This window comes from Jaculus jaculus, chromosome 1, assembly GCF_020740685.1.
Source record: "Jaculus jaculus isolate mJacJac1 chromosome 1, mJacJac1.mat.Y.cur, whole genome shotgun sequence".
Taxonomy (NCBI): Eukaryota; Metazoa; Chordata; class Mammalia; order Rodentia; family Dipodidae; genus Jaculus; species Jaculus jaculus.
The window spans coordinates 124,820,052-124,948,156 of NC_059102.1; the positions used below are offsets into that span (position 1 = coordinate 124,820,052).

The following is a 128,105-nucleotide window of genomic DNA, read 5'->3' on the forward strand; positions in this document are numbered from 1 at the left end:
CCTAGCTGCTTTTTTTTTTTTTTTTTTAAAGGCAGGATATTTCACTCTAGACTAGGCTGACCTGAAATTCACTATGTAATCTCAGGGTGACCTCAAACTCATGGCGATCCTCCTACCTGTGCTTGTGAAGTGATAGGATTAAAGGTATGTACCGCCATACTCAGCCCTAACGCTTTTGATAAAGCTGGAAATAGTTGTTTACTGCTGCAATTTGGGGGGGGGGTGCTATTCAATGCGGTATCTTGAGGATTTAGTATGTGGCCTGTGGCCTGGCAGGGGTGAATCTTTTTCCCATTCAAGTACTAACCAGGCCTGACTGGGGTTAATCTATCTGGTGAGGCTCTCAAAGTATGGCAGTCCAGCTGTTGGGTACATCTCTTAGTGGACAGTGCCCCCCAGAGGCTCAGATCTGTCACAGCATCTGAAAAGAGCTGTCTCCCACAGGAAAACGACCTGGCCATGCTTTCCTTCTCAGTACTTTGTTGTTGTTTTGTTTTTTTGAGGTAGGGTCTTACTCTGCCCAGGCTGACCTGGGATTCACTATGTACTCTCAGGTGGCCTCAAACTCATAGAGATCCTCCTATCTCTGCCTCCTGAGTGCTGAGATTAGAGGTGTGTGGCACCATGCCTGGCTCCCCAGTACTGTTTTTATGTAATTCAGATTGATACGGGGCTAGGAAGATAATTCTTACACCTTTTGCTTAAAAGTGCTTGCTTGCAAAGCCTGCCAGCTCGGGTTCAATTCCCAAGGCACCATGTAAAATGAATGCAAAAAGTGGCATAGCATCTGGTTTGCAGAAACAATAGCTCCTGTTGTGAGCATACACACATGTGAATAAATAAAAATATTTTTTAAAAAAGGGCTGGAGAGATAGTTTAGTGGTTAAGGTGTTTGCCTGCAAAGCCAAAGGACCACAGTTCGATTCTCCAGGACCCACATAAGCCAGAGGCACAAGGTGGCACATGTGTCCGGAGTTTGCAGTGGCTGGAGGCCCCAGTGTGCACCTTCTTTCTCTCTCTGCTTCTTTCTCTCTTTCAAATAAATAAATAAAAATAAACTTTGAACTGGGCATGGTAGTGCACTTGGGAGGAAGAGGCAGGCAGATCACTGTGAGTTCAAGGCCGCCCTAAAACTACATAATGAATTCCAGGTCAGCCTGAAATTCAATAAATAAATAAAAATTTAAAAATAGTAATAATAATCTTTAAGCTGGGTGTGGTGGCACACATCTTTTACCCCAACATTTGGGAGGCAGAGGTAGGAGGACTGCTGTGAGTTCCAGGTCAACAAAAACAAAACAAAACAAAAGATCGACCTAAATACAGAGCTAAGTAAGGATGTGCTTAGTTAAGGCTCTCTTCTCACATCAAGGGTCCAAGTGGACATGGCCTGCCTGTCACCAGTCCTAATCACTTTTTATTGTTGTTGTTGTTTTTTCGAGGTAAGGTCTCACTCTAGCCCAGGCTGACCTGGAATTCACTGTGTAGTCTCAGGGTGGCCCCAAACTCATGGCGATCCTCCTACCTCTGCCTCTTGGTAGATGGGCACTGTGTAGCAGACATCCAGAAAGCATGGCTTACCAGCACCCAGTACCTGGTGACTTGGATGTGAGCAGGGGCTATCTGGAGAAAGGATAGGGGGCTGGAGAGATGGCTTAATGGTAAAGGCGCATACCTGCAAAGCCAAAGGACCCAGATTCGATTCCCCAGGACCCATGTAAACCAGCTGCACAAGGTGTCCCAAGCATCTAGAGGTCGTTTGCAGTGGCTGGAGGCTGTGATGCACCCATTCTCTGTCGCAAATAAATAAATAAATATTAGGGAAAGGAAAGGGGCCGGGCATGGTGGTGCACGCCATTAATCCCAGCACTTGGGAGGCGGAGGTAGGAGGATCGCAGTGAGTTTGAGGCCACCCTGAGACTACATAGTTAATTCTAGGTCAGCCTGGGCCAGAGTGAGACCCTACCTCAAGAAAAAACTAAAAAAAGAAAAAGAAAAAGAAAGGGACATGCCTCTCCTGGGGTGCCTGCTGGAGGTGTGTCACTGGGAGGTGGGCAGGCCTTCGGATTTTATAGTTTAGCTCCACTTGCCAGTTCTAGCACTGAAGAAATACCATATATCTAATGTTTCTAGCTTGTATTAGTTTAGAGGAAGTACAATCAATGTATCTATAAGAAATGTAAATGTGCCTGGGACTTTCAGTGAAACAATAGATGTTGCACTTCCCTCCTCAGTGGGGGACATTCCTTTGATGGTAGCTAACAAAAACTCTTTGACTCTGAGCTTGACCCCTGTGGACAATATGTAACTATTGTATCTCAGGAGACAGCTGCCTGTACTTAATCTTATTTGACAGAGTGCTACACTCATGGATGTAAATCTCTTCCCTCTCCAAGCACAGGAGAATTCAGAGGATTGTAAAAAGTCTCTAACTCCAGTACAATCTGAGTTCAAGGCCTCTGTCTTTCTGGCCTTAGCTAGCAGAAGTCTGCACATGAATAAAGGCTCTCTCTGAAATGGATTTTTGCCTGATTTCATTCACTGACTCTATTTCCTACAACACTAGCTTGCTTTTTCTTTCCTCCTCCTTCTTTTTCTTCTTCTTCTTCTTCTTTTTTTTTTTTTGTTTTCTGAGGTACGTTTTTTTGCTCTAGCCCAGACTCACTATGGAACCCATTATGTAGTCTCAGGGTGGCCTTGAACTCATGGCGAACTCCTACCTCTGTCTCCCTCCCAAGTGCTGGGATTAAAGCCTTGCTTGCTTTTTCTACTTCTCTGATGTGATGATGTGATTCAGCTTCCTGGTCCTGACATGATGAGCCTTCCCCTCAAAACTAAGCTGAAAATAAACCCTTTTCTTCCACAAGCTACTTCTAGAAGGTCAGGTATTTTGCCCCAACAATGAGTAAGTAATTCCTCCAGATCTAAGGAGCCTGAGTCTCTGAAGCCATACCTATCCTGATTCCCTCTCCAGTTAGGTCACTGGCTCTCCACCCAGACCAAACAAAAGCCGCACAATTAGGTGAATGCTGAGCACATGTGGGATACAGGCAGTGTTGTAGATGAACTGCTGGGATGAACATCAAAACCAGACGGGTTATGGGGGGAGAGGGTTTATTCTAAGCTTACAGACCCAGGGGGAAGTTCTATCAGTGGTGGAAAAACCGCAGCAAGCAAGACAGCAGCAGCAGCAGCACACACACTAAAAAGCAGCACGCAAGAATCTACAGCTCTCTGCATAACCTTGGGCTGGAAAGCAGATCCCCTCCCAACATACCTTATGGCTGGATCCCAGAATCCATCCACCCCCAGTGACTCCTCCCTCAGCCAGGTGGCTGGAGATCCAAGTTATAAGCTTTAAAACACCTGAGTCTATGGGGGACACACATTCAAACCACCACAGGCAAGAAGGTGTCATATGGGCAGGAGAGATGGCATACTGGTTAAGCACTTGCCTGTGAAGCCTAAGGACCCCAGTTTGAGGCTTGATTCCCCAGGACCCACGTTAGCCAGATGCACAAGGGGGCATATGCGTCTGGAGTTTGCAGTGGCTAGAGGCCCTGGTGTGTGCCCATTCTCTCTCTCACTTTCTCTGTGCCTCTTTCTCTGTCTGTTACTTTCAAATAAATAAACATAAAACAGAAAAATTTAAAAAAAAGGTGTCATATGACACAAATTGGTCAAAGTCTTGGTCTCTAGTGCCCAATGTGGTAGGGTCTGGTGAAAGGCCTCTGTGTGGTATCCAGGTCAGGAATCTGGGAACAGGAGCCAGATGGACAGGGCTCTGGTTATGGCTCAGACAATAATTCGCTGTGACACTGACAGGCTGCTTCTCCCGAGTCTGCTTCTTCGTCCACAGAACGGGACTGTAACGGACCCTATCTCATAAGGAGTTTGTGACAATGCTATGAAGAAATAGTGAGAAAGCTGGGCATGATGGCACATGCCTTTAATCCCAGCACTAGGGAGGCAGAGGTAGGAGGATCACCATGAGTTCAAAGCCACCCTGAAACTATGTGGTGAATTCCAGGTAAGCCTGGGCTAGAGCAAGACCCTACCTCAAAAAAAAAAAAAAAAAAACCCTAAACAAACAAACAAAAAATGACAATAAATGCTGGGGAGGATATGGAAAAAGAGGACCCCTTATACTGTTGGTGGGAATGTAAATTGGTACAGCCATTGTGGAAATCAATGTGGAGGTTCCTGAGACAGCTAAAAATAGATTTACCATATGACTCAGCTATATATAACACTCCCAGGGATATATTCTAAGGACTTTGTTCACTACCTTAGAGATACTTGCACATCCATGTTTGTTGCCGCTCTATTCACAATAGCTAGGAAATGGAACCAGCCTAGATGTCCCTCTACTGAGGAATAGATAATGAAGATGTGGTACATTTATATAATTGAGTTCTATTCAGCAGTAAAGAAAAATGAAATTTAGAAATTTACAGGGAAATGGATGGATCTGGAAAATATAGTAAGTAAGGTAACCCAGGTCCAGAGAGCCAAACACTGCATGTTTTCTCTCATATGTGGATCCTAACTGCACATGTTTAGACTTGTATGTAAGCTGGCGTAAAAATTGGTAGCAGAGGCCAGTAAGCTAGAAAGGGGCTATAATACAGAAAGGAGAGGGGAGGACTTAAGGGAATGCTATTGTATATATGTAAGTGGACAAGTAGGTTACTGGGGTGGAATGGCCTAAGTGAGGTCAGGGGAAGAGTCTGAGAAAGCGTGTGGGGGAGGGTTAATCAAAATTTAAGAGGGTTTGGACTGAAGGAGAGTGGAATTGTGAAGGCAAAAGTGGGGGAGGAGCAAAGGAGTTATCATGGCTTATTGTCTCTAATTATGAATATTGTCAATAAAAAAAGCAGCATGCCAAGAGGTTCTCTTTCTGAGGCAAAAATCATAAGCCACTCACTTATTCTAATGTCATGATTCCCACACTGTTTATCTGCATGATAATTAAGAAAATCAGAAGTGGGGCTGGAGAAATGGCTTAGCAGTTAAAGCGCTTGTGTAAAAAGCCAAAGGACCCAGGTTTGATTTCCCAGGACCCACAAATAAAAGGTGGTGCATGTGTCTGGAGTTTGTTTGCAGCCACTGGAGGCCCTGGGACACCCCATTCATTCATTCTTTCTCTTTCTCGCAAATAATTAAATAAAATTAAAAAAAGAAAGAAAATCAGAAGTGAGCCATACTTGGTGGCACATACCGTTAGTCCCATATATTCATCCTGAAATTTTTTTCCAAGGTAGGGTCTCACTCTATCCCACTGACTTGGGACTTACTATAGTCCCAAAGCTGGCCTCAAACTCACAGCCATCCTCCTACCTCTGCTTCCCAAGTGCTGCAATGAAATGTGTGCTACATGGGTACTGGGGAATCAAACTTGGGATGTCGGGCTTTGCAAGCAAGTACTTTAACCACTGAGCAATCTCTCCAGCCCTCCCTCCCTTCTTCCTTCTTTCTTTTTTTCCGAGGTAGGGTCTCACTCTAGACTAGGCTGACCTGGAATTCACTATGTAGTCTCAGGCTAACCTCAAATTCACAGCGATCCTCCCACCTCTCCCTCCCAAGTGCTGGGATTAAAGGTGTGCATTTTTATTTATTTGAGAGTGACAGACAGAAAGAAGCAGATAGAGAATAGGTGTGCCAGGGCCTCCAGCTACTGAAAACGAACTCCAGATGCGTGCACCCCCTTGTGCATCTGGCTAATGTGAGTCCTGGGGAATTGAGCCTCGAATTGGGGTCCTTAGGCTTCACAGGAAAGCACTTAACTGCTAAGCCATCTCTCCAGCCCCGTTTTTTTTTTTTTTTTTTTTTTTTTTTGAGGTAGGGTCTTGCTCTATCCCAGGCTGACCTGGAATTCACTATGTAGTCTCAGGGTAGCCTTGAACTCATGGTGATCCTCCTACCTCTGCTGGGATTAAAGGCGTGTGCCACCATGCCCAGCTTCACCTTTTTTAAAAAATTATATTTTATTTAGTTATTTATTTGAGATAGAGAGAGAGTGGGTGTGCCAGGGCCTCCAGGCAGTGGAAATGAACTCCAGGCACATGCACCCTTGCGTGTCTGGCTTATGTGGGAACTGGGGAATCAAACCTGTGTCCTTAGGCCTCATAGGCAAATGCCAAAACTGCTAAGCCATCTCTTCAGCCCCAACTTTTAAAAAAAATTTTATTTCTATTTGAGAGAGAGAGAGAGAGAAAGAAGGAGAGAGGGAGAGAGAGAGAGAGAGAGGAAGAGATTGAGCACACAGGGCCTCCAGCCATTGCAAATCAACTCCAGATGCATGAGCCCCCTTGTGCATTTGGCTTACGTGGGTCCTGGGGAATTGAACTGAGGTCTTTTGACTTTGCAAGCAAACACCTTACCCACTAAGCCATCTCTCCAGCCTTAAATTTCCTTTTTATATGAAAATGTTTGGGAAAATGAAAATTTTCTCCTAAATGTAGACTAACTGGATTATCCAGAATGTGAAGGCAGCAATACAGGACAAAACTGAAGGTTCAACCATCATATAAGCTTTGAGCAAGTTGTAAAGAGTTTAATGAACTGCCAAAAGGTTTATAAAAGATTAACCTTAGGTTGAAAAGAGAGCTCAGGAGTTGAAGGGGCTTGCTTTGTAATGCCTGATAGCCTGGGTTCAATTACCCAGTACCCACAAAAGCCAGATACACAAAGTGGCATGTGTCTGGAGTTCATTTGATATAGCAGGAGGACCTGGCGCACCCATCCTCTCTCTAGTAAATAAATACTTAAAAAATTAAGCTCAAACTGAGAGCAGTGGCTCAAGCCTATAATCTCAGAATGTGGGATACTAAAGTAGGTGGATTGCTCAGTTTGAGGCCAGCCTGGGCTATGCAGTGAGTTCCAGATCAGTTGGGACTAGAGCGAGACCTTATTTCAAACAAGCAAAGATTAACTTCATGAAAGGAATTCTGAATTTAACCATGGGGAAAATATTGAAGACAGCTACATGCAGAGGAATGAACAGAGATTCGTATGTGTCACCCTGCACAAAAATCAACTCAATGGACAAAGACTTGATTTTTTTTTTTAAATGCACATTTTGCAGCTAGTTTTATATGGGTGCTGGTAAATTGAACCCTGGCTGACAGGCTTTGCAAACAAGTACCTTCAATGACTGAACCATCTTCCCAGATTAACATGTGCACCACCATGCCTGGCTAGACAAAGACTTTAACATGAGACTTAAAACTCAAACTGATAGAGGAAAAAAATAGGAAAACTTCAAGATATAGGAATGGAGGGCTGGGGAGATGGCTCCGTGGAGAAAGTGGTTGCTGCTCAAATCTGAATTCCAGAGTTTGATCCTGCTCAGATCTCTCATAATAAACTGGAAGCTGTGGTGGGCGTCTGTAATCCCAGCACATTGGCAGGAAGGTGGGATGCAGTCAGGAAAATTTCCAGAAAGCTGACAGTGAGCACAGCAAAAGGAAACAGCAGAGTGAGATCCAGAGAGAAACCCTGACTCAAAATGAGGCAGAATGGGACCTCATAAAATTAAAAAACGGTGTGGTTGCACATGCCTGTAATCCAGCACTCAGAAGCAAAGGTAGGAGGACTGCTGTGAGTTCAAGGCCACCCTGAGACTACATAGTGAATTCCAGGTCAGCCTGGGCTACAGCAAGATCCTATCTTGAAAAACAAAACAAAACAACAACAAAAAACCCAGAAAGAAAACTGATGACAGCCAGGCATTGTGGCACAAATCTTTAAGCCCAGCACACAAGTGAATCACTGTTGAGTTCAGGGCCAGCCTGGGGCTATATAGCAAGTTCAAGGTCAGCCTGGGCTAGAGCATAAAACTACCTTGAACCCCCCCCCCCAAAAAAAAACAAACCAAAAACAAAAACACCACCACCACCAATAACAAAGCAAGCAAGCAAACTGACAACAAATGGTGGTGAGGGTGAGGAAACAGGAGGAACCCTTAATTCACTGTTGGTCAAGTGTGAACTAGTACAGCCACTATGGAAATTAGTGTGGAAGTTTCTTTAAAAGCTAAAAATAGAACCACTGTATGACCCAGCTAGACCAGTACTGGGCATCTGAACAACTCATAGCTTACACAGAAACATTAGTTCGTTTAGTTCGTTACTGTTTCTGGCTGCACTCTTCACAACAGCTAGGAAGTGCAGTCAGCGGATATGTCCATCAGGTGAGGAACGGAGAATGAAAATGTGGGGCTTGCACATAATGGAATTCCATTCAGCCATGAAAAACAATGAAATTGGCTGGAAAATGAATGGCACTGGAAAATATTATATCGAGGTAACCCAGGCTCAGAAAGACAAACACTGCATGTTAGGGAAGGAAGCAGATCTTAAGTGACATGAAAGCGGGGAGCCACTGGGGGTGCGAGAGTGAAAGCAGAGTAGGGACAGGTAAAGAGATGGGATAGAGGCGGGGAGGGGAGAGGCTTAGCCAAACTAAGTACATGATTTAATAAATTAAATTTTATTTTCTGCCTCTGGGATGCTGGGATTAAAGGTGTGGGATCACCATGCCTGGCCAAAACAAAAAAATTAAAAAACAGTTTTTTGTTTTTTTTTTGCTGCAAAAGCATGAGGTTTTATTCGGGAAACCAGAGCTCTGGGGTTGACACGTATCTCATGCAGGAGACAGAGGAGTCGACCCTGAGCCCTATTGGGTATTTCTTTTTTTTTTTTTTAATTTATTTTTATTTTATTTCTTTTAAAATTTTTATTAACATTTTCCATGATTATAAAATATATCCCATGGTAATTCCCTCCCTCCCCACCCCCACACTTTCCCATTTGAAATTCCATTCTCCATCATATTACCTCCCCATTACAATCATTGTAATTACATATATACAATATCAACCTATTAAGTATCCTCCTCTCTTCCTTTCTCTACCCTTTATGTCTCCTTTTTAACTTACTGGCCTCTGCTACTAAGTATTTTCATTCTCATGCAGAAGCCCAGTCATCTGTAGCTAGGATCCACATATGAGAGAGAACATGTGGCGCTTGGCTTTCTGGGCCTGGGTTACCTCACTTAGTATAATCCTTTCCAGGTCCATCCATTTTTCTGCAAATTTCATAACTTCATTTTTTTTTACCGCTGAGTAGAACTCCATTGTATAAATGTGCCACATCTTCATTATCCACTCATCTGTTGAGGGACATCTAGGCTGGTTCCATTTCCCAGCTATTATAAATTGAGCAGCAATAAACATGGTTGAGCACGTACTTCTAAGGAAATGAGATGAGTCCTTTGGATATATGCCTAGGAGTGCTATAGCTGGGTCATATGGTAGATCAATCTCTAGCTGTTTTAGGAACCTCCACACTGTTTTCCACAATGGCTGGACCAGATTGCATTCCCACCAGCAGTGCAGAAGGGTTCATTTGTAAAAAACAATTAAAAAAAAATTTTTTTTTTAATTTGAGAGTGACAGACACAGAGAGAAAGACAGATAGAGGGAGAGAGAGAGAATGGGCGTGCCAGGGCTTCCAGCCTCTGCAAACGAACTCCAGACGCGTGCGCCCCCTTGTGCATCTGGCTAACGTGGGACCTGGGGAACCGAGCCTCGAACCGGGGTCCTTAGGCTTCACAGGCAAGCGCTTAACCGCTAAGCCATCTCTCCAGCCCTAAAAAACAATTTTTTTTTTTGTTGTTTGGTTTTTCGAGGTAGGGTTTCATTCTATCCCAGGCTGACCTGGAATTTACTATGTAGTCTCAGGGTAGCCTGGAACTCAAGGTGATCATCCTATCTCTGCCTCCAGAGTGCTGGGATTAAAGGCGTATGCCACCACACCTGGCTTAAAAAATTTTTCTTTTAAATATTACTTATTCATTTGTTTGTTTGGATTTTCTCATTATCTGCAGTATTATTAGATGTATCAGTCAATCTTATGTTATATATCTTCAGTGTAGGAGCATAGGGTGCTAGGTGTGCCTCATAAAACTCTCAGAGTAATTACTAAAGTGATCCTAGATGTTGGGTTTGCCTGCTATGAGAGTATTCAAGTAGACTGAGTGGAACAAAATACAGGCAGATTCTAAAATTTAACTGAACAATGTACACATTCAATGAAAAACAGCACAGAGTATATATGCAAGAGTAGGCATTATGACAACCAGCTCCTCTAACAAAGTCACTGTCCCTTAGGATGTGTGGTGTCCCACACCCTTAATCCTGTCAACAAGGAGGCTAAGATTTCTGGTCTGTTAAGGGTTCTAAATCAGCTTATGACCATGTGAGATCCTTCCCAAATGAATGACAGAAGAGGAAACAAAGCCAGTATAAATCATGAAGCAACAAATGACAAGCCCAAAATATAGCTTATTTAAGAATGGCAAATCTGACCACCCATCAGATTTAACATATTCTTTATCTTGACATGGAAAATGCAATTAGCACTTCCGGTTCAGGCCTATATAACAGGCTTATTTGGTGGGTACTGACCCGGTGTAATCCCAGTTACCTTTTGGGATGGTTTTGGTCTCAATTATGCTGCACTCCTGCTTGGGTCCCTCTTTGCTGTGCTGTGGGCTCAGGTAGGCTGGCTGGGTTGCAGCTAGTCACCTGTGCTGGGTGTTATGTAGGTGAGCGCCCCCCTCTGGTGCTTGCGTGCTCTTGCACTGGAGGAGGGGAGGCTGTAGTAGGGTGTCTGAAGTTCTCCTGCTGGTCCTCACAATCCTCTTCCTCACAGGGGGCTCCTCTGTTGTTCCCTGTTGTCCTCCCTTCACGTTTCTTGAGTTTGCGTTCAGGCTGGTGTGAGTGCAGAATCCCCTCCCCTGGCATTTCCTGTGGCTCAGGCTGAGCCTTGTGGCTGTGGCTATACAGAACCTGGTCTTGCCACTGCTGGAGCCGCTTCTGCGGACTCTAGATGCTCTGGATCTCTCCTGCTTCTCTGCTGCAGTTGATAATTTCTTACACTCCTCACTTTTTTGTAGAATGTTTTTTGCTGGGTTTATTTTTGGCTTTTTCTCCCCTAGGCTGCTTTGGAGTGGTTCCTACATGGCCTTCTTAACTAGAAGTCTCCAGACCATTTCTTTGCTTTTTTTTTTCTTTCTTTCTTTTTTGGTTTTTCGAGGTAGGGTCTCACTCTGGCCCAGACTGACCTGGAATTCACTATGGAGTCTCAGGGTGGCCTTGAACTCACGGCAGTCCTGATACCTCTGCCTCCGGAGTGCTGGGATTAAAGGCGTGCACCACCATGCCCAACTAGACCATTTTCTATCCATTTATTTATGAGCACAGACAGACATAAGAGAAAGAGCATGCCACTTCTAACCACTGCAAGCGAACTCTAGACACCTGCACCACATTGTGCATTTGGTTTACGTAGGTACTGGGGAATCGAAGCTGGGTCCTTAGGCTTCACAGGCAATGGCCTTAACCATTAAGCCATCTCTCCCTTAAAATTTTTTTTGGCTGGAGATAGCTTAGCGGTTAAGGCCCATGCCTGTGAAGCCTAAGGACCCAGGTTCGATTCTCTAGGTCTCACGTAAGTTAGATGCACAAGGTGGTACATGTATTTGGAGTTGGTTTGCAGTGGCTAAAGGCCCTGGCATGCCCATTCTCACACTCTCTCTCCCTCTAATAAATAAATAAATAATCTTAAACTAGGCGTGGTGGCGCATGCCTTTAATCTCAGCACTCGGGAGGCAGAGGTAGGATTGCCATGAGTTTGAGCCACCCTGAGACTACATAGTGAATTCTAGGGCTGGAGAGATGGCTTAGTAGTTAAGCACTTGCTTGTGAAGCCTAAAGACCCTGGTTTGAGGCTCAATTCTCCAGGACCCATGTTAGCCAGATGCACAAGGGGGTGCATGCATCTGGAGTTCGTTTGCAGTGGCTAGAGGCCCTGGTGCACCCATTCTCTCTGTCTGCCTCTTTCTCTCTATTTGTGTGCTCTCAAATTAATAAATGAGCAAAAAATTAAAAAAAAAAAACAAAACAAAACCAAAAACATAGTGAATTCTAGGTCAGCCTGGGCCAGACTGAGACCCTACCTAGAAAAACCAAACCAAACCAAACCAAAACAAAACAAAACCCTTAACAAAGGGATTCCTGGAAGGGATTCGGTAGGTGGAAGAGGATGGAGGGAGGGGATTGTTTGTATTTATGGAAGTTGTTAAGAAAAAAGTTTTAGGTGGCACATGTGTTTGGAGTTTGTTTGCAGTGGCTGGAGGCCATGGTATACCCATTCTCTCTTTCTCTCTGCCTCTTTTTGTCACTCAGATAAATAAATAAGCCAGGCATGGTAGTGCATACCTTTAATCCCAACACCCTGGAGACAGAGTTAAGAGGATTGCTGTGGGTTCAAGACCAGCCTGAGACTACATAGTGAATTCCAGGTCAGCCTGGGCTAGAGTGAGATCCTACCTCAAAAACCAAAACACAAAGAAAACTTACACATTTTTCCAAAAAGCGAAGAACACAAAGCTGTGGGAGCCACACTGGCATGTCTCACTCCTGATTTCACCTGCTTCTCCTCCACGCAGAGCACAATCTTGGGCTCAAACCCATGCTCTGCCACTTACCATTGTGTGAGCCTAAGCAAGTCATTTGTCTGACTCAGTTTCCCCATCTGCAAGAAGTGGTAGTAACACTAGCTCCTCACAGACTGCATAGAAATGATGGCCATAAGGCCCAGCATGAGTAAGCCTGATCTAATCCAAGGCCAGCTGCCTCTCTCCCAGGCAGGACTGGGGGGAGGGGACATTAGAAGACAGGGATCAGAATCACACCCAGAGATTCTCATGTTTATTAAGCAAGGGGACACATACATCCATACAGAAGCACCTCTGAGACACCTAGGAACCTGGGAGCTGGAAATACCAGTTCCACTTGTCCTCTTCTCTAAGATCCATTCTGAACTTAATTTGGCTCTTCAGAAAAGGGTTTCTCAGAAAACCAAGCAGGTGCACTGACTGGGCTGTCTGCTTCTCAATGTCCCCATCAGTCTGTCCCTGTGGGCCTTAGACAAGTCTATAAGCTTCTGCTCAGTCATTCATGTCCAGTCCAAATTCTGGATACAACTCCTTGGTGGTGACACCTCGGATCACAGCTGAAAGGAAGGAAATAAAGAAGGATTACTATGTAGTGGAGAGGAGTGGCAGAACAGTGAAAACCTGGGACTAGGGACACTGCCTTGACTCTCCCAGGACACTACCTCTGGCTTGCAGCCAGTGTGCAGACTCACACCTTGCCCAATTGGCCAAGGCCCCGTTTTCCTCAAGTGTCATCCCTGTGAGCATGGCCTGGCCACCACATACCAACCAAATGTTCAAGGGTTGGTCTGCAGTACTTGACTCTCCTCGAAGTCACCTCATTTTTCAGAGTGAAACGAAGCTCTCCTAGACTCCTTTACCACACAGAGCAGCAAGTCATCTGCTTAGAATGTCAATCATCTCCCATGCCTGAACACCTGAGCTATTGAGGGCTTCCAGCCAACCCTTCAAGTTTGCAGCCCAGGGATCCAGTTCCTCCTGCTGCTCTCCCTAACAGACCTGTCATTTCTCTGCTGGGAAAAGTCTCTTTACAGGCCTCCGCCCAGAACCTTATCTTGCTTCCTCCTACCACATCATCTTATTTAGACTACTACTCCTTCTTTTTCTTGGTTTTCTTACTCTAGCACAGGCTGACCCAGAATTCACTTTGTAGACTTCAGCTGGCCTCACACTCATAGCCATCCTTCTACCTCTGCTTCCCCAGTGCTGAGACTAAAGGCATGTACCACTATGCTCAGCTCCCTCTTTTCTGATAGGGTCTTGGTGCATCTCAGGCCTCCAACTCATTATGTAGCTGAGGATGAGCTTGAACTTCTGATGCTCCAGTCAACACCTTTCTAGTACTAGGATTCCACCATTGTTTTCCCTTGCTGTTTCTTTCATAGTACTTAACATAGTATATCACTTTGTGTTATCTACGGACTGATCACTCTGCCCACTCTAAACACTAAAACCCAGACAATATGAGGATAAGCTTTCCAGTGTCCCTTTTATAGTGTCACATCTTATAGAGTATCTAGCATAGAGAAAGTGCCCAATAAATACTTACTGAGGGCTGGAGAGATGGTTCGGTGATTAAAGTGCTTGCCTGGAAAGCCTAACAACCTGGGTTTGATTCCCCAGTACCTACATAAAGCCAGATGCACAAAATAGTGCATTAGTCTGGAGTTCATTTGCAGTAGCTTTGGAGGCCCTGGTGTGCCTGTTCTGTCTGTCTCCCCCTGCACCCCCACCTCTCTCTCTCTGCTTGCAAATAAATATATAAAACATATTAAAAAAAATACTAGCCAGGCTGGGCATGGTGGCACATGCCATTAATCCTATCACTCAGGAAGCAGAGGTAGGAGGGTTGCTGAGAGTTCGAGGCTACCCTGAGACGACATAATGAATTCCGGGTCAGCCTGGACAAGAGTGAGACCCTACCTTGAAAAACCAACCAACCAACCAACCAAACAACAACAAACTAGCCAGGCATGATGGCACACCTTTAAGCCAAACATTTGGTAGGCAGTGGTAGAAGGATTGCTGTTGAGTTCGAGACCAGCCTGAGACTAATTCCTGGGCTAGAGCAAGACCTTACCTCAAAGAGCCAAAACAAAAACAAAAACAAAAACAAAAACAAAAATGAAAAAGGGGCTGGAGAGATGGCCTAGCAGTTAAGGTGCTTGCCTGCGAAGCCTAAGAACCCAGGTTTGATTCTCCAGTATCCACATATAACAGATGCACAAGGTGGCACATGCATCTGGAGTTCGTTTACAGTGGCTGGAGGCCCTGATGCACCCATTCTCTCTGTCTCTCTGTAATAAATAAGTTTCTAAAATCAAAGAAACAAACTCTGAGTACACAGAAAAGGGTTATGTCTCAGGCTCTAACATCTGGAAATGACAGAACTCCAGATGATTCTAACAAGAATGTTCTCAGTTTTGTTTAGGAGACAAGGTCTCTTTGTGTAGCCAAGGCTGCCCTCTAACTCTCCATCCTCTTGCTTCAGCCTCTAGAAAGCTAGGATTACAGGCATGCATGTGCCTCTATGCCTGATTTTTTAAAATATATTTCTTTTTAGGGATGGAGGGATGGCTTCAAGTTAAGGCACCAGCCTGTAAAGCAAAATAACCCATGTTTGATTCCCCAGGACCCGCATAAGCCAGATGCACAAGGTAGCACATACTTTTGGAGTTCATTTGCAACAGCCAAAGGCCCTGGTGTGCCCATTCTCCATCTGCCTCTTTCTCTCTTAAATATAAGTAAAAAATAAAATATAAACACTTTTAAAAATTTATTTGTGGGGCTGGAGAGATGGCTTAGCGGTTAAGCGCTTGCCTGTGAAGCCTAAGGACCCCGGTTCGAGGCTCGGTTCCCCAGGTCCCACGTTAGCCAGATGCACAAGGGGGCGCACGCGTCTGGAGTTCGTTTGCAGAGGCTGGAAGCCCTGGCGGGCCCATTTTCTCGCTCTCCCTCTGTCATTCTCTCTGTGTCTGTCGCTCTCAAATAAATAAATAAATAAAATTAAAAAAAAATTTATTTGTGGTGGGAGCGAAACCAACGCCTGGCTTGGAGCAGCAGCCGCTGAGTGGCAACAGGGTTTGGCAGCCTTTCTACAACCAACAGACAAAGAAGAGTGACACTTCCCGAAATCTCTGACAATGAAGAGAGTTTAAATGATAGAGAGACCAAAAATGGCCAGAAAGGCAGGTGGTTGTGGTGGTGAGACAGGGTCTCAGTGCATTACAGGTTGGCCTCAAACATGAGGTCCTCTTGCCTTAACAGCCTGCCAGGATTACAGGTCTCTGGCTGGTGTTGCTTCCACCTGTCCACAATCATGGGGAATAATCTTTGCGAACCTCTTCAAGGGCCTTTTTGGCAAAAAAGAAATGTGCACCCTCAGGGTAGGCCTGGATGCTTCAGGGAAGTCAAGAATTCTGTACAAATTGAAGCTGGGTGAATGGTGACCACCATTCCCACTATAGGTTTCAGCGTGGAGACTGTTGAGTACAAGAACATCAGCTTTACTGTGTGGAACTTGGGTGGCCAGGACAAAACCAGGCCACTGTGGTGCCACTACTTCCAGAACACTCAAGGCTTGATCTTCATAGTGGGCAGCAATGACACAGAGCCCCCATGCTTGATTTAAAAAAGAGATTATTTATTTGGGAGAGAGAGAAACAAAGAGGCAGGTAGAGCTAGAGCATGGGCATGCCAGGGCCTCTAGCCACCAGTTTGCATAGAGTCACGTGTGGTCTTGTGCATTCAGCTTTGTGTGAGTACTGGGAAATCTAGGTCCTTTGGCTTTGCCTGCAAGCACCTTAACTGCTAAGCCATTTCTCTAGCCCCTCACCCCCCCTTTTTTTCTTCAAGGTAGGGTCTCACTTTAGGCCAGGCTGATCTGGAATTCACTTTGTAATCTCAAACAGCAATCCTCTTACCTCTGCCTCCCCAGTGCTGGGATTAAAGGTATGTGCCACCATGCCTAGCCTCTTCCTTCCTTTCTTTTTTTGAGGCAAGCCAAGAAACTAGCCTTTTTTTAATGAGAGAGAGGGTGGGGGGGGGGAGAGTAAGAATTGGTGTACCAGGGCCTCTAGCCACTGTAGTTGAATTCCAGACACGTGCACCCCCCACTTATGAGCATATGCAACCTTGTGCATGAATCACCTTGTGCGTCTGGCTTATGGGGGATCCTGGGGAGTTGTACATGGATCCTTAAGCTTTACAGGCAAGTGCCTTAACCGCAAAGCCATATCTCTAGCACCCCCCCATTTTTTTTGTTGTTGTTTGTTTTTTTCTGAGGTAGGGTCCCACTCTAGCTCAGGCTGACCTGGAATTCACTATGTAGTCTCAGGGTGGCTTTGAACTCACAGCGATCCTACCTCCTGAGTGCTGGGATTAAAGGCATGTGCTACCACATTTGGCTTCCCCCCACCTTTTTTTGAGACAAGGTCTACCTACACAGCCCATGCTTGGCTGGAACCCGGGGTGGCCTTGAACTTGTAATCCTTCTGCCTCAGCCTCGAGAGTGCTGGGATTCACAGGTATGTACCATATTTGGCTATACATCCTTTTTTTGTTGTTGTTCACGTTTATTTATTTATTTGAGAGTGACAGAGAAAGAGGCAGAGAGAGAGAGAAAATGGGCATGCCAGGACTTCCAGCCACTGCAAACGAACTCCAGACGTGTGTGCCCCCTTGTGCATCTTGCTAACATGGGTCCTGGAGAATTGAGCCTCAAACCAGAGTCCTTAGGCTTCACAGGCAAGTGCTTAAATGTTAAGCCATCTCTCCAGCCCTGCACATCCTTTCTTCTCGGGCCCTGGTCACTCTTCAGTCATCCACATTTCCCTCCTGCTTTCTTCTTCCCTTCCTCTGGCATACATACTCCAGTGAAACACAGAGAAACACTTTGTGCTATGGAATGGGATGCTTGCTGATGGAGGTTTCTGCAACAAGCGCTGAAACTCATGTAGCAACTGGGTAGACACCCCTCTCTCTGAAGACCACCATCCCATTGGCGCTGAGCACAGAGCCTATCTGGGCCAGTTGAAGGGACTACTGAGTTTGTATGAGGTCACCTATATATTTCCTTACCTCCAAGCCAGCCCTACCTCCAAAGCAGGCTACCCTAGCCAGCCCAGATATACAGGTATTTGCTTTGGTTCAAAGTCTCTCGATAGCAAGATTTGGTAGGAGGTGGAACAAAATCCCACATTAAATCACAAGGGATCACCCTGGACCTTCTATCTGTTTATCAAACCAGCACTGGAGGCAGATGGTATCTCAATAGGACCCCTCGGTCCACAGGCTTGCGGCTCTGTTCAAGGCGGCTCCAAAGCAGGCCTGGTGTTTGAGAAATCCCCAGGATTTGAGTAAGGGCTGCAATGCTGCATTGCTGAGCAGTGCGGGGGGTGGGTGGCGGTGGATAGAGGCTGATGATAAGAGGGGCTGGGGCAGAGAAGTAGAACAGTTGAGAACATGAAACAGTTGGCAAGTCAGGGAGCCCAGGAACAAAATCCAATACCCTTAGGCAGGAGGAAGCCACCTTCTAATCCCTTGAGGCCCCTCAGGAGCCTGCTGCTCACCTAGCTTGCCCAGCAGCATCTGCCCTATATCCTTGATGTCATTGTACTCATGGAGCTGGGAGATGTGGTCCTCTAGTTCATCCACATTGTAGCCTCTGGGGAGGGATGGAGAAAAATACAGGAAGGATGCTGTTAGGTATGCTGATGAGGACCCCGACAGACAGTGACAGTGAAGCATCTGTTTAGCCAAAGTTCACTACAGATCTACTAGATGCTAGACCCAGGAGATAGTGATGGCAAGACAGACCCTGCCTTCCTGAAACTTACAGCAGGGCAGGAGATCTGCCTAGCCCTTCACTCCTAGTAAGCCTGTATTATGCCCTAAGGGAGGATCCCAAGCCATGTTGGTACTACATGACCTGGCCACAACTGAGGGATTCACAAATGGGTACATGATCCTGGTAACCTGTACCACTCAGTCTCTGTCACTCTGTTTGAAGTGATGGGCATGGGGAAAAACCCCATTGCAGGAGAGAGTCCAGGTACAGCCAGGGGTAGAACCCAGAATATAGCTCTAGAGAGAGACCAGGAGCCATGGTGGCCGTTCCTGACAGCTTTCTAGATCCCAGTCTTGGCTTTCCCCAGCCTAATTACCACCCTTTCAGAGAGGCTGCTGAGAACTGAATCCAGTGGTAGGGATTTTATGCCAAATTCATGCACCTGGGTTGCAGTTATTGGGCATTAATTAAAAGTTAAATTTTGTGGGCTGGAGGGATTGCTTAGTGGTTAAGGTGCTCACCTGCAGAGCAAAAGGACCCAGGGTCCGATTCCCCAGGACCCATGTAAGTCAGATGCACAAGGTGGCACATGCATGCCCATTCTCTCTCTATCTTTCTCTTTCTCTCAAAAGAAAAAAAAAAAAAAAACAAAAAACAGTTAAAATTTGCCAGGTGTGGTAGCACATGCCTTTAGTCCCAGCACTTGGGAGGTAGAGGCAGAAGGATTGTTGTGAGTTTGAGGCCACCCTAAGACCATATAGTAAATTCCAGGTCAGCCAGGGCTAAAGCAGGACCCTACCTTGAAAAATTAAAAAAAAAAAAAAAAAAAAGTTAAATTTTAAGCTAAGTGTGGTAGCACACATCTTTAACCTTAGACCAGCCTGAGCTATAGGGTGAGTTCCTGGGTAATACCCTATCTTGAAAAGCAAAAACTAACAAGAATAAAATCAAAATTGAAATAAAAGTTAAATTTTTGGTTGCTGTTAGCATACTGCTTGGGATCTATCTCAAGGCCTTAAGTATGCTAGGTACTCACTCTATCACAGAGAAACACTTAAGAGCTGAAAAGTTTTTTTTTTTCCTTTTTTTTTTAAGGTAGGATCTCACTCTAGTCCCGGCTGACCTGGAATTCACTATGTAATGTCAAGGTGGCCTCAAACTCATGGAAATCCTACCTCTGCCTCCCAAGTGCTGGGATTAAAGGCATGCACCACCACGCCAGGGTGGTTTTTTTTTTTTTTTTGCTTTTCGGTTTTTTGAGGTAGGGTCTCAATCTAGCCCAGGCTAACCTGGAATTCACTATGGAGTCTCAGGGTGGCCTCGAACTCATGGCAATTCTCCTACCTCTGCCTTCCGAGTGCTAGGATTAAAGGCGTGCGCCACCATGCCTGGCCCGCCTGGCTTATTTAAAAAAAAATTATTTTTATTTGCTTATTTGCAAGCAGAGAGAGATAGAAGAAACAGAGAGACAGAATAGGCACACCTGGGACTTCAGCAGCTACAGACAAACTTCAGATATATGTGCCATTTTGTGCATCTGGCTATATGTGGGTATTGGAGAACTAAGCCTTGGTTGTTAGGTTTTGCAGGTAGGCGCTTTAACTGCTGAGCCATTCCTCCAGCCCCCAAATATTTTATTTTATTATTACCACTTTTTAAAATATTTTTATGTATTGGTTTGAGAGCCAAATACAGAGACAGAGAGAAAGTGTTTAGACAGCCTCTTGCCACTACAAACAAACTCCAGAAGCATACGTCACACTGTGGATATGACTAAATGAGTACTTGGGAATTGAAACCGGGCCAGCAGGCTTTGCAAGCAAGAGCCCTTAACTGCTGTACCATCTCTTCAGCTCCCCTAAAGTTATCTTGTTCGTTTTTTTCGAGGTAGGGCCTCACTCCAGTTCAGGCTGACCTGGAATTCACTATGTAGTCTCAGGGTGGCCTCGAACTGATGGCGGTCCTCCTACCTACCTCCTTAGTGCTGGGATTAAATGTGTATGCCACCATGCCCAGCCCTAAAGTTATCTTAATCACACTCTATCAAAAGATTTACTCAGGGAGCTGGAGGGGATGGTCTAGTAGTTAAGGCGGTTGACTGCAAAGCCAAAGGACCCAGTTTCAATTCCCAGGGACCCACGTTAGCCAGATGCACAAGGGGACACATGTGTCTGCAGTTCATTTGCAGTGGCTGGAGGCCCTGGCATGCCCATTCTCTCTCTCTCTTTCTCTGTCTGTCACTTTCAAATAAATAAATAAACATAAAACAATTTTTTTTTTAAAAAAGACTTTCTCAGAAAGCTAGGCATAGTTGTCCATACCTGTATTCCCAACTTTTGGGAGGTACAGGCAGGGAGGATCAGGAGTTCAAGGGGTCATCCTTGGCTATATAGTAAGTACGAGACTAGTTTGGATTACATGAGGTATCTTAAAACACTCAACACAAACCAAACAAAAAAGACTTACCCAAATATTAGCCAGGTGTGGTGGTGCACACCTTTAATCCCAGCACTCTGAAGGCAGAGGTAGGAGGATCACTGTGAGTTCGAGGCCACATATGAGACTACATCGTGAATTCCAGGTAAGCCTGAGCTAGAGTGAGACCCTGTCTTGAAAAACAAAAACAAAAAAGACTTACTCAGATATCAATTGGGAGATTTCCTTGTCCAGCATGTCCCTCTTCTCCTGCAGTTTCTGAATGTCAAGGAGCAAGGATTCTCCGTTGATCCCATCAGCCTGTCCAGATTTGGGAGATGGTCGCTGAGTGGCAGAAAAAGTTGGCTTTACTTGGACAGGATTACTAGGAGTGAGGGGCTAGGCAGATCGCCTGCCTTGCTATAAGTTTCAAGAAGGCAGGGTCTACCCTGCCGTTACTATTCTCTGGGTCTAGCACCTACTAGGCCTATAGTGAACTCTGCCCAAAACAGACTTACTAGTTATCCATAATTCAGAGCCTATATGATATTCTCCAAAAGCCACTCCCCACTTTCTACTTGGTCATAGGTCCACTGATTCTCAGAATTAGGAATTAGGTATGGCTTTTAAACTAAGTTATGACAAGAAAAACTTTACCAGAACCAGGTGTGGTGTTGCACACTTTTAATACCAGCATTTGCACTTAGGAGGCAGAGATAGGAGGATCACTGTGAGTTTGAGGACACCCTAAGACTACATAGTGAATTCCAGGTCAGCCTGGGCTAGAGTGAGACCCTACCCTGAAAATAAAAAAAAAAAAGAAAGAAAGAAAATAAAAAAGGAGGGAGCTATGTGTGTTGGTGCATGCCTTTAATCCCAGCACTTGGGAGGCAGAGGTAGGAGGATCTCCATGAGTTTAAGGCCACCCTGAGCTACAGTGACAAATAGAGAGACAGAGAGAAAGCATATAGACAGCCTTTTGCCACTACAAACAAACTCCAGAAGCATGCATCACACTGTGGATATGATTAAATGAGTACAAAACAAAACAAAACAAATAAAAGAAGAAGGCACTTGCCTATGAAGGCAAAGGACCCAAGTTAGATTCCCCAGTACCCACATAAGCTAGATGTATAAGGTGGCACATGTCTGCAGTTTGTTTGCAGTTGCTATAGACACTGGCATGCCCATTCTCTTTTTCTCTTAAATAAATAAATAACAAGGTATTAGAGGTAGTATAGCAATGTCTGGAAAATGTCCTTCCAGAGAGAGTGCATGCCTTCCTCTGCCTGGAATGTGGATGTAATGCTAGAGCTGACCAGCAATCTTGGATGATGAAGCAACAGCCTCAAAGGCTGGAGCAAAACACAGGCCTGAATCCCTAATGGCTGTTTAGGCCACTGTTAACTTGGAATTCTCTTCCCAGCTAAACCCAATCCTAACCAAGTGGCCCCTTAGGCCTCCAGTCTGAGCCCAAAGAAAATGCTCCAGATGTGCAGTGACACTGGGTTTATATTCTTACTGGCTAACAAAACCTTTCTTGAGGCTGTGCTTCATCTTCGACCTTTCTGCCTCTCAACTTGTGAAGGCCAGTTCCTAGTACTCAGCTCATCTTCAGGAAGAGTATGTTGGGTGACTTGTCTACACATGATGCAAGAAAACAGAGATGGCTCGGTGTGAAAGAAACTTGCTGGCAAAACCTGCCAGTTGGGGTTCAATTTCCCAATACCTATGTCAAGCCAGATGCAGAACATGGTGCAGGCATCTGGAGTTGGTTTGCACTGGCAAGAGGCCCTGGTATGCCCGTACTCTCTCTTTCTCTCATGAAAATAAATTAATTGAGAAAAAGGTGTGCGTGGGGGAACCTGGAGAGCTGGCTTAGCAGTTAAGGCGTTTGCCTGCAAAGCCAAAGGATCCAGGTCTGACTCTCCAGGACCCACATAAGCCAGATGCACAAGGGGTGCATGCATCTGGAGTTCATTTGCAGTGGCTTGAGGCCCTGGCGCACCTATGCTCTCTCTCTCTCTCAAATAAATAAATAAATAAATAAATTTTAAAAAGGGCAGGGCATGGTGTCACATGCCTGTAATCACAGCACTTGGGAGGCAGAGGTAGGAGGATCACCATGAATTTGGGGCCAGCCTAAGACCACATAATGAATTCCAGGTCAGCCAGGGCTAGAGTGAGACCCTACCTCAAAAAATCAAAATAAGGGTTGGAGAGATGGCTTAGCGGTTAAGGCACTTGCCTGCAAAGCCAAAGGACCCAGATTCGATTTCCCAGGACCCACATAAGCCAGATGCACAAGGGAGTGCATGCATCTGAAGTTCATTTGCAGTGGCTGGAGGCCCTGGGACGCCCATTCTCTCTGTCTGTCTGTCTGTCTGTCTCTCTCTCTCAAATAAATAAATAAACAAAACAAACAAACAAAAAAACAAGAACAAGACCAAGCAGAGGAGCAACAGAGCAGGACACCTGATGTTCCACTCTGGCCACCACTGACAAAAGGATGGAGGCACTGCAAGGACACATACAGATGCATATACAAACACCACACACCCATAAACAAAAATAAAATTAAAAAAAAGTGGAAGCTGGGTGTGGTGGCACACACCATTTATGCCAGCACTTGGGAGGCTGAGGTAGGAGGGGTACTATGAATCTCAGGCCAGTCTGGGCTAAAGAGAGTTCCAGATCAGCAGCCAGATGCACAAAGTGGGGCATGCTTCTGGAGTTCGTTTGCAGCAGGAAGTGGCCCTGATGTGCCCATTTTCTCTCTCTGTTTGCTAATAAATAAAAATATTAAAACAAGCCGGGCGTGGTGGCACACACCTTTAATCCCAGCATTTGGGAGGCAGAGGTAGGAGAATTCCAGGTCAGCCTGGGCTAGAGTGAGACCCTATCTCGAAAAAACAACAAAAAAAGTTAAAATATTAAAACAAACAAACAAACAAACAACAAACAAACAGGGTTGGAGGGATGGCTTAGAGCTTAAGGTGCTTGCCTGCAAAGTGCAAGTAATAGAGTTCAATTCCCCAGTACCCAGGTAAAGCCAAATGCACAAAGTGACGCATGCATCTGGAGTGCATTTGCAGCGGCTGGAAGCCCTGCCTTTCTTCTCTCTACTTGCAAATAAGTAAAAATATTTAAAGAAAAAACAATGGATACTAAGTCTTCCATGATCTGTGTAACTGTGGAAAACTCGTGTTTGGGGATAAGAAATGGAAGAGTCTACGTCTGTGGGGTGGCCAGGGAAAAGAGATAACTAGTAGCTAAAAATGTCTTGACTGGGGAACAGTGGGCAGGATTAAAGGCAGGCCTGGGTGCCAGAAGAAACCAGTGGGGAGGAGGTGGCTGAGGGACACGTGTGTGTGTGTGGGGGGGGCAGGAGCAGGACAACACTTTTGACGGTGAGGAGGGGTGGGGCGGGATTAAAAGATAGGAGGATCGCCGTGAGATCGAGGCCACCCTGAGACTACAGAGTGAATCCCAGGTCTGCCTGGCCTAGAGGGAGACCCTACCTCGAGATTCCCCCGCTCCCCTACCAAATAAAGAAATGGTCCGGAGTCACTCACCACAGCTCGGGGTGGACGCTGCGGAGGGCTGAGGTAGGGGGGCTGGCGCAGGGATGGAGGAGGAGGGCAGGGGAGGGGCGCCGAGCCGACGCACTCACCGGAGATCGGAAGGCCCCACGGCAGCTTCGGTTCAGTCCTGACTCCGGCCTGGGGAGGAACCCGAGGGAAAAGAAGGCTGATAGCACCGGGAGGGACGCGCTCCGGTGGGGACGCGGGACGAGCGGCGGCTGGGGAGGGCGGGCCCGGCGGCTAGGGGGGTCAGATGTGCCTTCGGCACGGGCAGGGAGCCTCGAGGAGGCAGGGGGCGCCCATTTGTGAAGGAAAGGGGGAGACGCCGGGGAGCTGGCCGTGGGGGCATCCTAACGGGGACTTCGGAGTCTGGGGTAGGGCTGATGACCAGCCAGGAAAGACCCGTGAAGGGACGCACTGTCCTCTCCGGCCGCCCGTTCCTCGCCCACCTCCTGAGCCCTGGGGTCCGAGGGCCCCGGGATGGAGGCGTCTGCAGCGCAGGAGGCTCCAGGGCTGGGGCTAGGATGGCCGCGTCCCTCAGGCGCCTCAGGCAAATCTCAACTCCACTGGAGGAGGCCGTCCGCCGGGGCGCACGCCGAGCTGCGCGCGCACCCAGCTACAGCCCCGCCCCGCCCCGCCCCGCCCTCGGAGCGGGCGGCCGCGGGGGTCAGGGCTGCGTGCGCAGCTTTCCCGCGGCCCCGCCCTCTTTCTCCCCTTGGTTGGAGCCGGCGTGGCCACGCCGCCTGGTCCTTTCATCATTCTCCTCAACCAATGGGCTGGCTGACTCTAGGTCACGCCCACATTCTGTAGCGCCCCGGAGCCGCCTTTTCTGGCCGACACGGTGGCGCTGTAGCTGCCGGAAGCAGTTCCGCAGTGGCTGCCGGGATCGTGGTGATGTGGCCCCCCCGCTTCCCCCCTCCCCGCCCCGGGATGTCGGAAGAAACCAGGCAGAGCAAATTGGCTGCGGCCAAGAAAAAGGTAAAGCGCTCGGGGTCGCGGCCCCTGACCCCAGCCCGAGCTCCTCCTACGGGAGGACCGTACCCCATAGAGACGGGGTCACTGGGAATGGGGAGGGGGCGAGCCCCTCGACTCCCCGCACCCCAGTCTTCTCGGCCAGCCCCGCCCCCTCGGCCACCCAGCCCCCGCCCTCCCCGGTCGCCCCTGGTGACTTTGGCCTGTGACTCTCGGGACTCCGAGCACCTGCCGCCCCCAGCCGGACCTCCCCTGGCTCCTGTCTCCAAGGACCTCTGTTGGCCCTGCGCTCTCCTCCCCCAACCGCGGAGCGGCCACTCGGGCGTCGGTCCCGAGCAGTGGAATGTAGTTAACGTCGTAAACCCCTCCGAACTGTCAGAAACTGTCATTACTACCTACAGCTCGGTCTTTGATCTTCCCACCTGGTCTCCTAAATGTTTTCTCCCCTTCTCCAATTTCTGTGGTGGGGCACACATTTCCACCTGGAAGGAGAACTCGAGTATGGAACCTTGTGTCAGGCTTCCCATACACCCTTAACTTAGCCATTGACATGAGCTCAAAACATTGGCAGTGTCCCTTGATGGCCATAGGAGGACAGATTTGGTTTGGTTTAGTTTCCCCCAGACCCCCAGGTAGCTACTTTCCAGAGAGACTCCAAGATCTTCTGAATTTCCCATGGTTCTGAGACCAGAGTGTCCCCTGAAGTTGTGCGCTTTGTGCCCCCTAGATCTTTAAGGCTGTACCTCCACTGTCTTGGCCTTTGGGATATGTTGTAAAAGTTTGGGAAGTAGCTCTAACAGATGTGCTAAGAAATGATCCCGATGGAGCTGGAGACGCAGCTCAGTTGACAGAACTCTTGCCTGGCATGCAAGAGAGCCCGAGTTAGGTCGTCAGCACCTCATAAAGTGAGCTTGCTGATACCAGAACTCAGGAGGTGGAGCTGCAGGATCAGGCATTCAAGATCATCCTCAACTACATAGTGAGTCTTGTCTAAAAAACAAACAACAACAAAAAAGCCTGATGTCTGGTTTCTTTCTTTCTTTCTTTTTGGTTTTCTGAGGTAGCTTAGGCTGACCTGAAATTCACTATGCAGTCTCAGGGTGTCCTTGAACTCATGGCAATCCTCCTACCTCTGCCTCCAGAGTTCTGCGATTAAAGGCATGTGCCACCACGCCCAGCTCTGATGTCTATGTGTGGTTTCTAAGCTAACTATTATACAGTTCCTACCTACTTTTTTTTTTTTTTTTTTTTTTCGAGGTAGGGTCTCACTCTGTTCCAGGCTGACCTGGAATTAACTCTATAGTCTCAGGGTAGCCTTGAACTCATGGCGATCCTCCTACCTCTGCCTCCCGAGTGCTGGGATTAAAGGCATGCGCCACCACGCCCGGCTCTACTTTTTGTTTTTGCTTCCATCTGCGATAGGGTATCACTGTGTAGCCCAGGTTGCCTTTGAGCACCAATTCCTCTGCCTCTTACTCTTGCAAGTGCTGGGATTATTGGTCTATGCTACCACAATGTATACATTTTCTTTCTTTTTTTTTTTTTCTTGGTTTTTCGAGGTAGGGTCTCACTCTGGCCCAGGCTGACCTGAAATTCACTATGGAGTCTCAGGGTGGCCTCGAACTCATGGCAATCATCCTACCTCTGCCTCCCGAGTGCTGGGATTAAAGGCGTGTGCCACCACACCCGGCTACATTTTCATTTTTACCTCTAGATATTTTATTTAATGAGAGAATTGGTGGACCACAGCCTCCAGCCACTGTAGTTGAACTCCAGCCTGTGCACCACTTCATGTGCATGTGTGACCTTGCATGCATCACCTTTTGTGTCTGGCTTAGAGAGTCAAACATGGGTCTTTAGGCTTTGCAGGCAAGTGCCTTAACTGCTAAGCCATCTCTTCAGCCCTACCTCTAGTTTTGCTTCCTGGGAGCTGCAGTTCTCAGAGCTGTGGGCTTCAGAAGATTGCATTTTACATTGCATTTTTGCCTCTGAGTATGAGTGTGTGTATGTCTGTGTGTTGCTGAGGATGGAACCCAGGGTCTTTCATAAGGCAGGTGTGCCACCACTGAGCTATGCTTCTCACACCCAACTATTGCCTTTTTAGCTATGATATTCCTTTAGTTCTTAAGGGATCATTATAACACTTTGTAGGGTTGGTTGTTGGTGGCATAACATGAGGTGATGTATGTATTAGTATTTTATAAAAACTAGTGGAGGGGCTGGAGAGATGGCTTAGTGGTTAAAGTGCTTTCCTGAAAAGCCTCAGGACCCAGGTTCAATTCTCCAGGTCTCACGTAAGCCAGATGTACAAAGTGGGCATGGGTCTGGAGCTTGTTTCAGTGGCAAGAAGCCCTGGTGCACCCATCCCCTTCCCCCCTCCTTCCCCCCCTGCCTCTTTCTCTCTCTCTTAAATAAAGAAAGAAGGAAAGAAAAAATAGGAGGGAGGATGTGTATACAGGGCTGTATCAATGTCCTTTTCTTTCTTTTCCACAGTTAAGAGAATATCAGCAAAAGAACAGTCCTGGCATTCCTGCAGGAGGGAAGAAGAAGAAAAAGATTAGAACTGGTGATAGCCCCGGGAGAACCACTGCAGATGATTGTCAGGCACCTGAGGATGTGAGTCGTGGCTAACTGGCTCCCTGGGGTAGGGACTCAAAGAGCCAGAGAGGGCAATGGTTAAGATGGAAGAAGTGAGATGTTGGTGAAGAATTCTGACTTTTGAGGGCATAGCTCAGTGATAGAGGACTTGCCTAGCATATAAAAGGGTCTGGGTTCCATCCTAGCACAGGGAAAAAAAAAAAAAAATTATGAGGCCCAGCATGGGAGTACATGCCTTTAATCCCAGCACTTGGGAGGGTGAAGAAGTAGCATCACCTTGAGTTCAAGGCCAACCTGGGGCTACAGAGTATATTCCAGGTGATAGTGAGAGAGACCCTGCTTCAAAAAACAAAGACAGCCAGGCATGGTGGCACAAGCCTTTAATCCTAGCACAAGGTTGAGGTAGAAGGATCGCTGTGAGTTCAAGGCCAGACTTAAGTACAGAGTGAATTCCAGGTCAGCCTAGGCTAGAGCAAGTCTCGACCTCAAATTTAAAAAAAAAAAAGGGTTTGAATCCTACCTCTTCCCTTTGCTAGGAATATGATTGATCCATATCGATAAAATAGGGGTAATGTTTCAGGTATATTTACAAAGTCTAAATGAGGTTTTTTTGTTGTTTTCATGTTGGCTCTATTAGAGGACCTGGTGTGGAGTTAACATGACTAAATAACAGTTGCTGTTGATTTTCCTCAGCTTGTGGGATAGGGAGGGCAGGCCAGTGGGAACAGTACTTACTTACCTTGGATTCCCTTTAGGAAGAGCCTCAAACACAAACTAATGTTTTGGTCTAAGATCTAAGTTTTGAATCCATCTTTGCCATCAGCTTGCTGGGTGACCTCAGAAAGATCACTTTCTTCACTAGGCCTCAGTCTCTTTGTCTTCCAAGATACTGGGTTAGATCAGTACAAGCTTGAAATTGTTGTAGCCCCTGTGTACAAGTGAACCTTACTTGGGAATTTTTTTATTTTAATTTTAATTAATTTATTTATTTGACAGAGGTAGAGAGAGAGAAAATGAATGGGTATGCCAGGGCCTCCAGCCACTGCAAATGAACTCTAGATGTGTGCACCCCTTGTGTATCTAGTTAACATGGGTCCTCGGAAATCGAACCTGTGTCCTTTGGCTTTTCAGGCAAATGCCTTAACTGCTAGGCCATCCCTCCAGCCCCCCCCCCTTTTTTTTTATGAGGTAGGGTCTTGCTCTAGCCCAGGCTGACCTGGAATTCACTATGGAGTCTCAGGATGGCCTGGAACTCTGTGGCCTTGAACTCACTCACAGCAGTCCTCCCAAGTGCTGGGATTAAAGGTGTGTGCCATCACTACCGGCCTGGGAATCTGTTTTCTTAAGATGGAGATGGGAAGCTGAGGCATTGTGGTGCACACTTGTAGGCCGAGGTGGGAGAATCCTCATGACTTGGGGCTACAGAGTGAGATCCGGTTAGCCTGGGCTAGGGTGAGACCTTGCTTTAAAACAAAAATGGTGGAGAAAGAGTCGGAGGCCTTTCCACATCGCTCCCCAGGTTCTGGGCCTGAAGAGTGGGACTCGTGCCTGTAAGAGCTGCTGCCTGGTTAAGTGATTGTGCCACTCAGAGAATATTTCTGTTTACCTTGGTTGCCGCTTTTGGCAGGCAGCAAGCAGCCTTGTGGAAGGACAACACAGGCCCTGGTATTGGTCTCTCTTCAGTGTTTCATTTCCCTGAACCTACCTCTTCTTCCTTGACTTTCTTGCCTCTCTTAAGCCACTTCTCTGTTTCCCCCTGCCCTTGTTTTTCCCTTTTCGCCTCCTGTAGATTCAGGACATCCTGAAGGTGCTGGTGTCCGACCTTAACCATTCCAATGGGGTAGCGCTCCCCCCATTGGACAAGAGGAAGGTGAGGCAGTGCTGAGACTCCTTCTAGCTTTCTCTCTCCCAGCTCTGCATGTCCTCAGGGGTTCTCTTCTGTGGGGAATCCTCTGCCTCTGGCTTATTTTATGTTGCTGCCACTAACCCTTAGTCCCCTTATGCCTGCTTTTTTATCTGCTTGGTTGATTGAGCTTTCTGTTCTTCCGCTACATCATTTATCATCTTGGTGAAGTTGAGACACACCTTGAAGGTTAAAGCTAATTTGGAAATAACTTTTAGAGAGATGTGTGGTACTTGGACTTTTGATCACCCAGTGTGGGCTGGTTGTCTGGGACTGGAAGAGATTAAAACAATAAAAACATCTTTGGTCATCTGTCTCCAAAAGACCAATAGACCACAGTTTGTGATTTTTTTTTTTCCATTAATTCACACTACTTCCCCCCCGCCCCTCCTATGGGACTAACTGTAGACGAGGTAAGGTTAACCAAAAGGATGAGTGACCAGGACACTCTTCTCTTAACCAATTTTAACAGTTAGGAGAGGACACTTCGTCATACTTATTGGCCCTTGATAGCAAAGGCACTTTGCTAAATAGTGGCAAAAACAGATGAACAAGCTGGTATGGTGGTACATGCTTGTAATCCTAGCACTCAGGAGACTGGGGCAGGAGGCTGGCAAGTTTGAGGCCAGCCTGGAGTACTTAGTGAGGCCTTGTCTCCAACAGACACCAAAGTAGATGAACAAGGTAAGATGTGAGCTAAGGGAGGCAGCATTCCAAATGCTCAGCTGGGGAAGTTTAGTTCACAGTAGACTGAGGCCGGAAAAGGTGGCATGTGTGCTTGCTTTGAAGATTAAAGGTAGAAAATATGAAGAGTTGGGGAGCAGAGAAACAATGAGGTCACCATCAGTATAGCATTACGAGCTCATGGGTACCTTCCAGGGATGTCAGGCGTCCAAACGTGACAGGACCTGCATTCACAGGGCTCAGAGATGGCCTCTCCTCTGTGGATATGATGTTGACACTTCTTTCATAGTCAACATGTCCTGAGGGACATCTGCCAACCAAAAGGAACTGGCTGAGCCAGGGCTACATCCTGTTTGAGTTCTGTATGGGGAAAAGAAAAGAACTTGGAGCCTCAGCTATAGATATTTTTGCAGCCATCACAGCTGAACCTGCCCAGGCATTATAGTCTGCTCAGGTGCTATGACTCACCTTGACAGCTCAGAGGTGGCGCATGCTGGGGGTAGGGTAGGCCTAGGGGAATCTTGCAGAAATATATCTATATATATGGATTTTACTAAGGGGCCAGCCATAGGAGGCCTGAGGCCTCAGTTTCCTCACTGGAAAAATACTAGCCTGTTCTATTGCTCTTAAGAGTGTATGCTTACCCCCGACTCCTCTGCTCTGGAAATGAAGATATGGATTTTTTAAACCAGCTCTACATCCCATAACTGCTATCCATGTAAACACTATGCTCCAGGAGTGAAGGCTTGTGATTGTCATCTCTTAAATAGAGCTGGTGGGATTTCCAGAAATGCGGAGTAATGGAGAGAGCAAAACAATTTTTAATGAGATTGGACAGGACGTTTTAAGGAGAATGAGCATTTTTTTAAACTTCATACTTAGCTAAGACTACAATAAAAATTATGTATATTTAGCCAGGTGTGGTGGTGCATGCCTTTCCTCCTGCACTTGGGAGGCAGAGGTAGGAGGATCATTGTGAGGCCAGCCTGAGACTACATAGTGAATTCCAGGCCAAACTGACCTGCAGTGAAACCCTAGCTCAAGAAAAAAAAAAAAAAAAAAAAAGTATACTTAAAAGTCAGCTGGCTGGGTGTCTTAGCCCATCACTGAAATCTTTGTGTTTGGGAGGCTGAGGCAGAAGGATCTTGAGTTTGAGGCTAACCTGGGCTACATAGAAAGTTTGAAGTCAGCCTGGGCTTCAGAAAGAGATCCTGTCTCAAAAAGCTAAAAACAGCCAGATGTGGTGGCGCATGCTTTTAATCCTAGCCCTCAGGAGGCAGAGGTAGGAGGATTGTTGTGAGTTCAAGGCCACCCTGAGACTACGTAGTGAATTCCAGGTCAACCTGGGCTAGAGTGAGACTCTACCTGGAAGAAGAAAAAGAAAAAAAACCAAACCTCAAAACATTCAAAAGCTAAAAACAGCTGGGTGAGGTGGCACATGCCTTGAGTTCCAGGCCAGCCAGGGACAACATAGTAAATTCCTGGTCTGCCTGGGCTAGAGCGAAACCCTACCTTAAAAAAAAAAAAAAAAAAAAGCTAAAAACATAAAGATAAAGGTGCCTAAAAAAATATGCCTGTTTGCCTCTGATTGTTTCTGCATCCAATCCTAGAGTTCAGGGGAAACTATGATGCCATAAATGATCCAGAGCCTGGGAGGGTCTGTGGCTGGGAGTGCCAAACTCTCCCTTATTGGATACTCTTACTTATTGGATTCAACTATAGATGTTGTCAAGGCAACACTGTGGGTGATTCAGGCCTAATAGTCACAGGGACTTCCAGGCCATGGTGCCAGTAACCTGCAGAGAGTGAGGCTCATCCCTCCTTGGCCAGACTCATTAGCACTTGCTCAGTGGAGGGAAGTGGAAGGAGTTTCAGGAGGCTGAGGCTGAAGGTCCAGAAAGTAGGCTACCTTGTCTTTGGTGAAAGGCCTGGCTGCTTCCTTCCCAGGAGTTGCCCCTGGGCAGGTCTGGGCTCCCTAGTATGCTTCCCTTATCTTTTTCATTTCCTGACCATCAGGCCATTTGGAGGTGAGATCTCAAAGCCAGAGAGTTACTCTTTTTATGAAAGAAAAAAAAACTTAATTACTTGGGAGAGAGAGATGGAGAGAATGGGCATGCCAGGGCCTCCAGCCACTGTAAACAAACTCCAGATGCTTGAGCCACCTTGTGCATCTGGCTTTGAGTACTGGGGAATCTAACCTGAATCCTTTGGCTTTGTAGGCAATGCCTTAACTGCTAAACCATCTCTCCAGCTCCGAGAATTAGTTTCAAGATTTAGGCCTAAGGCTGAGGAGTGACTTTCCTTGATGATGGGGCAAAATACCTGACAAGAAGTGACTAAGGAGAAAAGGTTTATCTCAGCTAACAGTTTGAGGGACTACAGTCTGTCTTGGCAGGGAAGACATGGTAATAGGAGCAAAGAGCAGCTGGCCACATTGCATCTGCACTTAGGAAGCAAAGAGCAATGAATGTTGCTTGGTGTGGCTCGCCCAGGCTGACCTGGAACTTACTCTGTAGCCCCAGGCTGGCCTTAAACTCTTTTTTTTTTTTTTTAAATATTTTTTTTGTCATTTTTATTTCTTTATTTGAGAGTGACAGAGAGGGAGAGAAAGAGACAGAGAGGGAATGGGCACGCCAGGGCTTCCAGCCACTGCAAATGAACTCCAGATGCGTGCACCCCCTTGTGCATCTGGCTAATGTGGGTCCTGGGGAATCGAGCCTTGAACTGGGGTCCTTTAGGCTTCACAGGCAAGCGCTTAACCACTAAGCCATCTCTCCAGCCCCCCCCCCCTTTTTTTTAAGATAGGGTTTCACTCCAGCCCAGGCTGACCTGGAATTCACTATGTAGTCTCAGGGTGGCCTGGAACTCATGGTGATCTTCCTCTCGCTGCCTCCCTAGGTCTGGGTTAAAGGCATGTGCCACCACACCCAGCTTTTTCATTTTATATTTTTGGCTGGGTGTGGTGGCACATGTCTTTATGAGAGAGAGAATTGGCATGCCAGGGCCTCAGCCAGTAGAGTCAGACTCCAGTCATGTGTACCACCTTGTGTGCATTTGCAACCTTGCGTCCCCTTGTGCATCTGGCTTAAGTGGGACCTGGAGAGTGGAACATAGTTTCTTAGGCTTCACACTTCAACTGCTAAGCCATCTCTCTGGCCCTCAGTTTATTTTTGGTGGGGGGAGGAGAGGCAGGACCTCATTCTATCCCAGGCTGATTTGGAACTCACTCTGTAGTCATAGCTGGCCTGAACTCAATGCAGTCCTCCTACCTCAGCCTCATGAGTGTTGGGACTAAAGGCATGTGCTGCCATGTCAGGTTAACTTAAATCGTATATCTGTCTATCTATATATGAAACTTTGTTTTCTGGACAAATCATGTGTTGGTTCCCTTCTCCTCCCTACCCTCATTCTACTGAGGCCCCTCCTCAGTAGGGTTATTCATCATGGGACTATGGGTTATGAGTTATGAGAGCAGCAGCCTCTGGATACTCCTTCACACCCTGTGGCTCTTATAATGTCTGCCCCCTTAATCCATGTTATTCTGTGCACTCCAGCCCATGGAATGGTACCACCCACAGTGGCAGGTAATCTCACCTCAGTCTAGAAATTTTCTCACAGACATCTCCAGAGATTTTTCCTAGGTGATTCTAGGTCCAGTCAAGTTGACAACCAGATGAACCATCACTGGGTGTGGCTGGTCAAGCAAGTAGGTCCAGTTGGGGAAGTGGGAAAGATCCCTGTCTGCAGTTCCTAGGAAAGAGGCCATATGACCTCCAGGATGTCTAGAGCCAAAGAGCAGACATTGTTCTCTGCTCTCTTGGCTTGGTTCTGAATTAAACAGTTTTGGGGAGACAGGGAGGAAGGAAGGCAGGAAAACAAAGGCAGAGGATGAGTACTTATATTGGCCATGTCCAGTAGTCATTACACCAGCAGAGGCCCATGATCAGGGTTACTTGGTGGCATAGACTGGCTCTCTGGTTCCCTTGGGCAGACTTGGGCATTTCCTTCTACCTGCTGTGACTGCCGTAGGTCACAGCTCCAGGAAGAACAAGATCCTTGTTTATTCAGGAAGGAACCCTGAAGCCCCTGCTTTGAGCTTTGACCATCCAAACTACTGCCAAATTAGCTCAATGCCTGGGCTGTGACCGTATCTCCAGTGTCTCCCAGCATGTGTAACTATCTTGCAACCCCAGCTACACCATCCTGCCTGTCCACTCTCCCTCCTCCCATGTCCATGGCGTGAGGCACCTCTCTTGCTAATCCCCTGCTCTGTTCTGTGACAGGCACCCCAAAACTGTGCTGCTCCCACATCACCAACTGCAGATGATACTATGTTTCTTGGTGTTGTCCCTCCCCCTGATGCTGATCTCCCTGGCAAGGCATCACCTCAGGTTTGTGCCTTTCACTCCCCTGCTGGTTAACTTGCTTGCCTCATCCTTCTTCTCAAAGGACTTTATCTTCTCTGGATTCTCTCCATGTAGTGTGGCCCTCAGAGCCAGGTATTCCTTCTAGGGCCTGGTGTGGAGAGGCCAAGATAAGGGAGATTCAGGGAGATGGAAGGGTACCGGGTGGACTTGGCTCACCTCATCCCATCTCTGGGCGATAAGCAGAAGTTGAGTGCTCTTGTGTGTTTTTCCTAAACAGAACCATGATGCTGATAGTTGCTCTAATCTCATGGAAGAGACCAAGTAAGTGTTCCCTGCTGAGGGAGTCAGAGCAGGCCACTCACTACCTGTGAGCCCCTTTCCCATTAAGCCACCTGCACCCCTGACCAAATTTTTTCTTCCATAGGACTTTCTCATCAACTGAGAGCCTGCGACAACTCTCTCAACAGCTCAATGGTCTTGTGTCTGAGGTACCCCAGGATTGGGACCCAGAAGTGGGCAGGGGGGGAAGGAGAACGTTGTTGCTGGCACAAAGCACCCAAACAAAAGCAGCTGATGGGAGGAAGGTTGTTTATTTTGGCTTACAGTCTTAAGGGGAAGCTCCATTGATGGTGGGAGAAAGGCTGTCATGAGCAGAGGGTGGACATCGCCTCTGCTACAGCAGGTGGAAAACAGTAGCAGGAGAGTGTGCTAAGCTCTGGTGAAGGGGTTATGGCTATAACACCCCAAAGACCACCTCCAACAACACACCTCCTTCAGCAAAGCTGCAGTTCTCAAATTGCTATCAGCTGGGAATGAAGCAGTTAAAACATGAGTTTGCCCAGTGTGGTGGCACATGCCTTTAATCCCAGCACTTGGGAGGCAGAGTTAGGAGGAGCATTGTGAGTTCAAGTCCACCCTGAGACTACATAGTGAATTCCAGGTCAGCCTGGGCTAGAGCGAGACCCTACCTCGAAAAACCCAAAACAACAGCAACAACAAAATGAGTTTATGGAGGACATCTAAATCAAACTACCACAAAAGCATAATGGAAACTGAGGCAGGGATTCACAAGAACAACAAATTTACAAGAGGCTTACACTTGGAGAAAATATGGTCTTGGACCAAGATGGGTGATAGAATTTTATTTATTTATTTATTTATTTTTGTTTCTTGAGGTAGGATCTCACTTTAGCTCAGGCTGACCTGGAATTCACTATGTAGTCTCAGGCTGGCCTCGAACTCACAGCAATTCTCCTACCTCTCCTCCTGAGTGCTGGGATTAAAAGAGTGTGCCACCACACCCAGATTTTCTATTACTCTTTTTTTGTGGGCATGGGGGATAGACTTTTATTCTGGTGCAGAGAGCTCAGGATGAGACCTGCTTGGGAGAGGAGCAATGATGGGATGATATGAACCATGAGAATTAGGTACAGATGGATATGTGAGAGAGGAGTTCAAGGTAGGCAGGAAAGCAGATTTTGTTAGTTGAGGAAGACAGGAAGTCAGACATTGAGAGCAACAGAGCATCTCCATGTGAGGTCTCATCTCTTCTAGTCTACATCCTACATCAACGGGGAGGGCCTCACATCTTCTAACATGAAGGATCTTGAGGTGAGTGGCCCTGGACTATGTGGTCCAGTGACCTGCAAGTCAGCCCCTCATCTCCTCTCACAGTGGGACCTGGGTGCCTGCTGCCAGCTGAGACAGACCACCCCCAGCCCTAATGATGCTCTCTTTACCTCTTCCCCATCCTTCCAACTCCTCCTCTCTGCATGCGCCTCAGAGCCGGTACCAAGAGCTAGCAGTAGCCCTGGACTCCAGCTATGTAACAAACAAACAACTCAGTAACACGATAGAGGAATTGGTAAGAGTCCAGTGGGGTCCCCGATTCTTGCTTCCAGTCCTGGGCTCTAATTTCCCCCTGGGGCTCTGAAGAAAAGGACTGGGGCTCCCTGGGACCAAGAGGGATTGGGGGATTGGGGACCTAGCTCTCAGCAGAAGGAATGCAGAGCATAGAGCTTGCAGCATGGCTCTTCCCCTCACTGCTCTCTCTGCCTTTTCTCTGTCCTCCAGACACCCTGCTTGAGTCCTCGCCCCATATGTCCTGGGCTGGTGCCTCCAGTGGGAGCACAAGCTGAGTTGGCTGATGAGAGCCCTGTGTCCTGCCCTGGCTCAGACCCCAATTTGCTCTTTTTTTGGCCAAGCCACCTCTCCTTGGGCTTGAGCTTTCTGCGGAAGGAGAGTTACAGTGTCAGAGTCACTTTCTACCCCAAGAGGCAAGGGTTTGAAGGCTCCCTGGATTATCAGAGCCAGGGAGAAGGGAACTTGTCCTCATGATTCCATGTTCACTGTGCTTGCCTGATGTGCTCAGCTGTGGTCACAATGCACCCTTCCAAGTCCTAGGCAGGCAGAGGGCAGCCTGTTTTCCTCAACTCGGTTTCTAGAGGTTCATGGTGATCTTTAAGGAGGACCCAGATTCAGACCTCCAGTTACATGGTTGTAAGCAGAAGGCAGCCAAGACCTCCAGGCTGTCTTTCCTTGGGAGCTTGAGGACTGTTGGTTCATGGCCCTTTGGATTTGATCACTTCTTTCAAATGCATCCTGGGCCTCTGCCTGTCCTGTCTTGGGCTGGGGAGTGGCATGAAAGGGGCCAGCCCCAGTTACCTTCCTTTGACTTTCCCCTACAGAAACAACAGAACCAAGAGGCTCTGGATCAACTGGAAAAAGTAACGTGGTTTCTGTCTTTGCTCATTTCATAGCTACTGGGTTGCAGCTGGGGGAGGCCTCAGAGGTAAAGGCCCTAGTTTTTTGTTTATTTTTCGAGGTAGGGTCTCACTGTAGCCCAGGCTGACCTGGAATTCACTATATAGTCTCAGGCTGGCCTAGAACTCACTGCAATCCTCCTACCTCAGCCTCCCGAGTGCTGGGAATAAAAGAGTGTGCCACCATGCCCTGCAAGGCCCTAGTTTTGCTTTGCTTACTTCCAGCTTGGAGAAGGCCCTGTCCTTTGAGGGTTTCTGTTAATTTGGTCTCTTTGATGGGCCTTTTCTAGACCACTGGTAGCTTTTCTGTGGGTATGTCCTTTGCTGCCCCATCTCTGCCTCCCCAGGTAAGAGCATCCTTCTCTCAATAGGAAAAGAAGGAATATGAGCAGAAGTTGGCAAAGGAGCAAGGAGCTCTGAGGGAACAACTGCAGGTGGGTGGATGTGTGGTTCCCTTATACCCTGGAGAGCCTTTCTTTTCTATTCTCTCAGTACCTGTGTGGCTTTTCTCCAAAGGTTCATATTCAGACCATAGGCATTCTGGTGTCTGAGAAGGCAGAATTACAGACAGCCCTGGGCCACACTCAGCAAGCAGCGAAGCAGAAAGCAGGTAGGACTTGGGCACTCCTTCAGCTTTCTGCTGACACATTGACAGGCCTGAGGGGTGTCTTGAGAGCTCGTATCAACCTCTGTCATTCCAGGAGAATCTGAAGATCTGGCCAGCCGCCTGCAGTCTTCCCGGCAGCGAGTGGGAGAGCTGGAGAGAACTCTGTCTGCTGTCTCCACACAGCAGAAACAGGCGGACAGGGTGAGGCCAGTCCCCTCTCTGGCCACCAGCAACCCTGCTTCTAGTGGGGAAGTGAATCTGAAGGGCTTTTCTGCAGAGCAAGGGTTTCATTGCTCAGAATGAAGCACAGCCATTCCTTGTTTCTTTAGCTGTGTGGTTGGTGGAAGCAACCTGTGGATGTCATTTGTGGTGGGTACTTTGGGATGCTGCTCAGGGCAAGCACTGGACACAGAAGCTGAGGGCGGGTGCCTGCCATGCCTTTAATTGGCTGTGGCCTTGGCCAAGTGCTAGGAGGAGGGATATGGTGCTTATCATGTTACCATTTGTGGGGAGACGTTTATGTGCAGTATATGTAAAGTGTCTGAGCCAGGCATAGTGATGCACACCTTTAATCCCAGGAGGCAGAGGTAGAAGGATTGAGTTGAGTTTGAGGCCAATCTGAGGCTACATAAATTCCAGGTCAGCCTGGGCTAGACTGAGACCCTACCTCGAAAAAACAAAACAAAAAAGTGTTATCTGAGGGGATTCGTAAACTCAGGGCTGGGACCAGGGTACTGGGAGAGCTTTTCCTTCTGTCCCTTCTGAGTTTCAGCCAGTATATCATCCACTGAGAAGGCAGGACATAGCCTCTTACACAGTTTTACCTACCCAGTGGAGATACAGAAACCCATAGGGCATTGTGAGTATTTAAAGGGATTGTTAGCATGGGGCCTTGTGACACACTCAATAAAGTGTGATGAGTAATAGCAATAATACCACTAGTATCTGATAGTTTGGGGCCAGTGTTATCCAGGTGAAAATAGGATTTTTTTTTCTTGTTTTTTCAAGGTAGGGTCTCATTCTAGCCCAGGCTGACCAGAAATTCCCTTGGTAGTCTCAGGGCAGCCTTGAACTCATGGTGATCCTCTGACCTCTGCCTCCTGAGTGTTGGGATTAAAGGCATACAGCACCATGCCCGGCTTTGAAAAATTTGATTTTTTTTTAATTTTTAAATTTTTTTTTAAAATTTTTATTAGCATTTTCCATGATTATAAAAAAAATCCCATGGTAATTCCTCCCCCACCCCCACTTTCCCCTTTGAAATTCCATTCTCCATCATATTACCTCCCCATCTCAATCATTGTAATTACATATATACAATATCAACCTATTAAGTACCCTCCTCCCTTCCTTTCTCTTCCCTTTATATCTCATTTTTAATTTACTGGCCTCTGCTACTAAGTATTTTCCTTCTCATGCAAAAATTTGATTTTTTTTAAAGGATTTATTTATTCATTTGAGGGCGAGGGAGAAAGCAAATAGAGCCAGGCGTTGTGGCGCACACCTTTAATCCCAACACTCGGGAGCCAGAGGTAGGAGGATTGCCATGGGTTCAAGGCCATCCTGAGAATACACAGTGAATTCCAGGTCAGTGAGACCCTGCCTTGAGAAAACAAAACAACAACAAAAAAAGGCAGATAGAGAGAGAATGGACATGCCAGGGCCTTCAGTCACTGCAAATGAACACTAGACATACATGCCACCTAGTGCATTTGGCTTACCTGGATCTAGGAAATTGAACCAGAGTCCTTTGGCTTTGTAGGCAGGCTCCTTAGCTGCTATGCCATCTCTCCAGCCTTGAAAATGTGATTTTTAAAAGAATATTTTATTTGGGCTGGGCATGGTGGTGCATGCCTTTAATCCCAGCACTAGGGAGGCAGAGGTAGGAGGATTGCTGTGAGTTTGAGGCCACCCTGAGACTCCATAGTGAGTTCCAGGTCAGCCTGGGCTAGAGTGAGACCCTACCTTGAAAAACAAAAAAACAAAACAAACAAACAAAAAATATATATGTATATATAATATTTGGGTTGGAGAGATGGTTTAGCGATTAAGGTGCTTTCCTGTGAGGCCTAAGGACCCATGTTCAACTTCCCAGATTCCTCATAAGTCATGCACAAGGTGATGGTCACATATGTGCACAAGTGGTGCATGCATCTGGAGTTCAAAAAGTACAATGGCTAGAGGTCTTGGTGTGCCAATTCTCTTTCTTGCTATCTCATTTAAGAAAAAAAAAGTTGGGCGTGATGGCACATACCTTTAATCCCAGCACTTGGGAGGCAGTAGTAGGAGGATCACCATGAGTTTGAGGCCATCCTGAGACTATATAGTGAATTCCAGGTTAGCGTGGACTACAGTGAGACCCTACCTCAACACTGCCCCCCCCCCAAAAAAAAATAAAAATATTTCATGTATTTGCAAGGAGAGAGAGAATGAATAAATGGGCATACCAGAGCCTTTAGCCTCTGCAAACAAACTCCAGATGAATGTGCCACTTGGTGCATCTGGCTTTACCAGGGTACTAGAGAATCAAATCTGGGTCGTTAGGCTTTGCAGGCAAGTGCTTTAACTGTTGAGTCATCTTTCCAGCCCAAATGTGATTTTATTTATTTTGTTTTTCCAGGTAGGGTCTCACTTGAGCCCAGGCTGACCTGGATGGAATTCACTATGTAGTCTCAGGGTGGCCCTGAACTCACAGTGATCCTCCTACCTCTGCTTCCTGAGATTAAAGGCATGTGCCACCAAACTGGCTTGATCTTTTATTTTTAAACTTAATCCTCCTGCCTCGGCATACAAATGCTGAGATGATAGCATTATGCCAATACACCCAAATTTTCGGTGTTTTTCTCTGCCTCTTCTATTCTGAGCTCTTTTAAAAGTATTTATCTAGGGCTAGAGAGATGGCTTAGTGGTTAAGGTGCTTGCCTGTGAAGCCAAAGGCCCTCCGTTCGATTCCCCAGGCCCCACCCACATAAGCCAGATATACAAGGTGACACATGCATCTGGAGTTTGTTTGCAGTGGCTGGAAGCCCTCTCTCTCTTTTTCTTTCTCTGCTTCTTTCCCTACCTCAAGTAAATAAATAACAATTATCTATTTGCAAGGAGAGAAAGAGAAAAAATGAATATGGACACACCCAGGGCCTCTAGCCACTGCAAATGAACTCCAGATGCATGTGCCATTTTGTGCATCTGGCTTTACATGGGTATTGGGGAATTGAATTCAGGCCATTGGGATTTGTAGGCAAGCACCGTAACAGCTGAGCCATCTCCAGTTCTATTCTGAGTTCTTATAAAAAAACAGGCACATGTATCTGGAGTTCATTTGCAGTGGCTAAAGGCCTTGGCATGCCCGTTCTCTCTCTCTGTCTCTGTCTCTTTTGTCTTGCAAATAAATGAATGAAACTTTTAAAAAAGAGGGCTGATGGGCTGGAGAGATGGCTTAGCGGTTAAGCGCTTGCCTGTGAAGCCTAAGGACCCCGGTTCGAGGCTCGGTTCCCCAGTTCCCACGTTAGCCAGATGCACAAGGGGGCGCACGCGTCTGGAGTTTGTTTGCAGAGGCTGGAAGCCCTGGCGTGCCCATTCTCTCTCTCTCCCTCTATCTGTCTTTCTGTGTCTGTCGCTCTCAAATAAATAAATTAAAAAAAAAAAAAAAGAGGGCTGAAAAGATGGCTTAATGGTTAAGCAACTTGCCTGCGAAGCCTAAGGACCTAGGTTCAATTCTCCAGTACCCATGTAAGCAGGTGCAAAAGGTGGTGCATGTGTTTGGAGTTTGTTAGCAGTGGTAGAGGACCTGCTGTTCTCTCAATTAAGTAAATAAATTATAGGCAAGGCCTATAATTCCAGCATTGGGAAGGCAGAGGCAAGTAGAAGGGTTGTGGGTTGAAAGCCAGTTGGGCTTCATCATGAATTCCAAGTCAGCCTGGGACATAGAATGACACCTTGGTCTTAGTGGCAAAGCAACTGACACGTGCAACCCTGAAGGCTTGGCATGGTGGTACAGGCCTTTTGTCTTAGCTACTGTGGAAGCTGAGGCAGGAGGATCTGTTGAGACCAGTCTGGGTGGTGTAATGAGACCTCATCTTAAACACAAATGAGACCCTGGGCTTGAAAATGCCTTGGAGAAACATAAGTGTGCTTGAGGGGGGAGAAGTGTCACTGTGAAGTAGTTACTGGGGCTGCTGGTGGTGTGCTAGCTGCCCCTTCATCCTGCCCGATCCTGACTCAACTTTATTTGCAGTATAACAAGGACCTTACCAAAGAGCGAGATGCCCTCAAGCTGGAGCTGTATAAGAACAAGTAAGGAAGGGAGGGGGAATGCATGGTGGGGGGGCCTCGTGTGGGTGATCAGTGAGGGCAGGTCAGAAGGTACAGGTTTGCTTGTGTTACAGAGCTGAAGCGTAGTCCCAGTTGTGCTCCTGACTCATGAGGTGGCCTTGGTAACCTCTGGCCTCTCTGTGGCTTGTCACTTGTGACTCAGTTCCTCTTGTTCCTTCTGATGCCATTGTTCTGTGGCTAGGTGGCAAGGTTTAAGGGTTAGTCTCCAGAGTGGTTCTTTCTGTTCTCTCTCCATTCCTTTCTTCATTTCCTCTGGCCACAGCAAAAATACTGAGGACCTGAAGCAGCAGAACTCAGAACTGGAAGAGAAACTTCGAGTCCTAGTAGCAGAGAAGGCAGCTGCACAGTGTGGAGTGGAGGAGCTGCAGAAGAAGTTGGAGATGTCTGAGCTGCTGCTGCAACAGGTGAGGTGCAGCCCATGCTGCTGAGCCGTAGCCATCCAGTCTCTGGCATCACCTAGCCAAGGGCTGAGAGATTTGGATCCTGCCATAGAGATCTCTGGAAATGGTTAAAAATTGGGGCCCTAACCACACCGGTGGAATCAGAATCTCACCTTTTTTGTTTGTTTTTTGGTTTTTTGTTTCTTGTTTTTTTGAGGTAGGGTCTTGCTCTAGCCCAGGCTGACCTGGAATTCACTTATGTAGTCGCAGGGTGGCCTTGAACTCACAGTGATCCTCCTACCTCTGCCTCCCGAGTGCTGGGATTAAAGGCATGCACCACCACGCCTGGCTAATTTTTTTTTAAAGAAAAAATTTTTTAAATATTCTGATTGAAAAGTCATCTGCAGCCCAGGCTGATGTGAAATTCACTGGGTAGCTGAAGCTGGCCTTAACCTCAGGGCAGTCCCAAGTGCTGTGTTTAGAGGTATAAGCTGCCATGCATAGCTAAAAAGTCACTTTGTAGATTTCATTTATATGGCCAGCTCAAGTATCTGCTTACCTCCTTCCGGCCCTTTTCTTATATGGTAGTAACCCTGAATTGTACAGTGGCCCTAGCTTACACCCTTTCTGGGAGCATGGGATGGAATAGCCTGGATTCCCCAGATTGAAACTCCTCATTTTCCTCATACAGTTTTCTAGCCAGGCTGAGGCCCCTGATAGTAACCAGCAGTTACAGCAGGCCATGGAGGAGCGGGCACAGCTGGAGGTACATGTGAACCAGGTGAGGCTTTGCAGAGAGGAATGGGGGAGGAACACGACCCCAGGTGGCCAGGAGCAGGGGACCAGCAACAGCCCTTCCTAACTTGTGTACTCACTGGTCCAGCTGATGGAGTCACTGAAACAGCTACAGATGGAAAGAGACCAGTATGCGGAGAACCTGAGAGGAGAGAGCACCATGTGGCAGCAGAAAATGCAGCAAATGGCAGAGCAGGTCCTTGGGGCTCCCTCGGTCTTTTCAGGCATCTCTGGAGCATAGCCAAAGAGGGGTTTATGTGTTTCGGTTTGTGGAGGTGGTGGCCGAGTGGGAGATGGTGCCTGGTAGCCTCCAGCTCTTGTCCTGTGCCCTGGGCAGGTGCGTACACTGAGGGAGGAGAAGGAGCATAGCCAGAATCAGGTGCAGGAGCTGGAGACCAGCTTGGCTGAATTGAGGAGCCAGATGGGTGAGTGGGTAAGGGTGATCTGGGAGCACGAGTGGGTCCAAGGGCTGGGAGGGTGGATTTGACTGATCCAGGGAGATAGGTGGATGTCTGGGCAATGTGACAGAGGAAAGGGGGTCTATACCAGGAGGTAGCAAGTCTTGTCATATCTCTAAGCCTTTGTGGTCCCTTGTGCAAAGTGGTCTGATTGACCATTGACATCTCCTGCAGTTGGCTTGACAATAACAGAATTGTACTGGGAAGTGACTTGAATATAAGACACCATCCTCTCCCACACCGAAAAAAACAAAAAAACAAAAAAATAAAAAACACATCAAGTCGGGCATGGTGGTGCACACCTTTAATCCCAGCACTTGGAAGGCAGAGGTAGGAAGATTGTGTGAGTTCAAGGCCACCCTGAGACTACAGAGTGAGTTCCAGGTCAGCCTGAGCTAGAATGAGACCCTACCTCGATTAAAAAAAAATAATAATAAATATATAAATAAATAAATAAAAACAAGCCCTCAGCCAAGGCTTGGGACAAAGCTTGGCTTAAGAGCTGATTTACTATGGTGGACAACCATTTAGACACTGTCTCGAGACTTAAGAATTTGAGCCAGGTCGGGCATGGTGGCGCACGCCTTTAATCCCAGTGCTCAGGAAGCAGAGGTAGGAGAATTGAGGAGTTCTAGGCCACCCTGAGACTATATAGCAAATTCCAGGTCAGCCTGAGCTGGTGAGACCCTACCTCGAAAAACCAAAAATAAATAAATAAATAAATAAAATAAAATTGAGCCAGTTGTGGTGGTACACACTTAGTCCCAGCACTCTGAGGCTGAGTTAGGAGGATCACTAAGTTTGAGGCCAGTTGGGTTAGAGAGTGAGTTCTAGGTCATCTTTGGTTAGAGTGAGACCCTACCTGAAAAAAAATTTTTTTTTAGAAGCTGAGAAGATGTCTTAGAAAGTACTTAACCAGGCTGGAGAGATGGCTTAGCGGTTAAGCGCTTGCCTGTGAAGCCTAAGGGCCCCGGTTCAAGGCTTGATTCCCCAGGACCCACATTAGCCATATGCACAAGAGGGCGCACGCGTCTGGAGTTTGTTTGCAGTGGCTGGAGGCCCTGGCGCGCCCACTCTCCTCTCTGTCTCTCTGCCTCTTTCTCTGTCTGTCACTCTCAAATAAATAAGTAAAAATAAACAAAAAAGTTAAAAAAAAAAGAAAGTACTTACCATGTAAGCCTGAGGACCTGAGTTTGGATCCTTGGGCTTGCTGACCTGCTAGTCTAGCTGATCAGTGAGCTCCAGGTTCAGTGAGAAGCCCTGCCTCAAAAAATAAAATCTTGGGCTACAGAGTGAGTTCAGCCTGGACTAGAGGAATACCCTGCCTCAAGCAAACAAATGAGCTGACATTTGAAGTCTGAGAAGCCGGACTGCACCCCTGACTGGGGTGTGCTTCCCTTTTCAGAGGAGCCATCGTCTGCAGAACCCCCGGCAGGGCCTTCTGAGGCAGAGCAGCGGCTGCAGGCAGAAGCAGAGGGGTTGCAAAGGGAGCTGGAGCTTGTGGCAGGACAGCTGCACGCCCAGGTGCGGGACAACGAGAGCCTGAGCCGCCTGAACCGGGAGCAGGAGGAGCGGCTGCTGGAGCTGGAGCGGGCAGCAGAGCGCTGGAGTGAGCAGGACGAGGAACGCAAGCAGATCCTGGAGAGCATGCAGAGTGACCGCACCACCATCAGCCGTGCCCTGTCGCAGAACCGCGAGCTCAAAGAACAGCTGGCAGAGCTGCAGAATGGCTTCGTTAGGCTGGTGCGTAGCCCACAAGCCTTCCTCCCTGGCAGGGCAACATACTTACCCCATCTCGTCCACTCCCTCCCTAAAATGGTATGCTGTCAACCAACCTTCCATGAAGTGGTGTTGGTGAAAGCCCCTTGTGAGCCCGAGCCCTGGGATGTGTTGGGGTGATTCTGCAGCCTTTCCTGCTGGGTGGGAAGAGGCAGACACCCAGCCCCATTGGGTGGTGCTTTCGCTGCTTTCTCTTCAGACCAACGAGAACATGGAGATGACCAGTGCATTGCAGTCAGAGCAGCATGTCAAGAAGGAACTAGCCAAGAAGCTAGGCCAGCTGCAGGAGAAGTTGGGAGAGCTGAAGGAGACGGTAACCCCTGGCCCATGTGACAGGCTATGAGAGGCACAAGCTCTACTATAGGTTGGGGAGTCAGGTGACCTCAGATCTGGTCTTGCAGACCAGCTTCCTATGTCTCTGATTAGTAGAGGTGGGTAGCTCTGGGCACCCCTTCATTCATGCCACATGCTTGGTGTCATCTCCTTGAACATTGAGTGGAGATGAAATGCCCTGGGTTCAGGCTGGATTCTCGGCTCCACTGGTCACTGTTAAAAGTGTTTCACATTGCTAAACTTGTTCAGGATCTTGACATAGCAGATTCGGTGGGCATGAGTAGTAGTCACTGAACACTTGTAGGTTGGCTCTCTCTGCTTTTCCACATTTAGGGCTTAAAGTGATGAGAAAGGGGTTGAGGGGTAAGGCTGGGTGCAGCGGGCATAGGCTCTGTAGACCCTCAGTGATGGGCTCAGGATCTAGAAGCCAGCTACCACCTACCCTCATGCCCAGGCCTTCCTACAGGTAGAGCTCAAGAGCCAAGAGGCCCAGAGTCTGCAGGAGCAGCGAGACCAGTACCTGGCCCACCTGCAGCAGTACGCGGCAGCCTATCAGCAGTGCACGGCCACCTGTGAGCAGCTGACCTCTGAGAAGGAGGCTCTGCACAAGCAGTTTCTGCAGCAGACCCAGCTCATGGACCAGCTGCAGCATGAGGAGGTGCAGGGAAAGATGGCGGCTGAGATAGCCCGCCAGGAGCTTAAGGAGGCCCAGGTGAGGCAGCAACTGAGGCCAGATCCCAGTGGGAAGACTTGGTCACCTCTGTGCCTTCTCACTCTTTCCTGGCCCCTTAGGAGCGCCTGAAAGCCACTAGCCAAGAGAACCAGCAGCTACAGGCTCAGCTGAGCCTTCTGGCTCTCCCTGGAGAAGGTAAGATCCACACTGAAGAAGAAGAGAGCCTGAGGACTCTTGACAGACTAGAATTGACAAGTTTGAAGAGCTTTTGAGAATTTTCCAGGCAGTGGCTGGCCAACGGGTATGCTGTGTAGACAGAGGGAGTTCCCTGAGCTCTGTTTCCCAGGCCCACTCTGCCTGCGCAGTGTGTTGTCAGAGATAGACAGCCTAGTGTCTGCCCCAGTAGGAGAAGAAGTGGACAAGGAGGAACAGGAAGAGGAGTCACCCCAGCCCCATCTGACCATCCCACAAGACCTGGACAGCCAAGAGGCCATGGTAAACTGGGTTCTGCCCTGCCCCTTTTCTATCCTGCCTTCCCTGCCTCCCTCTATGGCCACCCTCTTCATCCACACACCTTTTCTGGGAGCCAAGGTCAGACATCATTCCACTTGGGAAGAACAGATATACCACAGAGGTCGAGAAGGGATGGGCTCCCTGCACTCTTTGTTGTGAGCATTCCTGTAACGAGCATACCCCACTGTTGTCCGCAGGTGGCATTCTTGAAGACCGCTTTAGCCAGTGCCCAGGAAGCACAGGCTCAGTTACGAGGGCAGCTGAGGGAACAGAAGGCACGCTGCCGGCACCTGGCTCACTTAGCAGCCCCAGCCCATCGCGAGCCTGAAAAGGAGGCCTTGGTCTCTGAGAGTGTGAGCAGTGGTGTGTCTGGGGAGAGTCACCAGGCCCTCCAGGCTGCCATGGAGAAGCTGCAGGTATGTCTTTCCTGACGAATGGCCAGGAATGGGGGTACAGAGCAGCTCTCTACTGAGACCTGAGATGGCTATCTTTGCTGCAGAGCCGCTTCCTAGAGGTCATGCAGGAGAAAGTGGAGCTCAAGGAGCGGGTAGAGGAACTGGAACATCGCTGTATCCAGCTCTCTGGAGAGACAGACACCATAGGTGAGCTAGGGCCAAGCCCAAGGCAGCAGGGGTGCACATGGACTGGGTTGTCAGAGCCGCAGTGTCTGAGCCCTGTCCTCCTGCCTGCCTGTCTGCATAGGAGAGTACATTGCCCTTTACCAAAACCAGAGGGCAGTGCTGAAGGCACGGCACCTGGAAAAGGAGGAGTATATCAGCCGGCTGGCCCAGGACAAGGAGGAGATGAAGGTAGGTCCTGATATCTCTGTGGGCTGCTCTGCGTGGGGCTGGTCCAGGGCTGTGCCACTGAACACTTCTTCCAACAGATAAAGCTGCTGGAACTTCAGGAGCTGGTGTTGAGGCTTGTAAGTGAGCGGAATGAGTGGCAGGGCAAGTTCCTGGCAGCAGCCCAGAGCCCTGCTGATGTTCCTACCCCAGGGTCCTCCGGCCCCCAGGAACTTGGAGTTGCTGACCAGCAGGGTGGTGAGTAGAGCTTTGGTCACTGGCATGTGGGGGATGGGGGTATAGATGTGCCCAGTGATGCTTGCACACCACTCAGCCTTTCTCCCTCCCTTCCCCAAAGATTTTGGCGAGGTGAGCCTTGCTGACAATGCAGAGCCTGCACAAGGAGAGGCTGCAGCGGCCTCTCTCCCCGAGAATCCCACTGCCCAGCAGATCATGCAGCTGTTGCGTGAGATCCAGAACCCCCAGGAGTGCCCAGGCTTGGGCAGCAACCCCTGCATCCCTTTCTTCTACCGTGCCGACGAGAATGATGAAGTGAAGATTATGGTTGTCTGAAAGACGCAGCCAAAGGCTGTGTGTTACCCAGTCCCCCCCCATTCCTGCCCAGTCTTCCTTTTATCCTTACAGCAGTAAGATCAGATCCCTAAGGGGCTGGGGATTTGGCTCAGTTGGTAGAGTGTCTGCCTAGCATGCACAAAAGCCTGGACTTGATCTCCAGTACCTCTTAAACCAGGCATGGTTGGACACCCTGGCACTTGAGGGCTGAACATGGAAGAGTCAGAAGCTAGCCATCATTGGCTATAAAGTGAGTTGGAGGCCATCCTGGACTACATGAGACCTTGTTTTCAAAAAAAAAAAAAAAATCCACTTTCCCTAATAGATCAGGCACCCCTGTCTTAATGGAGATAGAAACAGGTGCAGATCTTTTCCTCTTTTGGCCAGGACTGAGTCTTCCTTTCTAGACTTATGTTGGAGAAAGAGTGGATGGCCTCTCTGGAGGGCCAGGGGCTCCTAGGTGGCTCCTTCACCAGGCAGCCCTTCCTGTCAAGGGTCTTGGTCCTTACTCAGGGCACTCTGGGGCAAAGCAACTAGGCAGCATTTTCATGGTTGTAGGGGAGGTACAACAGACTGACTAGTAATCCTGCACTCAGCCAGGCTCTCCTTTTTTTCCTGTTCTCCTTGAGACAGTCTCATGTACCCCAAGCTGGCTTTGAAGTCACTTCATCTTGAACATCTGATTCTTCTGCCACCATGCCTGGTTTTAAACGGTGCTAGCGACCACTTTGCCAACTAAGCTACTTCTGCGGCACCAGCTACTTTTTAAAAAACAACAACAAAAAAAAAATTTTTTTTTTTTTTAAATTTTGGTAATGCTGGGTGTGGAACTCAGAGCCCCGCACATCTCCAAACCAACTCCCATCTTCTTAGAGGCACTTTAGGCCAGGGGGCTGGGCAGCATTCTTGGGGGTCTCCAGGCACTTGGGGCTTACTGTGAGCCAGGGCAGTCGAAGTAGGCAGCCCACTTGGGGTCTCCCATCTTAGAGGCACTTTGGGGCAGGGCAAGTGGGTGTCATTTTCTCAGGCCTTATGACAGTTGGGGAAGCTAGGCAAGGCAGAGGCTGCTGGGGGAGGGGTTCTCCTCCCCTGGTGTACATATTGTACCTGTGTACTATTTTGTATATTCTGGGGTCGGGATGCCCCCTGTATCATAGTGGAGGTTGGAACTGGCAGGTGGGAAGGAGGTTCTAATAATTATTTGGGACTGGGAAACTTATTTATTTGGTAGCATAGGACAGAGGAAAGGAGGCAGAGACAGGGTTGTGGCACCCTGCTGATGCAGCTCCTGTTTATTTTGCTTTTTACTTCAGAATAAATGGATTTAGCCATACTGCTGGCCTTGGGTGAGCCTGTTTTGTCTCTGAGTCCTGGGTCAGCCTCCCTCTACTGAGCAGAGGTTGTGTCTTGCCAGCAGAGGGCAGGCTTTTGGTGTGTGGAGCCCAAGTGCCTGAGCTGTCCAGCATGGCTGTTTGGCACCTGTCACTTGTATGCTGCTTGGTGACACCTGGGATTCCAGGGGGAATGCTGGCCTTGTCTCATTTAGGGCAGTGGACTCAAGCCTGGTCTATGGAGTTCAAGTGTAGCACCTGAGGGTGCTGCTTACAAGTCAGGCTATTCTTCCCCCTGTTCCCCTTGGCCTCTCCATACTTGAGCCAGGTCCTTCTGTCATCCCCCAGAGCCCTACAGGTTTCAGCCTTCATTAGGCCCTCTAGTGGTGGGAGCAGGGCTTGCAGGATGAGGATCTGCCAACTTCCAGGCGCCTCCCCCCCCAACTTGTTTTACTGCACCCTAGCAAGGGGCCTTTCCTTACCCAGTGCTCATACCTCCCCATTCCCCAAGTTCCACAGAGAACACAAGCCAGCAGAGAACACTTGGTTCCCCATTGTCCAGAACTGGGTTTTATTCTCAGTCAAGAGACACTGGTGGGGTCAGAGAACAGCGCAGCCGCCAGTGCAGCACCCCCCTGTTGTGGGGTGGGAGGATGGCCAAGGGGCTGGCTGTCCACAGGCTGAGAGGACAGGGAGGTTGACTGGAGGTGGCACACTGGAGAGATGTCAGGGTGACAGTGATCCCTTGTAGTTGGACCACATGGCTCCACAAGGACTACATGGTGGCTGATTTTCAACACTACAGGTGAGGCCATGTCAGCCATATATATGTATATATATATATATATGAATATTTATAGATATTTATAGAATGGGGCAGGAGCAGTATCACAGAGGGGCACAGATTTTCACCAACATCACATCTGGATGTGTCAGCTCACCACTACAACAGACTAGTCACAGATGAAGGGGATGCTTTGGGGCCAAGGTGGGGGGCACTGTCAAGTCACAGAACAGCTGTCCAGGCAGGCTTGATAAGGGAGGTCTCCGAGAAGTAGGAGGGATCTGGTTAGAGGTCGAAGGGGGGCCTGGGACTCTCAGGACGGGACGGACTTGCCTGACCCGATCGGCTGGCAGTTGGAGAGAAAGCCAAGAGAGAATGGGGGAGAGAAAAGGAAGGAGAGCTGGTAAGGCAAGAGCAGTCACCCCCAGCAGAGGCAGAGGGCATGATGCTGGTGTGGGGGAGGGCAAGGTTTCTGGAAAAGAGGAAGCAGAAAGCCAATGAATGGTAAAGGGAAGACAGAAGGGCGGTGCCAGAGGCAGCCAGGCCATAGGTAGCAGGTAGTCTAGGCAGAGCCAGGGTGGCCCTCTCCCATCACGCACACGAACCTCTCACACACCACCCAGGCAGTGCACCCACAGTTCCAGACACATGCCCAGCCCACTAGGGCCTCCCTCTCTGGTCACTCTTGTCTCCCATCCCACTGGCCCAGGGCCACCCTTAGCCTCAGGAAGCCCCATGTAACAGCCACAAGGCCGGAGGAAGAAGAGTGCTTGAACCAGGAGGGTGATGCTAAAATGGATGGCTGGAGGGAGCACTGGAGGCCCCTCGGGTGGTCAGAAAGCCCAGGAGTCCTCTGAGGGGACCCTAGGGAGGCTGGGAGGCAGGCAGCTGATGCCAGTGGCCACAGACTCATAAGTCTAAGAGGGGAGCCTCCGCTGGTCGGGGGGCTGCAGGTCGCGTAGGCGAGGCTGGGCCCTTCCTGCTGGGGAAAAGCAGAAGAGTGAGTCAGTGGCCGGGGAAGAGTGGCAGCAGTGGGATCACTGGGCGAATTCCATACCCAGCTAGGCAGTACTCATAGAAACCGACTTGCCCAGGTCAACAGACACTGGTGTCGCTGGATGAAAAGCACAGATCACTCCTGTGATCACCGGGTTAAGATGCAGGAGCCTGCAGACTGGCTGTGGTACTCAATGTGGGACTGTGGACACAGCCTTTAAACCACCTGATACCAAGGAGGTAGCAAGAGGAGGGCCCTGTATCCTTGCCTCACCTGGGATAGGTCGGGCTGACCGTGTCTAAAGCTCTTAAACTGCCAGAAAACAAAACAACTGTAGCTTCGGCTCAACTGATGTCCAATTGTCATGCCTGCTCCATGGCAGACTCTGTTCCTGGTGTCCCAGGTGGGGAGCTGGGGGCTCTGCCTCAGCAGCACTGCTCAGATTGGCAGATGGCTGTGGCACTCCCAAGTTGAAGTTCTAAGGTCCCTAGCCCCCTCAGTGGCCAGCCAACATACCCCTCCAAGCTGCCAGGCCCCACACCATGAACCATGAGCCTGGCTTCTCTGTTGGCTCCAGAGAACACCCACATCCACCAACTAGGGCAGAAAACCTGTCCCCCAAGCCCTCAGCTCAGCCAGGGAAGGCCTTGGGCAGTGGCGCTGAGTCCCGAGGCTCACTGAGATGGGAGGTGAGAGAGTCAGCTGGCAGAGGGCAGAGAGGAAAGAGGGAGTCTGAAGCTGTTGAAGGGAGAAGGAAGGGCCTGGCTCAGAGGTCCCAGGTTTGCCCTTGGTGGAGCTGGTGCAGCGAGGGGGCAGACACACCCTTCATGCAGCAGGCTCAGAGTGTATACCTACCGTGTCTGACACTCCTCAGGGGTCACTGATAGTGATTCTGAAAGACAGCACGAAATCAACAGGGCAGTTCACACTCACAGATGGGGGCCAGGCCTTGGGGCAAGGGACACACACACGCACACGTCCGGGCGTGCACACACATGCTGTGAGGCTGCAAGGCCCTGCATGCCCACGCTAACACACATGCTCACAAACACGCATCCGCCTCCCCTCCCCCACCTTCCAGTGCCCAGCACCCTCACTGGCTGGCGCGTGCAGCATGTATCTGGGGCATGCAGCCACTCGGCACACTGAAGCACACGCGTGGGCTGTCACAACACAAAAGCTTGCCTGCACATAGAAGGCCTTTGCACCAGCTCCCTGCACACACGTGCCTGGTGTGCTCAGAGGGTTACCACACTGCTCCTTTGGGGACAGAGCTTGCTTTCTAAGGATTCAGATGTCATTTCTCTGCCCCAGAGCCTTCCATGGCTCCTTACTACAGCATTGAGTCCCAACAAGCTGACAGTCACCCGTGGACTTTGTTTTTGTTTTGTTTTGTTTTGTTTTTCAAGGTAGGGTCTCACTCTAGCCCAGGCTGACCTGGAATTCACTATGGAGTCTCAGGGTGGCCTCGAACTCACGGCGATCCTCCTACCTCTGCCTCCCAAGTGCTGGGATTAAAGGCGTGCGCCACCACGTCCAGCAACCTGTGGACTTTGAAGATCCTCCAAACCTGCCTGATTTTGCAGCTACATTAGCTATTACTGCGCCATCCCTATGACCACCGTCTCCCCTGAGCTCACACTACTCTCAGAGAAATGAAAGTTATTTTGCAGAAGGGAAACTGAGGTCCTGGGAGGGAAGATGAATTGCCTTAAGGGCCAGGGTGAACGCTCTGGACTCCCAATCCTCCCAGTCTAGTGAGTGTTCTTCCACCATACTGTGCTACTTCATCACCGTCCCTTAGAGCAGGCTCATCCATACCTCATTTTGTTTATGGAACTTAGAGACTCCATCCCTACCCTCCAGCCATCTGGCAACCTAAGCGGATGCTACTGCTGATGGGTCCTTCCTCCAGAGATCATGGCCAGTGGAACCCAGGCAGACTGAGTGAGCTTTGAGAGAGGGTCAAAGATCAAGAAGGCAAAGCGGAGGGATGAAGTGGAATCCCTTTCCCTGGAAATCCATGGGAATGGGGTAGCCTTCACCTCCCTGTCCCACACCCACCCACCATGTGGGATCAGACCACCAGATAGACCATGGCTCCCAGATCCCTTCCCCAGTTGTTTGCAGTCCTATCCCCCATGCCTGAACCAAACTCTCACATTCACATCCGTGTGCACGCCCACACGCACATCACACACCTTGCTGGTCACACTATTATAGTCTGGCCTCTGATCCTGTGGGCCAGAGGCTGGACACCACCCTGGGACAGCTCAAGAGTCAGGCCTGGGACGTGGAAATGGGGCATCAAGATAGACTTGAACGTAATTGAAGAGACCCAAACGTTTCAGAGGATGTGGGGTCGGAGCCCTAGACATGAGGTAAGCTCACCAGGAGCTGGAAGGGGAGAGTTGAGAATGGAATGGAGGAGGGAGAGCCAGAAGGATTTAAGAATGCAATGTGTGGGAGGCCAGGAGAGAAAGTGGGTGGAAAAAAGAGGGAAGCGCCATGCAAGTGCTGGAAAGGGCATCTGAGATGAGCCCCACAAACCCCTCCCCAGAAACGACCACCTCCGGGACTCAGCGCCCCCTGAGGGGCAGGGCTGCCAGCTCTAGGCCGCAAATCCCAATCCCGTGGACCCCGCACCACCATCCCAGTGCCTGGGATGCAGAGAGGCAGCTCTGCCGCCAGGGCCGAGGCTCTAGAATCCGACCCCACCTGCCTCCCGATCACGCCCGCCCAGTCGGCCGGCGGCCTTTCCCGCCTCTCTTTCAGCCCCTACTCACCTGGGGACCCCAGGCGGAGCGCGGTTGGGGCGCGAGGGCACCTGGGGGGGTGGGCCAAAGGGGTCAGGGGAAGCCCCCGGCCTGGAGGGCACGGGGGGTGCTCCCCCCAGGGCGGACCCAGCAGGCGGAGGCCCAGGAGCAGGGCCCCGCGACCCGGGCCGGGCTGGGGGCACGGCGGGGGCTCGACGCTGCGGCGTGGGGCTGGACGTGGGCGATCTGCTGGCGACAAGGGGAAAGGAACAAGTCCACGGAGATGAGCCGTTCCGCCCCAGGCTGAGGCCCGCCTCTAGCCCCATGCCGGCCCCGCCCATGCACGCAAAGCCCCGCCCCCACCACGCCCGGAGGCGAGCGCCGGAGCCTAAGCCCCGCCCCCAGAGGCGTACGAGTCCGCGGTCCACCCGCCCCGCAGCCAGCGCTCCACGGCAAGCCCCGCCCCGCGTCAAGCCCCGCCCTTTCCTAAGCTCCACCCCTCGCTCCAGGTGGGAGCCCCGGGGACCCGGGCGCGCCACTGCCCGGTCCCGGCCCTCTTCCCGCGGGCCCCGGGCTGGGGGGCTTTGGGGCCGTGGGGGCCGGCCCTGGTACCTGCGTCCGGTTGGTACGCTCTGCACCTGCAGCCAGGAGTCGTCCACGGGCGGGGGCATGGGCGTGCTGACGGTGGTCGTGTTGATGTCGCCGATGATGCTGAGGGCCTCCTTGAGCGCGTGGTACATGCGCAGCATCTCGTCGCGCCGCTGAGCCTGCTCTGCCGATTCCTCCATCAGGGTGTTCTGGTCCCCGCACGAGTACAGGTTGGCCAGCAGTTCCGAGAAGATGAACTCCTTGGTCTGTGAGCGGGAAAAGAGGGCAGCGAGCTGGGACCCGACGCTCGGGCCAGCCTGACTCCGTGCGCAGAACTGGGAGCCAGTGCTGGTGTGTGTGTGTGTGTGTGTGTGTTGTGTGTGTGTGTGTGTGTGTGTGTGTGTGTGTGTGTGTGTGTACGGGGGTGGGGGGATTCCGACCTCGCGGCCATGTCCCCATGCCCTCAACTAATGCCCCTTTCTCAGATGGGGGACACCGATCCAGGATGGAAAATCACCTGGGATTTTTCTCCCATGATCTGGGAGTAGGCTGAGAGCCCTGCGCATCGCTAAGACAACTGCCTACTCAGCTTTCTGAGTCTTTTCGGGAACTTGTATGATTCAGTGGGCCGTTTCAAATGTTCTGAGCCCTTGAGAGAGGGAAATGAGACTGTGTAAGCAGTACTCTAACCAGGCTCTGAGACATTCATGGCTGCTGAAAAGTTTACAGCCTACATACACCCACTGCATGTGCGTATTATCCAAATATATATTGAGCGCCTGCCATTATGTTGCTACACTTAACAAACCTTCAATGTTATGGTTATCGTCCCCGTATTTTACACTTAAGGAAACAAAAAGGACAGTTAATCTGCTCAGAGCATACAGTGAACTTTTGGCAAAGTCAGGACTCATTTCTCTACCGGGCATGAAAAATAGTATGTAAAAAAAACCCAAATCTTGGGCTGGAGAGATGGCTTAGTGGTTAAGCGCTTGCCTGTGAAGGCTAAGGACTCCGGTTTGAGGCTTGATTTCCCCAGGTCCCACGTTAGCCAGATGCACAAGGGGGCGCACGCGTCTGGAGTTCATTTGCAGTGGCTGGAAGCCCTGGCGCGTCCATTCTGTATCTATCTGCTGCTTTCTCTTTCTCTCTCTCTCTCTCAAATAAATAAATAAAAATGTACCAAAAAAAATCAAATCTTAATATTTTTTAGATTGAGGGCTGGGGAGATAACTCAATGAATAAAGTGGTTGCCTTGTAAACATGAGGACCTAAATTCAATCCCCACAACTCAAGTAAAAAATCATGTGTGGTGGCACTCCTTTGTAATCCAATGCTGGAAAGGAAGAGACAGGTTGATCCTTGGGGCTCACTGGCCAGCCAGAGGTGCCTGCTTGGAGAATTGGCCAATAAAAGTTTTCTCAAAAGGGACTAGGGAGATGGTTTATTGGTTAAAGACATTTGCTTGGAAAGTCTACTGGCTTGGGGTTCAATTCCCCACCACCCACATAAACCAGATGCAAAAAAAGTGTTTATTTGCAGCAGCAAGAGGCCTTGGTATGTCGTCGCTCCTCCCCCCCCCCCCCCCCCCGCAACACAGATAAATAAAACCAAATTCGGACTGGAGAGATGGCTTAGTGATTAAGGCGCTTACCTGCAAAGCCAAAAGACCCAGGTTTAAGTCCCCAGTACCCATGTAAAGCCAGATGCACAAGGTGGCACATTTATCTGAAGTTCATTTACAGTGGCTGGAGGCCATGGCATGTCCATCCCCCCCCAATAAATAAAACAAAATAAAAGGTGGAAGGTGCCTGAGAGAGACGAACACAGTTCTTTTTCTATATTGGAGCTGGTTATGATTATGCACACCTATAATCTCAGCATTTAGGAAGCTGAGATGGAAGGTTCAGGAGTTCAAGCCCAGCCTGGGAAACAAAAACTGTCTCAATTTTTTTTTCTAGATTGATAACATGTTGAAAAATAATATTTTGGAACCTGCACACAATGTTTATGGTGGCATTATTTATAATCAGTGGAAACTGAGAGCTATCTAAATGTTCTTCAATAGTGGATAGAAAAGAGTAACATTATTTTGGGAGCCAGATATGGTAATGCAGACCTGTAATCCCAGTACTCAGACAGCTACTCAGAGACCAAGCAGATCAACTATAAATTGGAGGCCAGCCTGGTCTACACTGTATGTTCCAGGCTAACAAGACTCCATTCATAGCAAGATTTTTGTCTCAAAAAGTAATTAAAGTTGGGTGGTAGTGCACACCTTTAATCCCAGCACTCAGGAGACTGAGGTAGGATGATCACTGTGAGTTTGAAGCTATCCTGACTCTACATAGTGAATTCCAGGTCAGCCTGGGCTAGAGCAAGACCCTACCTGGAAAAAACAAACAAACAAACAAACAAAACCCCAAAATTAAATCACAATTATTAGTTTAGATTTCTTGGACTTCAAATAAAAGCTATTGCCAGGCATGGTGGCACACACCTTTAATCCCAGCACTTGTGAGGTAGAGGTAGGAGGACCACAGTGAGTTCAAGGCCACCCTGAGACTACAGAGTGAGTCCAGATCAGCCTGAGCTAGAGTGAGACCCTACCTCGAAAAATCAAAAACAATTAATGGGGGTGAAAAGGCCCAAGGTGAGGTCAGGGGAAGAGATTAAGCAAAGGAAAGGTGGAGAGAGAGCTAATCAAAATCTAAGAGGATATAAATAAATCATATGGAATCCTCCAGTTTTGGACAATGGAACACTCAGGAGCCATAGATTGTTGCTAGAAAATTTTCAGTGCCAGGATGGGATACCTTCCAGTGAGTTGTTGGCCAGGGAGGTCCCTGATGTCCCCAAAACATTATAGGCCATTGCCAAGGCCCTTGGTTTCCCACCAGGAATAGATGGTAAGACCATATTGCTAAAAACTCCACATACTTGGGCTGCAAGGCCACTGAGAAATCCTGCTGGAACTGAGCTGATAACCCATCCATGTAGACCAGCTGACAGAAAGCTGGAAGAAGCCATTCTGCAGTATGCAGTTCAATGGAAGAAAGAGACACTGCAAGCCTTATAATTGGCCAGCCAGGCCAAATGAGCCAATGGGTGCAATAGTGGCACATCTGTCATGGTGGAAACCAACTGCCCTCTAATTGGACTTGAGGCCTGCTCCATGGGAGGGAATATATCTCTGATACTGAAAACTTAAAACAGGGGTAGTTATGAGCCCTAGGGGTATAAAATCTGCTGATGTCTGGATAAATGTATATACTATGCTTATCAAACTGCCCAGTAAGCACTTCTCTTAATATTCATACCCTTATATTAATGCTACTCTCACTTTGGGTAGAGAATCTTCTCTTTTCAGGTGGCAGTGACCTTAGGACGACTCAGAAGGTATCATAGTGCTGGAAAGAAGTGACTGGAGTACTGAGTAACATCTCGATCGCACCTCCCAAGGCTCAGGGTCTAACGTGGAAGAGGTGGTGGAAAGAATGTAAGAGCCAAAGGAAGGGTAGGACTCCTTACAACGTGCTCCCTCCAGACATAAAATGCCCTGGATATCCATGATCTCACAGTGCCTGACACTACCTACACAAGACCGTCATAATGAGGAAAAGATCATGACATCAAAATAAAAGAGAGACTGACTGAGATGGGGAGGGGATATGATGGAGAATGGAATTTCAAAGGGGAAAGTGGGGGAGGGGAAGGGAGGGAATTACCATGGGATATATTTTATAATCATGGAAAATGTTAATAAAAATTTAAAAAAAAATTGAGAAAAAAAGAAAAACCAAAACCAAACAACAACAAGAAGAAAAACTAACAGATTTTTTTTTTTTTAATTTGTGGAGCTAGAGGCCAAATCCAGTGCCTTAAGCATGAGATTTACTACTAAACTCTGCCCCAGCCATCTTTTTGTTAACATGTGTATTCTGATGCATGTGTGTGGGAGGCGCATGTGCACATGTACATGTGGGCATGTGGAGGCCAGAAGTTGATACTGGATTTTGTGCCCAGTAGCTCTCCCCTTACTCTTTGAAACAGGGTCTCTCCCTAAACTTACATTTTACTAATTTGGCTTAGACTAGTTAGCCAGTAAGCCTCAGGGATTCCTTGTCTTGGCCTCCCCAGCACTGGGATTATAGGCCCACGACCCCACAATTGAAATTTGATGTGGGTGCCAGGTATTGGAACACATGTAGGTCCATCTTTTAACGTGATTACTAGAAAGGATAAAATTACAGGCTATTTCTGTTGGATAGCTCTGTTCTAGACCTGGCCCCCTCTGGACCTGTTGCGTTGGGGCCAGCCAATGTCTCTCCCTGGCCCTGCAGGACCATCTGCTCCCCCCCAATCCCAAGGCACATACATTGTTGATCATAAGGTGCATGATGGTCTTGGGCATGAGGTCCCGTACAGTCTTGTTGACAATGGCCATGTACGAGTCTACCAGGTTCCGGATAGTCTCCACTTGTCGCTCCAGCTGTGGGTCCATGGAGTGCATGAAACTGTCTGAGCCATTCTCTTCAGTCTCACTGGCCTGTCATTGGGAAAAGGAGGGTATCAATGTGGCCAGGCCTGGGCATCCAGACTCCAGGCACTGCCAGGGAGTTAGCCTCTGCAAGAATGCCACATGGAGCTCAGGGCTTGCTCTTTGCAGTGCCTCTCAGGCCCCCAGACCCCCTTAATTCAGCCTGGATTGGTCTCTGATGCTAGTACCTAGAATCTGCCCATTTCCGCATGCAGACATTAGAAAAGGACACCTCCACGTTCCCACTCCCTTGCTTGAACACCTAACCAGATCTGATGCCTGGCTGGAGGTGCCTGGCAGGAAGCAGGGCTGGGGCACACTTACTTTCTCCTTGTCCTGGACGCCCAAAGCCACGGAATCCACCACATCAGCACCGCCGCCATGGCATTGGGGAGCAGAGCCAAAGACACACAGAGAGGAAAAAGCAGGGACCGGGTGAATCTAGAGCACTGTGTCCCAGCCCTGGCACATAAAGACACCGCCACAGCAAAAGAGGGACCCAGGAGGCAGCAGCCACAAGAGCCTCCTGTATAGGAAGCTGTAAGAAATGACTGCCGTGACAGGGAAAGGGACACATAAAACTGGCACAGGAGAAGAATGGGAGAACCAGAGGGCTTAATTCTGGTCCCATCTGGGTCAGGTGGCAGGGGGTGTTTGTTTGCTCTTCATGAGTCAAATAAGGGCTTAGTACTGTGGCATGACTTGGCATCTCAAAGCATGGTGCCCCCAGACCCACTGGAACAAGTGGCTCACCCTCCCTGATCTGCCCCACTGCTCACCCCAACACGCTCAGGGTATACACCAGCTCTCAGAAAGGAGGCCTTCCAGCTGTCCACCTCCTCCTGGGTCTCACAGGCCAGTTCCAGCTGCCGATAATCCTTGTAGACATTCCTGCAAGATGGGGCAGGTAGGAGGAATGATAAGGCAAAGACTTGCTTTCCTCAGGGTTAAGGACATGAGTGGATTTGCAGGGTCATCATGCCTGGGGTCCAGCTCTGGCATTCTTGCCGACCCTAGACAAGTCCCTCCTTTTTTTGTTCTTTTCTTTTCCTTCCTTCCTCCCTCCATCCCTCCCTTCCTTCTTTCTTTTTCAAGGTGGGGTCTCACTCCAGCCCAGGCTGACCTGGAATTCACTATGCAGTCTCAGGGTGGCCTCGAACTCACAGCGAACTCGAACTCACTACCTATGCCTCCCTGCTGGGACTGAAGGCTTGCGCCACCATGCCCAGCAAGTCCTTCCTTTTCTAAGCCTCATTTTCTCCTTCAGGAGATAGGTTAGCAATGATTCCTGTCCCCTGTGGTTATTGGCAGGTTTCAGGCAGTGAGCAGTCCGGTGCTTAGAAAGGGACAGAAGCCATACATGGCAGCACATGCCTAGGACCCCAGAACTCGGAAAGCTGAGGCAGGAGACTTTCAAGTTTGAGACCATCCTGGGCTAGAGGGACAAAGGGAGGGGGAGGACACCTATAAGTCCATGAAAAAGCGTGGCAGCCCAACTACAGGCACCCTCCCTGGCTTTCTGAAGACTTCTCCAGTGACAGCTGTATGTAACCCATTTCTGAGTGGGACAGTGCCTCCAAGAACCAGCTTGGGACTGGATGGTGAGTGCTGGCACCCGCCCCAGTGGGGGAAACGGGCAACATAAGAAGGGGACTAGGTCTGACCATGACACTTTTCTTGTCCCCAGTGCCTGGCAGAGCATCCCACCCACAGCAGAGACTAGGTAAATGTCTGCGAAAAGGAGAAAAGGAGAGGAGGGATCTAGACATGTGCCTAACCCACAGTAGCAACTCTAAATAGCCAATGACTGGCTGGCTGTGAGCCTTGGGCAGGTCCTTCTCCTTCCTGGGTCTGTGTCATCAGTTTCTACACGGTAGGAGTTGTCTAGGGCTTTCGGGGTCTGGAATCCCAGCAAGGGCACACAGGCACCTTTGCTCTGTGTTGAAAAGGGCAAAAATATGCTTGCTCGACATGAAGCCCTTCTCCACATCCCGCAGCTTCAGGTTGTCCACCGACAGCATGTATTTCTTTTCTTTCTCCTGTGGGTAGGGGGAAGAGTGAGGGGTGAGGTCAGTACTGCCGCATCTGGATCCCCATAAGTGCTGCACGCTGGTGACCACTCAGGGCTGTGGACTCCCCGAGTAGCCCTGGCCTCTGGCCTCTCCCACTCTGCAGGTACCACCTGATAAAGCCCGGCCATGGAATCCCGGCCTGGCTGGGAAGCCTCAGCCTCGATAACCTTCGAGCCAATTCCAGCTTCCCTGCACAGATCCTAGAGCCCAGGAGGCTGGCAAGGAGGTGAGGCAAAGGGTGGTTCCTACATCCCACCCTAAGCAAGTCTTGGAGGAGAGCCAGGCCTGGCCCCAGGCAGGGATAGCTCATATGAGCCTCTCTCGTCCTGGCCTGGCCGCCTCTGACTTCATTTCCTGACTACACAGACAGGGAAGGGGGGCCACCAGCCCCCGAGGCTTCAAAGGGCCAGCTCTGCCCACCCCACCCCACCCCCAGCCACCCATGTGTTAGCAATCAGACACAACAGCACAAGCCTGGAGTCGGTGTGTGTGTGTGCAAACATACATGTGGTTGTGCGAGCCCAAGCGAACTTATCACCAGTTACTTATGTCTACTATAGAACATAGGTGTGTGTGCACGCATATATGGAGGTATCCAACAGGATCATGCATGTGTGTGTGTTTGTGTTTGTGTGTGTGATGGTGAATGTCTGTACATACTGTGGATATGTACTGAAGCTGTAATGCCTCCCCATGTGCACAACTGTGCCTGTGGGACCTGGACTGTGGGGACACATGCTTACCTACATACAGTTAAGCAGTGGGTAAGACATGTTGGTGTGTAGTTGTGTGGAAGGAATTATGTATATCTGTGGACAGACATGTTTCTATAGGCTCCGTGCCCCAGGGGACTGGTTCATAGAGTCTTGGGAGGCGAAGCCCAGATGGGGCTCTGGGAAGGAGGGAGGGGTTTCTGCTGCCTGTAACCCACTGGCCCACCTAACAGTGCACTGCAGGATCTGTGTGGGAAGGGTGGTCTGTGTGGGATTCAGGGCTGGGTCTGAACTTCCTTGAGGAGCTCAGGTGGGGGCTTGGGTTTAGGGGGATCTTGTTCCCCCACCCTGGCGTCGCCTCCACCTCCTCTGCACCCCACACTAGCCTGGCCCATGCAGCCACATAAAGCCCTCTTTATGCCAGGCGGGTGGCCGGGAGCCCCAGAGGGCGGCTGGGGGAGGAGAGGAGGAAGTTGCACACACGGCCAGGGAACATCTGGAACCGTTCGAGGGAGGCCCCGCCACCACCCGCCCTGCGCTTGGGGTTGGACACTAGGTAGGAGCGGCCTCCTCCCCCAGCCCTCCCTTCCTGCTGGCCGGCCCCCTCCCCAGGCCCCTCCTTCCCAACCCAGCTCCCGCTCACCCCTGCCACGTCAAAGGAGGCAGAAGGGGAGCAGGGAGCAGAGAGGGACGGCGGCTGGCCCGCTGGGGCTGGGGGACATAGGGGCTGGGGCCGGGGGACCTTGGATCTCCAGGGACGGGACTGAAGCGCTCACTGGATGGACAGACCGTGCTGCCTGGATGGACTAGAGGATACCTCCACTCCGTCTACCCAGTGTTTAGACTATCTGTTCAGGACTCCCAAATTGTACAGTAGTCTGCACATTGGTTAGGCTGGGCTGGGTTAGACCCTCGGCACCACCGCTGGAGAGCTACACCGACCCTGCTGCCGTTCCTGAACTGGAGCCTGGAGCTGGGGTGGGGGACTTGGGGGGTACAGGGTGGGCTGGGAGGTAGTGTAAAGTAATGGGGCTGCCACCCTGATGTGGGGTGTGTGTTGGGGGGGCATGATGGAGGAGGGCGGGGGGAAGGCAGAGGAGGAAGACTAAGAAGCTGGGGATCACTGGAGCTGAGGATGTGTGGACAGCTGCTGGTCTTTCCAGAGGGCCTTCCTCACCCCAGAGACCGGGGGGACAGGCAGCTGGGAGGAGGGGGCCGGATCCCTGCCTGAGTCCAGAGCACCCCCATGTCCCCTGCGATCCTAGTGCAAAAATCCACTCACATGCCTCACCACGCACCTCAATGCTCACATGGCCATGGCTCACATTTAGCACTCTGCACAAAGCAGCTCCAATGCTCACATCCATGTTCCAGGCACACACGTACATCACAAGCGCACATATGAGTGCACGCTCGCACACACACCCAGCACAGCCTCACAATGGGAAGCTCCCTTCCCCCACCTTACATCCCAAGCACACACATATTCTCAAATATCCCACACACCCTCCCTTCCGCAACCCACCCCCACAGTGATCCCCCAAGCACAGGCCGACAGACTGGGGTCCCCATGAGAACACATGCATTCACACCCAGCTGCTTGCACGACTCCCCACACATCTACCAGCTTTACACACGCGCGCAGGCACTCGCACATTGCACACACAGGTCCCTCCTCCCCACACACAGCAAAACTCGGATATGCATACAGATCTTGAAAAAGACCTCTTCCCAAGGATGAGGCTGGGGACCCCTCTCTGTTTTGCTCAACCCCTTCCCAGGGCCGCCAGGTGTGAGTCCTCAACCCCATCGTACTGTCCCACTGGCCCCATATAAGGACTCAGCTGTGGGAGCACCCATAGGCTCCCCAGGCCCATGAGGAGCACTAGGGGGCCTACCAGAGTGACAGGAGAGGAAGCCACCCCCCCCCAAGCCAAGCCCCACGCCACCTCACACTCCATCCTTTCCAGGGGCCCCTGGGCTCGGGGAGAGGCTAGGGTTGGGGTAATGAAATCCAGATGGCTTGGCACCCCCACTGGTGACGACAGAGGATCCCGCCCAAGGTGGGGAGGTGGGGCCCCTGCCCAAGGCAGACTTGGAGGAGTCAGGGACTGAAGAAGGGGCACGGAGACCCAAATTACAGTCCCCCACCCTAAGCCCTGCTCCCCTGTGGAGAGCACCCTGTCCTCCAGCAGCCCCCTCAGAAACAAGAGGGTCCCTTCCCCCACTCCTTAGCCAGCTGGAGTTCATTACCGCAACCCCCCCCCCCCCCGTTCTCTCTGGTCACCTCTGGAATCCAGATGTGGAAGCCAAATAGACTCGTTCTTAAAGGAGACCAGCAACAGGGGAAGGAAGTGGCAGGGGCCTCTGAGTGCCCTAGTGGGCAGGGTGGTGTCCTGGGGGTGGCCCTACAAGGCATTGTCACTCTTGATCCCTTGACCTAGAGGTACCCTGGGCAGCTGCCTCGGGTGGTGGAGGCTGAGGGGCCTGGGGTGTAGGGGTTAATCGGGTCTGGCAGCTGGACCTGTATGTGTCATGGGTCTGTGGGGGCCACAGAGGAGGCGGCACGCCCTGGAGTGAGAAAACAGGAAGGCCACTGGGCCGGCGTCAGCAGGGGTGCTGAGCACCCCTCCCTACCCACTCCAGGGTGCTTATCCCTGAGCCCCCAGGCCTTCCGAGGCACCTTCTCCTTCTAGCCTGGATGACTGGGTAGCTCCCTGATCCCTCATCTCACCTCCCATCAGGAATCTTTTCAAGCCCCTGTGGTGTGGTCAAGTTCTGCTCCAAGCCTGTGGCATGCTCTGCGCCTGCCTCCGGCCCCCAGCCCACCCCTCTGATGCCCAGTGTTGCTTTACTTACCTCGTCATCCTTGTACCAGGACAGGTTCTCAGCAGTCAGCACAAACCAGTACTCCTTGGAGCCTCCCTTCATGATGCCAATGTTGTTGATGGTCAGCCAGCCCTTCCGGATGACCTGAGGGGTGAGGGGACAGATTGGTGGGTATGGGCCAGGCTTCCTTGGGATGGATGTGATGGGCAAAGAGGCATTCAAAAGCCTACCCCCTCCCAATTCTCTGAGGCCTGACTGGCGAGGGAGGGTGGGGGCCAGACCTGCCCTGGTTTGAACCACAAGTAAAGAGTAGAAGTCAGACAAAGGCAGAGGTTGGTTCAGGATTAAAGGGCTTTCTCACAGCCATAGCTATCTGAGCAAAGGACTAGAGGCTCTGGTAGGGAGTGAGATTCCAATTGCTAAAAGTGTGCAAGCAGAATTTTGTAGCTCTTTGTGTATGACAGCACTGAGGCAGGATCTCACTCTAGCCCAAGGCTGACCTGGAATTCACTCTGTAGTCCTAGGCTGGCCTCAACTCACAGCAATCTTCCCACCTCTGCCTCCTGAGTGCTGAAATTCAAGGTGTGCTCCACCACGCCAGGCATAACAAGTGTCTTATAAGTGTTAGGACTAATCTATCCTGAAACTTATTTCTGTATTTTTTTAATTTTTAAACCTATTTATTTATTTATTTATTTGAGAGAGAGAGAGAGAGAGAGAGAGAGAGACAGAGAGAGACAGAGAGAGAGAGAGAGAGAGAAAGAGGCAGATAGAGAGAATGGGCATGCCTGGGGCCTCTAGCCAGTTGCAAACGAACTCCAGACACATGTGCCACCTTTTGCATCTGGCTTATGTGGGTACTGGGGAATTGAACCTGGGTCCTTAGGCTTCACATGCAAATACCTTAACTGCTAAGCCATCTCTCCAGCCCCTGAAACTTATTTCTAACCTCAAGTGTTTTGTAAATGCTTCTCTCCCCTTTTCCCCAATAAACATACCCTTCAGTATCAGCTCAAATTTACACTGTCCACTGTCCTCCCTGGCCCAAGGTAAATCAAAAACGCAGTAATGGGCTGGAGAGATGGCTTAGTGGTTAAGGTGTTTGCCTGCAAAACCAAAGGACCTTGGTTCGATCCCCCAGGACCCACGTAAGCCAGATGCACAAGGTGGTGCATGCATTTGGAGTTTGTTTGCAATGCCTGGAGGCCCTGATGCACCCATTCTCTCTCTCTCTCTCTGCCTCTTTCTGTCTCTCAAATAAACAAATAAAAGTTAAAAATTTTTTTTAAAAGCACGGTAATAATCTTTGGTGTTCCCCCCCCCCCCAAGGTAGGGTCTCACTCTAGCTCAGGCTGAACTGGAATTCACTATGGAGTCTCAGGATGGCCTTGAACTCACAGCGATCCTCCTACCTCTACCTCCCGAGTGCTGGAATTAAAGGCGTGTGCCACCATGCCTGGTTTTTCAGTAATGATCTTTGATCATTCTCTTACATTTTCTTCTGATGGAGACTGAAATTTATTTTTATTTTTTATTTGAGACAGAGAAAGAGAGAGAGAATGGGCGCACCAGGGTCTCTAGCCACTGCAAACAAACTCCAGGTGTATGTGCCACTTTGTGCATCTGGCTTACGTGGGACCTGGAGAATCAAACCTGGGTCCTTAGGTGTCGCAGACAAGTACCTTAACCACTAAACCATCTCTCCAGCCCCGAGGCTATAATTTTAAACAAATTCCAGATGCATGTACCACTTTGTGTGTCTGGCTTTTATGTTGGTAGGGAGGAATCAAACCAGGGCTGGGAAGCATTGCAAACAAGCACCTTTTAACTGCTGAACCATCTCCCTAACCAGAGACAGCAATTCTAATATACTTGTGTGTGTGTGTGTGTGTTGTGAGAGAGAGAGAGAGAGAGAGAGAGAGAGAGAGAGAGAGAGAGATACAGATAGAGGGAGAATAATCCACTGATGCAACTTTCCCTGCTGATGCATGGACTCTCCTGTGCCCCAGCACCTTGTGGCTTCATGACATGCTTGGCTATCAGAAAGTTGTCAGTAAGTACTTGTGGTGGCATGAATATTTTATGGTTCTAAGTCTCTGGAGTAGGAGGAAGGGGAAGAAATTGTCCAGGCCTCCTATTTCCTACAGAAAGTTAGAGTAACAAGCAAGAGTCCCTTTTCATAGTCTGTTTCAAGCCATTGCCACAGACCAGAGTCTGGACTGTCCCTAATCATCACCACAGATCAGAGCCTGTGGACACCACTCCAAGGGCAGGTCCTGCAATGTCCAGGTCCTGCAATGGTTCAGACTGAGGAGGACGGAGTGGTTCCTGTTACTACTCCCCCAGGCCCTGACCTCCCTGGCTACTTCTCTAAGTATGCAGAGAGACCCAAGGGGACATCAGGCTGGCAGCAAAGGCCTCAGTGTCCAGAGTTGCTTCTGAGGCTCTAGGAGTCTTTCTAGAGCTCTCTGACCTGCTCAGCCTTCTGGGAGCCTCAGTGAGAGCTCAAGCCATGCAGCCCACCAGCAGATGGGCTGAGCAGAGAGTAACACTGCCTGGCCCAGTTCACAGGGACAAAGGGGTCAGGCCCTGGGACTCCTGCCCTGCTGGTAGGATTCCTTTCAGTGTCTTGTCACCAACTTTGGATTTGAGTCCACTCTAGTCTTGGGATCTAGCTAGCAGATCTTGCTGTCCCGCCCCCTAGCTGATTTATGGCCTTTGTCCTATCCTTGGCTGCTTCCAGCTCTGAATTCTTGAATTCTTCCCAGCTCATCCAGAACCCCCTGTGGAGTCCCTGCCATGGAGACTCCCATCCTGCCTGGATCTCTCAGAGGCAAGGTGAGACCCTGCGTACAGGCTCAGGTCTCTAAGAGACAAGGGCAGTGGCAGGGTCCAGACTCCTCTCCAGGGGCCATCACAGCGTAGACACCTGGGAGCACTGGACGAATTGGGTCTTCCTTGGACATTGCATTTGCTTATGCCTCGATTCTCCTAAGCACCTACTATAGTTCTTTTTTTTTTTTTTTAGCAGAGAGTGAGCATGCCCACGTGAGAGGGAGAAACAGAGAGAGAATTGGCATGTTAGGGCCTCAGACACTGAAATAGAACTCCATAAGCTTGCGCCACCTAGTGGGCATGTGCGACCTTGCACTTGCCTCACCTTCGTGCATCTGGCTTATGTGGGATCTAGAGAGTCAAACAGGCAAGCGCCTTAACCACTAAGCCATCTCTCCAGCCTGCACCTACTACACATCTGTGGCTGAGGATTTAGTGAGAACCAAGACGGTCTCATCCCTCCCCTTATGAAGCCTCATCAACCATAGCCTCTGGAAACTATGAAAACAACCACAACAGAAACAGGATTGGAGAGACTGCTCAGTGGTTAAGGTTTTACTCATGTAAAATCAGATGCACAAAGTGAGCATGTGTCTGGGCTCTCTCTGTCTAATAAACAAATTTATTAAAAAAAAACACAAAGAAACTTCTGAGAGCCGGGCATGGTGGTGCATGCCTTTAATCCCAGCACTAGGAAGGCAGAGGGAGGAGGATCGCTGTGAGTTAGAGGCCACCCTGAGAATACAGAGTGAATTCCAGGTCAGCCTGGGCTAGAGTGAGACCCTACCTCAAAAAAAGAAAACAAAACACTAAGAGGCTGGAGAGATGGCTAAGCGGTTAAGGCGCTTGCCTGCAAAGCCTAAAGATCCAAGTTCAACTCCCTAGAACCCACGTAAGCCAGATGCGCAGAAGATGGCACACACATCTGGAGTTCATTTGCAGTGGCTAAGGTCCCAACGTGCCAATTCTCTCTCTCTCATAAATTAAAAATCAAAACAAAACACTGAGGACCCCAGTGTTCATGTGTACAACTGAGACTGAGGTAGTACATGGGCTACTGAGGACCGCCATTTCTGAAGATGACATCTGAAGGACGGAGTGGGACGTGAGGTGAGGAGGGACTTGTCTCTTTCTGGGCTTTTCATTCATCTCCCAGCTCTCCAGAGGAAGTGGTTGTCAGCTTATCCAAAAACACGTCTGTCTTATATCCACTCATTCAAACAGTTAACCCAAACATCTACCTGTCCATCCAATAGATGCTTACGGAACACCTACCTGGTGCCAGGCCTACCCACACCCACATGGCCCAGGTTTGCCTGAAGCAGGTGTTTGGCTCATGCACAGTAATGGCTGGTTTGATGGGACTGTGTGTGGCCAGGCCTTGTTCTGGCCTGTGAGCGGGTGTGGGACACTCGTGTGCTGGTATGCACGAGCAGCTCAAGCCAAAGAGCACCCTGAAGACTCCCCATCACCAATGGGCCCCTCCTCCCCTCACTGCACAAGTCAGGAGCCCCAGAACTGGTACTCACCAGAATCTCATCCTGCAAAGAGGTAACCATAGCAACCACGAGAAGCATCGAGGAGAGAGGAGAGAGTGTTACTGAGGCAGAGTGGAAGGCTTGTGGCTGGCAGAAGACAGGCTTTCTGGCCCCCGTGGGACCCTTCCCCTTGGGAAAGGGGGTTCTTAGAGCTGCGTGTCCATCCGGCACCCTCCATCCCTCGGGCTGGGGCACTGGGGCCCACTCACCTGGTTCCCTGAAGTCTTCTTCTTGTTCATCTGGTTGCTTCTCTGCTGAGCACTAGTAGGAGAGGGGAGGAATCTTAGAACTCCTCTCAAGTGATCCCACTCCACTGCCCACTGCTTGGGGGGCACAGTCCCCAGAAGGTTAACCTGGCAGGACTGGACTCTACATACACACATGTATGCACAAGTGTGCATGTGTACGTGCACGTGCACGTGTGCAGACACACATGTGGGGTCACTTCACTGAGCTGGGGGCACTCACTTGGCAAAGCCTATGAAGTCTTCATGGTTGGTGTTCATGTAAGCCAGCTCAATGTCGATGAGGAGCATGACCTTCGCGGGTACACAGGTCCGTGAGCCAATGGAAAAGACACCACAAAGTTTAAAAATGTAGGACAAGCAGTGAAAAGGACAGGCCACTGTTACAGGAACATGACTGAAACTCATAAACACCATGTTGAGAGAAAGACAGTGAACTCCCCTAAGAGTCTGGCATAAAATATTGCATGATTCCATTGATAATGGTCAAACGAAGCAGTCGCATTAGAGTATTGAGATTGGAGCTGCAAAAGATTATGGGGGTATGGGCTGGAGAGAGGGCTCACTCAGTGAAGTTCTTGCCACACAAACGTGAGGATCCCCAGCACCCATGTAAATGCTGGGTGGGTGGGACAGCCTACCTGCATTTCCACTGTTCAAGGGTACAGAGACTGTGGCTCTTTAGGGCAAGCTGGCTAGCACTCGTAGCTAGGTGAGGAAGCTCTGGGTTCACGTGAGAAATCCTGCCTCGGTAAATAACGTGGAGAGTGATGGAGGAAGACACCCAATGTAAACTTCTGCTCTCCACGTGCACACACATGTGCATGTGCACCTGCGATACGCGCAAATGCATACTATACATACACATGGCTTTGAAAAGCGAGGGGTTTGGGGTGAGGAACCTTCCTTTTGTTTGCCGAACTGGTGGGTGCATAGGTGCATATGTTTGTTTCAAACTGTGTATTTAAAAGGAGTTTATTTTATTGTGTGTAAATTATATCTGAATAAAATGACTTAAAAAAGAATAAAGAGAAGATGCTGCACAGCAAAAAAAAAAAAAAAAGTAGGACAAGGGCAAAAATACTTGCGGCACCTATAGAAAGTTTGTATCCTTAATAACTTAAAATGTAAGGACTGGAGAGATGGCTGAGTGGTTGAAGGTGCTTCTTTGCAAAGCCTGACAGCTATGGTTCAAATCTCCAGCACCCACATAAAGCCAGACATGCTAAGTGGTACATGTGTCTGCAGTTTTCTTACAGTGGCAGAAGGCTCTGGCATGCTCATATGTTCTCTTTCTCAAATAAATTCTCTCTCTCTCTCTCTCTCGCTCTCTTTTTTTTTTTTTTTTTTTTTTTTTTAGTTTTTCAAGGTAGGGTCTCACTCTGGTCCAGGCTGGCCTGGAATTCACTATGTAGTCTCAGTGTGGCCTTGAACTCACGGCAATCCTTCTACCTCTGCCTCCCAAGTGCTGGGATTAAAGGTGTTCAACACCACACCTAGCTTTATTTATCTTTTTAAAATAGTTTTTTATATTTTTATTTATTTATTTGCAAGCAAAGAGACACAGAGCGATTAGGTACGTCAGGGCCTTTTGCCACTGCAAATGAACTCCAGACACATCCGCCACTTTACGCATCTGGCTTAATGGGGGTCCTGGAGAATTAAACCCAGGCTGTCAGGCTTTGCAAGCAAGTGGCTTTAACCATTGACCCATCTCTCTAGGCACTAAATAAATTTTATATATAAAAAAATTTTCCCTACAAACTGGGTGTGATGGTGCATGTCTTTAACCCCAGCACTTGGGAGGCAGAGGGTAGGAGGATCACCGTGAGTTTGTGGGCTAGAGTGAGACCCTATCTCAAAAAAACAAACAAAGGGCTGGACAGATGGCTTAGCGATTAAGGCACTTGCCTGCGAAGTCAAAGGACCCAGGCTCAATTCCCCAGGACCCACATAAACCAGATACACAAAGTGGTACATGCATCTGGAATTTTTTTTATAGCAGCTGAAGGCCCTGGTGCACCCATTCTCTCTCTCTCTCTCTTTCTCTGTGTCTCTCTCTCTCCCCATTTCTCCCTCTCTCTCTGTCAAATAAATAAAATTTTTTTAAAAAGAAATGAAAATTAATTAAAAAACAAAACCAAAAAATTCTTACATTAGTAAGTGAAAGACCAAACAGACACAAATCAATGGAAGAAATATAATAAAAACATGTTAAAAATGATCACCTTCAGGCTACAGAGAACTTGACACTAAACCAGACTGCCAACAAGCCTGCCACGGCTTAGGGAACATTGTGGGAGAGGGGACACAAAGACTGTAAGAGCCACTGAGTGGGCAGGAATACCCTGAGAAACAGTCCCCTTGCCACTCCACAGGAACTGACTGAAGGCCTTCATGACCCACAGTGAACAGCATAATCCCACTGAGGAGGTCCCTCACAGGAACTGGGGCAAGGTAATAAAAGGGTATAACCTGTTATAATTTGTATAAAACAAAATGAAAATGAAAATTAAATTTAAAAAAGAGAAAAAACCTCAAACATTGCTTACTTTCTTTTTTTAAATTTTTCTCAATTTTTATTAACATTTTCCACGATTATAAAAAATATCCCATGATAATACCGTTCCCCCCCCCACTTTCCCCTTTGAAATCCCATTCTCCACCATATCCCCTCCCATCTCAATCATTCTACTTACATATATACAATACCAACCTATTAAGTACCCTCATTGATAAAGAAATCTAAATTAGAGCCAGGTGTGGTGGCACATGCCTTTAATCACAGCACTTGGGAGGCAGAGGTAGGAGGACCGCCTTGAATTCAAGGCCACCCTAAGACTACCTAGTTTATTTCAGGTTAGCCTGAGGTACAGTGAAACCCTACCTCAAAAAAAGGTGGGGGGGGGGGCTGGAGAGATGGTTTAGCAGTTAAGCAATTGCCTGTGAATCCTAAGGACCCTGGTTTGAGGCTTGATTCCCCAGGACCCACGTTAGCCAGATGCACAAGGGTGCGCACGTGTCTGGAATCGTTTGCAGTGGCTGGAGGCCCTGGCGCCCATTCTCTCTTTCTCTCTATCTGCCTCTTTCTCTCTCTGTCTGTTGTTCTCAAATAAATAAAAATAAACAAAAAAAATCTAAGTTATCACAATGTGTTCCTTTTTGAATCATCAAAAATATTGCCTCACCGACCAGGGTGGGCCCAACTATAGGGACCCGAGGTAGGGTCTCACTCTAGCCCAGGCTGATCTGGAATTCACTATGTAGTTTCAGGGTACCCTCGAACTCAAGGCCATCCTCCTACTTCTGCCTTCTGAGTGCTGGTATTAAAGGCATGCACCACCATGTCTGGCTTTTTTTTCTCTCTCTCTTTTTTTTTTTTTTTTTGGTTAATGTGACAGAGGGAGAGAGAATTGGCACACTAGGGCCTCCAGCCACTGTAATCAAACTCCAGATATGTGCGCCATCCTGTGCGCATGTGCACCCTTGCATCACCTCGTGTGTCTGGCTTACATGGGTCCTGGACAGTGGAATATGGGTCCTTAGGCTTAGCAGACAAGCGTCTTAACTGCTGAGCCATCTCTCTAGCCCTCATACACTCTTGGTTAAAGCATATTTTTTCTTTTTTTTGGAGAGTGCTGATGATGGAGCCCAGTTACTCAACATAGGCAAGTGCTCTATCACTGATCCACAACCTCAAGTTGAGGAGAATAAATTAGTATAACTTTCTACAGACAATTAAAAAAAACTTTTAAAAAATTTATTTGCAAGCACTGTAGGGGAGGAGGGGGGGGCAGGAGGGGAATTGGGAAGGCCCTAGGGCTTCCTGCCACTACAAACAAACTCCAGAAGCATACTCCACTTTGTGCATGTGGCTTTACATGGGCACTGGTGAATTGAATCTGAGCCTTTAGCTTTGCAAACAAGCGTCTAAACCACTGAGCCATCTCTCCAGCCCTTCTAGAGGCAATCTGATGATAGGAAGCGACATGGAGAGGAACACGCTCCCTTCTAGAATTCTGTTTCACAGATAAACTCATGAAATAATCAAAGATTTAGGAATAAGAATGTCCACAGTAGTATAGGCTTTTTTAGTCTGTTTTGCTTTAAGTATTTTTATTTATTTATTTGCAAGGGTGGGGAGAGAGAAAGAGAATATGTGCCATGCAAATGAACTCCAGATGCATGTGCCATTTTGTGCATCTGGCTTTGCAACTGGGTGCTGGGGAATTGAACCCAGGGCTAATAGGCTTTACAAGTAAGCTTTAGCTGCTGAGCCATATCTACAGCCCTATTTTATTTATTTATTTGGTTTTTCGAGGTAGGGTCTCACTCTAGCTCAGGCTGACCTGGAATTCACTATGCAGTCTCAGGGTGGCCTCGAACTCATGGCAATCCTCCTACTTCTGCCTCCCGAGTGCTGGGATTAAAGGCATGCACCACCATGCCTGGCTATTTATTTTTGAGATAGGGTATTAATGTTTGTTGTCCAGGCTGGCCTTGACCTTCTGGGCTGAAGCAATCCTCCTGCCTCAGTCTCTCCAGTAGCTGGGATAATAGTCTCATGTAACCCAGCTTGGCTGCAGGATAATTTGTAATGAAAAAGTTTGGAAACAAGTCAATTGCCATCAAAAAGTGAATTAGGAAGCTGGCCATGGTGGCGCACACCTTTAATCCCAGCACTTGGGAGGCAGAAGTAGGAGGACGGTCTTGAGCTCAAGGCCACCCTGAGACTACATAGTGAATTCCAGGTCAGCCTGGGCTAGAGTGGGACCCTACAGAAAAAAAAAAAAAAAAAAAAAAAGTGAATTAAGGAGCTCAGATTAAAGGCACTTGCTTGAGTTTGATTCACCAGTACCCTTGTAAAGTCAGATGTACAAAGTGTCACGTGTGTCTGGAGTTCATTTAAAGTGGCAAGAGGCCCTGGCACATTCATTCTCTCTTCTCAAATATTTTAAAATATATTTTAAAATAATATTTTAAAAAACATAAACTACTCCAGAGGCAGAGGTCAGAGAACCACTGTGAGTTCAAGGCCAGCCTGAGACTACACAGTAAATTGCAGATCAGCCTGGTCCAGAGTGAGACCACTACCTTGAAAAACCAAAAAAGAAAAAATAAAAGCCAGGTGTGGTGGTGCATGCCTTTAATCCCAGCACTTGGGAGGCAGAGGTAGGAGGATCACCATGAGTTCGAGGCCACCCTGAGACTCCATAATGAATTGCAGGTCAGCCTGGGCCATAGTGAGATCCTACCTCAAAAAACCAAAATAAAAATAAAAATAAAAAAAGTGTTAACTAGATTATGGTGATGCCTCCACAATAAAACCTTCTGTAGGTGTTCAAAAGAGTAATGAAGCCGGGCGTGGTGGCGCACGCCTTTAATCCCAGCACTCGGGAGGCAGAGGTAGGAGGATCGCCGTGAGTTCAAGGCCACCCTGAGACTACAGAGTTAATTCCAGGTCAGCCTGGACCAGAGTGAGACCCTACCTCGAAAAACAAAAAAAAAAAAAACACAAAAAAACAAAAGAGTAATGAAAGTGTCTAGGTTGTAAAAGGGGAGACTCCTACCCTAAAAATGATGAAGTGGGAAGGGGATATGTACTTGAATCTTTTGTTCTGTGTATGTGTATGTGTGCATTTATTGTGAGTGCAGGGTGTGTGAGTGTGTGTGTTGGTTTGAAAGCAAACACTCCCATAGTCTCAAGTGCTTTTAAAAAACATTTTATTTATTTATTTATGAGAGAGAAGAGAGAGAATAGGTGCACCAGGGCATCCAGCCACTGCAAACCCCAGATACATGAGCCATCTTGTGCATCTGGCTTTATGTGGGTACTGGAGAAATGAACTAGGGTCCTTTGGTGCTTTACCAGCAAGCACCTTAACCATTAAGCCATCTCTCCAGCCCTCAGGTGTTTTTTGTTTTGTTTTTGTCTTTGGAAGTAAGGTGAACTGGAATTCACTATGTAGTCTCAGGGTAGCCTTGAACTCAGCAATCCTCCTACCTCTGCCTCCCAAGTGCTGGGATTAAAGGCATGCACTGCCATGCCAGGGCCTCAGGTGTTTTTTTTTTTAATATTTATTTTTATTTACTTATTAGTGACAGAGAGAGAGAGAATGGGCACTGTAGCGCTTCCAGCCACTGCAAACGAACTCCAGACACAGGCAGCACCATGTGCATCGGGCTTACGTGGGACCTGGAGAATAGAACCTAGATCCTTAGGCTCCGCAGGCATGCGCCTTAACCACTAACCCAGCCCCCTCAGGTGTTTTTGATTAAGCTTTCTCCTCAGAGTGTTTGAGAAGGGAAGCCTTGCTATATGTGTGTTCCTGGAGGCTGACCTTGGAATTGATTAGTCCAACCCTACTCTGTGTTTAGAGCCACTTTGTGCTTATTCTATTCTCTTGTTCTTTCTCTACTGGGGATGTGTGAGGAAGTGAGACAGTCGCCTCCGCCATAATGAAACTCCGCTTTGAAACTGTAAGCTCAAAGAAACCCCTTTCCTTCTATGAACAGATTCTGGTTAGGTGTTTTGTCCCAACGATGAGCAGGTAACTGCAACAGTGTGTGCGTGTGCGTAGGTGGGAGGCCACCTAAGGTGTCATTCCTCATGCACCAATCACTTTTTTTTTCCTGAGGCAGGGTCTCACTCTAGCTCAGGCTGACCTGGAATTCACAATGTAGTCTCAGGGTGGCCTCGAACTCATGGCAATCCTCCTACCTCTGCCTCCCAAATGCTGGGATTAAAGGCATGTACTACCATGCCTGGCTTTCTGTCCACTTTTTAAAAATTGTTAGTTAGTTTCTTTCTTTTTTTTTGAGGTAGAGTCTCCCTCTAGCCCAGGCTGACCTGGAATTTACTATGTAGTCTCAGGCTGGCTTTGAACTCACAGTGATCCTCCTACCTCTGTATCTCAAGTGCTGGGATTAAAGGTGTGAGCCACCACACTTGGCTCTTAGAATTTTTAAAAAATATTTATTTACTTATTTAAGGGGGAGCAGATACAAAAAGAAAGGGCATGCGGGGTCTTTAGCCACTGCAAACAAATTCCAGATGCATGTGCTACCTTGTGCATCTGGCTTATGTGGGTACTGGGGAACCAAACCTGGGTCCTTAGGCTTCACAGCAAATGTCTTAACCACTAAGCCATCTCTCCAGCCCTTTGTCCAGTTTTCTCTAAAAAAGGTGATTTATTTGTAAGCAGATAGAGAAAAGATAGACAGGCACAGAGAATGGATGAGTCAAGGCCTATAACCACTGCAAATGACCTCCGTGCAGTACATGGGTACTGGGGAATTGAACTGGAGTTGTTAGGCTCTGTAGGCAAGGGCCTTAACTGCTGAGCTATCTCTCCAGCCCCTCCACTTTTTTGTTGTTGTTTATTTTTTCAACATAAAGTCTCACTCTAGCTCAGGCTAGACTCACAGCATCCTTCTACCTCTGCCTCCCAAGGTCTGGGATTAAAGGCATGTGCCACCATGCCTGGCTTTTCCATCCACTTTTTAAAATTTTTTTTTAAATTTATTAGTTTTCTTTTCAGCAAATACAGGCAGTTTGGTACCATTGTTTAGGCTCATCCATGACCTACCCCTTCCCAATGGCCCCTCCTTGTTGATGTAAATGGTTCGTGCATTGTGGAGTTAGTCCACAGTTATTGCTACGATAAATGTCTCTGCATACCATGACCCAACATGTGACTCTGACATTCTTTCCTCCCCCTCTTCCGCAAAATTTCCCTGAGTCATGTTGGGCTCATTTTTGGTCTGCTTCAGTGATGAGGTGACTTTTTTTTATCTTTTTGAGGTAGGGTATCACTCTGGGTCAGGCTGGCCTGAAACTAACTATGTAGTCTCATGCTGGCCTCGAACTCATGGCGATCCTCCTAACCTCTGCCTCCTGAATGCTGGGATTAAAGGCGGGCGTCACCACGCCTGGCTTCCACTTTTATTTTGATTTTTTTTGACACAGTCACTGGTTTGGTTGGGAGAGGGTGTGAGTAGGAGCTGGGAGGAGGGCTGGGCAGTGGCACAGTCCTGCTGATCGTGTGGGAGGGTATGGGTAAGGGTGAACAGCAGGAAGCTGACTTGTAATTTGACCACTTCTATACCGACTGAATGTTCTTAGTTTGGTTTTTTGAGACAGGGTCTCTCTGTGTGGCCCAGTCTGGCCTCAACCTTGTGATCCTCCCACCTTACCTCTTAGGCAGCTACAATTATAGGTGTAGGTGATGGCATCTGACACAGGATTTTACAATATGGTAATGTCAGGCTGGAGAGATGGCTTAGCAGTTAAGGCACTCGCCTGTGAAGCCTAACGACTCATGTTCCACTCTCCAGGCCCCACATAAGCCAGACATACAGGCAGTGCCAGTGTGCAAGATTGCACGTGCACACAAGATGGCACGCACATCTGAAGTTCAATTGTAGTTACTGAAGGCCCTGGCAAAACAATTTTCTCTCTGATAATTTTTTTTTTTTTTTTAAGGTAGGGTCTCACTCTGGCTCAGGCTGACCTGGAATTCACTTTGTAGTCTCAGGGTGGCCTTGAACTCACAGCAATCCTCCTATCTCTGCCTCTCGAGTGCTGGGATTAAAGGCATGCCCCATGATGCCCGGCAAAAAAAAAAAAAAAAAAAATTAAGATTAAAATTTGGTATTGTCAACAAAAATGCCAACAAATGGAGATGCCACCGTGGAGAAGTACAGGGATAGGAGCAGGAGCCCAGCAGAGAGTACAAGCAGAGGGGACGACACAGCCAAGCAAGAAGAGCATCCTTTCAGCTTCCAGAGGTCCAGGCTAGGCCCTGCACATTTCTGCTCTTCTAGGCCCAGAAACAGCATTTGGTGAGTTTGTGAACAGATATGTAGTTGATGAATGGTAAGGTTAATAGGGATGGGTCAGGCGTGGTGGCGCACTCCTTTAATCCCAGCACTTGGGAGGCAGAGGTAGGAGGATCGCCATGAGTTCGAGGCCACCCTGAGACTACATAGTGAATATAGTGAATTCCAGGTCAGCCTATGCTAGAGGAAGACCCTATCTTGGAAAAAGAAAAGAAGAAGAAGAAGAAAAAACAAGAGGGGTGGTTAATGGGTGGTGTAAAGTTAGCCAGAGAAACAGTAATAAAGGCCCCAAGAGAGATGAACACGATAGACTAGGAAATTTTGAAAAATCCAGACTAACAAAGAGGAACACAGGGCTGGCCATACAGCTTAGGTGACAGAGTGCTTGCCTAGCCTGCATGTTTGATCCTCAGTATCACCTTAAAAACAACAACAACAAAAAAAAAAAAACCCAAAAACAAACAAACAAAATGGCTGGAGAGATGGCTTAGCAGTTAAGGCACTTGCCTACAATCCCAAACGACTTTGATTCAATTCCCAAATACCCAGGTAAGCCAGAAGCACAAGGGGGACATGCATCTGGAGTTTGTTTGCAATAGCTAGAGGCCCCGGCATGCCCATTCTCTCTCTCTCTTTCTCTCCCTGCTTGCAAATAAATAAACAAATAAAAGAATAAATGGGGCTGGGCATGGTGGCGCACACCTTTCATCCCAGCACTCGGGAGGCAGAGGTAGGTGGATCGCTGTGAGTTCGAGGTCACCCTGAGACTATATAGTGAATTCCAGGTCAGCCTGGGCTAGAGTGAGACCCTACCTCAGAAAAACAAAAAGACAAAAAAAAGTGGTACCCTTTATGTCATGTGTGTTTTACCACAATAAGAAAAGCAAGAATAGAAAGTTAGTATCAGAAGAAAAGGAAGTTGGAGATCACGGACTCACCTGTTCCTTGGTTCGACCCTCTCGCTCCCGGATGTGAGTGGTCACGATGCGCTCCATCTCCTCCCGAAGCCGTGGGTACTGCTGGAGCTGGGAAGGGCGGGAGGGGAGAGAGCCAAGTACACACAGGGCCTACCCAGAGGGCACCCAAACCCCACCCAAGTCCAGAGACCCAGGGGCGTGGGGTGGGAGGAATGCGTGGGAAGCCTGCAAGGTGGGGGAGAGCGCCCTGGGGCCCCAGGAAGCTGATGGCACCAAGCCATGGCCACCCCTTTTCCCCAAGTGTGGCTTCCAAATGGCAATTCAAGGGTCTTCCTGGTTCCAGACCCTCTTACTGGCCCACTTGGGCAACTTCAGTGCCGAAGAGGCCAGAGGGAGAAATAATGAGGAAACCAGGATGCTGGGGACTGATGTCTTGGAGACTGACCTGGCAGATGGTGGCCTTTGGGGGAGCCCTTAGCTCCCAGGTATTCACTGACTCTGAGCGCTGCCCCTTGCCTTCCTAAAGGCTTGGAGTGACAGCCAGGGGACAGACAACCTTTAGAATCCTGTCCAGAAGGAACTGGGGTAGGGCAGGGCCCATGGTGCCAGTTGGCCTCCTGAGTCAGGCTGGGGACAGGCAATGCTCCTTGTCAGAGCCAGGGGGAGGAGGAGCGGCAGGGGACAAACCAGCAGTCACAACAATGGACATGCAGAAGTCGCAGGCACAGGCATGCAAGGGAGAAGGTAGCATGCGGATTGGTGGGTGCTAGCAGCATGAGCAGTACCCCGCGGGGGGCCTGGCTGGGCCCTGGGCCCTCTTTAGAATCCACCCAGTTCTGCCTCCCTTTGCATGCCTCTGCCGTCATCATCCCCAGCCATCCGAGCTGGCTGGCCAGGTTGCTGCTACAGAGGTCTCTTGGGGCAGGAGTTCAACAGCACCCATTTTACTCCTTATGTAACTAAGGATGACCTCGAACTCCTGGGAACCCTTGCTTTCTGCTCAGCCATGTTTTGGACAAGCTTCTGTCAGATTACACCTCTTCCAGAAAGTCTGTCCAGACTGACCTCTGAGAGCTGAGTTAGAAGCCTGCCTTTTCTAGCCCTCAGCGTCCCTCATTCATCTGGGCAGTCATTGTCTCCAGGGAGTATGGTGGGGCTGGGCACCACCAGAGCTCAGAGGACATGTTGAAAGAATGAGGGAATGAATGAAGGATGAAAGTCTTTGTTCTCTTTGCCCAGGGCGAGCAGGCACAGAGTCCTTAACCTGCTGGCATGTGATTGGCTCTTCCTCAGGGATGGGGGCCTCACTGAGCTTCTGACAGTGGAGCCCACACTCACACACTGGGTACTCCAGTCTCCACTGACTACCTTCCCGGTGCTGGGCCAGGACCCTCAGGAGGGTCCTAGGCAAACAGATCCAAATGGCACAGCTAGGGGCAAGGCCGTGGGGAGTGGCAGGAGGATGGGGAAGAAAGCAGAGCTCTGGACCCAATCCCAGGCAAGGCTGACTTGAGACACGCCTACATCCCACCATCCTGTGGCTATGCCAAGGGTGTGGCCGAGGCAGCAGAGCGCAAAGGGACCTGGGAGGACCAGCCGGAGACCAGGGCATTTCTAAGTTGAAGAGATCTCTGAGTCTAGGCCTGAGTCACAGCCACCAACCAGGCCTTTGAGGTGGTCCCAAGGCCCCCTCCCAGGGCAGGGGTGGGGGCAGGGGGCAACAAGGAGGGGAGGAGGGAGCAATTTGCCAAAGAGCATGACCAGTTCCCGCACTAAGAGCCTGGATGTTACGCTTCTCAAGACTTCCACATGTCACGCACGGACAGGGCAGCCTCAGCCCCTTGGAGAGCTTCTGTTCCTTTGAGCATCTTTTTCCGTTCTGGCTGCCTCTGAGCATTTCCAGGACTTTTAGCCAGTTTTTGAAATGGAAAATTTCTCTTAGTCAGTGGCTGTGTGTGGTAGCAAGCCTGGAGCCCACGGGTTTAGTGGTTGGGGATGCAACCGCTGGAGGGACAAGGCGCTGGATCCAAAGCCAATTCTCTGCTTTTTTAGTTTTGTTTTTCAAGGTAGGGTCTCACTCTAGCCCAGGCTGACCTAGAATTCACTATGTAGTCTCAGGGTGGTCTTGAACTCACGGTCATTCTCCTACCTCTGTCTCCTGAGTGAGTGCTGGGATTAGAGGCGTGTGCCACCATGCCCGGCAAAGCAGATTCTCTTTATTTATTTATTTATTTAGGTAGGGTCTCACTCTAGCTCAGGCTAATCTGGAATTCACTATGTAGTCTCAGGGTGGCCTCAAACTCATGGTGATCTTCCTACCTCTGCCTCTCGAGTACAGGGATTAAAGGCATGTGCCACCATGCCCAGCAAAGCAGATTATTATTTTTTTTGACATGAGTCAACCTGAGTTTGATTCCCAGTACCCACATAAAGCCAGATGCACAAAGTAGCACATGCATCTGGAATTCATTTGCAGTGGCTAGAAGCTCTGGCACACTCATTCTCTCTGTCTACCTCTCTTCTGTCTTATCTGCTTACAAGTAAATAAATAAACTTTGTAAAGGAAAACTTTGATATTAAACAAGAATAGATTTGCCTTTTAATGGACAATAGTTATTTTTCTTTATATGGCAAAATTCACCTAATGCAGTCTTTTTGCTTTTCTCCCCAAGTTTTCCAAGCTTAGTAAGACCCTCCTGCTAGACTTTTTTTCCATATCTACACAAAATTCAGAATTTAATGCTGGGCACAGGATCTTCTTAATAACCCTAAAGTGCAAAGCACTTTCTGCTCGTCTGATACACAGAGGGAGGGATGCCCAGAGTGAGGCCTAGTGGCTTTTTAAAGAGAATCTGCTTTGCTCAGCATGGTGGCACATGCCTTTAATCCCAGCATTTAGGAGGCAGAGGTAGGAGAATTGCCATGAGTTCGAGGCCAGCCTGAGACTATACAGTGAATTCCAGGTCAGCCTAGACTAGAGCAAGATCTACCTCAAAAAGAAAAATAAAATTCTTATTTATTTATTTGAAAGAGAGAAAGAGATAGATAGATAGACTGAGAGAGAGGAGACAGAGAGAGAGAGAGAGAGAGAAAGAATGAGCACACCAGGGCCTCTAGCCACTGCAAAGGAGCTCCAGACACATGTGCCACCTTGTGAATCTGGCTTTACGTGGGTCCTGGGGATTCAATGTAGGTCCCTTGGCTTTGTAGGCAAGTGCCTTAACCATTAAGCCATCTCTCCAACCCTTGACCAATTTTTCTATTCACAAAAATCATCCAGATAAAAGTAAAAGGCTTAAATGACTAAATTTTATGAAATAGAAATAAAGACATTCCTATATTTCTTTCCCTCATTCAAACATTGAAGGTGCTTATAAAGTCTACCAGCCTGGGTTGATCCCTTAGCAGTCACATAAACCCCAACAAGCATTTATTTGCAGCAGCAAGATGATCCTGGCATGCACACACGCGCGTGCGCGCGCACACACACACACCTACATACACACATACACACACAAAGTCAGGCGTGGTGGCGCACACCTTTAATCCCAGCTCTCGGGAGGCAGAGGTAGGAGGATCGCCGTGAGTTTAAGGCCACCCTGAGACTGCATAGTGAATTCCAGGTCAGTCTGAGCTAGAGTGAGACCCTAACTCGAAAAAACAAGACAAAACAAAAAAAAATTAGGAAAAATGGCTGGAGAGATGGCTCAATTAGATTAAAGGCACTTTCTGGCAAAGCCTGATGGCCTGGATTCAATTCCTCAGTACCCACACAAAGTGGTGCATGTATCTGGAGTTCATTTGCGGTGGCAGGAGGTCCTAGCATGCTCATTCTCTCAAGCAAATAAATATATTTTTAATATTTTATTTTTTATTTATTTATTAGAGAGAGAGAGAATAGGCACTCTGCAGCCTCTTGCCACCGCAAATGAACTCCAGATGCATGTGCCATCATGTGCATATGGCTTATGTGGGATCTGGAGAATCAACCCTGGATCCTTAGGCATCACAGGCAAGTGCCTTAGCCACTAAGCAATCTCTCCAGCCCTAAATATATTTTAAATATATTAAAAGACAGCAGGCATGGAGGTGCATGCCTCTAATCCCAGCACTTAGGAGGCAGAGATAGGAGGAATGATGTGAGTTCGAAGCCACTCTGAGACTACATAGTGAATTCCAGGTCAGCCTGGGTTAGAGTGAGGCCCTACCTTGAAAAACAAAAAAACAAAATAATAATAATAAATAAAATAAAACAATAGTTAAAGGTATAAAGGGAATAGAAAGAAGAGAAGGGGGACCTAATAGGATGGTATTATTGTATGTATGTAAGTAGAAGAACGGATTAATGGGGGTGAAAAGGCCTAAATGATGTCAGGGGAAGAGACTGAGTAAAGGAAAGGTGGAGGGAGGGCTAATCAAAATCTAAGAAGATATAAATAAATGATATGGAAACCTACTTTTTAAGACAATGGAACACTCAGGAGCCATAGATTGTTACTAGAAAATTTTCAGTGCCAGGGATGGGATACCTTCCAGTGAGTTGTTGGCCAGGGAGGCTCCTGATGCCCCCAAAACATTACAGGCCATTGCCGAGGCCCTTGGTTTCCCACCAAGAATAGATGGTAAGACCCTATTGACCCTATTGCTGAAGACTCCACATACTTGGGCTGCAAGGTCACTGAGAAATCCTGCTGGAACTGAGCTGAAAACCTCCTCCATGTAGACCAGCAGGCAGAAAGCTGGAAAAAGCCACACTGCATGAAGTTCAGTGGGAGAGAGAGAAATCACCAGTGAAGATAATCAACAGTGGACAATGCAAGCCTTATATTTGGCCAACCAGGCCAAATGAGCCAACAGGTGAAAAAGTGGCATGTCTGCTATGGGGGAAACCAACTGTCCTCTAATTGGACTGGAGGCCCGCTCCATGGGGAAACACATCCCTGATACTGAAAACCTACAACAGGGTCATGAGCCCTAGGGGTGTAACATCTGCTGATGTCTGGCTAAATGTATATACTATTCTCATCAAACTGCACAGTAAGCACTTCTCTTAATGTTCATACCCATATATTAATGCTACTCTCACTTTTTCACTAGAGAACTTCCTCCTTTCAGATGACAGTGACCTTGGGATGACTCAGAGGCATTATGGAGCTGAGAAGAAGTAACAGAGGAGTGCTCAGCACTGTAATATCTCTAACACACCTTCCAAGGCTCAGGGTCCATTGTGGAAGAGGTGGAGGAAAGAATGTAAGAGCCAAAGGAAGGGTAGGACTCCTTACAACGTGCTACCCCCAGACACAAGATAGCCTGGATATTCGTGACCTCACAGTGCCTGACACTCCCTGCAAAAGACTATCATAATAGGAGGAAAAGATGATGACATCAAAATAAAAGAGAGACTGAGAGGAGAAGGGGATATGATAGAGAGTGGAGTTTCAAAGGGGAAAGTGGGGGAAGGGAGGGAATTACCATGGGATATTGTTCATGGAAGTTGTTAATTATTAAAAAAAATAAGAAAAACAGAAAAAAAATAAAAATAAATAGGTAGAGCCGGATGTGGTGATGCATACCTTTAACTCCAGCACTCAGGAGGCTGAAGTAGGAGGATTGCTGTGAGTTCAAGGCCACCGTGAGACTACAGAGTGAATTCTAGGTCAGCCTGGACTAGAGTGAAACACTACCTCAAAAATAAATAAATAAAATACTTAAAAAACAAACAAACTATAGCCAGATGTGGTGGTACACACCTTTAATCCCAGCATTCGGGAGGCAGAGGCAGGAGGATCACCATGAATTTGAGGCCACCTTGAGACTACATAGTCCAGATCAGCCTGGGCTAGAGAGAGACCCTAACTCAAAACAAACAAACAAAAAAGTTAGAGATGTGGTAAATATGACTTTGGAATTTTATCATCCAATTTATATTAATTTTTCCCCCCAAATGCTGTATACATTGTTTTCTGAAGCCTCCCCCACCCCGCCATTATATTATGAAGGAACATGTGACTAGAAATAAATATGCTTTGTTTCTTGGGAAGAGTTGTTATTTTGAGCTAGGGTCTCCTGTAGTGCAGGCTGGCCTTGAATTCACTATGTAGCCAAAGATGACCTTGAACTGATCCTCCTGCCTCCACCTCCCAAGGGCTGCGACTAGAGGTGTGAGCCACCATGCTTAGCTAGCTCCTGGCTCGCAGCAGCTGCCCTCTTCCTCTTCCCTGTCTCTCTACTACTCTGCCTATTATTGATTGTCCTCCTGATGGGCAGCTGGATTGCTCTCAAAGTTTCACCATTTACAATGACCACTTTCCTTTTGGAATGCAATTCAGCAAAGTGTTCTAAGGCTTTTAAATGGTCATGTCTAAGTAGTCAAATCTTCTAGGAATCTATCCTAAGAAAAATATCCTAGAGGAAGAAAAATAATGCATCTTTATGTAAGTATTGAAAACTCAGAAATGATCTAAATGTTTGGCAGCAGGAAAACAGTCAGGTGAATCGCTGTAGTGCAAGCAAATGCCACTATAAAAATGCTTATGTGGGGGCTGGAGAGATGGCTTAGTGGTTAAGCGCTTGCCTGTGAAGCCTAAGGACCTCAGTTTGAGGCTCAGATTCCACACAACCCATGTTAGCCAGATGCACAAGGGAGCACACACGTCTGGAGTTCATTTGCAGCAGCTGGAGGCCCTGGTGTGCCCAATCTCTGTCTCTATCTGCCTCTTTCTCTGTCTGTTGCTCTCAAATAAATAAATAAATAAATAAATTTAGGGCTGGAGAGATAGCTTAGTGGTTAGGCACTTGCCTGTCAAGCCTAAGGATCCTGGTTTGAGGCTTGATTCCCCAGGACCCACATTAGCCAGATGCACAAGGGGCGCACGTGTCTGGAGGTCCTTTGCAGTGGCTGGAGGCCCTGGCGTGCCCATTCCCTATCTATCTATCTATCTATCTATCTATCTATCTATCTATCTATCTGCCTCTTTCTGTCTGTTGCTCTCAAATAAGTAACTAAAAATAAAAAATAAATTTAAAAAAATGCTTATATAATGCTTCCACCCAAAAATGTGTGTCATTAAGAGAAAAAGCAATATATATTCACAGTGTAAACATGGTCAATATAAGCAAAGCAATGCACAGAATGAAAGGTTGGTAGAGCTGGGGAGACGGCTCAGTGGATAAAACACTGGCCATTATTTCAGAGTGGGGACCTGACCTCAGATCCTCATCGCCCGTGTGAAAGCAGGGTGAGCCTGTAATCCCAGCACTCAGGAGGCAGAGACAGAGATGCCCTAGGCAAGCTGGCTAGCAAGACAGGCGGAATCCGTAAGCCGAGTTCAAGTGCCAGACCTCGCCTCAAGGAAATAAAGTGGTGTGCAATTGAGGAAGACACCTTCTATCAACCTCTGGCTTCCCCTCACACACAAATACATGTGCACCTACACACACGTGCCCACATGTACATACCCACACATGACTGCCCGCTATACACATCCACCCACAGATCTGTAGAGTTTGTAAGCTGAGTGGAGTGGCTCACATCTGTGACCTCAGCACTCAGGAGGCTGAGTCAGGAGGACTGCCATAAGTTCCACCCTAGCCTGGGCTATAGAATGAGACTGTCTGAAAAAAAAGGGGGGTTGCTGGAGAGATGGCTTAGTGGTTAAGGCAGTTGTCTGCAAAGCCAAAGGACTCAAAGGACCCAGGTTTGATTCCCCAGTACCCAAATAAAGCCAGATGTACAAGATGGCACATGTGTCTGGAGTTCATTTGTAATGGCTGGAGCACCCATTTTTTTTTCTCTCTCAAATAAATATATAAAAATTTAAAAAAACATATATTTTAAGAAGAACTGGAGCCAGCCATGGTTGTGCACGCTTTTAATCCCAGCACTGGGGAGTCAGAGGTAGGAGGATTGCCATGAGTTAGAGGCCACTCTGAGACTACATAGTGAATTCCCAGCAATACCCTACCTCAAAAAACTGGAAAGAAAGAAAGAAGGAAGGAAGGAAGGAGAGAGAGAGAGAGAGAGAGAGAGAGAGAGAGAGAGAGAGAGAGAGAGGGAAAGAAAGAAAGAAAGAAAGAAAGAAAGAAAAGAAAAGAAAAGAAAAGAAAAGAAAAGAAAAGAAAAGAAAAGAAAAGAAAAGAGGGAGAAAGAATGAGGCGTGGTGGCACACGCCTTTGATCCCAGCACTTGGGAGGCAGAGGTAGGATTGCTGAGGCCAGCCTGGGACTACACAGTGAGTTCCAGATCAGCCTCGGCTACAGTGAGTCCCTATCTTGAAAAGACAAACAAAAAAAGAGTTGGAGCACCCTAAGCACCTATCAACAGATTCCCGAGCACATGATCTTGCCCCCTCTTTGCAGTGGGATGCAGCCCAATGGGCTCTGCACCCACATACAAGGGGAACCCCAGAAAAGACCACCTAAGGAAGACATTGCACCTCCCACTGCCCAAGGGATCTTTTCAGACTCAGGTGAGGCCGGCTTCATCCCAGAACTTGGCTCAGCTTGTGAATTCTGTCAGAGCTCCTATAGCTAATGGGCTCCCTTGTGCACCCCTGAACCAGGCTAAAAAAAAAAATCCTTGAAATGCCCAAAAGTGAACAAATAGGAAAAAGGCATTGAAAGTTCACAGACAACTCCAAAGAGGCTGACCACATCTAACATGCATGGATTACTGCACAGTGAGCAATCCAATATGCTTTTAGGCAAATTGGTCTTGAGGTACTGGGATGGCTCCCGCACTCCAGGAAGCTCCAACCCTGGAACCCCTTCCTAAATCTGAATTCTATTCTGCTGTTCCCAAGACTGGTTACCTGTAAAATGGGAAAGGTAGTGCTCCTCACATCTTAGGAGGGGTGACAGGATTAAGTCAGCAAGTAGGGACACTTAACACCAGACACTGCCCATAGTAGCTGTTCGCTAAACAGCCATCGCCTGTCATCACCACGGTGGTCACCAGCAGCCTCACCCATGGAAAATGGGGTGCTGAGGAAGCCTGGAGTGAAGCACAGCCCTCTGGCAGGGACGAGGGTCTGGAGGGTCCACAAGCGAAGGTAGCCCCAGAGTTACAAGATGCCAGAAAATGTCAGGCCAGGGATCACCTGGCCATGCATGGGAGCTTGAGTCCCAGTGGGGAGCCAAGAGGCCATCACGTCCCGTAGGAGGAGGGTGTGGCCATAGGAGAGGGACAGCTGGGGCCCAGTCCCACCCAGGCAGCTGCCATACCTTTTCGCTACACTTTCTGATGGTGGACGTGAGCTCACTCACTACCATGTCCACACACTTGATACTGGGCTCTTTGAGCTTCTGCACCTGCTTTTTCACTGTGGCTTCAAAAGCGAGGTCAGGTGTGAAGAGGCCTGTCCTGCACCCAGGGAGGAGGAAGGGGCATAAGGAGGGGTGGCCGGGTGGACAAAAGGAGGAGGAGGAGAGGGAGTGAAAATCAAGCAGCCAGGCTCAGGGGGGTGGGTGAGGATGGCACAGGCATGGGGTGAGGGAAGACAGATTGAGAGAGAGAGAGAGAGAGAGAGAAACACCAACACAGAGAAAGAGAGAGAACAGAAGACAACATGAGCGTGGGACCTAGCCCTCCGCCACCTTTGGAGTCGCACCTGCCTGGTGCTGCCAAACATCCCCCCCAGCCCCCCAGGGCTCTGGGGGTATGGCCAGAGGTCAGGAACCAAGCCTTTGCTCTGAGAGAGCCCTTCTCAGTTTGGGGATACCCCTATGAGGCATACATTCTTCAGCGACACTAAGCTTGCCTGGTCTCTTCTGATGGCACTCTTGTCTATAACCTTGGTTTCTATATACCCCTAAGGATCTGACCCAGGCCGGGACCAGCCCACCCCATCTTGTTTAACTTTAGGCTTTCCAGAACCCCTGCATTAGCTTCACCCTGACTTGGCAGCCCAGGCTCACTCGCTACCTCCGCCAGGATGGGTTGGGCTTTGCTGCCTTCGGAGGGCTGCACTTGTGATGCAGGATGAGGCCTCCCAGAGCTTCTCCTGCCCCCCTTCCTTTCCCTTTGAGGGCTATCCCCTTGCCTCTCCTCCAAATGGGTCTGAGGGGAGCTCAAATCCAAAAGACAGAAAGAGCGAGAAGAGAGGAAAGACAGAAAGAGTAGGGGTGGCGACTGAGAGGGGCCCAGAGCAGCAGCGCGAGAGGAGGGGAAGGGAGGCTGGGGCGGAACCAATGAGCACTGGACTTGGAGCCCACAGCCTCGGCTTCCAGCCACAGCTCTGCCACTTCTCAGTGAACCTGGAGCTTCGGTTTTCCTGCTGTGAAATGGGTACCACCCTCCCTGCCCTGCCCTCCTTGTGGGGGTGGCGGGTGTTCTGTGAGACTTAATGAATGACTGGCAAGAGACAGCTGTGTCCCTGGAAGGCTGAATGTGGATGGAAGGGGAGTGGAGGCTTGAATGAGTCCTGAGGCAGAGTCAAGGGAGGATGGGGAGGATGGAGGACAGCAGGGAGACATGGTGCCTGCCAGTCCTAGGCCCCCTGCACCCCTCTGGCTGCCCTAGCTCCCACACAGCAATCCCAGGAGGTCCTGTACCTCACCTGTCCTCTGGCCAAGGCTTCCCCAAGACTCCTTCTAGAGTCCTAGAAGATGACCCCCGCCTCTGTGGGCAAAGAGGGGGCTCGGGGTCCCCTCTAACATCATCCTCTCCAAACTCTTGGTGGCTCTTAGGGTCTTGCCATCACGTATGTCTCCCTAGTGTCCACCCAGAGCTGGGGATCAGGGGATGTATAAGGTCCCTTCAGAGGACCCCCTCCCCGCCCGTCTTTGTGGTCTCCTGCCTTCCCCACCCCGCTGAGGCCTGTACATGCTACCAAGGAGGTGGTGGGGGACGTGGGGAAGGAGTGCCTGGCAGCGGTGCAGGGTGGGACGGAGGCGGGGCTGGCCAGGGCTACTGGTTACCTTCTTGGTGCACTGTCTAACGGTGCTGATTAGCTCCGAGATAACCATGTCCACACACTTGAGACACGGTTCTCGGATCTTCTTCACCTGCTTTTTCACAATGGTCTCAAAGGCCATGTCTGGGGTAAACAGCCCTGTTCTGAATGCCCGGAGTGGGAGAAGGGCACAGTGTCACAGGCCGGCACCTGCCAGGAGTGTCAGGCCAGGGTCCCTCCCCAGCCCCTGGATTACGCTGGTGGGGATTCCTCCTACTAACCTCTCTGGGCCTTAGCTGTCTCCATCTGTATAGTCAGTGGGAGATTCTTTTGTTTATTTGTTTTTTCTTTCTTTTCTTTTTTCTTTTTCTTTTCTTTTCTTTTCTTTTTTTTTGGTTTGTTTTTCAAGATAGGGTCTCACTGTAGCTCAAGCTGGCCTGGAATTCACTCTGTAGTCTCAGGGTGGCCTTGAACTCATGGTGATCCTCCTACCTCTACCTCCTGAGTGCTGATATTAAAGGTGTGTGCCACTACGCCCGAGTAGGTTTGGTTTTTCTCTGAAGCAGGGTCTCACCCTAGCCTAGGCTGACCTGGAACTCACTCTGCAGCCAAGGCTGGCATTCTGCCTCAGCTTTCTAAGTGCTGGGATTAAAGGCGTGAGTGAGCCATCATTCCCAGCAAGATGTGTGTGTGTGTGTGTGATGTGTATGTATGCACGTATGTAAGCACAGGTGCTCATTAACATGTATGGAAGCGTGTGCAGAGGCCAGAGGTTGACACTGGAAGTGCTCTTCATTCTACCATGTTTTGGGACACAAGATCTCTCAGGGAACCAAGATTCTGCTAGGATTCTCCTGGCTCTGACTCACCAGTGCTGGGACTGAAGGTGCCTATCAATTACCACACCTCACACTTTACATGGGTGATGGATATGAATTCAGGTCCTTATGAGCCAGCACTTTACCCCCTGTGCCACCCCGGCCCGGGGTGGGAGATCCTAATGAGTGGCTTTCCACTGATCCTGAGGGCCTGCACAAGGCCTGCTTGAGCCTCGGTTCTGTCCATTCTGCCTCCTCTTAGGGGCTCCTACAAAAGTTCTGTGGTCCAGACCTGGTTGGAAATTGTCATACTGGGTCCTCCTTAAGAGCCCTTTTGGGAATTGAGCTTTTCAGCTTTCAAATAATAATTAAGAGACAGGGAGACAGAGAGAGAGAATGGGCACGCAATAGCCTCCTGCTGCTACAAACTCCACATGCATGGGCCACTTTGTACATCTGGTTTTGTGTGGGTACTGGGGAACTGAACTTGGGCCAGGAGGCTTTGCAAGCAAGTGCCTTTAACTGCTGACCATCTCTCCAGCCTAACCTTTTCAATGTTAAGACTAGGAGAGAGGGAGAGAGGTCCTCTTGTTTCGGTCAATGAAATTCTCAGTATATGAATTCCTAGCCACGCCTCAGCATGGAGCCTGCATATGAACACAGGCATCTCTGTCTTGTTCACTGCCAGGCACCAAGTAGGTGCTTTAAGCTGTTCTGCTGAAGTGGTTGAATGAGTAAGTGTAGGTCTGAGTCCTCAAAGGGTCTAAGTAGCAGTCTACTCCACAATCCTCCTTTCTGTACCATGTGCTTTGGGGTAGTCTAGGAAGAAGTTGGGTAGAATGGGTGATGTCAGGCTAATCAGCAGTTGGGAGCATCATGTGGTTTGAGAAGTCTCACTCCATCATAAAGGGACTTGAACCTCTACCAGAGTGCTCTGCCCAGGCTCTACCCGGTGGTGTGGGCCTTTGCTCTGCCACCTAGGTGGCATTGAACAAAGCTATCTCACTCTGGGGAAGGATGAGAACCTAGCCCCACAGGGTGCTTCCCTAGCCACCTGTGTCCTGTGCCTCTAGGCCATGCTACTGGGATAGTAAAGGAGGCCAGCAGGTGGCAGGGTCCTGGTGGCCCAGGTGGCCCATACATCTCCTCTAGTTGGGGCCTGCTGAGCTGGCTGGAAGAAAGTTGGGTTGGAGAGGATTGGGGGGTCCCACAGGTCCTTCCTGAGGAACCTCTCCATTAAGCCCTGTGTCCCTGATTTCTGGGGTATAGCCCCCACCCCTGTCCCAGTACGTGCCTGATGCCATGGATATTCTTGATGGCATAGCTGATCTCTCTCCGGAGTTCCTTCTCATCAAACTCCATCTGCAGAGGATAAGCAACAGAAAGGTAGTCAGGGCCCATCCCTGACATTGGGAGGTCAAGGCAGGGCCCACCCCTGCTCCCAGGGCTGGGCACCAGGGCTCAGCAGCCTCCTGCCTGCGGGCTTCCATACCTACCTTGACCAGCTCAAAAGGGAAGCGCTCGTGGAAGATCCGGTTAATGCGGGCTCCCCCTGACAATTCATAGGTGTCGATCTGGTCTCCAGAGCCCTCTATGCGCTTCTCAAAGTCCACTGCAAACTGCTGGACCATCCTGTGGGGGAGAGAGGCATGGTCATGAAGAGGGTAGAGGTAGCAACCCTGAACCCAGGAGGTTGGAGTGGAGGCTGCTCTTCCTGGGGACTCATGGGGGCTCAGGAGTCTCACTGTAGCAGCGCCTTGGTCTTGCGGGATGGATCGTCAGGACGGAAGTTCTTATACTCCTCCACCTCCTTCTCAATGGACAGCAGCTGGCTCTGCAGCTTGTTCCGCAGCCCTGGCAGTGTGTCCCGGATGTGGTTGGTCAGTTGCTAGGGGTGGGGTGAGGAAAGGGTTAAAGCCATAGTCACAACCCCAGATGCTCACAGAACCCAGACAGGGCAAGAGATGCCATGAGGCTGTGTGGATGTGCTGAGACACAGAGCTATGGGAAGGCAGCCACACGTGCCACCTCATGTTGCCCCATTATCAGCACAAAAGCTGCAGAGGGCAGGCGTGGCACTCAGCTGGCATTCACAGAGGTGTACTATTTGAATTAGTAAACCACAATTCAATTTTCAACAGAAGCCACAAGTCTGATTTGTATTTGAAGCTACCCAATTTTGGCTAAGTTAAATATACATGTAATTTTTTTGTTGTTGTTTGTTTTCGAGGTAAGGTCTCGCTATTGCCCAGGCTGACCTGGAATTTACTATGTAGTCTCAGGGTGGCCTTGAACTCAGTGTAATCATCCTATCTCTGCATCTCTCTGCTGGGATTAAGGCATGCACCACCATACCCAGCTAAGTTAATGTTTTGATGCATATGTGATGCATGCGTGTGCATGTGTGTGGAGACTAGAGAACAACCTCAGGTATCTACCCTCAGACATGCAGCCCTTCTTTTTTTGAGACAGGGTTTCTCATTGGTCTTGAGCTCATTAACTGGGCAAGACTGGCTGGCCAGTAAGCTTCAGGGATCCTCCTGTCTCAGCTTCCCCAGTGCGCAGCACCTTGTACATGAATGCCTGGGATGAACTCAGGTCTTTTTTGTTGTTGTTGTTTTTTGAGGTAGGGTTTCACTCCAGCCTAGGTTGACCTGGAATTCACTATGTACTCTCAGGCTGGCCTCGAACTCACGGCGATCCTCCTACCTCTGCCTCCCAAGTGCTGGGATTAAAGTGTGTGCCACCATGCCTGGCCTGGAACTCAGGTCTTTGGGCTTGCAAGGCAAGCACTTTACTGAGCTATTTCACCAGCCCCTAATCTGATATTTTTATTATTTTAGGTTTTTCGAGGTTTGGTCTCACTCTGGTTCAGGCTGACCTGGAATTAACTATGTAGTCTCAGGGTGGCCTTGAACTCACGGCAATCCTCCTACCTCTGCCTCCTGAGTGCTGGGAGTAAAGGTGTGCACCACCATGCCCAGCCAAATCTAATATTTTTAGATATCAGAACCCAAATGCATTTGGGCAGCAGAGGCTGGAGGACACCCCCTTGCACCCTCTGTGTTCAGACCTCCCTTAAGATAGTTCTCAAAAAAAGCCGGGCGTGGTGGCGCACGCCTTTAATCCCAGCACTCGGGAAGCAGAGGTAGGAGGATCATAGTGAGTTCAAGGCCACCCTGAGACTCCATAGTGAATTCCAGGTCAGTCTGGGCAAGAGTGAGACCCTACCTCAAAAAAATAAATAAATAAATAAAAATAAAGATAGTTCTCAAGTTCAGATGCTCAAGGTGGTTAGGTCTCCCAAGCTGGAGGGGAAGGGCTCTGAGCCTTCATGGTGACCCTACGAGACAGAGTCTAGTCACCTTCTTAGAGGTAGCAGTGGGGACTCAGAGAGCTAGACAATGTCTCAGTGGGTGAGTGATGAAACTGGAATTGGAACCCAGGTCTGCGGTATTCTCAGTTGCCTCCCTCTCACCTCCCTCTCTCCCTCCCTTGCTCTCTCTCTCTCTCTCTCTCTCTCCAGATGGAGAAACATTTAGGGAAGCTTCTAGTGGTTTTGTGGTCAGCCTCTCTCGTGTCAGAGGGACTAAAGTCAGCTGAGTACACACTAGTCTGGCCCCCACTGAAACCCTGGCCAGAGCCACCATCCATACAAGGCCCTGGCTTTCTTTCTATCTGGGTGTCTTGGGGCTCTCCTTGCAGGTCGCAGAGAGGGAAATGTCAAGAAAGCTGCCTGTCACTATCTCCCTATGGGGACTGAGGACAAGCTGTAGCACTTTTCTGGATCTTGGTTTGTGCTCAGCATGAGAGGGATGCTAGCCCCTCCTAGTCGCCCTTAATATGCACTAAAACCATTCTCATCGCCCCAGGCCCCAGCCTGGCCTGTTCCATTCCCCTACCTGATTGAGGACCTTCTGCAGATAGGGTGTGCCCATGCGGTCAGCTAAGTGGCGGTAAGACGGGTGGGAAAGGAAGAACTTGCGTTCCGCAGCCAAGGCGGCTGTGATGTCCTTCTTGCCATCTATGTCCTTCTGGCTCCGGTTCACCACCCCTATGTAGCCTGTGGACAGGGGCAAGGTCAGAGGCAGCCAGCCTTCCAGGGAGGCAGGGGAGGGGAAGGGCAAGGAAGTGGGGCGGAAGGTGGCCGTCCTACCTCTGCGAAGGGGGAGCAGCTTGTTCTCCAGTACATCCCGAGCGTCTGTACCCTCGTCCATCAGGTCCAACTTGGTGATGACCCCAATGGTGCGCTGACCTGGAGGGTGACAGCAAGAGGGCAGTCAGCCACATCTACACCCACCCTCACACAGGAGGCCTCATGCATCCTCACTCTTACCACCCTGTTCTCATTCCTTGCCCACTCACTCAGGTCTCTTCTCTCATGCTCCACAGTGACTGAAATGATATTTTTGTGTGGTTTTTTTTTTAAATTTATTTGCAAGGAGAGAGGAAGAGAGAGAAAAAAAATGGGCATGTCACAGCCTCTAGCTTCTGCAAATGAACTCCAGATGCATGGGCCACTTTGTGCATCTGGCTTTATGTGGGTACTGAGGAATCAAACCTGGGTCATTAGGCTTTGCAGGCAAATATCTTAACTGCTGAGCCATCTCTCCAGGCCCTAGTTTTTGTGTTTTTTTGAGGTAGAGTCTCACTCTAACCCAGCCTGACCTGGAATTCACTCCTCCTACCTCAGCCTCCTGAGTGCTAGAATTAAAAGAGTATAATACCATGCCTGGCAATTAAAAAAAAAAAAAAACTAACGATACACCTAAGTGTTGGAAAAACAAGAATCCAACCCTAAGAGCTCCAGAAGCAAAGAAATAATCAAGATCAGAGCAGAAATTAATGATTTAGAAACTAAGAAAACAATTAAGAAAATCGATAAAGCTGGGCAAAGTGGCACGGGCCTTTAATTCCAGCCCTCAGGAAATAGAGGTAGGATCACTGTGAGTTCGAGGCCACCCTGAAAAATGACATAGTGAATTCCAGGTTCACTGGGCTACAGTGAAACCCTACCTTAAAAAACAAAAAGAAAAGAAAAAAAAGGAAGGAAGGAAGAAAATTGATGAAACGAGCTGGTCTTTTGAAAAAAATAAACACTGATAAACCCCTGGCCAATTTCATCAAGGAAAAAAAAGAGATGTGAAATTAGAAGAATCATCAGGACATACTTCCAAAACCTCTATGCCCCCAAATCGAATAATCTGGAAGAAATGGATGAATTCCTAGACACATGCCACCTACCAAAACTAAACCCAGGGCAGATTAATCTCCTTAACAAACCTATCAGGGAATGCTTCCCAACTACTTTTAAGAAGCTAGCATCACTCTAATACCAAAACCAGAGAGAGATACAACAAGAAAAAAAAAACGATAGGCCTATATCCCTAGTTAACACAGATGCAAAGATTCTGAACAAAATCTTCACAAACTGAATTCAACAACACATCAAAAGCATTATTATACCCCTCGATCAGGTAGGCTTCATTCCAGGGACACAGATGGCCTAGTGACATTTTTTGTTTGCTTTATTTGAGAGATGGGAGAGTGATAGACATGATGATGATGATGATGATTGTTTTGGTTTGGTTTGGTTTTTTGAGGTAGGGTCTTACTCTGGCCCAGGCTGACCTGGAATTCACTATGTAGTCTCAAGGTGGCCTCGAACTCATGGAGGTCCTCCTACCCCTGCTTCCCGAGTACTGGGATTAAAGGTGTGCGCCACCATGCCCAGCTTCAGATCTTGTCTTTAAAAAAATAATAGCTGGGCCAGAGTGAGACCCTACCTCGAAAAAACAAAACAAAAATAAATAAATAAATAAAAATGAAAATCATGATTTTTTTCTTAAATTTTATGGGGGGGTCTTATGTATGAGCACACAAGGGGCTCTCGCCACACTGCAAATGAATGTTAGATGCGTGCACCACTTTGTGTCTGGTTTTACATGGGCGCTGGGACTTAAACTCAGGCCATCAGGTTTGCAAGCAAGTGCCAGTCTCACTCTAGCCTAGGCTGACCCAGACTTCACTCTATAGCCCAGCCTGGCTTTGAACTAACATTGATCTTCCTACCCCAGCCTCCCCAGTGCTGGGATGAAAGGTGTGTGCCATCACACCAGGCTAAAATCATCTTCCACCTCCCTAGTGATGGGATCCCAGGGTATGCCACCACACTGAATACCAAAATTACTTTTTTTTGGTTTTACAAGGTTTTGCCCTAGCTGAGGTTGACCAAGAATTCACTATGTAGTCTCAGATTGGCCTCAAACTCATGTGGGTCCTTCTACCTCTGCCTCTGAGTACTGGAATTAAAGGCATGCACCACCATGGCTGGCTCCATAATGACCTTTTATGTGTGTGTGGTACTAGAACCTCTCCGTGCTAGGCAAATACTGTACCATTGGGCTATATCCCCAGTCCTACCAAAATGATTCCCCACCCCCCTCATTCATCTTTTTTTTTTTTTTCCTGGTTTTTCGAGGTAGGGTCTCACTCTAGCTCAAGCTGACCTGGAATTTACTATGTAGTCTCAGGATGGCCTCAAACTCATGGTGATCCTCTTAGTTCTGCCTCCCAAGTGCTAGGATTAAAGGGGTTAGCCACCACGTCTGGTTCCTTTTTTAAAAAGGTATTTTTAAAATTTATTTTAATTTTATTTATTTATTTGAGAGAGAGGCAGATAGAGAATGGGTGTGCCAGGGCCTCTAGCCACTGCAAACAAACTCCAGATGCATGTGCCACCTTGTGCAGCTGGCTTACATGGGTACTGGGGAATCGAACCTGGGTCTTTAGGTTTCACAGGCAAGCACCTTAACCACTAAGCCATCTCTCCAGCTTTCCTCTTTTTGTTGTTGTTGTTTGTTTTTCTCGTGGTAAGGTCTCACTCCAGCTCAGACTGACCTAGAATTCAGTATGTAGTCTCAGGGTGGCTTGAATGCATGGTGATCCTCCTACCTCTGCCACCTGAGTGCTGGGATTAAAGGTGTGTGCCACCACACACTCGGCTCTCCCTTCTTTCTCTCTCTCTCTCTCTTTTTTTTTTTGAGGCAAATCCAACAGACTAGCCTTTGGTTTTAGAGAAAGATAATTGGCACATCAGGGCCTCCAGCCACTGAAAGAACTCCAATGTGTGCGCCCCATGTGCACATGTGCAACCTTGTGCATCTGGCTTATGTGGGGCCTGGAGAGTTGAACACGGGTCCTTAGGATTCGCAGGCAGGTTCTTTTTTTTTTTTTTTTTTGGACACTGTTAGTAATTTTTATTAAGTGGACTTCTTCATGGGGACCTTACAAAGTTGTGGTAGATACTTTAGTGAGTGGGGGACATTGGGGGTGCAGCGGTGGCTCCGTGGCTAAGGGTGTGTGCTGCACAAGCAGGAGGAGCTGTGCTCAGTCCTCAGCTCTGCGTTAAAGGGAAAGCTCCCTGGGACTTCTTGGTCAGCCAGTCTAGCCTAGCCCAAGAACTGCAGGTTCGGCGAGAGACTTTGTCTCAGGGAAATAAAGGGGAAGGGAATGGAGTAGGCCCAGCGTCTTCCTCTGGCCTCTGCACATGTGCACACGGGGTGTGCTCATTTGCACATGTATCAGATGCTTCTTTTTTTTGAAGACAGGATCACTTGAGGTCCAGACTTTCCTGAACACCCCATGTGGCTAAGGATGACCTTAAACTCCTGATCCTCCTACTCCCCCCCCCCCCCCGCCATGCTGATATTACATCCTGTGTGTGCTGGGCTGGGGACAGAACTCAGGGCCTCACACACGCTAGTCGGGCACTCTTCCAGCTGAGCTACATCCCAGCCCTGCTTCCTTGCAACAGGATTTCACGTAGTCTAGACTCGCCTAGAACTCATTGTGTAGCTGGCACTGGCCTTGAACTGATCCTGCCTCTATCTTCTAGCTGCTTGGATTTCAAGGCTTGGTCAGAAACATCATCAGAGTTTTCCAATGATTCTTTTCTTTTTTCTTCAAGGTACGGTCCAACTCTAGCCCAGGTTGACCTGGAATTCATTCTGTAATCCCAGCCTGGCCTCAAACTCACAGCAATCCTCCTACCTCTACCCTCTAAATTCTGGGATCAAAGGCATGCACCACGCCCCGCCAAGCTTCAAATCATTATTAAAGGCATAAATCTGATCCCATTACTATTGTACTTCGACCCCCCCCCCCTCGGGCTTTCCCCTAAAGTAACACTAGAGCATTGCAGAGTATTGTAAATCGACCACCCGCTGGGAACCTACCCTGGGGGTCCACTTCCTTGGCGATTTTGAGGGCATCGGAGTTGGCCAGGTCGGAGTTGGCAGGGGACACAGCCAGAATGAGGCAGTTCTCCTTAGTGACGAACTGCATAAGCATGTCCCGGATCTGGAACTCGATGTCGGGAGGTTGGTCCCCCACTGGGACCTTGGTCATTCCAGGTAGGTCCACCAGGGTCAGGTTCAGCACTGGACAGGGCGGCGAGAGGGCGGGCTCAAGGCTGGGGGCGTGGCCGTGGGCGGGCCGAGTTAAGGAGCAGGCCGGGCTTACAGCGAGGGTGGTCGCAGGGGGCGGGGGTTAGGGAAACCGGGGCTGACAGCTAGTGAGAGGCACGGCCTAAAGTGGGTGGAGTCGCGGCAGGGTGCAGCTAGGGAGAAGAGGTCTCTGCGGGGCGGAGAACGGAGGAGGAGGGGGCGCGCAAAGCGAAGGCCAGAAAGGGGCGGGGCCCAGAAATTTCCTCGGGGGCGGGGCTAGGTGGAGAAGACAAAATCTCAGGGGCGTGGCCAGGTCTCACCATGGGGCGAGTAGACTCGCAGGTTGATGGGCACCGGTGAAATACCCTTGTTGGTGCCAGTGACCCGGTCGGTCTCAGCTTCGATCTCCAGGCGCACCTCCTCGAAGTCGGTGAATTTCTTCCCCTTGCAGTGCAGAAACTCGGCATACTCTGCTCCAGAAGCAGGTAGGGGTAGGGGAGAGGTGCCGTAGCCAGAAACCCACACATGGGTGCCATTGCGCACTAGCAATAGACACTCCCCACCTCCAAACATAATCCAGGTCTCCATTACACAGTTGAACACCCACTGTCCAGATAGACAATAGAGGTCCTAGCGATGGGACCATGCCCTTGTGTAAAGTCAAGCAATTTCACAGACTGGGCTGAACTTCATTTTGGGGAGAAGGATGTGGAATGGGACAGGTTTCATACCTGTGGTAGAGTTAACCAACTGCAGGACCAGGGGACGTCGGGTGACAATTCCAGATCCTCGGGGCAAGAAGTCCCTGAAATGAGTTGGGAAGTAGAAGAGGATCAAGATCTTCAAGAGCTGGGGCTGGAGAGATGGCTTAGTAGTTAAGGCACTTGCCTACAAAGCCCAAGAATCCAGGTTCAATTCCCCTGTACCCACTTAATGTGGTACTTGCTTCTGGAGTTTTTTGCAGTGGCTGGAGTCCCTGGTGTGCCCATGCTCTCTATCTGTCCCTTTCACTTTCGGTCTCTCTTACATAAAAAGTTTTAAAAAATATTTTATTTATTTATTTATGATAAAGAAAGAGGGAGAGAGAGAATGGGCATGCCAGGGCCTCCAGCCACTGCAAACAAACTCTAGATGCATGCGCCCCCCTCATGCATCTGGCTAATGTGGGTCCTGGGGAATCAAACCTGGGTCCTTAGGCTTCACAGGCATATGCCTTAAACCGCTAAGCCATCTCTCCAGCCCAAGTTTTTTTTTAAGACCCTCAGGAGCTCCCCCCTATCCTGGGAGCACTGGATACCCACTATTCCCACAAGAACAGGCAACATGGCACCTTATTGAGAGTGTCTATGTTTTATTTTTATTTACTTATTTAAGATACACAGGAAGGGGCACATCAGAGCCTTTGTACATCTCACTTTACCAAGTGAGTACTGGAGACTCAAACCCAGGCTTTGCAAGCAAGTGCCTTTAACTGCTAAGCCATTTCTCTATCCCCTTGTGGAGAGTTTTAAGTCACTAAGTATACAGGGGTCCCCCAAATCCTCTGCATCTAAGTTGCTGAGAGGCTAGGAAAGCAGTCCCCTCCCAGGTGGTTATGCCTTGGTGTTGGTTCTGAGCCAACACGAAGTCCTAGTCCCAACCCAGCCACTGCCATTCTGCCCAGGAGAATGGGCATGGTGCAGCCCAAGTGACCAGAATGGATGCCAGGCATGGGCACTGTACTTCCTCCCTTCTGCTGTGAGGAAGGCAGCCTCTCAATTTCCCTTCCCCAGGCCCCATCTGGCTGGGGTTGAGGATGAGGCAGATGCAGGAGGAGGAAGAGGAGGCAAGGAACAGAACTTGGACTTCTTCAGTGCCCACTATATGCCAGCCACATTGTGGGCAGTATCCCATGGGGTCCAGACAGCAGCAATCCCAGAAGGAAGGCGCATTACTGTCCTCACTTTACAGATGGGGAAACGGGCTTGGAGATGTTCAGATTGCATGGATTATATCTAACAGAGCAGATCCTGGACTCAGACTGTGGAAGTCCCCATCGTCCCAATCCCCTGGGAGTCCTTTGAAAGACTGAAGTCCCAAAATCACCTCTAGCCCCAGACTTCGCAGTGTGCACCCAAAATCTGTTCATGTTGATGCCAACTGAGCTGTCCTTTTGCCTGACTCTGTTGTCAGCTCTTCTGGTTACCACCACTCGCCTCCTCCCAAGCTGTCTGGAGGGTGGAGACCTCTCCAGGAATCAAGCTGTCAGAATCAGCAGTCATGGGATTCCCCACCACCCAGGAAATGGGGAAGCAGGCCCGAGCCTGAGGGACAGTACTGATCTAGCCACCTTCTGAAAGAGGCAGCCAGGAACGGAGGAGACTGATCCACACCAAACTTGCTGCATCCTAGACGCAGGGCCAAAGCATCCAGGGACAACAGATAGGCCCAGGGCCTTCAAGTTCAAGGCCTCCTCTTGGGGCCCTCACCTGTGCCATCTCTGTGCTGGGGAGCAGTGGGGAAGGAGAGGGTGGTAACTTGACACGCATTACTACTTTCAAGGTGCCGGCAAGTGAGCAGCAGGACGACAGGGCCAACATGTTCTCTCCTCCAGTGTATACTGGGCCCAGTCCCAGGGCTTAGGCCTCCCAGAGTGCTCAATAAATGCTTAAGGAACCCTCAAGTCCCCAAACAAGGCTCTCATATAGAGATTCTCATTTCCAGTGAAGCAACTGAGGCTCCAAGTGAGGATGTGACTCATTCAAGGATACACATCAAATCTAGGATTCACCCAGGGAATTTGCTTTTCTATTTATTTACTGTTTTTTTTTTTTTTTTTCCAAGGCTGGGGTCTGAACTCAGGCCCCTTGTGCATCTAGGCAAGCCTCTACCACCGAGCAATATCTCCAGCGCAGCCCCAGATCTGGGATTCAAACCTGATGGTCGGATAGATTCCAGAGGCTAGAAACTTCCCCATCCACCAATGCCACCCCCAACACCCAAGGAGCCAGACTTGGCTTTTTATGTAATTCAATTAAATCCGGTTTGTGCCAGGCCCTGTGCTGGGCTGTGGGGATGGGGGATGAGTCAGCCGGCTCCCCACCCGAGGCGCTGGAAGTACGGTGGAAGGACAGACAAGTAAACAGATCGTGCAGTGCAGTGTAGTGTGGTCTGTCATAGCACACAGCTGCCCAAGCAGCCCGGGGGGTGGGGGGGACCGTCGCTGCCGGTGGGACTTCTTGCCTCAACTCCTCATCCTTTGCTCAGTGATTCTTTGGTGGGGAACCCTTGTTTGGGGGTTCCCAGGGCTGGAGATAAGACATCTGTTCTTGCAAAGCGTGTGGGGGCCTGGCGTCCACCCTCTTCCCCACCAGCTTCTCACCAAGTAATACCATGGAAACAGCAGTTGCCATGGAAATTGCAGGAGGGGCTGCAAAGGAAGGGACTCCCCACAGAGAGCCCTCCCCACACAGACAAGGACCCTCCCTAGAATCATTCAGAGAGGCCTCCCCATGAGTAGATTGGCTTAATCAGCCCTGTGGACTGAGGGTGGAGGTCAATGAGGTGTTACAAAAAGGGTGAGGATCCCTGGGCCCACCTGGGGAGGCTGTCGGAGGCTCAAAGTCACTGTCACTCCAGGACTCCTTCAAGGACAAGCAGTTTACAGGCAGCAGAGGTTAGAGGGCAGAGTCTATTCTCAAACCAAGTTCTCTTAGAGCCATGGGAGGCCTAAGGGTGCTCCACCGTGGCTAGGACCCAGGTTCTTAAAATGAGCTCCCCTCACCCACAGCCTGCATCAGAATCCCTGGGGCCACTTGTGACTCAAATGTGCTCTCCAGAGGGAGGGGCATATATCTTCCTGACTGTCATGTTGTCTTGTATTACAGCTTAGGGGTTGAGTGGCTAACAGCCAGTGCCAGGCAGAAGCCCTGGGTTCAAATCTCACATCTGCGCCTCCACTTACCTGGTGCAGGCTCCTTCACTCGCCGGGCCTCGCAGTGCTCAGTTCTATCGTATTAACTGGGTACAAGGTGAATCAGATGTCACGTATGCTGCCACATGTGATTGCAAGAGGGTTCATTGGGTCTCTCCAGAGAGGAGAGTGGAGCATGGGATACAATACCTAGAGAGGGCTCTGGAGTGTCCCCCATCTCACCCTATTCTAAGAAGATCCCCAAATAGCAGCAAGGAATATGAAGCCCTAGAGAACCCTCTGCCTCACTTCCTCTGGGCACTGAAAACACGTCAGAATTCTGACCATGCAACCATGAAAGGCAAGATGGACACGCAGAGCAGAGACTATTGCATTCCCTGTCACTGTCCCAAAGGTGAGACTAAGGCCCAGAGAAGTCAGGCATGAAGTGACGGAAGAAGAGGTGGAAGTGACACCAGGACCCCTGAGGCTGAATAACTCACTAGTCCCACTGCGCACAGGCAGCAGACAGGACCGACAGACAGCAGAAAGGATGGCTCGGACCCCATGTGCAGACACAGAGCCCAACAGACACTCAGTGCTCAAGGGAAGGTGGAAGAAATAAACATGGTGAGCCAGGCGTGGTGGGGCACGCCTAATTAATCACAGCCCTGGGGAGGCAGAAGTAGGAGGATCGCTGTGAGTTCAGAGTCAGCCTGAGACTACAGAGTGAATTCCAGGCCAGCCTGGGCTAGAATAAGACTCTACCACGAAAAACAAAAACAAACAAACAAACAAAAATATATATGTAAAAACATGATTTTGATATTACATATATATATATATATATATATATATATATGTGTGTGTGTGTGACATGATTTTGGGGGTTTTTTTGTTTGTTTTTCGAGGTATGGTCTCGCTCTAGCCCAGGCTGACCTGGAATTCACTATAGTCTCAGGGTGGCCTCGAACTCATGGCGATCCTCCTACCTCTGCCTCCCAAGTGCTGGGATTAAAGGCGTGCGCCACCATGCCTGGCTTGATTTTTTTTTAATTTTTTTAAATTTATTTATTTGAGAGCGACAGACACAGAGAGAAAGACAGATAGAGGGAGAGAGAGAGAATGGGCGCGCCAGGGCTTCCAGCCTCTGCAAACGAACTCCAGACGCGTGCGCCCCCTTGTGCATCTGGCTAACGTGGGACCTGGGGAACTGAGCCTCGAGCCAGGGTCCTTAGGCTTCACAGGCAAGCACTTAGCCGCTAAGCCATCTCTCCAGCCCCTTGATTTTGTTTTTTGAGGTAGGGTCTTGCTCAAGCCCAGGCTGACCTGGAATTCACTCTGTAGTCTCAGGGTGGCCTCGAACTCACAGTGATCCTCCTACCTCTGCCTCCCAGGTGATGGGATTAAAGGAGTATACCACTACATCCAGTGAACTGCTAATATTTTCTATCTCGCTTTCCACCAGGGTCACCTCTGCACCTCCTGCTTAGGCTAAGGGAAGGCAGAACAGGTGCCTAGACAAAGACTGCCGGCCCATCAGCCTCGGTGGCTAGTGCTGTGCCCAGCATCAGAAGAAGGCTGGTAACCTGCCAGCTCACCCCCTCATATTGAACAGATGGTGGTTTCCCAGAGAGATCTTGCCTTGCCATCTGCAGAGACACCTTCAAACCTGAAGCACAGAGGGGACAAAACAGACTCCTCTCAGGACCTCAGCGCCACCCACTGCCTGACTGAAGTAGCACTGTCATCCCTGGAGGAGTCTGGAGAAGCCGCACCAAAGGGCTGAACTGAGCCCCCAATTCTACTCCAGGACGGAGATTTGGGGCCAGAGCTCAGGAACCCCAGCTGTCAGACCTCGCTGGGTCGAAATGACAGGAAGTAGCATGCCCGTGTGTGCCCAGCCATGGCCATCCTTCTTGGGCTGTAGTGTCAGGCAAGCCGAGCGCGATCAGAACTACCACTTGGGGGACAGTATGGCTGTGGACAACCATAGCTCTCCAAGCCTCAGTGTCCACATCAGGGAAATAGGTAGCCATGAAGCTTATAGAAGTTTATGCCTGGCCAGGTGTGGTGGCACACGCCTTTAATCCCAGCACTCGGAAGGCAGAGGTAGGAGGATCTCTGTGAGTTCAAGACCAGCCTGATGCTATATAGGGAATTCTAGGTCAGCCTGGGCTGGAGTGAGACCCCCTACCTTGAAAAGCAGAAAAGATGTTCATGCCTGAACAAGCTGCATGGAATGAGGAGCAGGGAGGGAGCTGGATGCCTGGTTGGATGAGTAAGGATGGGCTGTGGTGTTTCAGGACCAAATGCAACTCCTGAACGTGAAAGGCAGGACTGGACAGGCTCCAAGGTGGCCTCCTAAGCAGCAAGCTGGAATGACAGACCAGGAATGGGTAGGCCAAGAAACACATGAGGAATAGGTAAGGCTGCCACAGGCAACAAGTCCCTCTCTGTTCTTGCTGCCCCAGGAGGCCCTAAAAGGACTGAGGCATCCCACGTCCCAGCTTGTGAATTTTCAGCTGACTTTTGAACATTTCAGGGCAGTTTTGGCCTTGCCTTCCTTTATGTGCTGATGGTCTTGGAGCAGGGACTGGGTGGAACTTGCCACCAAGTCTCAGCACCCAAGTAGAGCCAGCAAGGGTGGACACCCTGCTGACGGAGGAGCAGGTGGGAGGGGACTCTCGTAGTCCTCACTTTCAGCTGACTGGACAGCAGTGGATACTGAGGCACAAAAACCAGGAGGAGTGTTGCCCAAGGTCATGTGTAAGTTGATAACAGGGTAGGATTGGCTTCAGGGTTCTGGACTCCAAGTCCAGTGCTCCCTCCAGAGCAACTGTTTGCTCTACAGAGAACTGACTGCTTTTCCTCCTCCATATTTTTCTTCCTCCTTTCCCTTCATCCTTTCATCCATGCTCCCCTTCCTTCCACCCTTCCTTCCTTGTGTTGATGATTTGATATTTTCACAATGAATGTTTGACTCCTCAGATCCCATGTAAGCCAGACACACATGTCTGGAGTTAGATTACAGTGGCTAGAGGCCCTGGTGTGCCAATTTTCTCTCTCTCTCACTCATTTAAAAAAAAAAAAAAAGCCTGTTAGGCTTGCCTCAAAAAAATTATATTTTCTCCATTTGAAAAAAAATTCAGAAGATACATAAAATATTCTAAAAAGCAAAATCCAATCACTGCCCCACACCCTGGGGCCAGCAATTGTAAACAGCTCATTATCAGTAACAGTAAGCATAGCTAACACTGATGGGTGACTGATGGCTGGCTAGACTCTCCAGAGCCTAGAAAATATGTAGCATTCTGAGATTTCTTTTGGGGGTGATGGGAATGTTCTAAAATTAGATTATGATGATGTTTGCAGAGCTCTGTAAATACACTAAAAAATCACTGAATTGTGCACTTAAAATGGGTGGATTTTATGGCACATAAATCATGCCGCAAGAAAGCTGTTTAAGGATCTGTATTGCATGGACTGAAGCTGTCAGGGCTGAGTGAGGTCAGTGTGATCTGTTCTCTTGCCTCACAGGAGAAGAAACTGAGGCTCAAAGCAAAGAAGTCACGTGTCCTTATGTATGCTCCTACTCAACAGCCTCACCAAACAGTAAATCAGGGACATTTCCCAAGCAATCCAGTGTGACGCTGATTCAATCATTTCTTTCTTTCTTTTCCTTTCTTCCTTCCTTCCTTTCTTCCTTTCTTCCTTTTCTCGTTTTTTTTTTTTTTTTTTCAGTGGTGGAAGGGTCTTTATTTCTTTTTAACTTTACTTATGAGAGAGAATGAGAATGGGCATGCCAGGGCCTCTGGCCATTGCAATTGAACTTCAGACACCTACATCCTGTGTGTGCATGCGTCACCTTGTGCATCTGGCTTATGTGGGTTCTAGGAAACTGAACCTGGGTCCTTAGACTTCGTAGGCAAGTTCCTTAACCATTAAGCCATCTCTCCAGCCCGGGCTCTTTATTTCTTATCAGTTTGATGAGAAAATGCACCAGCTCCCTCACACCTCTAATCCCAGCACTCTGGAAGCAGAGGTAGGAGGATCACTATGAGTTTGAGGCCAGCCTGAGACTACATAGTAAATTCCAGGTTAGCCTGGGCTAGAGTGAGATCCTACCTCGAAAAACCAAAACAAGAAAAAGAAAAAAAAAAAAAAGGAATAATGGGGAAGGGGTTTAGTGAAAGGGGAATGGGAAGTAGGGATGAGAAGGTAATGGGGGATTAGGATCAAACATTATACACATGTATAAAAAATTGTCAATAAATAAAGAAAGAAAGCAAATGAATGGGACTCTGTGCAGCAGCTCTGTCCTAGGGGTCCTTGAGAGGATGCCCCAAGATCCTAGCTGTGGAAAACCTAACCAAGGGTGCCCACTGGGGGCGCCCATTCCTGAGCTCTTGCCTTGCTCTGGGTGCTCTGTAATCATCAGGGACAGAAGGTGAACAGGCACTCACCTGCTGAGATTTCTCTCCTCATCCTGGCTACTGGCCTCCTTTCCCTCACTAAGACCAGGTGCCTCAGAGTCGGAGTCGGAGGGATAAAAGAATAGCACGGTAATAAATAGACTGACGTGAATAGTAATGTGGTGGGAGCTGCTATCTGCCAGGAGCTTGAAGCCCAAAGCCATGGGACCTCTTTCTTTTTCACCAGGGGGGAGGACGGAGCCCTGCCTTGCAAACAGAGGAGAGCCGGGGCAGGAAGGTGGGGGAGGGGAGGGGAAGGCATCCAGAGGATGTGCTGGATGCTGACACTTGGAGGAAGCAGCCAGTGAAGGGGGAAGACGAGGGCAGAGGGGCCAGGAGGGCAGAGGGGCCAGCATGTGCAGTGGCCACAGGACAGAGAGGCCTCAACCCATTTCCTCCGTGAACTGCAAGCTAGGCAGGGAAAGCTGGAGGCAGTGACGGGAAGGGAAGCAGGCCTGGGCAGTTGGGCTCAGAGACCCAACTCAGAAGCCAGGGGATCGGTTTTGAAGTCATAGAGTCCAAGTAGGGCTTCAGGCAGGACAAAGCAGATTTTGGGAGCAGGTAAAAAGTTGACTGTGGCTGGGCAAGGAATGGACTGGGGGACTCAGAGAGGTGACTGAACTGGATGCAGAGAATGGAGGAGATTGGTCTCCAGGCCTCTGACCAAGACATTGGGAAGTTGGAATTAAGAGGCTGTCCTAGAGCCAGGCTTGGTGGCTCACAGCTATAATCCCAGCACTTGGTAGGCTGAAGTAGGATAGGCATGAGTTCAAGGCCAGCCTGGGTTACCGAATGAGTTTCAGGTCAGCCTGGGCTAGAGTGAGACCCTGGAGAGAGAGAAATAGCCAGGCGTGGTGGTGCGCACACCTTTAATCCCAGCACTTGGGAGGCAGAGGTAGGAGGTTCACCGTGAGTTCAAGGCCACCCTGAGAGTACATAGTGAATTTCAGGTCAGCCTGGGCTAAAGTGAAACCCTACTTTGAAACGAGAGAGAAAGAAAGAGAGAGACTGTCCTGAACACCTTCTCTTTTCTCTTTTGCTGGTAGCAATTCAAAGTTGCCAGAGCCCATGTCTCCAAACCATGCTTGGCCCTCAGCCAGACTTCTGTCCCAGGATGGGTAAGAGTGCCAGAGACGCCCAGAAGGAGCAGGGAAGAACTGACATAGGAGGGGGTGGGGTGAGGTATGGACAGACATGTGGGAAGATCTGGCACGGAAGCAGAAGCCCTATCCTGCCTGTCCTCAATTGCTATGTGACTTCAGTCAGGTCCCCTACCTCCTCTGTGCCATTTTGCCATCTGAAAGCTTGAACTGATAGTCCACTGTCCTTGGCAGTAGGTTGCTGGCTCCACAAAAATAACAACAATTAGTGCAGTCCTTAGGTGTAGGGAATCAGGTCCTGACCCTGAGTCTCATCCACCCAACGGGCAAATGGGCAGAAAGGCACTGGCCTTCATTTCTGAGACACTTCATCTTGGGGCTGTGAATGGAGCTGGGATCTGGGAAGTGAAATGTCTACATGTGAGGGTGGAGGTTGGGAGGGCCTTGTGATGCAAAATGGAGTGAGGAGGGACAGGCAGCCTGGAAGAGAGAGAGGGGGTGGGGTCTACCAGTTTCCATGGTCTTCATGTGAGGAAGCAGTAAGTCTAAATCCAAACCAGCCCCCCAGGTTGCTAGGAAGGGGGGCTTGTCAAGGTGGGAGGGCAGAACGCATTGCATTCAGCAACTCGGAGCCTTGATTTATAGCTGGAATATTTAGACATATGGCATGTGGGCCTCCAGTTCTGCTCCTGCCCACGCCTAACAACACGGTGCCCAAGTCTGGCTTCCTGTACCCCTGCCTTGCCTGGCTCTCTGTGCCCCTCATCCTCAACCAGAGTTCCTACCCTCTGACCCCAGCCAAGCCTGGGAAACTCGACTCTCTTGGCGCCAGGGATCAGATGCTGTCTGCCAGGGTCACCTTTCATCCCCAGCTCCTCTGGGCCCCCAGAAGGGCAGGGCTGGGAGGATGTCCTCCAGCTGGGATGGAGCATTCTAGCTTTGAGCTCCATAAGGAGCCACCAGGAACTTGCACTTGGGAGCCAAGAGGCCATAGCTTACAGTGTCTTGGGAGACAGGGGTGGCTGGGAGCCCCAAAAGGTCCATTAAGCCCTAGCTTCCTGACTTTTCTAATCTCACCTGCGGCTCATTGTGCTTATTAGGGATTCTATTTTTTTTAGTATTTTATTTATTTATTTGAGAGAGAGAGAAAGAGGCATATATATAGAGAGAGAATGGGTAAGACAGGACCTCTGGCCATTGCAAACAAAGTCCAGACCAGACCCATGTGCCACCTTGTGCATCTGGCTTATGTGGGTCCTGGGGAATTGAACCTGGGTCCTTTGGCTTTGCAGGGAAGTGCCTTAACCGCTAAGCTATATCTCCAGCCTTTGCTAGGGATTCTTAAACAGTGGGCTCCTCCCCACCAAGGCCGACACCCAACACCTGGAGTGCTTTGAACACTGGTTTGTCCAAGTCCTGGTCTTCATTCAACCTTAACACTGCCTCCTTAGGGCAAGCCAAGAACAAGTCAGTTCCCTCTGTTCTCTGCAGACCAGAAACCTCCAGCTAAGGATGCCTGTTATCCTCTAACCCCCTTGGGCCTCAGTGTCCCATACTGAGAAATGGGGCTACTAGGGTGTGTCCCGAAGTGATCAAGGGATTGATGGACTCAGAGCTTAGCAGTGAGGAATGGGCAGTTTCCCCTGACACAGGGAAGGGCTCTCAAGGCTCTCACCAGAACATGAAGACGTGAGGATGAAGCTGACGGGAGTGTGGGGAATAGCTACTTAAGGCCTGCTTCAAGGCTGGCCTTTCAACTCCCAGGAGAGGCTCACACATTGTCCCTACCCCACCCTGCATGCAGAAGACTCCTGCCCCACAACCCTGCACCTACCTGCCTAACTACCAGGCTGCCTGAGTGCTCCATGGGCGCTTCCTCACCCCTCACTGCTGTCTCCCCGGAGAGGTGCTGTTACTGCCCCATTTTACAGATCCAGGAATAGCAGCTGGCCAAGGCTGGGGAAAAGTGCTCCAGGCTGCTGCCCTTGACATGGCAGAGCTGGGCTTCCACGCCACAGAATCCAAGCGCTAGTCTCCTGCCGTCTTCCCACTGGTTTGGCCCCAGGGGCTGGGGGCAGGAGGTGACTGCTCACCTGCCAGGCTGCCCAGGAGGCATGCTGGGGGAGGGGCATGTAGGAAAGCCAACAGAGAAGGACAAGGCTCTTTGGCCTGGGCACCAGGCATCTGTTCAGGAAGTGCTGAAGAGTTGTGGGGCACACAGCCACTCCTCTATCTACACTTACCAAAGATGCTCTCATCAACTCTCACCTCACCTCCCTGACACCTCCAGATGCTTGGGCTCCTGGGGTTCAAAACCTTCAAGATGGAATCCTCTTCACTCCATCACAACCCCAACTGTCCCTCAGGTTGTTCTTCCTGGACACTTCCTGATCCCACTAATGCCAACAACCCAGGAGTCTGGGTCAAAGACTCTGAAGTCACCGTTCACTCCTCCCCAACCTCTGATGTCCCCTCTTCCAGTCACTGACCAGTGAGATCTGCCTCCAGACAGATCCTGAGCCTACCATTCTTGGTGACCCCAACCCTCTCTCTTGACCCTGTCCCAAGTCACACATTTGCTACAATCAGCTCAAGACATTCCACTACTAAATAGCCTCCAAGAATAATGAAAGTAAAACTCAGCGCTGGAGAGATGGTTCAGTGGTTAAAGGCATTTGCTTGCAAACCCTGATGGCCTAGGTTCTATTCCCTAGTATCGTGTAAAGCCAGATGCACAAAGTGGCTCATACAGCTGGAGTTCATTTTCAGCAACCCGGAAGCACCTGTTCTCATTCTCCCTCTCTTCCCTTCCCTCCCTTCCTCCCTCCTCTCTCTGCTGCGTATACACACACACACACACACACACACACGTGTAGTATTTTTGAGGTAGGGTCTCACTGTAGCTCAAGCTGACCTGGAATTCACCGTGTAGTCTCAGGGTGGCCTTGAACTCATGGCGATCCTCCTACCTCTGCCTCCCAAGTGCTGGGATCAAAGTCGTACGCCACCACGCGTGCCTCCTAAGTCTTTTCTGCAAAAAGCAGGCCTACCCGCTCCCTGACATTGGCCACATCCTCAGTTGTCTTAGTCTCTCTAGTCTCTCCCTTGGGGATGAAGGGCTCTAGTGTGACTCACTGTGGACTCTCCGCAAATGCCTGCTACATGATTGACTGAATGAGCTGGCCTCAGTTTCCCCTTCTTAAAATGGAGAGTGAAGAAATAACATAGACCCAGTCAAGTATTATCAGGGTCCTCCTGGGTGACTGGGAGCCAGGCTAGCCTGGATGAGCCTGCTTCCTCTGGTGAATTTTCCACTTCCTCTCCTTGAGGGGTTGGCTCCTGGGAAGTCCCCTCGGGAGGCAGAGCTGCTGTTACCATGCTCACAGGTCTGGGGGGAGACCAAGTTGAAAAGGTCGGGTGCCCATGAGGGAACAAGCAAGGTTGACTGAGAGTGTGTCTCTCTGATCATGGTCCTGCCAGGGCTTCCCCACAAGCTTCCAAGGGATCAACAGTGCCCCCTACCCACTCCTACACATTGGGAGGGACCCTCCTCCTCTGACTGGGACCTGCATCTTGGACAGTCTCCGTATTCTTCTGTAGAGACAGACCATAGCCAAGGGCATCAGGGTGCAGAGGGCAGAGTTCACACCTTGTTGTGCCCACTCAACAAAACAAATAGCTGTGGGTTCTGCCATGGACTGGGCTGGCTTGCTGCACTCCAAGTGGGCAGGAGGGCCATGAGCAGACCTCCGGCTTTATGGACTCTCAACACTTCCCTTCCATGGGTTTACTGGAGAGCTTTGGAACCTTCGCAGGAGGGCCAGATGTGCTATCAGAATCCCCATCCCACAGACGGGGAAAACAGAGGTCCACATACCAGCCTTTCTCCAGAGCCAACACACGCTCAGGTCCAGGAACTGAAACTATGGAGTGTGACAAGTCCCCTCCTTTCACCATGCATGACCCTTGGGCAAGGCATCTAAGGAATGCCTGGGGCCTCAGTTTCCTTATCTGCATAGTGGGCTCATTGTGTCTGTCTCACAGACTGCAACAAGGCATGGGGCACATAACTCCATGGAGATCCCCAGTCTCTGGCCACGGAACATAGCCTGGCTCAGTGCAGTTTAGGAAACACTCAGGAGATAAAAGGTAGAAATTTGGTTTTCACAATGTAGAGTGCTGGGCATCCTTGCATAGCACTGTCTCCAGGGTCCCCTCACCCCCTAGCAAGGACTGCTGGGCTTTGGGGAAGGGGCCCATCTGTGCATCTCTTGCCCATGTCTGTGCAGCTCTGTGGTCATGTGATCCAGAGACAGCCACCTCTCTCTCTCTCTCTCTCTCTCTCTCTCTGTGCTGATCAGATGGGCATAGCCGCCCCCATGGTGACTTTCCTACATCCCACAGAAACATGGTTTCACTCAGGTCCACCCCTCTTCTTCCCTGTAGGGTGGTCGTCACTGGGCTTCCCAAGACATTGGAGGGACAGGAACAACCATCCAGTCCAAATCTCCCTACTAGAGGTAGGGAAACTGAGGTTCAGCAAAGGCTAGGGGACTTGCCTCAGGTTTTCCAGCCGAACCCGGCTTGGACCCAGGATGTCACCTTACAAAACTGCTGTCCCTTTAGGAGGAGGGGCTACTGTGTCCCTCTCTCAGGCTAGTCATTTCCTTAGCCATGAAGGTCATTGCTAGAAAGTGAAGATTTCTAGAGAGGTGAGGGAGGGAAATCATGCAGGTCAGAGGTCAGTATCAATTCTCTGGCCTCCTCCCTGGGTCTGCTCAGCACCACCCTATCCCCATTCTGTTCCTATTCCTTTTTCAGCGCCAAGATAAGCCTCCAAGGTCTCCCCTTGTTCATGGGGGGGGGGGGCTAGAGGTCACGACCCTGTTTGCCCACCCCACAAGACCCTTTGTCTCTACGCCTGTCCCCTACTCTGCCACCTGGTCCTCTCAGCGCCTTGTGGGATCAGAGGCGGGAGGGGGATTAGGTTCTGCAAATGGCTCCCCCCTCCCCGCCATCCTGCCTCCCCGTCTTAGTCATCTCTGCCCTCCGCCTGCCTTCTCCCTTCCATTACAATCCCTCAGCCAGGCCAAGGGGGAGGGGGTGGACGGTGACAGTGACAGGCGCCCCCACCCCCATCCAGGGGGGCGATGAAGCCAGGGGCCGGCTGCTGCTCCAAAGGATCAGAACGCGGCTTCTCTTCCCCCTTCCCTTCCTCACCCCGCAGCCCGCGCCTCCCCCTCCGCCGCGCTGCGCACGGATGGCGGCGGGAGCCGCAGAGGTGTGTGCGCTCGCGCGTGTGTGTGCGCGCGAGGGGGGGGAGGCTGTGCCCGGTCCCCGATACCCATGGGCTATGTCCTTTTCTAGGGACTTGGTGGTGGTGGGGCAAGAGTCTGTCCCTTGTCACGACCAGGAATTCCCACGGGGGCTGGGACTGCGTTCCATAGGGTGGGAAGGGGACGCTGTCCCCCGGGGTGCTGCCCGTTCCGAGGGACTCGCCGAGCCGAAGGGTGGCGCTGAGTAATGCGGGCGCCCTCGGTGCCTACATTGGGGAGAGGGGCAGCCCTTTGCCAGGTCTCTCTCCTCCCGCTTTTGCAGAGCGCTGTCTTCCCTGAAGGACGCGGTGGAGGAGGGGGACATGAGTCCGTGGTGGGTGGCTTGACGCCGTCCGCAGACCGGCCGAGGGCGCCGCCGCCCGCAGGGGCTCCCGCGGGGGAGGAGACGGGCTGGGGGCGCGCCGTCCGCCGGGGTAGCGCCTGAGGGTGGCAGGCGCCGTCGGAGCCCGGGGCGGGGACCCGGGGTCTGTTTGGAGGTGTCTGAGCTCGGGGGAGGGGACATGGGGGCGCGCGCTGCTCCTACCTGCCTACGAAATTCTCGAGCACCGAGCTCTTGCCGGCGCTCTGGCCGCCCACCACGGCTATCTGCGGCAGGTCGAGGTCCGCGTTCTGGCCGATGGCGGAGAAGGCGTCCTGCAGCCGGTTGACCAGCGGGATGAGATCTTCCATACCGCGGTTGCCCATGGCTGCGGCGGGCCCGGAGGGCTGCGATCCGGCCGCCGCTCCCGCTCCGGCTCTGGCTCAGCCGCTGCAGCCGCGCGCCCCGACTGCGTGCGCCGTGGGTTCCCCCCCGCCCCTCGGGGATCCGAGCGGAGCGCTGCGCCTGACTGCCTGTAGGGGGCGCCCGCGGACAAGCGGGCTGAACGCCGTGCGCAGGCGCCTCGCGGGGTGCTATGGGGGTTGTAGTTTTCTACTTCTGCGGCTTTCGGGGGGGCGGTGCTTTACCAATGCCTTTGGGCTCGGATCCTGTAACAAAGATGTAATTTCTGGAAATGGGAGGAGTGTCAGCCCCTAACTATGAGTTCTTGTATAATGGTTCTAGTTGCCTCACTCCAGTTTGCAGGTGGGGAAACTGAGGCCCAGAGGAATTAGCAGGCACCCCGAAGGGCTCAGTCGGCTGACCCAGATGACACAGAGTTCCACTTGACCTCGCTTCCCTCTGTTCTAGATTCTAACACTAACTTCCAAAATGTTCCTTCCTGCCTTGGGCCTCAGTTGCTCTGTTTCTAGGAGAGAGATGGAACATTGACTCTGCAAATACTGAGCACTTGTGATAAACCAGGGCCCATCCTAGGCCTCCACATACAGTACTGATCAAGACAGACGGGGTTTTCACGATCAGAGGTCTTACATACAGGTGGTAGGAAAGACAGTAAATGAGTAATCAGAAGAATGAAATACTGAAAGCAAAAGTCATCTGTAACAGCAGCACTGGAGGAAATAAACAGGCAATGTGAAGAGAGATATCTGTAGATGGGGAAAGTCCACGGTAGCCCGGGAGAAGTCAGAGGTTTTCTGAGGCAGTGACCTTTGAAAAGATAACTAAATGATAAGAAAGGAACGAGCCACAGGCAGATCAGGGAAACAGCATGCTGGATAGGATGAAAAACGAGTGCAAAGTCCCTGACGCTTGGAAAGCCTGTCTTAAAAGAGTGGGAAGTTCTTGTCCTAGAGAGTGCCAGTCTGTACACACATCAGGATGGTGGAAAATTAAAGGATTCAAATCCAAGACTTTTCCAACCCTACTCTTCTTATCCCTTTCACACAGGAAGACTGTGGGACCTGGTGCCCGGACATCTGCCTTTGTACTTACAGAACCTAGTTAGGAATCCCCACAAGGAGGCCAAAACAGGAGATCAGCCTATTCTGTAATATTTAGGGGGTCAAAGGATCATTTTCTTGTGTCTCGAACTCGAGGGTCCTCCTACCTCTTCCTCCCAGTGGTGGGATTTAAAGGCATGAGCCACCATGCTCAGCTTATCCTTACTTAAAAAAAAAAAAAAAAAAAAAAAGTACTGGGCTTGGTGCATGCCTTCAGTCCCAGTACTTGGTAGGCAGAGGTAAGAGGATTGCCATGAATTCGAGGCCAACCTGAGAGTGAATTCCAGGTCAGCCTGGACTAGAGCAAGATCCTACCTCGAAAAACAAAACAAAACAACAACAACAAAAAAGTGAGCCAAGCATGGAGGCATATGCCTTTAATCCCAGCATTTGGGAGGCAGAGGTAAAAGGATCACCATGAGTTCAAGGCCACCCTGAGACTACATAATGAATTCTAGATCAGCCTGAGCTAGAGCAAGACCCTACCTCCAAAAGCAACAACAACAAAAGTATTGATTTGTATTGGGGTGTGAGAGGGGGAAAGGGATGGGTGTTCCAGGGCCTCTTGTGGCTGCAAATGAACTCCAGATGCATGTGTCACTTGGCACATCTTGCTTTTCGTGGGTGCTGGAGAATCAAACCTGGGACATAGGCTTTGCAAACAAGTGTCTCTTGTGTCGCCACTGAGCCATCTTCCTACCCAAAGCCCTTACTTTTTAAAAAAATGTTTATTTTTTAATTTATTTCTTAGAGATAGATATATAGAGACAGACAGAGAGAGAGGGAGGAAGGGAGAGACTGGGCATGCCAGGGCCTCCAGCCACTGCAAACAAACTCTAGATTCATGTGCCACCTTGTGCATCTGGCTTACATGGGTCCTGGAGAATCGAACCTGTTCCTTTAGCTATGCAGACAAGTGCTTTAACCGCTAAGCCATCTCTCCAGCACCAAAGTCCTTACTTTTGAGTAGCTTATAGTCTAGTAGAAAATTGTATTTGCAAATAAGCCAATAAATAAGATTCTATCATGATGAGCAGAGAGGCAGGGTGGGGGACAGAGGTAGTACTGCTACTGTGTATGGAGTTGTGTGGTGAGGTGATATTAGAGCGGTGACTCGAAAAAAGTGAAGCAATAGTTGATGTGCAGAGGAATTTTCTAGGCTGTCAGAGGGGAACCAGCAAATCCTGGTAGTCCTAGGGCATAGGATAGGGCTCTGGTTTGGGTCTTATATAATTGAATGAGATGTCTCTGAGTTATCTCAGTCATCTAATCTGGATAATGGGTATCATGATAGATCAGAATGCCTGTTTGGGGTCTGGCCCAGATTTAGTGCTCAGAGGCCCTCTTTAACAAGAATGCCAGCAATTAAGGCAGTTGGAGCATCGGTTCCCCGTGTCTCGCAAGTGGAGAAGCTGTTCCTGGCTAGCCTATTAAGACACTCTGAGGACCAGAGAGAGCAAAGATGTGAACCACAATAAGTAGCACCATCACAATTGGGCAGGAAGGTACAGTGTGCAAATGTCTGCCTGGAGGGGTACTATGGTGACTGCAACTAGTCTTTTAGTATTTTTCTCTTTGTATCTTATTGTTTAAATATTTTTGTTTATTAAAGAGAGAGGGGGGGAAGAGCGAATAGGCACACCAGGGCCTCTTGTTACTGAAAATAAATTCTAGACACATGTGCCACTTTGTGCATCTGGCTTTAAGTGGATGTGGGTACTGGAGAATCCAACCCTGGCTGTCAGGTTTTATAAGCAGTCACCTGTAGCCACAAAGCCATCTCCCCAGGCTCTGTTTTTCTTCTTTTTATTATTTATTTATTTTCAAGGTAGTGTCTTATGCTAGCCCAGATGGATCTGGAACTCCCTCTTTATTCCCAGGCTGTCCTCGAACTCAGAGCCATCATCTAACCTCAGCTTACCTCAGCCTCCTAAGTGTGGGATTAAATGTGTGTGCCACCATGCCCAACTTCCTGCTTCCTCTTTTTAATACAATAATTACAATGATGTAAGTATTATAAATATCAAACAGGCTGGAGAGACGGCTTGGTTGTTAAGGCACTTGTCTACAAAGCCAAAGGACCTAGGTTGGATTCCTCAGGACCCACATAAGCCAAATGCACAAGGTGGTACATGTATCTGGAGTTCATTTGCAGTGGATGGGGGCCCTGGCGCAATCATTCTCTCTCTATCTGCCTCTCTCTCTCTCCCTGTCTTTCAAATGAATGAATAAAAATAAAATACTTAAAATAATCAAACTTGGGCTGAGGAAATGGCTTAGCAGTTAAGGCATTTGCCTGCAAAGCCTAAGGACCCCTGTTCCATTCCCCAGGACCCACATAAGCCAGATGCATAAGGGCGTGCATGCATCTGGAGTTCATTTGCAGTGGCTATAAGTCCTGTTGCATCCATTTTCTCTCTCTGCCTGCCTCCGTTTTTTCTCTCTCAAATAAATAAAATAATACACACACACACATTTTGTTTTTTCAAGGTAGGTTCTCACTCTAGCCCAGGCTGACCTGGAATTCACTATGGAGTCTTAGGTTGACTTCCAACTCATGGTGATCCTCCTACCTCTTCCTCCCAAGTGCTGGGATTAAAGGCATGTGCCACCATGCCCGACTTTTTTATTTTTATATATATATATATATATATATATATATATATATATATATATATATATATATATTTTAAATTTTATTTGCAAGGAGAGAGAGAGGAGATAGAAGGAGAATGGGTGCACTGGGGCCTCTAGCCACTGCAAGAGAACTCCAGATGCCCCTTATGCATCTGGCTTACATGGGTACTGGGGAATTGAACCTAAATACTTTGGCTTCAGAGGTAAGTGCCTTAACCATTAAGCCATCTCTTCAGCCCTAATATATAAATATTTTTAAATTAACAACTTCTATACTTATAGATAACAAACCATGGTATTTCCCTCCTTTCCCCTTCATAACTCTGCTGTCCATCATATCCCCTCCCTCTCTCCATTAGTCTCTCTCTCCCTCTCTCTCTCTCTCTCTCTCTCTCTTATTTTTGTTTTTTCGAGGTAGGGTCTCACTCTAGCCCAGGCTGACCTGGAATTCACTATGTAGTCTCAGGGTGGCCTCGAACTCATGGTGATCCTCCTACCTCTGCCTCTCGAGTGCTGGGATTAAAGGTGTGCACCACCACGCCCGGCTCATAGTCTTTCTTTTAATTTGATGTCATCATCCTTTTCTCCTATTATGAGAGTCTTGTGTGGGTATTGCTAGGCACTCTGAGGTCTTGGATGTCGAGGCCAAATTCTGTCCAGACAGTTGTATGTAAGAAGTGGTACCCTTCCTTTGGCTCTTACATTCTTTCTGCTACCTCTTTCACAATGGACCCTGAGCCTTGAAGGGTGTGAGATGTTTCAGTGCTGGACACTCCTCTGTCCCTTGTTCTCAGCACTATGTTGCCTTTGGGTCATCCCTTGGTCATCACCATCTGAAAAGAGAAGCTTCTCTAACCAGAACTGAGAGTAGCATTAACATATGAGTATGAACATTAAGTGTAGTATTTTCAGGGCAATTTGGTGAGAGTAATATATGCATTTATCTAGACAAGAGCAGGCTTTATACCACTAAGGTTCATGACCTCCCCTGCCATAGGCTTTTGATTAGATTTTCAGTACCAGGCATGTATTCCCTCCCATAGAGCAGGCCTTCAGTCCAATTTGAGAGCAGTTGGTTTCCCCCAGAGCAGACATCCCACTATTGCACTCATTCCATCATTTGGCTTGTCTGGCCAAACTTGAGGCTGCCAGTGTCCATTCTCTTTCTCTCTGCCTGCCTTCTTTTTTTCTCTCTCAAATAAATAATTAAATAAAATATTTTTAAAAAATTTTAAAAAATCAAACTTTTCAGAAGGACTTGTCTATATCCCTACCATCCTGAACATGCCCAATTTCATCAGAAGTACTTGAGGGGACTGGGTGATTGTTCAGCATTTAAGGCACTTGCTGGCAAAGCCTAAGGACCCAGGTTGGATTCCCCAATAACTTCGTAAAGCCAGATGCACAGAGTGGCACATGGATCTAGAGTTCATTTGCAGTGGCTAGAGGCCCTGGCATGACCATTCTTTTTCTTCCCTCCTTGCAAATACATAAATTAAAGAATTGTGGCTCTATGTTAGCAGTTAAGGTGCATGCCTGCAAAGCCTAAGGACCCAGGTTCAATTCCCCAGAACACATGAAAGCCAGATGTAAATGGTGGCACATGTGTCTGGAGTTCGTTAACAGTGGCTAGAAGCCCTGGTGCACCCATTCTCTCTCTCTCTTTTTCTGTCTGCCTCTCTCTATCTCTCAAAGAATATATAAATAAATAATTAAAAAATGTAGGGCTTTAGAGATGGCTTAGCAACTAAGATGCATGCTTGTGAAGTCTAAGGACCCAGGTTCAATTCTCTAGGTCCCACATAAGCCAGATGTACATAGTAGCACATGTGTCTGGAGTTCATTTGCAGTGGCCAGAAGCCCTGGCGCACCCATTCTCACTCTCTCTCTCACTGTAATAAATAAATAAAAATAAAATATTAAAAATTGTAAAAAAATTATACACACACATATAAAGGAAATACTTGAAAGTCTCAGATAACATCATCTACAACTTAGAGTTTATTCTATCCTTATATGTTGGTCTTTTTCTATTTTATCTTTACAGAAATGGGATCGTGCTACATTTCCTATAATGTATTCATGACCCAGACCTGCAGCTGGGAACTGAGAGAACATATGATTGGAAATGTAGATTTCCAGGGCTCACCCAAGATCTGCTGTATCAAATTTGAATTTATTTTAATTTGGGGGGGTTGAAGTAGGGTTTCACTCTAGCCTGGGCTGACCTGGAATTTACTATGTAGATTCAGAGTGGCCTTCAACTCATGGTGATCCTCCTACCTTTGCCTCCCAAGTGCTGGGATTACAGGCATATACCACCCCAAAAATATTGGACAGATGGGGCTGGAGAAATGGCTTAGCAGTTAAGCGCTTGCCTGTGAAGCCTAAGGACCCCAGTTTGAGGCTCAATTCTCCAGGACCCACGCTAGCCAGATGCACAAGGGGGCGCACGCATCTGGAATTCGTTTGCAGTGGCCGGAGGCCCTGGCGCACCCATTCTTTCTCTGTCTGTTGCTCTCAAATAAATAAATAAAAATAAAATATTAAAAAAAATATTGGACAGATGGCTTAGCAGTCAAGACACTTTCCTGTGAAGCCTAAGGACCCAAGTTTCAATTCCCCAGTACCCACAATCCAGAAACACAAGGTGGCACATACATCTAGAGGTCATTTGCAGTGGCTGGAGGCCCTGGCATGCCCATTCTCTATCTGCCACTTTCTCTCTCTCTCAAATAAATAAATAAAAATTAAAATATTAAAAATATTTTTTTCATCTTTTTTGCTTATTTTTATTTTAATTTATTTGAGAGAGAGAGAGAGAAAGAGGTAGAGAGCAAGAGAGAGAGAATGGGCTTGCCAGGGCTTCCAGCCACTGCAAACGAACTCCAGACACATGTGCCCCCTTGTGCATCTGGCTAACGTGGGTCTTGGGAAATTGAGCCTCGAACTGGGGTCTTTAGGCTTCACAGGCAAGCGCTTAACTGCTAAGCCATCTCTCCAGCCCTAAAATATTAAAAATATTTTTGGGCTGGAAAGATGGTTTAGTGGATAAGGTGTTTGCCTCTGAAGCCTAAGGACCTGGGTTCGATTCCCCAGGGCCCATGTAAGCCTGATGCATAAGGTGGTACATGCCTCTAGTGTTTGTTTGCAGTGGCTACAGACCCTAGTGTGTCCATTTTCTCTCCCCACCCCCACCACTTTCTCTGTCTTTTAAACAAATAAATAGCCAGGTATGGTGGAGCATGCCTTTAATCCCAGCAGAGGAAAAAGACTTGCAGTGAGTTAAAGGCCACCCTGAGACTACATATTGAATTCCAGGTCAGCCTAGGCTAGAGAGAAACCCTACCTCAAAAACAAAACAACAACAACAAAAAAAAACCTAAATAAAAAAAATATTTTTATTTACTTATTTGCAAACAGAGAGATAGAAGAGCGAATGAGAGAAGGGCATGCTAGGGTCTCCAGCAGCTGCAAATGAACTCTAGATGTATATGACACTTTGTGCATCTGGCTTTATGTGGGTACTGGGGAATCCAATCCAAGTCATTAGGCTTTTGCTGGCAAGTGCCTTAACCACTGAGCTATCTCTCCAACCTAAATTTGAATTTAAAAAGGACCCAAACTCCCAGGAGATTGCCATGCACACAGAAATTGAAGAGGTGCAGGGGTTGATAGGGACTGAAGGAAAGCCATGACCAAGGCCCCCCTGCCCTGAGTCAGAGAAGCTAAGTACCCTGCTAGCCAATGAATTAAACAACAGTCCTCCACGTGGCTTTGGCCCTCTCTTCTGAGCACTGAGGAGGGAGGATTCTATTCCAGAAGTTTAACTACCAAGTGGGCAAATTAGTATCAGGACCACTCTCTGAGAGCCTCCTCCCTGCCTGGTTACTGTCTCCTGCCGTCTGCCCTGCCACCCCACCAGCCACCAGAACTTTTAGTAGCAGACGAGGAAGCAGAGACAGACAAGGAGCGGCTAATGAGGAACACGTTCAAGGTCACACAGACAAGAGGTGAAGGAAGCAAGTTATATACAGGGTCAGTATGACTCAGAGCACTATTTTTTAAAGATTTTATTTTTATTTATTTATTAGAGTCAGAGAGAGGGAGGGAGAGAGAGAGAATAAGAATGGGCACGCCAGGGCTTCCAGCCACTGCAAATGAACTCCAGATGCATGAGCCACCTATGTGCATCTGGCTTATGTGGGACCTAGAGAATCAAACCTGGGTCCTTAGGCTTCGCAGGCAAGCACCCTAACCACTAAGCAATCTCTCCAGCCCAATCTATGTAATTCTTAAAATTTTATTTTATTTTAAGAGAGAGTGAGAGAGAAAAACTGGCATGCCAGGGCCTATAGCCACTGTGATCAAACTCCAGACACATGTGCCACCTTGTGCACATGTGTGATGTTGTATGCATCAGTCACCTTGTGCGTCTGGCTTATGTGGGTTCTGAGGAGTCAAACCTGAGTCCTTAGGCTTTTCAGGCAAGTGCTTTAACCTCTAAACCATCTCTCCAGCCCAAATCTATGTGCTTTTAAAAAATTTTTTAAATATTTTATTCAGCTGGGTGTGGTGGTGCATGCCTTTAATCCCAGCACTTGGGAGGCAGAGGTAGGAGGATCACTGTGAGTTGTAGGCCACCCTGAGAATACAGATTGAATTCCAGGTCAGCCTGGACTAGAGTGAAGCCCTACCTCAAAAAAACCAAAAACAGGGCTGGAGAGATGGCTTAGCAGTTAAGCGCTTGCCTGTGAAGCCCAAGGACCCCAGTTCGAGGCTCAGTTCCCCAGGTCCCATGTTAGCCAGATGCACAAGGGGGCGCACACGTCTGGAGTTCGTTTGCAGAGGCTGGAAGCCCTGGCGCGCCCATTCTCTCTCTCTCCCTCTATCTGTCTTTCTCTCTGTGTCTGTCGCTCTCAAATAAATAAATAAATAATGAACAAATATTAAAAAAAAATGTCATTCATTTGAGAGAGAGAGAGAATAGATGTGCTAGGGCTTCCAGCCACTACAAATGAACTCCAGACGCATGTGCCCCCTTGTGCATCTGGCTTATGTGGGTACTGCAGAATTGAACCTGGGTCCTCAGGTTTCTCAGGCAAGCACCTTAGCTGTTAAGCCATCTTTCCAGCCCAAATCCATGTATTTTTATTACCTAACACACACACACACACACACACACACACACACACACGCACTAATATATATTTTTAACCTTATTTTATTTTTTCTCAATTTTTAAAAACATTTTCCATGATTATAAAAGATATCCCATGGTAGTACCCTCCCTCCCCCCACTTTCCCCTTTGGAATTCCATTCTCCATCATATCCCCTCCCCATCTCAATAAGTCTCTCTTTTATTTTGATGTCGTGACCTTTCCCTCCTCTTATGATGGTCTTCACACTAACATCTTATGATGGTGTTTCTAAGATGGACATAGCAAATGCCCAAAAAATGCCAGTTAGGGCTGGAGAGAAGGCGCAGCAGTTAAGCAGGCTTCCTGATGGGGTCTGAGACTACCAGAGTTTTAATCTGCAGATCCCCTGTAAACAGCTGGGTGTGGCTATATGCACACCTGTAACCCTAATCCCAAAGGGGAGCAAAGACCTGAGAATTGTCAGAGCCCCGCGAGCTCTGGGATCAGTAAAGAGACTCCAGCCTGAAACAAGACCCGGCAGAGGAACGAGCAATACAGCGGGACACCCGGTGTTCCGTGCAGGCCCCTGTAGGTGAACGCTCCCCTGCTGCAGGCAAGGGTACAGTGTCACAAGGGCACATGCATGCATGCAGCACATACCACACCCTATCATGCACACACACACACACACACACACACACACAAGCAAAAATAAAAAGTGCCAGCTATGCTGGACGTGGTAACATACGCCTTTAATCCTAGCTCCCAGCTCTTGGGAGGCAGAGGTAGGAGGATCACCATGAGTTCAAGGACACCTTGAGACTACATATTGAATTCCAGGTCAGCCTGGGCTAGAGTGAGATATCTTGAAAAGCCAAACAATAAAAAAAAAAAAATGTGTCAGCTGATCAGAACTGTGGGCCCTCTCATAGATGTCTAGGGCTGGCCTTCGAATTTAGCCACTCAATCATTCACCCTCTTTTCTTTAACAGGTAGGGATCAGTGGCTACTTGGTGCCGGTATCAACAGGAGATATAGGGGAATGACGAGTTTAATAACACCCAAGTCTCCTCCTGCCAGACAATAGGGATTCACAGGGGTGAGAGACAAGCTTGGCAGACCAGGCAAGAGGAAGAAGGGCCCTGGGGCGGTGTCTCTGCTGAGGAAGGCCTTGGCCTAGGCTTGAATATGTTCTGTGCTCTTCTTTACAAGCTGCAGTCTGGGCACCAAGGTTTCCCAGGGGTCTAGGGGACCTGGTGATCTAGGTGTCTGTGCTCACCCTGCTTCAATCCTGCAGATAAGTGCTGTCCATGAGCCTGGGAGGGGACAGTGACTCATGGTATTAATTGTGCCCTGGTGAGGGGTGAAGCCCAAGCTCTGCTGTTCACACCCCACTTTTATATATATATTTGAGAGAGAGAAAGAGACAGAGGAAGAGAGAGAGAGAAAGAGATATAGAAAGAGAATGGGCGCGCCAGGACCTCCAGCCACTGCAAAAGAACTCCAGATGCATGCGCCACCTTGTGCATCTGGCTTACGTGGGTCCTGGGGAATTGAGCTGAGGTCCTTTGGCTTTTCAGGCAAGTGCCTTAACCACTAAGCCATCTGTCCAGCCCACACCCCACTATTTTCTGACTTTGTGCTCTGGAGCTTTTACATCCTTTCCTTTTCTTTCTTTCTTTCTTTCTTTCTTTCTTTCTTTCTTTCTTTTTTTTTTTTAATATCTTTATTTATTTACAAAGCAGAGAGATAGAAGACAGAGAGAATGGGCACACCAGGGCCTCAAGCCGTTGCAAACAAACTCCAGATGAACTTGCCACTTTGTGAACCTGGCTTTATGTGGGTACTGGGGAACCGAACCCAAGTTGTTAGGCTTTGCTGGTGAGTGCCTTAATGGATGAGTCCTCTCTCCAGCCCCAGCTCTTACATTCTTGCTACCACCTCTTCCTCAGTGGTTCCTGAGCCTTGGAAGGTGTGGTAGAGATGTCTCATTTAGGGCTGGATACTCTTGTCACTTCTCCACATTTTGGTGAGTTTTGAGTCACCCCAGTGGTCATCACTGCAATATCCAAAGGGACTTCTTGAATCTTCTGAAGGTAGCAGAGGGTGTGGGTGGAGATGCAGGAGGGGCATTGTTACTCATAAGTCACTTCTGTCCAACAAAGATGATCAAATAAGTCCCCAAGTCAGAAGAGGACCTGTCCCACAGATAGAGATGGCAACCAGGCTGTGCCCATTCTGGTCCCAATCCCTCTCCTCTGTCTGTCTCACCCCGTTTATTTATGGGAAGAGGCACAGGTGGGCGACAGCCAGTGGGAAGGCCACGTGATAAGCATATGGTCTACATTTTTCTCTGCCTCTTCCTTGATTTGGAGCTGCTGCTGAGCACTGCTTGTTCCCGGAATTCTGAGCTGGGGTATCTGGTGGTGGGGCCCACCTTGAGGTCTGTGTTGGTGTGCTGTGCTGGGTGGGTGGCTGGGACCCTCCTCGGTAGTGGATGGATGCAGATGTAAAGGAGGGAAACTCATTCATTCATTTAAGGGAGCTTCACTGTGCCACTCTGATATGTAGGGATGAGCCAGCTCCCAAGGACATGGAGGCAATTCTTTTTTTTTTTTTCATCAAGGGGCACATGGTATCATTGAGGAGAGAAATAATGTGAAGTGAGGAGGAAGCAGGCTACAAAACAAAGATGCCATAATCAATAGCCACTTAGAAAGTATATGGGAAAATAGTGACAAAAGCCACTATAGAAAATGCAGAAGTCACTCAGGAGGCAGAGGTTGGGGGATGGCTGTGAGTTCAAGACCACCCTGAGATTCCATAGTGAATTCCAGGTCAGCCTGAACTAAAAGTGAGACCCTACCTCAAAAAAGAAAAGAAAAAAAAAAAAACCAAGAAAAGAAAAGAAAAAGAAAATGCAGAAGTGGGCCAGGGGTGGTAGCGCACGCATTTGATCTCAGCACTTGGGAGGCAGAGATAGGAGGATTGCCATGCATTTGAGGCTAACATGGGCCTACAGAGTATGTTCCAGACCCTACCTCAAAACACATCAACAACTACAACAACAACAACAAAAAAGGGCTGGAGGGATGGCTTAGTGGTTAAGGCATTTGCTTGCAAAGCCAAAGGACCCAGGTTCAGTTCCCCAGGACCCACGTTAGCCAGATGCATAAGGGGCACACACATCTGGAATTCGTTTGCAGTGGCTGGAGGCCTTGGAGTGCCCATTCTCTTTCTCTTTCTCTCTCTCTCTCTCTCTTCCCCCTCCCTCTTTCTCTGTCAAATGAATAAAAAACAAACAAACAAACAAACAAACCAAAGCAGGAAACTGCATAGGTGCTTGGGAAGAAATTAAAAAAAAAAACAACTGTAAGATATTGCAAGGCTTCAGTAATCATCTCATTGTTATTTTGTTTTTCTTTTTAAATATTTTTTAAAATATTTATTTATGAGGGTGCACCAAGGCCTCCTGCCACTGCAAACAGACCCCAGATGCATGCATGCCCCGCCTTGTGCATCTGGCTTTACGTGGGTCCTGGTAAACTGAACTGAGGCTGTCAGGTTTTGCAATAAGTGCCTTTAACCCCTGAGCAATCTCTCCAACCCCATCTTTTTAAATATTTTTATTAGCTTACAAAGAATTGGGTTTCACTTACATTTTTTTTTTTTTTTTCTTGAGACAGGGTCTTACATGACAAGGAGCAAACAACTGCTCCTTCTCCTCCTCTCC

At 49.1% G+C, this 128,105-nt stretch overlaps 3 protein-coding genes across 26 annotated transcripts; 1 reads left to right on the forward strand and 2 right to left on the reverse strand.

Annotated features, from left to right (window-relative positions):
* Positions 1–12,756: 12,756 nt before the first annotated feature.
* Positions 12,757–25,071, reverse strand: Swi5 (SWI5 homologous recombination repair protein). The gene is made up of 6 exons (XM_045130102.1): positions 25,015–25,071; positions 24,762–24,928; positions 24,402–24,450; positions 20,952–21,073; positions 18,096–18,190; positions 12,757–13,082 (listed from the first exon to the last, which is right to left on the reverse strand). Exons 1-6 carry the CDS (start codon positions 25,069–25,071, stop codon positions 13,018–13,020), a joined length of 555 nt encoding a protein of 184 aa, XP_044986037.1. The 3' UTR covers positions 12,757–13,017.
* A 72-nt stretch (positions 25,072–25,143) lies between these two features.
* Positions 25,144–50,159, forward strand: Golga2 (golgin A2). 5 transcript variants are annotated; one of them, XM_045142159.1, is made up of 27 exons: positions 25,144–25,290; positions 27,778–27,900; positions 29,672–29,752; positions 34,753–34,860; positions 35,114–35,157; positions 35,261–35,324; positions 36,391–36,447; positions 36,620–36,700; positions 37,524–37,562; positions 37,970–38,032; positions 38,115–38,208; positions 38,300–38,406; positions 42,440–42,498; positions 42,800–42,941; positions 43,609–43,698; positions 43,801–43,908; positions 44,050–44,137; positions 45,576–45,913; positions 46,149–46,262; positions 46,749–46,994; positions 47,075–47,150; positions 47,359–47,450; positions 47,666–47,884; positions 47,968–48,070; positions 48,171–48,277; positions 48,355–48,511; positions 48,612–50,159. In XM_045142159.1, exons 1-27 carry the CDS (start codon positions 25,207–25,209, stop codon positions 48,824–48,826), a joined length of 3,099 nt encoding a protein of 1,032 aa, XP_044998094.1. In that variant the 5' UTR covers positions 25,144–25,206; the 3' UTR covers positions 48,827–50,159. The 5 variants fall into 5 exon arrangements, with proteins under 5 accessions (XP_044998094.1, XP_044998095.1, XP_044998097.1 ...); XM_045142160.1 differs by having other exon boundaries at positions 47,362–47,450; XM_045142162.1 differs by lacking the exon at positions 36,620–36,700.
* A 541-nt stretch (positions 50,160–50,700) lies between these two features.
* Positions 50,701–115,524, reverse strand: Dnm1 (dynamin 1). 20 transcript variants are annotated; one of them, XM_004671617.3, is made up of 23 exons: positions 115,296–115,523; positions 100,701–100,774; positions 100,290–100,439; positions 99,760–99,963; positions 95,679–95,777; positions 95,425–95,585; positions 93,268–93,410; positions 93,019–93,154; positions 92,817–92,884; positions 89,035–89,173; positions 79,834–79,920; positions 70,278–70,348; positions 70,019–70,070; positions 69,801–69,812; positions 65,467–65,580; positions 61,752–61,861; positions 60,602–60,713; positions 60,147–60,158; positions 59,661–59,831; positions 55,307–55,548; positions 54,725–54,940; positions 52,794–52,830; positions 50,701–51,920 (listed from the first exon to the last, which is right to left on the reverse strand). In XM_004671617.3, exons 1-22 carry the CDS (start codon positions 115,454–115,456, stop codon positions 52,809–52,811), a joined length of 2,556 nt encoding a protein of 851 aa, XP_004671674.1. In that variant the 5' UTR covers positions 115,457–115,523; the 3' UTR covers positions 50,701–51,920; positions 52,794–52,808. The 20 variants fall into 20 exon arrangements, 16 of the variants coding, with proteins under 16 accessions (XP_004671674.1, XP_044997891.1, XP_044997890.1 ...); XM_045141956.1 differs by lacking the exon at positions 89,035–89,173 and adding an exon at positions 90,730–90,868 and having other exon boundaries at positions 115,296–115,522; XM_045141955.1 differs by lacking the exon at positions 89,035–89,173 and adding an exon at positions 90,730–90,868 and having other exon boundaries at positions 50,701–51,287; positions 54,725–54,943; positions 115,296–115,522.
* Between the last annotated feature and the right edge of the window lie 12,581 nt (positions 115,525–128,105).

Coding starts and splice junctions, on each gene's coding strand:
- Swi5 (XM_045130102.1), bottom strand. CDS start 25,071: ATGATGAAAGGACCAGGCGGCGTGGCCACGCCGGCTCCAACCAAGGGG. Junction 24,929..25,014: donor CAACCAAGGGGAGAAAGAGG/GCGGGGCCGCGG, acceptor GCGGGGCTGTAG/CTGGGTGCGCGCGCAGCTCG. Junction 24,451..24,761: donor CGGACCCCAGGGCTCAGGAG/GTGGGCGAGGAA, acceptor GTTCCTCCCCAG/GCCGGAGTCAGGACTGAACC.
- Golga2 (XM_045142159.1), top strand. CDS start 25,207: ATGTGGCCCCCCCGCTTCCCCCCTCCCCGCCCCGGGATGTCGGAAGAA. Junction 37,563..37,969: donor CTCTGGATCAACTGGAAAAA/GTAACGTGGTTT, acceptor TTCTCTCAATAG/GAAAAGAAGGAATATGAGCA. Junction 47,151..47,358: donor TCTGGCTCTCCCTGGAGAAG/GTAAGATCCACA, acceptor TGTCTGCCCCAG/TAGGAGAAGAAGTGGACAAG.
- Dnm1 (XM_045141946.1), bottom strand. CDS start 115,456: ATGGGCAACCGCGGTATGGAAGATCTCATCCCGCTGGTCAACCGGCTG. Junction 99,964..100,289: donor GCGAGTCTACTCGCCCCATG/GTGAGACCTGGC, acceptor CGCCCTGTCCAG/TGCTGAACCTGACCCTGGTG. Junction 92,885..93,018: donor TCCCTTTTGAGCTGGTCAAG/GTAGGTATGGAA, acceptor TATCCTCTGCAG/ATGGAGTTTGATGAGAAGGA.